Source organism: Citrus sinensis, chromosome 8 (assembly GCF_022201045.2).
Source record: "Citrus sinensis cultivar Valencia sweet orange chromosome 8, DVS_A1.0, whole genome shotgun sequence".
Lineage (NCBI taxonomy): Eukaryota > Viridiplantae > Streptophyta > Magnoliopsida > Sapindales > Rutaceae > Citrus > Citrus sinensis.
In genome coordinates, this window is record NC_068563.1 from 19645405 (window position 1) to 19788116 (window position 142712).

The 142712-nt window shown below is 36.5% G+C and overlaps 5 protein-coding genes and 2 long non-coding RNA genes across 12 annotated transcripts; 4 read left to right on the top strand and 3 right to left on the bottom strand.

The window, feature by feature from the left end:
• Positions 1–7953: 7953 nt before the first annotated feature.
• Positions 7954–101198, bottom strand: LOC127899155 (uncharacterized). The gene is made up of 3 exons (XR_008051087.1): positions 101075–101198; positions 72139–72270; positions 7954–7996 (listed from the first exon to the last, which is right to left on the bottom strand). It is a non-coding gene; the product is annotated as an uncharacterized LOC127899155 (long non-coding RNA).
• On the bottom strand, positions 51416–53850 carry LOC127899154 (uncharacterized). Of its 5 annotated transcripts, none has more exons than XR_008051086.1 (5): positions 53685–53850; positions 53023–53073; positions 52879–52945; positions 52673–52749; positions 51416–52110 (listed from the first exon to the last, which is right to left on the bottom strand). It is a non-coding gene; the product is annotated as an uncharacterized LOC127899154 (long non-coding RNA). The 5 variants fall into 5 exon arrangements; XR_008051084.1 differs by having other exon boundaries at positions 52589–52749; XR_008051083.1 differs by having other exon boundaries at positions 52570–52749.
• LOC102607027 (uncharacterized) lies at positions 63045–77383 on the top strand. 2 transcript variants are annotated; one of them, XM_052432245.1, is made up of 15 exons: positions 63045–63214; positions 63443–63582; positions 64451–64993; positions 65180–66397; positions 66532–66853; positions 67369–67624; positions 67729–67945; positions 68031–68359; positions 68518–69060; positions 69949–71137; positions 72036–72389; positions 72900–73137; positions 73391–76473; positions 76585–76730; positions 76912–77383. In XM_052432245.1, the coding sequence occupies exons 2-15, from the start codon at positions 63454–63456 to the stop codon at positions 77171–77173; spliced, it is 8829 nt and encodes a 2942-aa protein (XP_052288205.1). In that variant the 5' UTR covers positions 63045–63214; positions 63443–63453; the 3' UTR covers positions 77174–77383. The 2 variants fall into 2 exon arrangements, with proteins under 2 accessions (XP_052288205.1, XP_052288206.1); XM_052432246.1 differs by having other exon boundaries at positions 63191–63319.
• Positions 87135–106765, top strand: LOC102616950 (uncharacterized). Its single transcript, XM_052432248.1, has 15 exons — positions 87135–87275; positions 87476–87615; positions 88568–89110; positions 89345–90562; positions 90692–91013; positions 91598–91853; positions 91942–92158; positions 92245–92606; positions 92759–93295; positions 98897–100094; positions 100840–101193; positions 101865–102102; positions 103059–105727; positions 105837–105994; positions 106194–106765. The coding sequence occupies exons 2-15, from the start codon at positions 87487–87489 to the stop codon at positions 106537–106539; spliced, it is 8547 nt and encodes a 2848-aa protein (XP_052288208.1). The 5' UTR covers positions 87135–87275; positions 87476–87486; the 3' UTR covers positions 106540–106765.
• Positions 106766–109727: 2962 nt separating this feature from the next.
• Positions 109728–111461, top strand: LOC107174483 (uncharacterized). The gene is made up of 2 exons (XM_052432744.1): positions 109728–110307; positions 110662–111461. The coding sequence occupies exons 1-2, from the start codon at positions 109728–109730 to the stop codon at positions 111459–111461; spliced, it is 1380 nt and encodes a 459-aa protein (XP_052288704.1).
• Positions 111462–130204: 18743 nt separating this feature from the next.
• Positions 130205–131326, top strand: LOC127899382 (uncharacterized). The gene has a single exon (XM_052432745.1). The coding sequence runs from the start codon at positions 130205–130207 to the stop codon at positions 131324–131326; it is 1122 nt and encodes a 373-aa protein (XP_052288705.1).
• Positions 131327–133940: 2614 nt separating this feature from the next.
• On the bottom strand, positions 133941–134963 carry LOC107177718 (kinesin heavy chain-like). Its single transcript, XM_052432746.1, has one exon. It carries the CDS (start codon positions 134961–134963, stop codon positions 133941–133943), a length of 1023 nt encoding a protein of 340 aa, XP_052288706.1.
• Between the last annotated feature and the right edge of the window lie 7749 nt (positions 134964–142712).

Below are 142712 nucleotides of genomic sequence, written 5' to 3' on the forward strand. Positions count from 1 at the left end.
AAATTACTATTCAAAAGCATCTAAGAATGGAACTTATAGCTGGTAATGTGTTTGTGAATGTTTAACATCAAGTTTTTTGGGCTTAGCTATTTCAGTTTTCAGTTACCTTCAGTGATTGTGGCACGAAGATTATAGATTGCTTAGGCAAAGTTCTATGAGTCTCCTAAGTGACTATTGCTCTACACGAACATTTACATTACCAGTCCTCTTATATGCACGACTGTAAACATCCATGTGTGTTTTCTGCTTCTGCTTGTGCTGTTCTCCCCATTATAGATATTTCTGCCAGCTAAGTATGTCTTATTATTCAATTGTACGCTAAGTGCTACTTCATTCCTTTCAGGTGAAACAAATTCCATTCTCGTTTCGGTCTGTCGGTCAGTATTTTGAGTCATTTGTCTTCCCCTTGTTGGAAGAAACACGAGCAAACCTGATGTCAGGCATGGAAAACATTTCAAATGCACCTTTCGCTAAAGTGGTTGCTTTTGAGGATTCCCAGCCCCATGGATCAACGTTGTATGATGTTAAGGTTGATCGCTGGAAAAAAAGATTCAGTAATCTTGGTAAAGAGCCTTACAAAACACTGCCAGGGGATATTTTGGTTCTTGCAGATGCTAAGCCTGAAACTGCTTCTGATCTGCAGAGAGTGGGAAGGATGTGGACTTTTGTATCAGTCGCAAATGTAACAGAGGACGAGAATGAAATTGATACTAGTTCCACTTATTTTAAAGTCAATGCCACTAAAGAAATCCAAATTGATGTTTCACAGAAATCTCTTTTTGTGATTTTCTTGACAAATAGAACTTCCAACAGAAGAATATGGAACTCCTTACATATGAAGGGAAATTTGAAGATTATCAAGGAACTTCTGTGTACTGATTCTGGGGTAAGTTTTTTGGAGATGATCTTTTAGACTATGATCTTTCTTGATGACATGTAATTAGATTACTTTCACTAGTTTGGAATATTCTTTTATAAGGGGGACTGCAAGATGAATTGAATATATTGTAGCATGAAAGTAGGATAGATAACTTGAATGACATTTAGGGTCATTGAATATACTTCTGCCTTCTGACATTAGTTGTTGATTGATTATTAAGCTTTTATCTCTGAGTGTCAGGTTGACGAAACTTGTGAACTCTGTCCTATGCAAAGTGAGGGCGTCTGGAATGAGACATTTGGTCATAGTTTATCTTCTACCCTGGATGATTCACAGGTACAGGCTGTCTTATCTTGTCTTCGTCAAATGCATTGTGACCACAAGGCCACAGTCCAACTTATATGGGGCCCACCGGGGACGGGAAAAACTAAAACTGTTAGTATGCTGCTCGTTATCCTCTTACAAATGAAATTCAGAACCCTTGTTTGCACCCCAACAAATGTTGCAATTAAGGAACTTGCCTCTCGTGTCGTGAAACTGGTGAAAGAATCAGTTGAAAGAGATTGTAGAGATGCTTTGTTTTTCCCACTGGGAGATATTCTGTTATTGGGAAACAATGAGCGTCTAAAAGTTGATTCTGGAGTTGAGGAAATATATTTGGACTATCGTGTTAAGAGGCTTGCAGATTGCTTTGCGCCGCTCACTGGTTGGAGCCATTGCTTTGCTTCCATGGTAGATTTCCTTGACAATTGTGTTTCTCTGTATCATACTTCTATAAAAAATGAATCGATGAAGCAGAGTGAAGATATCAATGGAGACATAATCAAAGAGAAAGAATGTGGGAAGGAAGCTGATGTGAGCGACGTGGAGATTAAACCATTTCTTGAGTTTGTCAGAGACAGATTTAAATGTATTGCAGCTCCACTTAGGAGTTGCATTTTTAACTTTTGTACTCATATACCCAAATGTTACATCGGGGAAGATAATTTTCATGTCATGGCAACCCTTATAAGTTTACTTGACTCTTTTGAAACCTTACTGTTTGAAAACAACTTGGTTTCTGAAGAGCTTGAGGAACTTCTTTCACATTCAGTAGATGAAGGTTTATCTAAGTCAATTGTGGGTATAAAGTACTTGTTACACGAGAGGAGAAGTGAATGTCATTTTGTTTTAAGAAAACTTCAGAGTTCTTTTAATGAACTTAACCTTCCAAGTGCTGTGGAAAAAGATTTACTTGAAGATTTACTTAAGCGTTTCTGTTTAAAAAGGGCTTCTTTGTTTCTTAGTACTGCTTCATGTTCATATATGCTGCAGTCAGTGGCAATGGAACCGCTGAACTTTCTAGTTATTGATGAAGCGGCACAGTTAAAAGAAAGTGAATCAACCATACCTCTACAGCTCTCGGGTATAAAGCATGCAGTTCTTTTTGGCGATGAGTGTCAGTTACCAGCAATGGTTGAAAGCAAGGTATGTTATTGTCATTTGGACTATTTCTCCTTTGCATTTTACCCTTTGGTTAATTGAACTTGAGTTGAACTGGAGTATGTAGCTTTCAATAGATTTGATGCTTGAATCTTCAATTTTTTCTTTTTTCTTTTTCCTCTTTTTACCTTTCTTTCAGGTTTCCGCTGAAGCTTGTTTTGGTAGAAGTTTATTTGAGAGGTTAAGCTATTTGGGATACTCAAAACACCTGCTCAGTATACAGTACCGAATGCATCCATCCATTAGCTGCTTCCCAAATTCATATTTCTATGAAAACAAGATTCTTGATTCCTCTACTGTTAGGAAAAGAAGCTATGAAAAACGATTTTTGCATGGGCCAATGTATGGTCCATATTCCTTCATCAATGTATTTGGTGGAAGAGAAGAGTTCATTGAGCACAGCTGTAGAAACATGGTTGAGGTATCTGTAGTGATGAAAATTCTGCTGAACTTGTACAAAGGTATGTCTCAGTGGAGCCTCGTTTTTGCACACATCTAAATGTTTTAGCCTCACTGTAGAGCTTGTGTTTATTCGACTTTTGATATTTCACTTTGACAAAGAAGATATACTTCCATCTTATCAACATTTTCTGCTTCTATGATCATACATGTTTGTCAATCACTCTTACACTATTTTCCTTGTAAAGGCTGCAATACCATACGAATTCATTTTATTTCCTTTTAAACGTAATTGAAGTAAAAGAGGAGAGTAATCAGATGCAATGGTGCAATTAAAAGATTGAATTATGCGATGGTGATGTAGATTAAATAGTGCGAGCATTATGACTGCATTACTGGGAAGAGATATCCCCGTCTTGTCGACAAAATATATATCTTTTAGCTTTCCTTACTCCATAATGTATTGAAAAAGCCTTTCAGTGTGAAATATTTCTTTCTGTTCAATAACACATCAATTTTTTGATATCCTTGTAATCTTTAACATGAAGCTTGGATTGACTCAAAAGAGAAGCTCAGTATTGGTATAGTGTCGCCTTACAGTGCACAAGTTGTTGCAATTCAAGAAAAACTTGGAAGTAAATATGTGAACAGTGCAGGCTTTGCTGTGAAAGTGATGTCCATTGATGGTTTCCAGGGAGGAGAAGAGGACTTAATTATAATTTCAACTGTAAGGTCCAACAATGGTGGATCAATTGGTTTCCTATCCAATTCTAAGAGAGTTAATGTTGCTCTTACAAGGGCTAGGTAAGATGCAATATCTTAGAATATTACTCCTCACTAGGAAATTATTTTGAACTTCTATGGTGAATATCTGTCCATTTAAATCCTTATAGGCACTGTCTTTGGATTTTGGGGAATGCAAGAACTTTAACTCGTAAGAAATCTGTTTGGGAAGCCTTAGTCCATGATGCTAATGCTCGTCAGTGCTTCTTTAATGCTGATGATGATAAGGATTTGGGCAAAGCAATATTAGCGGTGAAGAAAGAGCTTGATGAATTAGATGAACTACTCAATCCGGAAAGTAGACTTTTCAGAAGTCAAAGGTGGAAGGTACTTAATTTTAGCCTGCGTTACTTTCTTACCCAATAAGCGTTTCTGTTGTGTTTTGTTACTAATTATTTTCTCCTTTCCTTAGGTTAATTTTAGTGAAAACTTTTTAAAATCATTTCGAAAGCTGACTTCAGACCCAACCAAAAAGTCAGTTATACACCTTCTACTAAAACTTTCTAATGGCTGGCGACCTAAGAAGAGGAATGTGGACTCAGTCTGCGGAAGCTCTTTACACATCATTAAACAATTCAAGGTTGAAGGATTCTATATTATTTGCACAATTGACATTGTCAAGGAATCACAGTACTTCCAAGTTTTGAAAGTCTGGGATATATTGCCTTTGGAGGATGTCCCGAAAGTGGTGGCACGTCTGGATAATATATATGTAAAGTACACTGCTGAATTTATTAATCACTGCAAAGAGAAATCTATTGAGGGGTATGTCTATTCTTTTTAGTTTTGTGGGATATGAGGCAATGTTGTAATCTCTATATGTTAGCTGCATTGCTTGGACTGAAAGGAATAGGATTGTTTATTCGTGTTTGGTTAAAAATTTGTTTAATTTATTTTGGCTTGTTTCTTTGCATCCAGGAATTTGGAGGTTCCAAAGACTTGGACAGCCACTTCAAATGTTGTCCGGTTCAAGAATCTTGCTGACAATGACAATAATAGTGGGAGTGACTTAAGTGGTGCTGCATTTGATAGTAGAAATTATGCTGAGAATTCAAATGTGAGTGAAAGTCTGTCGTTGATGAAGTTCTACCGCTTATCATCAGTTGTAGTGAGCCACCTGCTGTCTGATCGTGTTGGCAGAGAATTGGATCTTCCATTTGAAGTGACAGATGAACAATTGGAGATGATTCTTTCTCCTAGAAGCACCTTTATACTTGGTCGGTCGGGTACTGGAAAAACTACTGTTCTGACAAGGAAGTTATTTCAGAAAGAAGAACTTCACCGTATGGCAATGGAAGAATTCTATGGAGTAAACAATAGTGTAACTCTGCATTGTAGCCAGGAATCTGAGGCTGAGGAGGGTCTTGGGGAGACTGAAAGGCCCATCTTGCGCCAACTTTTTGTGACAGTTAGTCCTAAATTATGTTTTGCTATAAAGCAGCATATATCTCAAATGAAAAGGTGCGTGGGTTTGTTTAATGAAATTTCGTTTATTTTTTTTTATTTTTTATTTTTAAAAAATCTCTCTTCACCTTAAATCTAGAAATATTGAATTTGCTTGAGTAGAATAAGTTAAGTTCTATATGATTATTCTTCATCGCTACATTTCTGTCCTGGAAAGTAGAAAATTAAAAACCAAATAATATTCTTCTAGTGCACCTATAAATATCAAATGGTCGAATGCATATATATGTGGCCAAGTTTAATTTAAAATTTTATTGTCAAACATTTTATTTTAAGTAAAAAATTTTATTGATTCCATAACAGCTCTTTAGTGCTCCCTGTTTTGGGAAAATTTGTAGGTGCATTTTCTCTTTTAAATTACCATGAACAGAAATGATAGATGGGGGTTAGATAAAAGAATTCAATTCCCATCCTATTTTGTTAGGGTTTAAATAAAAATTGAATAAAAACGAAAATGTTAACAGGTATACAAAGTTTTAGGTTTCTTAGCTCGTTACATATTTCAATGCATCATCGTGTTAGAATTGCTTTTTGTCCCAGTGAGCATGGAAATGGAGTTTTACTTTAAAATATTGATGATTCTTTAAAATTCTGATCTGAACTGTAGTTTTTGGTTTCAAATTCTTGTTTAAGCGTATCTCAACATTTTATTCACAACAAGCCCTGCTTTTTGTTATTTAAAGACATTTTTACTCGTTAATTTTGATTTATGCATCTGCAAAATCTTATTACAAGTGTGATATACAATAGAATCATGTTGAAGCAGCCTACTTTTAGTTTGTTGCTTCTTTCGTATTGTCTGAACAACATTTTATGTTACCAGTTGTATCCACTAAATTGCTTTACAATTTTAATGTTTTACTTGACATTTAAAGCATGCAAGATGTTTCATTTCTAATGATTGGCCTTGTTCATTCTGCAGCTCTGCCTTTGGAGGGAAGTTTGTTGCAGAAAGCAGTTTAATTGATATTGATGACGAAGCAGAATTCAAAGATATCCCAAATTCTTTTGCAGATATACCAGCTGAGTCTTACCCACTTGTCATAACATTTCACAAGTTCTTGATGATGTTGGATGGAACTTTGGGTAGTTCATACTTTGACAGATTCCATGACATAAGGAAACACTATGGTCAAGTTCGAAATTCAAGCTTACTTTTCTTACAGACCTTTATTAGGACGAAGGAAGTTAATTTTGAAAGGTTTTGTTCATCATACTGGCCTCGTTTTAATACACAACTAACAAAGAAGCTTGATCCTTCTAGAGTTTTCACTGAGATTATATCTCATATAAGAGGTGGCCTCCAATCCATTGACGTTGCTGATGGTAAACTCTGTCGAGAGGAGTATATTAGATTATCAGAGACCAGGGTTTCCACTCTCCTCAGGTCGGAGAGAGAGAAAATTTATGAAATTTATGAAAACTATGAACAAATGAAGATGAGAAATGGTGAATTTGATTTGGCTGATCTTGTTAATGATCTTCATCGTCGATTTAAAGAGGAAAGGTATAAGGGTGATGAATTTCATTTCGTTTACATTGATGAAGTTCAAGATCTTACCATGAGTCAAATTGCTCTATTCAAGTACGTCTGCAGGAACATTGAAGAGGGTTTTGTTTTCTCTGGGGATACGGCACAAACAATTGCTAGGGGAATTGACTTCAGGTTTCAAGACATACGATCTCTCTTCTACAAGAAGTTTGTTCTGGAATCAAGAAATACTAGAAATGTTGGAAGACAAGAAAAAGGACAACTTTCCAACATTTTTAATCTGAGTCAGAACTTCCGCACACATGCAGGTGTTCTCAACTTAGCTCAAAGCGTCATTGAACTTCTTTACCGGTTCTTCCCGCACTCTGTTGATATCTTAAAACCAGAGACTAGTCTTATATATGGGGAGCCACCTGTTTTGCTTGAATCTAGGGATGATGAAAATGCTGTCATAAAAATATTTGGAAACAGTGGAGATGCTGGTGGGAATATGGTCGGTTTTGGAGCAGAGCAAGTTATATTGGTCCGTGATGACTGTGTTCGAAAGGAAATTTCCAATTATGTCGGGAAGCAAGCTCTTGTTTTGACAATATTAGAGAGCAAGGGCCTTGAATTTCAGGTGATACATTGCATAAAAGTTTCATATCATTAGTGGTTTAGTAGATTATAATCATGCTATCTTCTTTTGAGTGCTCTTAATCCATGCTGATCGTTAACAGTTTTGAAAATGCACTATTTCCTTTCTGTTTCCTGTTACCTGATGTCAGATTCTTCTCTATGAACCATGTAGGATAAGCATATCCAGCAACCAAAAAATTGTAACTTCTGGTGACTATTTCGGAACTGTGTTGTCAGTGTTCAGTTTCTCCTTATGCCCAAGCTCATAATATGCTTAGATAACACGTTTGAAGGGGGGAAAGGGGGGGAAAAAGCATGTTTGAAATAATAACATACTGCAAAGCAATTGCAATCAAGTTTATATTTTCCTCTTTGAAATGATTTATGTTCCTAAGTTTTATCCTTTTAGTGAAACCCAAATACTTTTGCTCTACTTTTTTTTTTTTAATTTATTTAAGTATTGCATTAATGGAATGGAAACGAAACCCCATCCTCGCCCACACTATTAATTTGAAACAAGTACATAATTATAGAAATAAAACCATAAAGAGAACCAATTCTAAGAGAGTAAAATACAACACTAGGAGTTATTTTACTGTCCAATATGCTAATACGAGAAACTGATAGAGTACACCAACTAAAGTTGCAACAGGATGGTTTTACCTTTTACTTATTTTTATTGTCAAAAATATTTCAATTCATACAGCCAAGTTCCCATGTGTTTTCTTAAGTAGTTATTATGAAACCTAAATTTTTCCATGATCTCTTTCTATAGGATGTGCTATTGTATGACTTTTTTGGCTCTTCACCTATTAAAAATCAATGGAGGGTGGTCTATGAATATATGAAGGAACAAGCTTTGTTTGACTCCACATTACCTGGGTCCTTCCCAAGCTTCAATGAAGCTAAACACAACCTCTTGTGCTCTGAACTGAAGCAACTATATGTAGCCATCACACGTACAAGGCAAAGGTTGTGGATATGGGAAAATATGGAGGAGTTCTCCAAACCTATGTTTGACTATTGGAAGAAAAGGTTGCTTGTTCAAGTAAGGCAATTGGATGATTCACTTGCACAGGAAATGCAAGTAGCAAGCAGCCTGGAGGAGTGGAAGTTGCGGGGCATTAAGGTTTGTGTAATCTTGAAAACTTTTATCATTTTTGTGTGCATGTGTGTATGTGAAGACATTTCTTGGTCAAACTTTAAATATATTCTGCTCTTGCACACCACAGATATTAATTTTGTTGTTATTGTCATCTCCCTATTTCTGGCACCCTAAGGTGAGTTGGCATTCATATTCACACTGCATGCATCCATCGCATAGAGCAAAATATGGTGATTGATTACCATCACCATTACTTTATAACTACTACTATTTATTATCATTTTCTATGTAGTGCCTCTCTCATTGTCGCTCCCCTTCCTCGAGCAGATGCTTTTGGTGAATCTTTTACTGGAAAACTGCATGATTTTTGCTGCATATATCAAAATATGGTCATGAACAATTAGGTCCATGTGTTTTTGTTTGTGATTTATGCTACAGCTATTGGTTCTAAGTAATCTGCGCTAAAAGTTAGGATGACATTTGACATTGCTAATAGTGCTGCTGTTTCCGTTACCTTCTATTTATTGCAGCTAAATGGATGTTGATGTTAACATCCATTTCAATTAGGTCCCTGCATTTTCTACTAGGAGTGAAATGGATGTTTGTTCGTTGTCAAATCAAATATTGTTTCTCCCTGCTGCTGATTTTGTGCTGTTTTCAGCTGTTTTATGAGCAAAATTATGAAATGGCAACAATATGCTTCGAAAAAGCTAAAGACACTTACTGGGAAGGAAGGTCTAAAGCAAGCGGCCTCAAGGCAGCGGCTGATCGTATTAGCAGTTCAAATCTTCTAGAGGCTAATGTTTTTCTTAGGGAAGCTGCTAAAATTTTTGAAGCCATAGGCAAGGCTGATTCTGCTGCCAAATGCTTTTGTGATTTGGGAGAGTATGAGAGAGCAGGTGTGAATCTGATCTCTAGTTGAAGGAACATAATGCTGCGTTATGGCTTAAGTTTTATTCTTGTTATCTTCTCTCCGAAACTTAAAAATTAGATCATCATTTTCACTGTCTGATGGTTGAATTTGATATTTAGTTGAACGAATATAATTCTACCATCCTATGATGTTCGGAATATGGTACTTTCAGGATAGTTGTAAATTATGCATAATGTTTGCATTTCTTTGGAATACTTCTCACTTAGAAATAACTTAAAAGGTGCGGTTAATTGCACTTTCCAGAACTACAGGTAATATGTGTATAAGGTGATAATGGCTTACAATGATGTAATTGTTAATATTCATAGTAGTCAAATATTCCAGAACTGCAGAATACTATACTTTATCACGAAGTGTTGATAGGATTTGTTGTTGGTGGGTTTGAGGATAAATTTTTCTTTTCTCATTGTCAACAAGAACTTTTCTGTGTAATGTGTATAGCTTATTTTGTAGTTAGCATCTCCCTCCTTTCTTCTCTGTTTGATATGCCTGTAGAAGTGATTAAAGTTGTTTGCATAATGTCAGCATGCAACGTGCTTAAGACGGCTTCAATCTTACAGAATTTTCAGCATTAAATGAGCTAAACTGGGTTTAGTTTGGTTTATGATGACACGCAAAAATGAAACTTGACATCTACTTTTGAATTTACCTCGGTGTGTTTGTTTGCATTAGTCTTTTTTCTGTGGTTTTCCCTAGAAATTCTTGCCTTAGTTTATAGTAGTTGAGAAAAAAGAGGAAAAAAATCCTTGCTTATAATTTTGTAGGAGTTTTCGGGCAATAAATTTGATAATCAGATTAACTTCTTATTCCTGTAGGTACGATTTATTTAGAAAGATGTGAAGAACCTGAGCTGGAAAAAGCAGGGGAATGTTTTTTTCTGGCAGGATGCTATAAGCTTGCAGCAGATGTATATGCGAGGGGCAGTTTTCTTGCAGAATGTTTGGATGCTTGCTCCAAAGGAAAACTTTTTGACATTGGTTTACAATACATCAGCTACTGGAAACAGCACGCTGATGCAGATGTTGGCCGAGTTAAAAGCAGCAAAAGAATAAAAAAAATCGAACAAGACTTTCTACAGAGTTGTGCTCTTCATTTTCATAAGCTCAATGATAACAAATCCATGATGAAATTTGTCAGAGCTTTTCATTCCATGGATTTGATACGCAACTTTTTGAACTCTAATGGTTGCTTTGATGAGCTTCTAATGTTGGAAGAAGAATTCGGAAACTTTATGGATGCTGCAAATATTGCAAGACTGAGAGGAGATATTCTTCGTACAGCGGATTTGTTACAGAAGGCGGGAAATCATAAGGAAGCATGTTATCTTACTCTCAACTATGTACTTTCCAACTCTCTTTGGTCAGCTGGGAGCAAAGGCTGGCCCTTAAAGCAGTTTACACAGAAGAAAGAGCTTCTTGAAAAAGCCAAGTTACTGGCTAAAAGTGAGTCGAACAAATTCTATAAATTTGTTTGTACCGAGGCATACATTTTGTCAAATGATCAGAGTGACTTATTGATCATGAATCAACAGTTAAATGCTTCTAAGAGACATCAGAGTGTTAATGGTGAAACCTTATCTGCTAGAAAGATACTGGATTTCCATCTTCATACAAATTCCTCTGAATATGTGTGGGAAGATGAATTGGTGTTAGATGAGACAAATTGTAATAAAAGGGTTTCTGTTCAGACTCTCATCTACTTTTGGAACTGCTGGAAGGATAAGATCGTGAATGTGCTCAAATATCTTGAATGTCTCAAAAGCCAGGACTTTAATGACTATAGAAGTTATGGAGATTTCTGCTTGAATTACCTTGGTGTGTGGAGGCAATACAATAATGGGAATATCATCTATCTTTTGTTGAACAGTGATGCTGAGTGGGTGAGGGATTTGGACAATAGACATGCTCTAAGAAGTGGGAAGTTGGCCTCTATCAATGTCCATCAACTTGTCTCTGCCGGAAGGAATTATTGGAGTTCTGAGTTGCTTTCTATTGGTATGAAGGTCTTGGACAATCTTGAGGCCCTGCACAAGCAATCATCCAAGAATTCACCATCTGTGTGGTGCCATGTACTATGTCCTGCTTACATGTATGAAGTTGCAAAATTTCTTTTGAGTTCCAATTATCCGAGCCTTCAGTACCATGCGAAGGTACTACAGAAATTTGTTGACCAATCAATGGAGCATTTCGTCGACTCTATTTTTCCTCTAGAGTGGCAAGAATCTCTGAATAAGAATATGATTTCTCTGAAAGGAACTGAGTTGTATAGGAATATCATCAGAGAAGTTGTTTATAAGCACATTGGTTTGAAAGGTAATCTATCATATGGGCAAATCGGAAATGCAGTGGTAATGATTCTTAGGAATGGTAAGCTAGGCAATGATGTATACGGGAGAGTTGCAAAACGGTTTGATGGAAATACACCATGGAAGGAATTTGTCGAGAGTCTCTCTTTTGATATGGGATTAGAATCTTGTCGGGGATCTGCATTGCATAATCATGATGATATGAAAGAGGTGTCTCATGTTTGGAAATTCTATAGAGCTTTGTGTGATACTTATGAAGCCAACTGGAGGAGAGCTGACTATATAACACCAGATTGTTTCCTGTATCTTATTGAGCGCCTTTTGATTTTGTTGTCTAGCTTCAAGGGATGCATTTTCACTACAAAGTCATCTTTCGTTGATTGGCTTATCTACCAGGAATGGAGCACCAATCCAACTTGTAGCTTATTTACTGATCTTCATCAATTGTTTGGAGTTGTACATGAATTTATTTTCAACATCGTTCAGCAATTCCTATACAATGAGAAGGAAACGATGGAGTGGATTAAGAAATCTTGTACAGAAATCAAGGACTACCATTCATTGGTGGTTTTGAGATTGGTTATGATAGTATGTTTGCTTCATTTGAACTTTGGAAATTCTTTAAATTTACTTGTGGACTTGCTGGGTAGAAACAATATTTCTGTAAAGTTGCCATGGGAATTTTATGATGCCCTCCGCAGAAGACGAAAACGTGACATTCAGATTGTTATTGCTGAAGCATTTGAAAAGATAGGCAATCCTCTTGTGGTTGCGAATTTGGGGGAAATTTGTTCTGAAATTGCATGTCCAGATGCAATAGTGTTAGACATGAAGGTCACCAGGCGTAAAAAGGACATATTAGGAATATTGTTTCCGGCAATTGGATTCTCTCAAGATCATGCTGGAGCTTCTTAAATGGATGCCACTATTTACAAAGGGAAGTACTGCCTCCAGACTGTTGTGCACAAAGGAAGAGTTCAAATGGTTCAACTTCAAATTATGCTTCCCTGCAGTATCTTTAAATAAATACATTGAACGTAAAAGCGGATGATCTGGTGATGAACCTTGAACAATTCTGGAAAGTATCTGAAGCAATAGATTTTGGAGACTATGGAATAGGTCCAAATAGAATTTTGTTCGAATGTTCGACTATTAAGGTAATGCCAAATTGTTTTCACATTGTCAATTACTTCAGTCTGATGCAGGTGATAAACTGCTGCTTGATTTATTCTCTTGTGTATCTTTTAGGAGGATGTGGAGAAAAGTATTCAACCTTTTATCTGCTGCAATGAATGGATGCTTTCAGAAAAACTCTTTTCATGGTGAAGATCAAAGCCGATGGAATGAAGCAACAAGCATGCTTGAAGATCTGAAACAACTTGATGGAGCACTTAATGGTGTGATGAGGTCAGTTTAAAAAGGAAGCTGATTTGCACAGTTGACAATAGCATAACAAAATCAAACTTTTTTTTTTTTTCCTTCTTTCAAGATTGTCGGTGGCACCTTATATTAGTTCTTATTTTAGAAGGCAATTGGAATCTGCATTTGTTTAGTCATGGTTGATGTATTTAGTTCTTGTTATCACTTACTTTTGAACGTATAGTTTCTTCAGTGAGTTGAAACTCAAGCACCTGTCCATGCAGGGAAAATTCACAATAGCTTATTGCAGTCAAGCAGACCAAAACTGTAACGTTTCTCAAATCAGCTGCTGCAGCAATACTCAATTGGTAAAGGCAAGTCATCAGAGTCACAGACTGTCGTTGCATCAGCTAGAAAATTTGATGTGGAGACAGCAATGCTGATAAATATAACAGTTCAAATGAGGAAAAAATGATAGCTACATTAGCAACCTATGCTTCCGAAGCTCAAGGCAGCAGTCGGAAACCTGAGAACAAGAGGGCAGGAATGAGCAAGTCCAAGAAGAACAAGAATGGGAAAGGTGATGTAGAGACTTAACTTAAGCTTTACCATTATGTTATAACTATGCACTTGGATTGGCAATATGTCTATTAAATAGAACCATCTCGTATTACTTTCATTATTCTATGGTGGTATATACTAAAAGTGATAATTTGTATGTAGGACAGTGCTAACATGTCTCCTGCTCCTCAATATTTATATGAGACAAACAATGATTATAAGATATCATCTTATAAGTATTGCCTTTTAACTGCTACAATGGGTGGATGCTTTCAAAACAACTGTTCTGACGATGATGTAGATAAAAGCCAAATGGACAAAGTAGCCAAAATGCTAGAAGAATTCAAGCAACTTTATGCTGATTTGATGATGGTTGAATTGGGACACTTATGATGTTGGGAATTTGGTACATTCAGGATTGTTATAGATTATAAATAAACTCTTGATTTGATTTAAGCTTGACGATGGTGATTTAATGTTTGCATTCTTTAGAATACCTTTGATTTAGCAATAACTTGAAAAGGTGTGGTTAATTTGCACTTTCCAGAAGTGCAAATAAAATGTGAAAAGGTGATAATGGCTTACAATGCTTATAAGGTCATAAATAACGGCTTGAAATGAAGTTATTGTTAATATTTATCTTTGCTTTCTTTTTGGGCTATAAATTTAATGTTCATATTTGAAATACTAACTAGGCAATCCAAGAAGGGGGGTGAATTGAGATTTTAAAAATTATCCTAGGCAAACCACACAATAATTTAATCTAATGCCTTAATAAATTCGAAAACAATAAATTCAATAAAAGCACAATAATAAATGAGTAAGGGAAGAGAAAGCAAACTCAAGGATTTTTACGTGGTTCGGCAATCTTCGCCTACGTCCACGCCTCCAAGCACACTGGGCTTGAGGATTTCACTATCCAAGCCTTTCCAAAGCTTCAAACGTTTACAATTGACTTCAAGGTGTCAATGAACCTTTACAACAAGAGATTATATCTCTAATTTCTTCACCCCAAGTGTTTCTCACACTTCTATCCTCACAATTTGATGAGAAATAAAAAATACAATAATGAATCTCTCTTTAAGAGTGGATATACAAATTGAAGAACAAAGATGATTTAATGAATGATGATTCACGAAGTTGAAGCTCAATATATGTTGTCTGCACTTGTTCTTGCTTGGTTGGATCTCCAAAAAATGAATTGGTTTTGAGTTTATATAGTTTGAACTCAAAAACTAGTCATTACTCACATTCTGGGCATATCCGGTTTGCCGTTTATGGAATCCGGTAAGCCGGATTTATGTTACCGTTAAGGCAAAAATTTGAATTTTGCCTATCCGGCTTGCCGGTTACGAAATCCGATAAGCCGTTTGCGTTCTGGATACATTCTGCCCAATATCCGGTTTTTCAGTTTTTATATCCGGTAAGTCAGATGCTACAGTAACCTGCACAATGCACTATTTTTTAAAATTATAATTTGACCCCAAAACTTTACAAAACTGTATTAAAGCCCAAAACGTTATGAAACTTTGCAAATAGGTCCAATTTCAGAATTTCTAAGTAATGCTTTGTCAATCCCAAAACTTTTCTGAAATTATGATATAGCCAAAAATGCTATGACACTTTTCAAATAAGTCCTTTACCAAAATTTCAAGCAATACTTATTTATTTCAAAGTTTTCAAAATTCTTTCAAATAAACCATAAACTTTGAAAAACAACCAATTTCATAAAATCATTTTTCCATTAAATATGAAACATTTATAATGTGAAAATAATGATTTATTTAAAAAAATAAAAACAATCAATTTCATAAAATCATTTTTCCATTAAATATAAAACATTTATAATGTAAAAATAATGATTTATTTAAAAAGAATATTAAATAATTTGGGCTTAAAAGATTAATCATTCTTAATCTTGTTTGTTATCATCAAAATCAATATTATGGAAACATATATGCTAACAATCTCCCCCTTTTTGATGATGACAAACATTTCATGTATTTAAAGAATGATTCCACAAATTGCTCCCCCCTAAAAATAATCTTCTCTTACAATTTGCCAATTAGCTAAATTAACATATTTAAATACATGGATTTTCTCCCCCTCATCATCAAAAAGAAAAACTTAATTGGCAAAGAAATTTTTTTTTTTATAAATTTGAAGACATGTATTCTTCTCCCCATTCATCATAAAAAAGAAAACGTAAAGGAAAAGAATAAAAGTAGCAAATTTGTTACTCATGTTGTTTGAGTAGAAATTTTGAAAGAATCTCCCCCTAACAACAAGCATCATCTCAAATACAAATTTAATAATATTACTCACAAATTATCATCATCATATAATCAAATATCAATTATCAAAATAATTACTCAAAATGCATATTATTCTCCTTCTTTTGACCACATCGAAATGAGATATTAATTTATCTCCCCCTTTGGACAATAAAAAAAATTCAAAATGCATATTATCCAAAATCATATTACATGCTCCCCCTAAATATATGGCCAATTTAAAATTTTAAAAAATGATTTTATCTAAAAACATATCATATTTGTCTCCCCCTATCAATCATCAAAACCTCAAACCAAGCACATTAATTCAAAATTATCCAAAACATAAGTAAAGAACATAACATATAACTATATCAAATCCATATAATTCAAAATAGACATATAATCCAAAATCATAGCAAACATCCATATAATCCAAAAAAAAAATAGTAAATGTTGGTGTGTTCAAATACAAGCATAAAGGATTTGAAGTGAAAAAGGATGAGATTGATGGATTTTGGAATGAAATCAAGTGAGGAGTAATCAGCTTTTAGTGAGAGAGAGAGAATCGGAATGCTGAAAGAGAGGAAGAGGAAGAACAGTCATAAAACTCACAAATCCGGCTTGCCGGATTTCACTAACCGGCTAGCCGGTTATTTGGCAGAAACATGAAAAGCCGTAAACGGCTTGCCGGATGTGTTTAACCGAAAATCCGGTTATGTTCTTAGCAAAGTATTCATGCGAATTCGGCTTTCCGATTTTGCTAACCGGTAGACTGGTTATGAGGCAGAGAGGTGGCTTAGAAAATTCGGTTTTCCGGATTGAAAATCCGGTTATCCGAATGTTGTCCCGAGAGCAATCAAAGCTAATCCGGTTATCCAGAATTTGTCCCGAGAGAAATCAATAAGAAAAAATATTTTTCCGGATGAATGGAAAGGGAATATTTGCTGCCTCTTATACTTGTACTACACACACCATTTTATTTCCGGCCTTAAAAATTGATTAATTTTAAATCATTTTGAGATTTAAAACTTTTCAATAAGCCATTTAATGCATGAGACATAAATGCATACAAGACCAAACATATGAAATCGTATCAAACAATGATGTCAATTTTATAAGTGAATGATGATATAACACAATTAACGGCACAAGAATTCACACATATAATTCATTTATCATGTATATATTTTACACAATCATGAAACATATAAGCATTCAAAGATTAATAATTCAAGCATATCACTCATTTATCAAGCTTAGGCATTATATAATCATCAAAATCAAACAAAGCTATCATGATGAGTTGACAAGCTATCATCTTATATATATAACCATGCATCATGATAAAGCACTCAATGTTAAACACAATGATAATTCAATCATGTAAACATACAAGTATACTTTCACAAATTCAATCTATTATCCATTTATCATGATCCATTCAACAAAATTAATATGGCAAGAATTATTACCAAAACAATTAAATCATCTTGCCTCATCTTTTTCTCCTAGATCATGCTCAAATGATTATCCTTACAAGCTTCATCAAGGAACTCTCCACCATTCCTTGTTTGTGGTACCTACAAAAGAATATTCAAGTTGTGCCCTTTGGTACCCAAATGCTCTTAGGTCCTTGAGTGTTAGCAATGGTTCCTTTTCGAACCCAAACACATTTTACTCCATAATATACTTTTCTTTTAATAGGACAACCAAGGTTCATGTGACCGTTTTGATTACAATAATGACATACAACTTGATTGTTAATAGATGTACTCTTCACAAAGTAGTTCTTATAATACTTTTGTTTCAAATTTGGCTTATAACCAAGTCCTCCTTTATCAAACACACATTTTTGTGAATTAATCAAGTTATCCAACATCTTTTGCCCATTTGTAAATTTTAAGACAATCTAATTTAACTCATTGCTCTTCTTCTTAAGCATTTCATTTTCCTTTTTCAAGTCATCTATGTGATATTCTAGATGCTCGTGTGAAGTACTAGGTTTCTCATTTGATAATGCAACTCTATCATGCAATGTTTTATTCTCTAATTCTAGGCATGTAATCTTTGCACATAGAGATTCATTTTCATTTTTGAGCTCTACCATTTTCTTTTTAAGACATGCATTCTTTTTACCAATTTTTATCCAATTATCATGCAATTCTTTAAAAGCATCATATAATTCATCATAAGTAAAAAGATCATTTACCTCATCAAGTTCATCAACCGATTCATCTTCAATTGCCATGAGAGCTAGATTTGTCATTTTTTGATGCTCTTCATCATCACTTGTTTCCTTATCGCTATCATCCCATGTGGCTACCATTGCTTTCTTCTTGAGCTTGTTGAGAAGAGGACATTCCATTCTTATATGGCCAAGCTTCTTGCACTCATAACATTTGATTAATTCCTTCTTCTCCTTTCGGTTCTTGAGGTCTCTAAATTTTCTTCGCTCACCGGATTTCTTAAAAAGTTTTCTGAACCTCCTAGCCAGTATATCCATCTCCTCCTCATCCAGCTCGCTTTCCTCATCACTCACCTGTTTCGAGGCTTTGAGAGCAATGTTTTTCTTCTTCTCCTCATTGCCTCTTTCGGCTGCCAAGTCTTCCTCATAAGAAATAAGAGAACCAATTAAATCATCAATAGGTAAGATATTTAAATCCTTGTCTTCCTCAATGGCAGTCCTTTTTGGTCTCCATTCCTTAGGTAGCGACCTAATAATTTTCTTAACCTTCTCGCTATTTGAAAAAGTCTTTCCTAGGGCTCCTAGAGTGTTCACTATGTCTGTAAATCTAGTATACATAGAATACACACTCTCATTTTTTTTCATTTGGAACAATTCATATTGCCGAGTGTACCTACTAATTTTAGACTCTTTCACTTGATTTGTGCCTTCATAAACAACTTCAAGTTTGTGCCAAATTTCATTAGCACTCTCACAACTAGATACTCTATGAAATTCTTTCTTATCTAGTGCACAAAACAAGGCATTCATAGCTTTGGAATTTAGAGTAGCTTTTCTCTTTTTCAATTCATTCCATTTCCGTGAAGGTTTTGGAATATCTTCCCCGACTTCGTTTTTAGTCAAAGGCATAAATGGACCATCACAAACAATTTCCCAAATTTCATAATCTAAGGCTTGTAAATAAATTCTCATCCTAGTTTTCCAATATGGGTAGTCATTACCGTCAAAGAACGATGGTCTAATTGTGGATTGTCCTTCCCTAAAGATTGAGTCATTATGGGTTGTCATGGATCTTTAACTCTAGACGGTTAAGTCTACACTAGAGAACCTTGCTCTGATACCAAATGAAATACTAACTAGGCAATCCAAGAGGAGGGTGAATTGGGATTTTAAAAATTATCATAGGCAAACCACACAACAATTTAATCTAATGCCTTAATAAATTCGAAAACAATAAATTCAATAAAAGCACAATAATAAATGAGTAAGGGAAGAGAAAACAAACTCAAGGATTTTTACGTGGTTCGGCAATCCCCGCCTACGTCCACGCCTCCAAGCACACCGGGCTTGAGGATTTCACTATCCAAGCCTTTCCAAGGCTTCAAACGTTTACAATTGACTTCAAGATGTCAATGAACCTTTACAACAAGAGATTATATCTCCAATTTCTTCACCCCAAGTGTTTCTCACACTTGTACTCTCACAATTTGATGAGAAATAAAAAATACAACAATAAATCTCTCTTTAAGAGTGGATATACAAATTGAAGAACAAAGATGATTTAATGAATGATGATTCATGAAGTTAAAGCTCAATATATGTTGTGTGCACTTGTTCTTGCTTGGTTGGATCTCTAAAAAATGAATTGGTTTTGAGTTTATATAGTTTGAACTCAAAAACTAACCGTTACTCACATTCTGGGCGTATCCGGTTTACCGTTTATGGAATCTGGTAAGCCGGATTTATGTTACCGTTAAGGCAAAAATTTGAATTTTGCCTATCCGGCTTGCCGGTTACGAAATCCGATAAGTCGTTTGCGTTCTGGATACATTTTGCCCAATATCCGGTTTTTCAGTTTTTATATTCGGTAAGCCGGATGCTACAGTAACCTACACAGTGCACTATTTTTTAAAATTACAGTTTGACCCCAAAACTTACAAAACTGTATTAAGGCCCAAAACGTTATGAAACTTTGCAAATAGGTCCAATTTCAGAATTTCTAAGTAATGCTTTGTCAATCCCAAAACTTTCTGAAATTATGATATAGCCAAAAATGCTATGACACTTTTCAAATAAGTCATTTACCAAAATTTCAAGCAATACTTGTTTATTTCAAAATTTTCAAAATTCTTTCAAATAAACCATAAACTTTGAAAAACAACCAATTTCATAAAATCATTTTTCCATTAAATATGAAACATTTATAATGTGAAAATAATGATTTATTTAAAAAGAATAAAAACAATCAATTTCATAAAATCATTTTTCCATTAAATATAAAACCTTTATAATGTAAAAATAATGATTTATTTAAAAAGAATATTAAATAATTTGGGCTTAAAAGATTAATCATTCTTAATCTTGTTTGTTATCATCAAGATTAACAATCTTATTCTTGCAGGTAGGATTTCTTTAGAAAGATGTGAAGAGCCTGAGTTGGAAAAATCAGGGGTATGCTTTTTTCTGGCAGGACAGGATAAGTTATATGCCAGGGGCAATTTTTTATCAGAATGTTTGGATGTTCGCTCCAAAGGAAAACTTTTTGACATTGGTTTGAAATGCATTAACTAGTGGAAACAACATGTTGGTTTGCTTAGAAGCAGCAAAGAAATCGAAAAAAATGAACAAGACTGTCTATGGAATTGTGCTCTTCATTTTCATAAGCTCAATGATAACTGTGGGAAAACACCTAGCTCTGTTTTACTATAAATATCTGATGCCTTAGAATTAAATATACATAGATACAAACATATCTATGCATATATAGAAAAAAAAAAAAACACATATATATATATATATATATATATATATATATATATATATATATATATGTATGGGAAAGTGATCACGGGTGCACGATTAAGATGTGGGAAAGGGAGCTGGGCTGTGGGGCTCACAACTCCCTAGTTTGGATCGTGCATGACAGGATGCACCTGATAGCTATTATGTATATAGCTAGTCGTTAAAGTATGCAAAATTATTAGAAATGTGAATTATTATTGTTTCTTTGAACTCTAAAATCAGAAGGAATAATGACACCAATTAGCAAACCCAACAACGATGAATAATAGCTAGAGTTTAGCATCCTTGTTAATTAATCCAGAGTTGAACCCACTAACTTGAAAAATCAGCCGTTATTTTACAACCATAAACCAGAAAGTTGCATATCACAACCCTAAAGTTGTTACCCAGTTAGCGAACATAAATTTGCATAGAAAGTACTGTCCTTAAAACTAAATTTCGCATTTCAAATGAAGGTTTTTTTTTGTGTAAAAGAGACAAATACAGTCGTTTGATCTTCATGGCACAATGACACTATGACGAGATTGCACTCCCAACCACAACAACTTAGAACTACACCAAAAAAAAAAAAAAAATTGAAGACGAAATATGAGATAGAAGTATAAGGCAATAATTAGAACATTTGGATTGTTGTTGTTGATGTTGAAATCTGGTCACCCTCGGCCTGGCCAGATTGTATCACCAACAGTTATGCTGACAATGACGAAGAGGCTGCACTCCACTAACCTTAGCAATTGCCCGAGCTTTTAGGGCTCAAATTACTCTTCCTTTTCTTTCCAAACCTGCGTTCACAGAAACCAATCAGAGACGCCGATGGTTTTTCCGACGTAAACCCTCCAATGCTTAAGTCAGTATATGGAGTTTACGAGAAAACTATATAATTTATGGTTGCGCACACTCACTGCGAAGTTCTTAAAGTAAAATCTATTTAAGGTTGTTATGTAGTAATGCATGGTATCAATTCGGCAGAGTTTTCCCCTTCTCTTTTTTTTGTGTGTCCCTTTCTATCTCTTTTTTCTCAGCTTTTATATATAGTTTTTCCATGTTTCTAGACCCTTCCCATGTCCGTTAGACGTGGGTGATCAGGGGCCTCAAGGAGCCTTCAACCACCGAATGTGGATAAACGTGGGTAATCGTGTCCTCTCCAGCGGTTTATGGCATGGAGAAACTGTCGCGTGGGTGTGAGAACATACCTTTCTTCTGAGTGACAAGAACTAGGTCAGTATGAACTTTCTGGTCAGTATGAACTTCTGGTTAGTGTTCGTTTTTTATCGGTACGTGCTCCGTAATGGAATGCTACCAGGAATCTATTCATAACATTCAGCCGATGAGATTTTCCCCCAGGTGGGAAATGGGGAGATGCTTGACTGGTACTTTTTATTACTTAATACCAGTCCCCCAATTTCTGGTATTACGAGTGAAACGAGTTAAGACCAGAAATTAAGAGTTGAACCTGGTCGCCTCTGGGTTGCGTCTTCCCAGTTCTTGTTTTATTGTGATGAATCTGAGACAGTGTTTTATGCTTGGGGGATTTCTGGTCAAGGTATAGATATACACAAGTGCTTCCTCATTCCCTGCCAAGCTGATGACCTATCACATCATCTTAAATGCCGATGACGTGGCCCTTTTCACCCTCTGCATTTGAAATTTGAAACGACGGCTTATCTGTCCTCGATATACGGCGATTGAAACGACACATGCGTTACTCAAACGCTTCTACTCTCTCTCCTATGTTAAATCCCTAATCCAAAAGTTTTGTTGCGTTTTGTTTTCCGTCACTTTGCCGTAAACCAACTCTCTTTCTGGAATTAAACGTATTTTCTACGCCGAAGATTTTCTTTTGCTTGGCTCTCTCACCTTCACAACAACGCCACTAGTGCCGATCTATCTCAGGTATCGCCCTTAACCCTATCTCTGGTTGTTATTGCTTGGGTTTTGTATTGTTCTTTTGTACCAATACATTTAGATTTGTTGTATTTTTTCTTTTAAGACTTCACTATGTCAAGATGAAAAGGAAAAATAATTGCAGTTGAAAGTGATGAAGAGATAGATTCTTACCCTAATTTGTTAAGACCCACTGATCCCCAAAATCCTTCTAGCAACGTAGGCCCTTCTTCTAATATGGTTACCCTTAAGTACCCTCGACCAGAAGCTGTTCTGCCTCCTTCTGACTGTGAACCTAGTGGGAATCGCGGTGGCCAAGCATCGGGTTCCGGTGAGAATCATGGTTCTGAGGGGGCTAAGATCCCTGAAGAAAAAGATGGTGACAAGGAGAGTAGTTCTGAGCCGAGCCGACCTCAGGTGTGCCACTAGTCATACTGACCTACTCAAACTGAGAAGCTTGTATAATATTCCTGAGGATGTCCTCCTAACAATCTCTGGAAAATGTGATATTCCTAGTCGGCCTCCTAAGGGCTATGTAACTTTGCATATGGAGAACTTCAAACTAGGTGCTAGGTTGCCCCTTCAGCCCTACTTTGCCAGGATATTAGGTGGCATGCATCTGGCTCCTGGTCAGTTACACCCAAACAGGTGGAGGGTACTCTCGGCCCTTTTTGTATTATGGGAACGATGTCAGCTCGGGGAGCCTTTCCTTGTGGAGATAAAGAACTTGTACCAACTGAGGAGCAGTCCAAAGGAAGCAGGTTAGTACTACTTTATGTTAAGCTATGCGAAGAGGAAACTTATCATCAGTTTTCCCTCATCGTGTAAAAACTAGAAGAACAAATTCTTCTTTACCAGGGGAAACTGGTGCCCAGCGATTCATTCGCATGGTGGTGATATTCACTTTCCCACGCGTTTTGTCAACCCAGGTCATTTATTTTTCTTTACGCTTCACGTCTTTAGTCATCACTTATTTGTTTCTTTAACCTTGTCTATGCTTTCAGACTCGTGGGGCCTGATCAGCAAACTTGACGACGATCTGCTACTCAAGGTTGAAACCACTCTGGTGAACGCCTCCAACTGCCAGGATCTCTTATCCCCGACAAATCTTCTCGAACTGGTCTGTAGACGTTGTTGTCGAGATGGATAACAAGATCCTCAGTGCCATGTCAAGGAAGCGTGCTCGGGTGTTGGGCGAATCCAGCAATGCCCTCTCTCCTCAGAAGAAAAACCATATCGGTCCTTCCAAAACCCTAGCTCCTGCTCTGCCCCCTTCTCCGCCTCCAAAGAACGGTGGAGATAAGCTTCGTGACAAGAGTCCCGAGGTCAATATTCAATCCGGAGATCGGACCTCGCTGACTCTGCTTCGAGACCAGGGTGACCATTTGACCTTGTACCTGAAGGATTACGTCAGATCAGTGGGGCCTAAAATGGTCAAAGACATTGAGAACATGAGTCTTGGCGAGCTGGGAGGCTCTATCTAGAGGGTCGCTTTTAAGCTTGCCACTCTAGTTTCCTACTATAAGGGTCACGAGAGGAAGCAACACGCGGAGATTCAAGACCTGAAGAAAAAGGTTGAATCTGCTGATTGCTCTAAAGAGAAGATGCTCGATCTGCACAGGCATGTTATAGACCTGGAGGAGAAAATGGCTATTGCTGAGTCCAAGTCTTCTAAGCTTGAAAGTGAGTTGGCTGATTTGAAGTCTAATTTCGAGGCTGCCCAAAGCGAGCAGGACACTTAGAAGACGGCCTACAAGGAGCAAATCAAGTCCTTGGACAAGTAGATAGTTGAGATTATGGGTAAACCTGCTGACGTGGATGACCGACTGGATGCGGAGTATGATTTTGGGCTCGCCTTTTGCTATAAATGCATCATGTTCGTGCTCAAGAAAGAATATCTGGAGCTGAACATGGGTAAGCTGGAGGCAGGCGTGCAAGGAGTATATGGCTGAGCAGGGCCAATGGGATAAGGGTCAGGGGGACCAAGATCAGGATGCTGCTCCTTCAAGTGGGGAGTAGGAAAAAGAAACAGAGGATCAAGCTTTGGGAGTGGGTCAGGAGTCAGTACCTGCTCCTTCAGAAGTCGCCGGTCCCTCTCGGTCTGAGGTTGCGGATCCCCCTTCCTTTGAAGCTGCTGAGCCTCATAATCCATGAATTTTGTTCTCTATGTAAATCATAAACTTTCTGCTTGTTCACAACCGTCAGAACTTTTATAGACTCGTAGTGCTTTTCTAATCGTTTCCTTGTTAAATTTATCTTTATCCATTGCCTTGGAAAGCAATTTTGGAATTGTGCCTGCTTGTCCTTAGGCTATTCTATGCCTTAACAAACTTGGTAGATTCCCTAGGCGACGGAGCAGGAATAGGCAATTCTTTTGCCTTAACAAAAATTTGTTTAATTTGTCTGCTCGTCCTTAAGCGACTGACCAGGAATAAGCACATATCTGCCTTAATATAATTTGTTTAATTTGCATGCTCGTCCTTAAGCGACTGAGTAGGAATAGGCAACTCTTTTGCCTGAGTGAATCTTGTAGAATTTGCCTACTAGTCCTTTAGGCGACCGAGCAGGAATAGGCAACTCTTCTGCCTGAGTGAATCTTATAGAATTTGCTTGCTGGTCCTTTAGGCGACCGAGCAGGAATAGGCAACTCTCTTGCCTTAGCGAATTTTGTAGAATTTGCCTGCTGGTTCTTTAGGCGACCGAGTAGGAATAGACAACTCTTTTCCTTAGTAAAATTTATTAAATTTGCCTGCTCGTCCTTGGGTGACTGAGCAGGAATAGGCAACTCTTTTGCCTTAGTAGAATTTGTTCTATCAAGATGGCTATGAACTAAATTCATCTCTATTAAATTTCTTGCGGGTTACAACAGGTAGAGCACACGCACATGCTACAGCTTATTAATACATCTAATGGAAATAACTTAATGAGAAGAAATTTCATAAAGTACTTTGCTTACTAGAAATATTTCTTTAAGTGCTCGGCGTTCCATGATCTTTTCACCTCTTGTCCATTTGGGTAGGCCAGCTTATAGGCTCCTGGGCCAGTTGTTCGCACCACCCTGTACAGGCCTTCCCAGTTTGGGCCAAGAACGCCCTGGTTAGGATCTTTTGTGTTCTGGTTCACCTTTCTGAGTACCCAATCCCCAGCTCGAAATTGCCTTATGCGTACATTCTAGTTGTAGTAGCACATGATCCTCTGCTGGCACTGAACTAACTTCCGCGAGGCTTTTTCCCTTTTTTCCGACAGCATATCTAGGTTCATACATATTTGCTTGTCATTCTGCTCCTCATTGAAGTATTCTGTCTGGTGCGTTCCTACTCCAATTTTTTATGGGACCATAGCCTCGTGACCGAAGGCTAAAGCAAATGGGGTTTCTCCAGTTGCGATTTTGTGTGTTGTCCGGTAGGCTCATAACACTCCTGGTAGTTCATCAACCCAAGCTAGCTTCTTCTCTCCCAGCCTGGTTTTCAGGAACTTCTTTATGACCTTGTTAGCTGCTTCTACCTGCCCATTTTCTTGGGGATGTGCCGGAGAACAAAACTTTAACTTTATGTCCAAGTTTTGGCAAAACTCTCTGAAGTTATAGTTGTCAAATTATCTCTCATTGTCCATTATGATTGCATAGCGGATTCCGTATCTGCAAATGATGTTCTTTCAGATAAAACCGATTGTTTTCTTCTATGTGATTTGGCTAAGGGCTTCCACTTCCACCCATTTTGTGAAGTAGACTATAACAACGATTGCATGTGTTGTGGCTCCTCGGCCTTTGGGTAATGGATCAATCTGGTCAATCCCCCATTAGGCAAAAGGCCAAGGGGATGACATAGCGGTTAGTTTTTCTGGGGGCTGAGCAAGGATATCTGAGAAACTTTGGCAGGCTTTGTAACTTCTAGTCATTTCCTTCGCATCCTAATGCATAGTCGGCCAAAAATATCCCTATCGTAGCGTTTTGAACGCTAAAGTCCTTGCTCCTGAATGATTGTCACATATTCCTTCATGTATTTCCCTTAGCACATAATTTGCTTCCTCGTCATCTAAGCATCTTAGGAGGGGTAAGGTGAACCCTCGGCAGTAAAGTACTCCATCAAGTAATGTATACCTTGCTGCTCGACATTTCAACCTCTTTGCTTGCTTTTTATCCGCTGGTAAGACGCCATCAGGGATATATGAGAGAATTGGGTCCATCTAAGATCTTTCGGCGTCCACTCCCATTACTTATATTTCTTCTCCAATGCTTGACAAAGTTCTCACTTTTAATGGGACTGACTTGGGCAATTTAGGGTCTGAAGTCGCAGCTATTTTGGCCAGCATATGGGTTCGGTAGTTCTCTGTCCTTGCTATATGCTTTATTTCAACCCCTCGGAAAAGCCCAATCATCTGCTTTGCCTTCTTTAAATACAACTCCATCTTTTCTCATTTTGCCTGAAAATGCTCATTGAACTGATTACAGACCAGTTGGGAATTTGCTCGGATCTCTACCATTTCTGCTCGTAATGCATGTGCCAGCCTAAGCCTAGTAATGAAGGCTTCGTACTCTGCATGGTTATTCGTGAGCTGAAACTCAAACTTTACTACATAAAAAACCTCGACCCCCTCTGGGCTCCGTATCACCACCTCTGCTCCGAATCCTTGTTCACTGTGTGATCCATCAACCATTATCAATCACACCCCCTCTGGCCTTTCTTGTTTAGCCGACTGCTCCTCGTGAACCCCTTCATTTGGTTCTGTACAGTTCACTACAAAATCGCCCAAGGCTTGTGCTTTGACAGCTCCTCGGGGTCGGTAAGTTATGTAAAATTCACTCAGCTCCACAGACCATTTCACTAAGCAACCAGAGGCGTCTGGTTTCAGGAGCATTTGCCAAAGAGGTTGATCAGTTGTTACCACTATCGGGTGCACTTGGAAGTATGGTCTGAGTTTCCATGCTGCTGTTATCAAGGCCAGTGCCCATTTTTCCATCGCGGGGTACCTAGTTTCCGCGTCCACCAAGGCCTTGCTGGTGTAGTACACTGGATGTTGCTTTCCTTCATCTTCTCTAACCAACATCGAACTGGTAGCCCACTTGGAGACAGCCAAATATAAGTACAACGCGTCACCCTCTCTGGGAGCTGATAGTAGTGGGGCACGGGCGAGATATTTTTTTAGCTGCCCAAATGCCTCCTCGCATTCTGCCGTCCACTCTATTTTTCTCCCTTTCTTTATGATTTAGAAGAAAGTGTGGCATTTATCTGTGGCCCTTGAAATAAATCGGTTTAGTGCTGCCAGCTTCCCTGTGAGGCTCTGCAGCTCCTTGACTGTTCGAGGAGACTTCATTTCAACCACGGCCCGTATTTTTTCTGGGTAGGCCTCTATTCTTCGATAGCTCACCTGGAATCCCAAGAACTTACCTGAACTAACTCAAAATGCACATTTCTCAGGATTTAACTTCATTCGATATTTCCTCAACTGGTCGAAGGTTTCTTCCAAATGCCGTACATAATCTACTGAGTTTTTAGACTTTGTAATCATGTCATCTATGTACACCTCCATGGTCTGTCCGATCAATGGCTTGAAGATCATATTCACTTACCTCTGATGGGTTACCCCTGCATTTTTCAAGTCAAATGGCATTACCCTATAGCAAAACAGACCCATGTTAGTTATAAACCTGGTGCTCTCCTCATCTTGTTTGTCCATGGGTATCTGGTTATATCCAGAAAAGGCATCTATAAAACTGAGCAGGCAATGACCCGTCGTTGAGTCAACCAATTGATCTATTTTAGGCAAGGGGAAACCGTCCTTTGGGCATGCTTTGTTGAGGTTTGTGAAATCCACAAACATTCTCCACTTTCCGTTTGCTTTCTTTACCAACACCACGTTGGAAATCCATTCTGGATATCTGGCTTCCCTTATGAATCCTGCTCGTAACAATTTTTCTACCTCTGCATTTATGGCCTCGTACCTTTCCTGATTAGAAGCAGGAAAGAAATTGAAAAAAATGAACAGTACTTTCTATGGAATTGTGCTCTTCATTTTCATAAGCGCAATGATAACTGTAGGAAACACCTAGCTCTATTTTACTATAAATATCTGATGCCTTAGAATTAAATATACATAGATACAAACATATCTATGCATATATAGAATAAAGCAAAATGCCATATATATATGTATGGGAAAGTGATCACGGGTGCACGATTAATATGTGGGAGAGGGAGCTGGGTTGTGGGGCTCACAACTCCCTAGTTTGGATCGTGCATGACAGGATGCACCTGATAGCTCCTATGTATATAGCTAGTCTTTAAAGTATGCAAAATTATTAGAAATGTGAATTACTATTGTTTTTTTTAACTCTAAAATCAGCATGAATAATGATACCAATTAGCAAACCCAACAACGATGACTAATAACTTGAGTTTAGCATCCTTGTTAATTAATCCAGAGTTGAACCCACTAACTTGTAAAATCAGCCGTTATTTTACAACCATAAACCAGAAAGTTGCATATCACAACTTTAAAGTTGTTACCCAGTTAGCGAACATAAATTTGCATAGAAAGTACTGTCCTTAAAACTAAATTTCGCATTTCAAATGAAAGTTTTTTTGTGTAAAAGAGACAAATACAGTCGTTTGATCTTCATGGCACAATGACACTATGATGAGATTGCACTCCCAAGCACAACAACTTAGAACTACACCAAAAAAAAAAAAAAATTGAAGACGAAATATGAGATAGAAGTATAAGGCAATAATTAGAACATTTGGATTGTTCTTATTGATGCTGAAATCTGGTCACCCTCGGCCCGACTAGATTGTATCACCACCAATTATGCTAACAATGAAGAAGAGGCTGCACTCCACTAACCTTAGCAATTGCCCGAGCTCCTGGGGCTCAAATTACTCTTCCTCTTCTTTCCAAACCTGCGTTCACAGAAACCAATCAGAGACGCCGGTGGTTTTTCTGGCATAAACCCTCCGATGCTTAAGTCAGTAGATGGAGTTTATGGAAAAACTATATAATTTATGGCTGTGCACACTCACTACGAAGTTCTTAAAGTAAAATCTATTTAAGGTTGTTATGTAGTAATGTCTAGTATCAATTCGGCAGAGTTTTCCCCCTCTCTTTTTTTGTGTCCCCTTTTATCTCTTTTATCTCAGCTTTTATAGATAGTTGTTCTATGTTTCTAGGCCCTTCCCATGTCCATTAGACGTGGGTGATCAGGGGCCTCAAGGAGCCTTCAACCGCCGAACGTGGATAAACGTGGGTAATTGTGTCCTCTCCAACAGTTTGGGGTATGGCGAAACTATCACGTGGGTGTGAGATCGTACCTTCCTTTTGAGTGACAAGAACCATGTCGGCATGAACTTTGGGTCGGTATGAACTTCTGGTCGGCGTTCGTTTCTTGTCGGTACGTGCTCCGTAATGGAATGCTACTAGGAATCTGTTTATAACATTCAGCTGAGGAGATTTGCCCCCGGGTGGGAAATGGGGAGATGCTTGACTGATACTTTTTATTAATCAACAATTCTCTTCTCTTTTTGTTATTGCAGTAGGCATCAATAAAGATTTTGTATGTCTCTCTTCTGTCTATAGACCTTTTCCTAATTCAATTGAATTAGTCACTCACTTTCCTTATTTAATTTGAATTAGTCATCCTTAAATCTCATAATTTAATTCAACTTGAATAGTGTAAATCATATGTAAATTTGACTTATTTAACTGTAATTTGTAGTTAAATCAAACACATGACTGATTTCAAATCGAACAGAAAAATAACTATGTGCTCTCACTTCTCTCCAATGTAGGATAATAGTATTTTGAAATATCTATATAATTCCAATAAAAATTTCATTATATAAGTATTTGTCAGCTTTTCTTTATTCCTTTAGTTTACTTGAGAATTAAGGACCACTCAAATGAAAGGGTTAGATTAAGGAGGAATTATAGAGTATCTAAAAGGTATTAGATCATTTAATGCATGCATGACATGTAAAATTGAATTTTATATAAATACCACTTACATATTAAATTTTCAAAATAAATACACATATATTATAATATTATTTATGTATTGTATGGCTAACATGATATTGCAAAGAATTAGGTTGAGAATAGAATAATTTGATGGTAGTTTTCATATTTGGCGTTAGTATTTTATTCTTGCATATAACATGTAATTGTGTGACATGTTTTTACTCTTGATCCAATTAATTGAGTGCATGGTAATGTGTTTACCGCACAATCCCACTAAACACTCCCATCATCATCATTATTATTTTTATTATATTGATTTAAAGAGTAGTACTGGGAAATGCGTTGGAAAGCATTTAACGAACTTTTCTGCCATTCAGTACAGTCCAGATATGCCTAATTAACACTCTCACTCAAATGGGAGGATTTGAGATCATCGAACGGTAGAATTGCAAGGAATTTTTCTTTTTAATATCTTTGTAAGGAGATTGTGTGCCTGCCCCACAAAACTGAAGCAGCTTCTCTTTGTAAGAAAATTGTTAATTTGCTTGCGTCCACAAAATTATTAAAGAACTTGAAAGAACATAACAGTGAAATGTATGCATGCTTCTTACAATATGACATTTTGCCCAAAAGGAGACACGCCGTTTTGGAAGTTGTTATACAATTTTTTTTTTCTGTGCCTCTGGAAATTAATGAGTAGAGAAAGAGATGAAGGCGGCAGCACTACGAAGGTCAAGAAAAACGACATTATTAATGGGTCATTTCTTTCTATTTTCATGGATGTAGATCGTGTGGGCGTGGCTATGTTTCTAATGGTTTTGTGTTTCATTGGAGCCATGGGTGATGTGTTCTTAACACCTTTAATGACATTTCTGACAGCTAGATTGATGATAACTGTTGGGAATGCATCAAGTCTCACTTTAGATAGTTCACTCGTAAACTACTATTTACTTCTCTCATCTTTCTTTCTTGATGCACACGTTTTATTCATTAGAATAAACTTAATTATTGTATATATATTAAGAAAAATGATATTTCACCACCAACAAATACTATCATGATAGAAACAACTGCACTGTAATATAAAGAGTGTTTTGTTTTTGTATGCTACTATGATAATGCAGCATGAACAATTTTTCATTTCTATCTTGATGATATTCAAATATCAGACTCATATATTAAAAGGTATAAATTAATTAATTTCTCTGCACAATAGAATGCATTGATAGTTTTCTACACTGCTTGTCTGGAATGGATTGCTGCTTTCCTATGATGGTTTTATAATTTATTGATCTGAATTAAATTTGTTCAAGATTTATAAAATAATAAATAATCTTAGGTATTATTCTTTTAATTGTTTTTAGAGGGATATTTTTGGACGAGAACAGGTGAAAGACAAACAACAAATTTAAATGTGACAAGATGTGACAAATTTAAAGACAAGCAACAAGGATGAGAGCTATCTATTTGAAAGCAATCTCAAGGCAAGATATTGGACACTTTGATTTAAACGTGACAAGCACTGCATTGTTGAGATTCTCAAGTATTTCTAAATGATACCCTTGTGATTCAAAATGTCATCAACAAAAAGGTCTAATAGTAACTAATTTAATATCATTTGATTAACTTTAATTTTACAACAAAATAAAGTGGTTAATTGTTGTATAAATTTTATTGTACTCGCAAACATAAGAATCTATTATATTATAGATTTATGGTGATAAGTGTTGATTCCACGAAGAGATAGAATTAATCATGTGTAAGATTAATTTTCCAAGTTCGTTTGTGAATTGTTTGGATGTAATTTTTGAGTAGTATTAAAAAAAGGATGAGAATAAATTAAAGATGAAATAATGTAAATGGAGCATTTGAGTCTTTGAATTCACACACAACGCTTCACCATGAGCTTAATTTTCCTTTTTAGTTCTAATTAATTTATGAGGGAGGTACTTCCACTCCTCATAGTCCTCATTCTAGTAAATGTAGTATCAAGCACTCATTGTACCAAGGCAAAATAATCTTCAGCTAATTGTGGTGTCAAGTACATGTTATGCCAAAGTGATAATAATCCTACTGTCGACAATGTGATAAGACCGTCTACTAAATAATTTAGATGTATTCTCTGTCAATGAGTCAACATAAACCTCTAATATTAGAAGGGAGTTTTTGGCTAATAAATATAGTGTAAAGTGTTCATCATACTAAACAGTAATGATCTTACACTAAGGAGTCAGTATACCGTGTGTAAAATCTATACAAGATTATTATTGTCTATCAATTATGAGTCAAAACAATCCACATATATTAGAGAGAGAGAGAGAGAGAGAGAGAGAGAGAGTTAATAAACTTATCAAACTAAGCCCGTGGATCATGTTGAGGCTTCATTTTCAGCTCAAGCCTGAAACTAAATTAGCCACTTATATTGAACTATGAGTAAAATTATGGACAAATAATTACATGAGATGGAGTTAAAATTTAGATTCAGAACGGTCTAATTAGGGGACAACGAGTAAATCATGTCTATTGGATGAAAACAACTTAGATACTTAGAATTACACCAAGTGACAAGTTCTGATTGGATGGACCATGTCACTAAGCTATGATTCGGTTACTTGCATGTAAAATACGAAAGAATTTTCAGACTCCAATGCTCAGAATCAAGGATCTTAACTTAATTTTCCATTATTCACTAATGTAATGCTCCCAAGCTACTCACAGTAGGTGCAATTGCTATTCAAGGCCAGAATTGCTATTTGCCAAACCAGCTATAATTAATGCTTCAACATGAGTTTATATGGGTTAGATCAATGCCTAGATAATCTTATGCTATTTGCCAAATCCTTCTCAATTGAAAGAATTTTCTCTAGTCAATCCTAGAGAGACATATGGATGGATCCAAGTCCTTCGAAAATAATTGTCAACTATTTTACGTTTGAATGGGAAAAATAGAAATTTTTAACTTTTGCATGAATGAAATAGATTTGAAAAAAAAAATAAGAATATATCTTAAAATTTCCCTATTGCATATACTTAATTATTATAATTATATATAGTCATAACATCTTTGTATTTTTTTATTTAATTGTAATTTCTATTTTTTTAACATTAAAAGAAGTTTTTTAAATATTTTTTAGTTATTATTTTAGATTATGTTTGGCCTGTGTTAGAGTGCAATTTATGCACTAGTTTTGCATTGTTTACTTCCTTTAATATCGATGTTTTGCACTTAATAACAGTGATTTACTTGTGTTTTATTTTTGTAGATGCAATTCTATTGATTGATGCTAAAATTGAGCTACAAGATGATGCTTGAGGATAATTGTTTTCTTGGAGAAATTATGAGCTTCAGAAGAACTTTGTTGATAAAGCGTGGGCGCGTGTTGTCAACTAAGGACCTGCAGTTTTTATTTTAACGTGTTTTATCTTTTTGGTTATTTTTGTAAATTTGAATTTAATATTTAAATAATGTTTTAGATATTAGTATTTTATTTTTGGAAAAACTCTATAGGAGAAGAGGAAGGAGACGTGAAAAACAAAAGGGGAGAAAAGAAGAAACCCTAGATCTAATTTTTCTCTTCTCTCTATGAAGAACTAAACCTATTATTCTGATTAAAGGTTAATAAAGCTTTGATTCATCATTACTGTGAGATCTTTCTTCTGCTTTAATTATTTTATTGCTTTTTGGGTATTTGTTTATTCTCTAAATTATTGTCATGATTATGTTTGTTAATTAGATAATTGGCCACTATTTAATTATCAACTTAATTTATTGTCAATTAAAAGATTCATCGTATGAAGATTTTAATGTTTGTGACAAATAGCATAGCAGTGCGTTGTGTTATGAGAATAAACAATCTAATTTAAATGAACCATCGTATGCGTTTGTTGATTAGGATTTGGGTCTCTCTGGTTTTTCAGGCTGTCAATTGATTAAACCATATGATCGTATCTAGGGTTGTCTATTGATTAAGAAAATAACCAATGGTCGTACCTTGGTTATCGACTAGTTAAGGAGAGATTGGTTATTAGAGGGTCTCAGTAGCTATAACCGGTCTATTCATAAGTAGTAATGATTTATATTTGAATCAATGATCAGTAGTCGAATCAAGCTGAGTTAATTCCTTCAACCAAAGCTTTTCCCAATTTGAATTACAATTTGAATTTGCATTCTTGTTATTTTAATTTGATTTTTATTATTGTCAACAATCCCCCATTTTTTCATTTTACATTTTAAAAGGATTTAAATAATTATTGATCTCTATAGACACGACCCTGCTCAATCACTATACACAATTTATTTAGAGTATGTATTTATTTTTGTTGGCTTCGACAACCATCAGCCTGCCTACGGACATGTTTTTTAAGCACTTATGCTAAGCTCAAGTTTTAACTAAAAAGTCAGGCTTGGCTATAAGGGTTGGGAGATACTTAACAAATAAAAGAGAAATTTTTTTATTTCAACAATTTTTTTTTAATATTTATTTAATCAGTCCATATAATATATTGAAAGTTGTAAATCCTTTAAGCCCAATTTTTAAAACCTAATCTTATAAAAATAAAATTTTATGAACTATAAATTTATAAAACATAATAAAAAAATAAAAAATGTAAAACATAACATCTAGGCGCTTGGATGAATAAGCCAACTAGGTTTTGCCATCCCAAATTTAAAAATAATATTAATTAATTAATAAATCACTTTGTTATCTTTTAGGTTTAGATCACATGATTATTATTATTATTATTACTACTACTATTATTACTATTACTAAATTGATTGCAATAGGCATTACAATCACATATTTATTAGAAATGTAAAAATCTAGAAATCTACAAACTCGAACTCATGCCCTCAACCTTCAATTTATCTTATTACAAGCCCATATTTAATGTATGGGTTATGAGAATCCAGAATCAAAATCATTGATTTTGTGTACTTGCGAAAATAAAAAGAGGGATGAAAATGAAAATAGTGGGCCTGAAATTAAATTGAAAATATAGAACAATGAGAATCAATTTATCATTCCTTACAACTTACCATCTTACCCTAATGAAATTTCATACTTTCATTTTTGTCCTCAATTAAATTATTATCATCATCATCATCATTATTTTTATTGTTGCTCTTATGATTAGCATTATCATTATCATTGTTATTATTGATTTCAATATTATTTTTTTATTATTATTATTATAATCATCATCGTCATTACTTTTATTATTATTGTTGTTGTTGTTACAAGAATAATAGTTATTATTATTATTAATAGTAATTTTTAATAATAATAATCACAATTATTATAAAATATGATAGTAAAAATGACAATAATTAACTATGGATGTTTTAACAACTAAACACAATTCATTCCTATTCAAATATAAAGTAAACACATCAATAAGAATATAACTCATTCTGATTCTTAGAAGTAAACAACGTAATGTTGTATGTGTTTATAATGAATTAGAATTATTAATATTGATGTTGGGAATCAGATTATTGATATTATTTACTTATAAAATGAAAAAGGATAATGAGAATGAAAACTGTAGATCCCACATGTATTGACATAGTTTTATCAACAATTTTGATTGATGTAGGTTTATTTTATCATGTCAAAACCTAATGAAATGTTACCAAAATGGCTTGAAATTTTTATATCTAGTGCATTTACATGTCTATTAACATTTCAAAAAATTTCAATATCCTGATTGGTATTAAATTTTGAATAAATTCTGAAACTCAGAGTTTCTTATAAGAATTATAGTTTCTGTCATTTTGATTTAAGTCATAAAAATAATAGTCAAATTTATCATTGTAGTGTTTTTGAAATACAATTTGAATGTGCTGTAATAGTTAAAATATTCCTAATTCTCACATGCCCAATGGTTAGGTCGTGAGAATTATAACGTAAGTAAATTTCCTATTCTCTTGTCTTCTTTTAATTGTAAAATATTGCTTTGAGTACAAAATTGGATATAAGTTATGTTTTTTAATTTTTTTGGCTCCAGTTTTTTGTTGTGTAAATGGGAAAGGAAAACTTGTACTAAGTCAACTTTTAAGAGATTTAAAATTAAAGGGTCCTTACCCCATGCTACCATTAAAATAGTTTCCTTAGGGTTCGTTTAGTATGCTGGATTGGATTGGATTGGATCGGATCGAATTGGATAAGATAAGATTTGATTAGATAATATTGAATTACATATAGTACTATGTTGTGTTTGGTGTAATATTGGATTGTACTATAAATAATCGTGTCTTATATTATAATATTACAATTTACAAGTTGTTGTTGTTATTATAAACTAAAATTTTGTATTATTAATTATACAAATCAACCTTAATGATATTAATGAAATATAAATCAGAATTTAAATAATTTATGATATTTTTATTATTTTTATTCAATAATCTATTATTTTATAAAAAAAATAGATTTTTGAATATAAATTTAATAATTAATTTATAATGTAAATTTGAAATTATAAAAATATTTAATAATTAAATAAATTAAAATATAATTTTAATTTAATGTGAAATTAATAATGATTTTTAGTATAATTTATTATTTGCATTATTAAAATCAATATTTTTTATTACATTTATCACATATTACTATAATTTTAATATTTATAAATTATTATGTTTAATTGAGTTATCAATATAATCCAATACTAACTAATCCCATAGCGCCCCTGGGATAATTTCCTTTACAAAATTGAGATTAGCTTGTGGATCCAGGATAATTAAATCCTAATAGTGTGTTTGCTTGACAAAATATAATTTGGAAATGTGAATAAAATGTGTGGATCCCACATAATTTGAGAATAAGAAATGAGAATCTGATTCACATGGGGGGTTGGGATTGAGATTTCCATTCCCTGAACTGACTTTTGTATTCCTCTAATTTTTTCATATTTCTCGAATTATACTCGTTCAAATCACAATTAATTTTATTATTTTAAATGTCATTATTATTATTATTATTATTATTATTATTATTATTAAATTTTATTAACTTTATTATTATTATTATTATTAATTATTGTTATTATTATTTTTATTAATATTATCATTATTAACATTTATTATTATTAATTTTATTTTTAATTAGTATCATTTTTATTATAATATTTATACATGTATCTAGTTAATGAAAATTACATTATTTAATACTATGGGTATTTTGATAAATTAATTTTCATTTTCATTCCTCGTTCCCATTTATTTTGCCGAGTAAACACATCAATGACATTTCAACACATTCTCATTTTCATTTATTTTTGCCAAGTAAACATTGAAATCTCATTATTATTCCAGTTCATTCCTATTTCGAGCCGGTTCCCATTCTACCACATTCTCATTCCATGAAGTAAACGCACCATAATACTCTTGAAAGCTCAAAACATGAGACTAGGATAAATTTTAAAAAAAAGAGTCCAATTCCCACTTTTAATCCTCCAACCAAACACACCCTTTAGTGTTTTCGCTTGAGGCTTTAATGAAGAGTCGGCCTAACATTGCCGTTAAAAAATTTATATAACTAGCAGCATTTGGTGTTACCCAACCTGAATTGGATGCATGCGTATGTTTACATGTATTATTTGCTTCAAACAATATCCCCACTCTATTAACTAGTCTTTTATTGAAACAGAACCTCCTTCAAAACACATAGAAGAGCACCGGCTTGAATTTCTTCAATTTGCTTTAACTATATTTTAATACGCAAGGCATAATTTCAACTTGCATTTCCAGTGCACTCTGTTGTTGTAGTTTACTTCGATTTTGCATTTTTCTACTTCATGAATAATTTAAAATCGTGATTTAAACCACTCATCTCTTTGCATCAAGCTGTCTAAGTGTTTGGGTGCATTTACAGTTTGATTTTGTTTGGAAATGGAATAATGCATCTACACATGAAATGCCTATAATATATATTTTTTTCATGTGATTAGGTAGTAGTTACTTCAGCTCAATTATTTTCTTTTATTGAAATCTTCATTTTTTTTTATTGTGCTTAAAATTCTTATCTTTTTCGCTCCAGTGTTATACAGACAAGTGCAGTATGGAAGTTATTTGATTCCGGGACATTTTTGGATGCTTAAGGTTATATAAATGTTTAACATGTGAGCATTAATAGAAGATGTTAATGTCAATTCTTTTTACTTAAAATATTTTGCTCGTGGTAAGCTTCTTTGATAAAAAAAATAGTAAAATGCTTGTTAAACTTTTTTTTTTTAATTTTTCATGGTGCTATAATTCAGGTCTGCATATAAAGGATTTGCAGATGCAACGTTTAAGGGCATGGTGAACAAATGAAGAGGAAAGAATAAAAGAGTGGTGGTGATCGGAGGAGGGATTAATTGCTGGCCTCTCACTACTAAGACTCTACAAGTGATTTACTGCTAGAATTTTAGCGGACTTTGGTTTTTGGTACAAGAATTTTGCTGCCGGTGGTTACTTATATTAGGATATTTTGGAAAATATAGTGTTGAAACAGTTATGAATACTTTAATGATATAGTTTGGATCGTTAGATGAATATTGTAGTTTGAATACATATAAATTTCATTTTCTTATTTATTGGATTTTCTTTATTATATGTATTATATTTTATATTTGTTTTAGAACAACAAATTTTATTTATAAAATCAAATTTGAACAATTTGAGAATTTGTATCGTTATAAATATATTAATTCATAATAAATAAATATTAATAAAACAATAGTAATAATATTTTGAGATAAATTTTCATCGAAAAATATTAATTTTCGCATATGTGAAAATTTAAATAATACTGATTTCCTATTAAACAGTGTGAGTGTGACATATATATAACTATTAAAAACTATCATAAATTCATAACAAGAAAAATTTTATTATAAATGAGGGATATTGACATTAACGACAAATAGATTGTCTGTCATATACCCCTTTTATAACAATTATTTCTCATCATCTATTGTTTGTTTCATAATGGTGAAAAATGGAAATAAGAAATGAGAACTTGAATCTATTGGCAAGAGAATTGAAGTAGGGTGGGAATCATGTTCTTATTTCTTGAACTCAATATTTTATCCCTACCCAAATTTCATAATTCTAGTTTTATCTCCAATTAAAATTTTATTATTTTATTATTTTATTATCATCATTATTATCATTATTCTTGTTATCGTTGCTAATAATAATGATATTAAAAATAGTGAAAATAATAAGGATAATGAAAATACTACTAATAATAATAACAACAACTATAACTACGATGAGGAAGATGATGATGATGATGATATTATTATTATTATTATTATTATTATTATTATTATTATTATTATTACTAAACATAAAGTTTTGAATAATAATAATCATAATAATTATAACAAAATAATAATAAAAATGACATTGATTAACTGGGGATATTTAGTAACTTGAAATAATCTATTCTAATTATAAGACAAAGCGAACACGTTTATACAAATACATTCATTTCGATTTTGATTTTAGAATTCAAATAAATAGTTTATTGTGATCTCTGTTCCTCACTCACATTTCAATCCATCCTAATTTTTGCTTATTCTAATTACTCATTGGTAAACCCCGCCGTTAATACTCAATAGCATCGGGTCGATTACTTACTCATTTCTAATTTCGTGCCGAATTGCCTGGGGTAACGATCAAAACAGATGGCTGGATGGCACGTGTTAGCTAGCTGATTTTCGTGTTCACACATGATGGGAGCCTAAGGACTAAGCATTTAATGATGCTTAACAATGAAGTAACCATTAATTCGACTTCTATCCATTGAATACATTTTATGGATTTAGTTGAGCGAAGGTGAATATGTTCTGCATTTTATGTAGGGATGACAATGAGATAGATATGAGTTGGATCTATTATGTTTTAGATTTAAATTCATAATAAAAATTAAGATTCATATCTGATCTAGATCCATCATGAATTCATATTTTTCACTTCATATCCAGATCTAAAAAAGAAATAAATATATATATCTTATCTAAATCTGAAAAAAATTAAAATTTAAATCTGTTCTAGATCTGTCATGAATTCTAAAACTCAAAAATAAAAAAGTAATAATTTTTTAGAATGAAAATTGAAGGCTAAAATGTATTGATAATAAATAAATTATATAATTTTTCTCAAAAATATAATAAATATTGTAGCTTATACTTTTACACCAAAACAATAAATAAGAAAGATTATAAAATATAATTCAAAAGTAATTGTATGGGTAAGATCAATCTAATATTCTATTGTCTCCTTCATCATTTTAATATCCACGACACACCTACCCTCATTCCTACACTATTAGATAATGACATATAAATTAAATATTATTTATATTAAGTCCTTTATTATTTTTATTATGACCATATTTGACGATATAAATGAATAATTATATTTCTTAAAAATTATTTGGCCAATATAATAAAAAAAATTGTCAGGTTGTATTACTTGGCTTGCAATTTGAATATTGCATGTACATGTTTTGGGCCTGGCTGACCTTTAAATTTACAAAATTAACCTGTAAGTTTTGAGAGTTTAAATGCATGGTAAATACCACTAATATGCTATGAATAAAATTTATTATCATTATAATTCCACAATTGTTAAGAAACGTTTAAAATAAAATAAAATTAAAAGATGAGTAGATATAGATATGGATTTAGATATTAAGATAAATTCAGACTTGCTCCAGATCCATCTTAGATCCACACATCGATATCCAAATCCAATCCAAATTCATTTTAAACCGATCCAAATCTGATCCGATTGGATTTGGATCACGTGGATCTTAGGTCATATCCAATCCATTATCATCCCTAATTTTATGACTAGTCTAGTAAGAGATAGTAAAGTTGTGATTGAGATGAGTTTTCGATTTTTTTTTTAATTCTATCTACCAAAATAATCAATAAATAATGAAGAATTAAAAGATGATAAATAATTGTCATTGTTGACATATGCTGTATATTTTTAATTACAAAATATAATGCTATAGATATGTAATAAAAAATATATATATATTGAGACCAGCCGACATAATTTCACCGCCACCCAAACTGCTACTTCTACATTGAGAAGTAATTTTTTTTTTTTTTTTTTGTTTAGGGAGAAATCTGCTGCAACATAGGGAGAATAAAGTCCCTCATGCATGAGGGAGTTTGTGTTGTCATTATGCTACGTGGCCCGGTGATGATAATATGTTGTCCCGAAGCTAAGAATAGGTAGGATCTCAATTTGAATTCTAATTAGTGTGACATTCATTTATTAGACAATATAATACTAATTTTATTAGTAATAAAAATTACTATCCTATGGATGGGTAACACATATAGTTGGGATATAAATTAAAATCAAAATATTGGAATGTCTAACACTATTATAAAGATAATTAAAAAATTCAGCAATCATAAGTTAAGCAAACAGAAAGATAAAAGAAAAGTAAAATAAATAGGAGAGGCGTCGAGGTGGGAAAAAAGAAAAAGGGGCAAAATTTAAAATTTTAATTTATTATTTTGTTGATATAGTTATATTATAATAAAAAATTTATTAGGACTAATCTAAATTAATTCTGTTATAAAATAATCCAGATTTTTATTCTCGCATAAGAAAATATCTATTGATTAATATTCAGGTAGGGACTCGAATCTCTATCCTTAAAATTATGTTTAGGTGATAAGAATCATTTTATTTAAACCTGTAGTAAACTATGCTTTCTTCACTTACTCCCTAGCCATGCTTATGATATTATATTTTAAGACCAATTTTTAAAATTTTTAAACTGTTTTGTTTATTTTAAAGGGTGTTCAAATTAATTTTAAGCACAAAATAACACAACCAAAACTACAAGTATTGCAAAGGAAACAAGGATTTTTATACATGGTGGCTTAGCCGTTAATACCAAACCCTCTTTTTATATTTCCAAACTCCAAAGTCTCTTGACCTTGACATCTAGTGGAAATAATAGTCAAAAGTAAACTTGTATTATTTTTCAGAATAAAGGTAAAATATTTTTTTAAGGGAAATTTACACTAATAGCCATAAAAATTTTGGCTTTTTCCATCTTAACCCCCCGAAATAAGTTTCTATCAACATTAGCCATGAAAGAACCTTTGAGACCAAAATACCCCTCTCTCTCATTTCTCTCCCAACACTCTCTTTCACCCATCTCTCCCAACCGAAGAAACTCCCATCATCGGCGGCAACAACATCTCTCGTCGGCGGCGGCTCCATCTCTCATCGGTGTCCGATCTACCATCTACAACCTTCAACAAAACTTAGGTTAGCCATTTTACTCATTTTCATTAATTTAAAATGAAATTTTAGAATAATAATGATTGTAGTTTGAGAATAATGGTGGTGGTGTTTGTGGTGGTTGTTTTGGGAGTATGTTGATTTGGGGATTTGTTTTGGGTGTGAGGGCGCGCGCGCGCCGTGCTGTCGCACCAAATCGGTGCGACAGGCAGCTGGCGTACCAAATCGGTGGGATAGGCAGCTGTCGCACCAAATTACAGTATTTTTTTTTACTTTATTTTCAAGTGAATTTATTTATTTTTGTTGTAAATGCAATGTAACAATGTTATAAATATTATAGATACATGACGAAATCAGAATCGTCTGATATCGAAGTAGGCAGGATGTATTTTCGTTATGCCAATCACTTTCCGGGTTGAATTTTGAGCATGTGTAATTTATCTTCGGTCGTAAAAACCATCGACGAAAAATTAATAAAGCGGTAGTTGAATATGTTCAAGAATGATATATTTGGGCATTTCTTGGAGTGTCGAAGTTTTCCATTTGGTGGAGTAATTTTGCACAATTTTTTATTGAGGCAAGTGGCCCATGAAGAAGATAGCCGTGAGGATCAGTTATGGTTTCAAATTGGTGAGCATTTGATTCGCTTGTCAATTGTAGAATGGTGTCTGGTTACTGGACTTTCATATGGTGTTGATACCGAACCAAGAGATAACAAAACAGTGGATAGGCTACGAAAAACGTATTTTTGTGGTGTGCATCGTAAGATCAATGTTAAGGAATTCGATGCATTTTTTAAGGAATTGAAATTCGAGGAAATGGATGATATGGACGCATTAAAGATTGCGCTCTTTATTTTGCGGACAGAGTACTAAATGTAAGAAAAAATCACTGTCAAATCAATTTCGATTGGCTTAACAAAGTTGATGATATACAGTACTTCCGAAACCGTCCATGGGGTCTTGTGTCGTGGGAAATGGTATACGATAGTCTTGACAATGCACTGTTCGAGAAAGACGAGAAATTTAAGACGACTCGGTTGAAAAACCCAGATCACAACATTGAAAAGTACAATCTTTACGGCTTTACGTCCGGGGTTCAGGTGCGTTGTTTTTTTTGTTTATTAATAAGTTTTATAGTATTAAATATTTGATAGATGTTTTAATAGGTTTTTCACTTTGGTTGTTGCAGGCTTGGATTTACGAAGCGATCGGAGGTTTTCTGTCAACATGGGTTGTGAAAACAAAGAAGAAGATTTCCCACATCGTGCAATGGAAGCCCATGGCGTCTTCGAGAATCAACTTTGCTGAGGTTTATTCGTTTTTCAACGACAAATCTCGTCTTGTAAGTAATATGTATTAGTTATTTTTTAAACTTTACTAAATTTAAGTTATGTATACTTACTTAAAATTTTCAATTGAATTTATGGCAGGGAGACGTTTTACAATCCCTTGAGCCAAATTCAAAGGAGAGTAGCAGAAAATATTGGCTCACTGTGAAGGATTACATGCCAAGCATTCCAGACTCGGTTCATAATAGGGGTGGCAAATTTTTCCGGACCCGGCCCGGACCCGGACAAACCCGGATTATCCGGTATGGGTTCAACCCGCACCGGATGCATTAACAATGCGGATCCAGGTTGTAATTTTTTAAACCCGGATATATTCCGGGTCGGGTCCAGGTTTAGGTGAACCCAGATCTCCGGAACCCGGACCCGGACTACCATTTATTTATTTATTAATTTTTATTACTAACTAAAAAATATATAAGCATTAAACAATAAATTGGGCAAGAAAAAAAAAAGCAAACAAGACAAACCCGCAAAACCCTAAAGCAAAACAAAACAATTGCACCAGCCGCCACCTTGTTGAGGGGAGGGAGGAACATAAGCAAAACAAAACAATCCCTCAATCTTTATCAGTTCATCTCTCAATCTTCATCTCCATCTCTCAATCTTCATCTCCATCTTCATCTCACTCATTCCCAGCGACCACCTCAAACCTCATCTCCCTCATCCCTAGCTACTGCCACCTCAATCTTCGTCTTCTTCATCCCCAACGACCAAGTTCATCAATACATCATCAATTAAATCATCTCAATTCATCATCCATTATTATCAAAAACCCAGCTCCACCATCATCAAATTCGGTCTCATCTCTCTCCAAAGAGCAAGCTTTGCTGCTAGTTGCTAACCCCTTCTTGCCGGCAATCATATTTTTCACTGGCCCATCACCGCCTTAGCTGCGAACTGAAATTTTCTTTTGTTTCTCTGTATTTCTCTTTTAATTTTTTGCTTTTGCTTAATTTCGGTAATTATTAATTTTTTTTCTTGTTGTTAATAGCCAAACGCAGCATCTTAGCACATAATATCCATATAATTGTAAATTTTATTATTGAAGTAAGCAAATTTGGTTGTGATCCCATGAATTCCTCCTATTGTTTTTTGCTTCTGTAATTCCAAAGAACCAAAAAGTGGCAAGTATTAAATCTATCTTCATCCAACTACCGAGTTTAAAACCAGCAATCCGAAAATCTGGATTTTTTCGGGTTGAACCCGGACCGGACCCGGAGCGAAATAATCCGGGTTTATATCCGGATCCGGGAGCGTAAATTGTCATCCGGGTTCGGAACCGGAAACGTTAAACCCGGACCCGGACCCGGACCCAAATTTTGCCATCCCTAGTTCATAAGGTCGGTTATAAATCTAAGTACTATAAATTTTTAATCGAAATTTTTGACTTTTCATTAATTAATTTTAAATGATACTCTATACAGCACCAACCCTCAATCAACGAGATGCCGTCAGTTTCAAGGCAATCAGACGAGCATGATGACATACCAAACCCAACACCAGAGCAGCGTCATGACACTTCTGAGGATGAGGTGGCTGTTGATGACCACCAGGAGTAGACAGACAACTCTGATGACGCACATAATTCTGAGGTTATAAATAATATACGATATTCTTCTTTTATTAATCATTATTGTTTTACTGTTATTCTAAAGTTTTACTTATTTTCTTTTGTAATAGTCGAGGACGAAGCAGTCTAATGATTACGTGCGACAATGGCTGGATAAGATTGATCGTAACGTGTATGAATTGAAGCCGGATTTAAAAGATTTTAAAGAAACCGTGGTTGGCTTTATCGACACATTTTCTAAACGTCCAAATAAGGATTTTCCCACTGCACGCTTGTATGCGGTGTGCAAAATTAAATTTAATAATTATGTTCATTTAACTTTTAATTTAATAGTTGTTTAATATGTTTATCTTGACGAATGGACAGGCCCCGGATGACTATGGAGTGTATACTAACGTGGGCAATCAAAATCTTTCTACGCCCACGTCATTGTATAGTTTCTACGAGGATGTTAGTGGGGAGAGGGTGCAGGTGTTCACTGAGGTGCCTCTGCCGTTAGTAAGTTCGGCCGCGCGTACATACTGTCGTATGTTTATAACAGTCCTTACATGATTCCTCCACTCAGGCGAGGAAAGAATGCCCGACCTATACCTCGACCCCAAATCATGGAGCATGCGATTGACATGAATACGACTGTAGATATAAATCCACTGAGAGGATTGGGGGATTCTAGTCTGTTTGCTGAGTTTGATCGATGGTTTGCTGGTGATATGACAATGGTTCGGAGAGTCCAGTACCCGCAGTCATTCTTTCAAATACTTTTGGGTTTAGCTTCGATAGGATGGCTAGGCGAGGAGGTAATTATATTTTCGAAGTTCTCTGAGTGTTGTGGATTTGTGTATCAATCTTTTCTTTTAAATCGTAATTTTCTGTTCCTCTACAGCATATTCACGAGTATTTTCGCTTGATTAGCTAGAAATAACGGCAGTATCCGAATGTCTTAGTTCAACGTGTCACACATACTGACACATTTTTTTGGGTAACGTGCCGACAAAACTTATAAATACCATTTTTTTAATTATCGCCTTTAAGTTTTGTTAATTTATACATTTCTTGGTTATCTATGTATTATGTGTTGTTGAATCAGTTATGGAACAATGGGGATTGTGCGATCGATTCATTAGTATTCAACGACCGCTTGAATTACTATCTTTGTGGCCGACAATACATAATGTCCAAATCAATGACGGATGTCGATATGGTATGTATTTTATTGCATTTCATATACAAGTTGTTGCTTTTTCTTGGTTGTTTATCAATTTTATATATAACGAACATGTTTTTCAATTTTTATATACAGTTACTCATCCCTGTTAACTTGGACGGCTCACATTGGGTACTGGCACGAGTAGACTTTCGGAAAAACAAAGTCTGGATTTATGACTCATTACTCACATGTCGCGAGGACAAAAGATACAAGTTGAAATTCAAGCCACTTGAAGTTATCCTCCCTCGATGGTTGGAATATGTTGGGTTCTACAACATCCGACCTGAGTTGCGGAGTGCCGACCCCTGGAAAGTTATTGCAGTTAAGAGTGCGCTACAACAAGTGCCCGGAACTGACGATTGCGGAGTTTTGTATTGAAGGCTACGATGTATTTAATGTTCGGGCTTAAATTAGATTTTAACGCTAGTCATGTCGAGTACTTTAGAAAGAAGATTGCGGTTGACATATTTAATGATGATATTGTATTGTAAACCGCTTGTAGTAATTTGAATGTTGAAACTTGAATTTTTATTCTAATTTGCGCACTTAAGTTTATATAATTTCAATGCTCACATTTAAATATTTAAAATAAAATAAAATTTCATGACATATAAGTGTACAATACACAAAAACCAATAATAGTTTTAACCAATGAATCATTGAAACAATACAACTAACTTCGAGTCGACGCAATGGGATTCTTACATCGCTTACGATTATGGCCTAGCTCATGACACCGCTCGCATCTTACAGTCTGCCGGTTAACGCCCTCACCAGCCGAGGGTATTATGAGCTCCTTACAACTGCCAGGTGGTGGTGCCTCAACTAGTAGGTATACTTGCATCTCCTGAATTTCATCTGGAACTTCCCAATCAGCCACATCGCCAACTGACTCCACTGGTTGTGCATAAGCCATCGCCAACCATTCTGTAGTGTAAAAGTCCGAGCAAAGGTTAATAAAATCAACCTGGTGTGTTAGACACGCCGCAATTGCATGAGCACATACAAGCTGATCAAGCTTAAACACTCTGCAGGAGCAAGTTTTCTTTTGCAAGTCAACCAAACCTTCCTTAAGCCTACCACCTATAACTTGAAATCGATGCGGAGACATCGACCGAACTATCATTCTTTCAGCTATAGTTCTCCTCTCAGTGATTATTTCATCCGCCTATGTTGTTAGCCGAGTACTCATTGATTCAGCCACAATTTTTCTATTATAAAACCATTGCTGCAATGTTTTCCTAAAGTGATCAACAAGATGAGTAATAAGAAATTTTCGTGGTTCCCTCATGAAAGAATTAACACTCTCCGCGATATTTGTGGTAAGTATACTGTACCTCATACCTTCAAACTGAGACCTTGCCCAATTACACGTACCGACATTATTTTCTAGGTAATCAGCCGCACCCGAGTGGATCATCTACAACCCTTCAAGTTGTCTCTTAAACTCCTCGTGGCCATATGCTTTTGCTGCATTAATAAAGGCAGGCTCAAATTCATCCCAAAGAGCTTTGGACATTCTAAACTGTGACTTAATGTTACCTTTCAAGTAGTAAAAACAAACGCCATGAGTTGTATTGTGAAATACTTTAAGAACGACTCTCCTTATGGCAGTGCATCGATTAGAGATAATTACCAACTTAGATCTATCGCCAATCACTCCGTGTAACTTCATCATAAACCATTTCCAAGCATCATTATTTTCGGAATCCATAATCCCAATGGCTAACGGATACAATTGATTGTTTCTATCAAGACATGTTGCCACGAACATGCTTCCACGATATAACCCCTTGAGATGAGTACCATCTACAGTAATGACAGGCCGAATGTACTGCATAAAACCCTTGATGGAAGATCTGAGTGCTACAAAATAGTACAAGAAATTACCATCTCCATCCTGCTCGAGGTGAGTGACTGTACCCTCATTCGCTGTAGTTAGTACGTGAGAGTATTTAAGGAGCAAGTGGTATGACTCTGCAGGGTTGCCTCGAACTATTTCAAGATCAACTTCTCTTGCCCGATATGCCTGCTGGTATGTTAACTGAACACCGTATTCTTGTTGCATATATGCTTTTATATCATTCTGAGTATAAATTCTCTTGTCTTGAATATATTTTTCTGCGATAATATGACCGACAACCCGGCTTCTTACTTAATGACGTCCATCAACCAATACCTCATTATGACAAGTGTGTACATTATCAATTCTTCGCACCACCCAAGGAACATTTTGCTCGTTCGAACTTCTAGTTGCTCGAATACGTCATTTACATGATTCCGAATAACAGTGAGCCTCGAAACGTGTCGTTGTAGACCGTGCAATCTTGAAATCAAACTTATCCCTAAAGGCAACCTTGCGTAGTTGTAATATAAACTCATTCTTCTCAGAAAATAGCTTATCCACACTGATATCATCTGAGTCACAACTGCTAACAAAGCTTGGAGCAAGACTTGTGAGGGGGTCAATTCTCCTTCTCGATCGAACTATAGGAGGAATAAGTCAATTGCCTTTGTTATTCACATGAATATTGTCTTCACACTCATCCTCATGCTGAAACGACGGAATATTTGAAGGACCGGCTTCTCTATCATCACTATCATTATTGAAATGAGTGCCCCTCATACTATTAGAAGGTTCTGTACAAGCATTATCCCCCTCTGTCTCATCATGAAGATCATCATTGTCCCGAAAATTATTATTGTGATACGGAGAATACCGTTGGTCCAACGACGTTGTTATTGGAAATATCGTTGCTCCAACATCCTGTAACGTAATGCTGTTATCATCAATGTTGTCATAATTGTTGTGGATTGGAGAGCAATATTACTGCAGCGATATTGTCTTTGGCAACACCTCTTCTTCATTATCGAGGCCAGACATATTTGCTCTAAACGAAGTTTCTGTATCGACATGTGGCTCAATACCTTTCCTCGGAACTCGAGGTGATGTGGTCACGAATATAGGAATGTATCCAAAATTGACTACATTGGATGCCATATGCAACACAACCCTCACCATTTCATCATCAAATATATTCATGGGCAGTGCACATATACGATATAATGTGTTACTAGACCTCAAAGTTGTCTTCATTGTGATACTATATTCATTAGGGTTTATTTGTAACACCTCGTATACTCTTGTCAATAACTGATCAAACAGATAATTTTTTCCAACCAAAAAAGCTCGATTTTTACCATTCACATACTCCATACGGCCATCCTCTAATGTCTCCCACCAACCATCGTAACACAATTCAAGTACAACTGAATCCATTAAGCCTGAAATTATAAAAAAATAAATTATTTGAGCCCTATCAAATTAATATAGTTTTAATGAATCTGCCTCTCCGTGTGACAGGCTGCCTGCAGCACCAAGTTTTGGTGTGACAGGTTCCCTGTCGCGTGAAGCTTCGTGCGACAGGCAGCCTGTCGCCAGATTCACCCACGACTCGCAGTTCACTGAAACTCTCGAGCAATTTGAGAAAATAACTTATACCACTATGTGATGCCGATTAGTGTTGGATCTGGATAGATTATGATCGGATTTCACTTTTATCGTTATCTTTTGCCGTCGTCGTTGGTTGATGATTCAAGAGTGGAAAGCTGCCTTTGGTTTGACGAAAGGGGAGAAAGAAAATTCGCTTTTGGTTTGTAAAGAAAGGTAATTTGGGTAGAAAAGCGTGTGTTTGGCTAATGTTGATAGAAAAAAATTAAGAGGGTTAATTATGAAAATAGTAAAAGTTTTATGGTTATTTTCATAAATTTCCCATTTTTTAACCTAAAGGAATTAAATATAAAGAAATAAAATAGGAAGACCTCGGGTCAACTACATTTCCATCTATTACTCTTTTTTTTTTATTTCTTTAGGTAAACTTTTAGGGAACCGACTGCCTTCCAGTGGGGGGAAGATACCCCTTATTTTGTCGTCATTTGCAACAGCCGTATGATATCTGGGCACATGATCTAATGCCTCCAGTTTGATAGCTTTAATTATGTTTTAAATTGGCAACCGGTTAAGACGGGTTACGTGGTACTTTAGGGTTTTAACAAATGTTCGTGCAATTTGAGGCAGCAAAAAAACTGAAAATAACAGCAGAGTTGGCCATATTGGCTGTGAATTATCTACGTTGGTGAGTTGAATAACAGAACCTGTTAGAAATTTCCGATAATTTTGTATGTAATGATTAGGTTAATATTATGAATATAGAGAAGTGGCAAGATAATTGCACCTATAAGTATAGCAGTGGCAATTAGTTATTTGAAAATACAAAATCATCAAATTTGGAAATTGTTATTTGTAATGAATGCAATTCGTTTGCTTTGAGCTTAGACGAAGTAGAAAATCGAAAGTGATGTTCAAACCAAAAAGATAATGTGTAACTTTGTCCAAGAATGAAGGTAGGTCAAAGTGAAAAGCAGAAAGCATGCAATATAGAGATTACTAAGGAAACTGTAGTAGATACCAACGTTGCAGAAAGAAGTAGAAAAGAAAGGAACTTTGGATTCATCAGCTTTTTGTAACTTAAAGGTTGCTTATGTTACAAGAGGTCTCTCATATAAATTCCATGAGAACTCAATGACTTCCAACTTCTCAAGAACTTGAATCGATGTCAATCGCCGACTTACCCTTTACATAGAAACCAACAATGCATCCCAGTCAATCATTGTCTATCACTTGCCTATGCAAATTTCAAAGGCCAGGATACACGGGAGCCATAATAAATTTCAACAAAAAATCTCCCGTACCTGTACTTACTCATAATTAACTCCCTTCAAATTTTCACAAATCTTCACACTTATCCTTTGCAACATCATTATACACTGAAATGTTCATTACAAGCAAACCAGTTAAAATTTTACGAAGTAACACAAATGAATTACAATAGTAAAATGCTAATTTGCACAACTGTTTTCCTATTTCTTCCCCACATGACAGATTTTGATCAGCTTCTTATAAAAAATTCCCATGTGGGTTCGAACTTCATTCAACTGTCACGAAATGCCAGATAATTCCCTATACAACAGGACGCTATCAGCAGCATTATTCGTCAATTGGGGATGATTAAATTCATTATGAGGCATGACAATAACCTGGCTCATACTTTGATCTCCTTCAACAATGGAGCCCTAGTTGCTCTCCTGCTGTGCAAGGAATTTGTCTACAGATAGACCTTTTGCATTGACAGCTTATGAAAATCCACAGTTACAAATCTAAAACAATGCCTACCAACAAAAAGCAGTGTCATTTCACCATTCAGTTTTATTTTATAGTGATACAGATTAACAAAGATCTCAATGGACAAGGTAAAGCGGTTAAACAGATTAAGTATGACAATGCAACCCATTATAAAGGCATTTTCTATATTCTTTCCATAAAACACATTGTCCTACATATAACATAATGCATACCTTAGCAACCAAACTCCTTCAAATCTTTTTGCTCTTCCAATTAAAATAATGAAATGCAAATGACTAAATAGCTTTCTCAAAAACTATATTTTAATTATCTTTTGACTAATAACATATGCACTCGCGACTCAAGAAATAGATAACCAAAAAACATGATAGACTAAGATAAAAAGCAACAGTATTCATTAAGGCATTAAGAAAGCAACCATAAGTATAACGAAAGTGAAAGGTCGTATCATGCATTACAATATTGCTGCAATGCAATCTACGTACACAAAGATGACATTTGTACCCAAGCATGCAGCAAATACGCTTGCAGGTCAGATCTCTCCAGTGGATCACCAACCTATGCACTACTTTTTCCGTAGAGACATACCTCTTCAACCAAAATAAAGACATTGCCTTCTAATAATGACCAAGCCACGACATAAACTGACATAAGAAAACTTCAATCTGCAAATGCACAATCAAAACTTCCTTTGTAATGACATATTTTAGTACGTACAGACTAAACAGAAGTCCAATGATGGGAATAATAATAGAACAACGCAATGAATCATCTAATTACAAATCCATTATCACCTTTTGCGACTCCAACTATATTGCAATGTTTAGTTGCTTCATCCTAGAAATGGCGGAACCTTCCTGTCTGCAAATGCAAATATTGGTATAAAGTCGTGACATTTTATGCATGTCTATCAACATACTTATAGGATAAATGCATACCTTTAACTATGGAGAGAAGACAATCAGTGTCTTCAACTACTTCTCCATTTCCTGATAACAGAAATTAATAGGTTATAGTATAAGTAACCAGCAGAATAAGCCAAATAGCACAAGAGCAACAGAGAGAAAAGCATTTCTGCCACCCACCAGCTGATAGACTGAATAAGGACACGTCATAATTATTACAATGTCTAACCATTCAGTCAGCTAAAATAATTTATTGAACGTTGTATCCCACTCTATGCTTAAATGAATAGAAAAATATATGTAAGTATTCACCATACAAATGCATCATGGTAGGAACATTAGTCCAAAGGGAACAACTACAGGGAAGTGACCTCAAGTGATGATAAATCAATCATACTTAAATGAGGATGTGTTAATGCATAAGCAATTGCCAAACAATATGTCTTTATGGCAACGAGATTTCATAAATTCAATTTCCAACAGAATAAACAACAAAAACTCGTTTGTCAAATTTCCTACGCAACAACCTTCTCTATCTTAAAGGAAACAGACAAAGAATCAATAGAAACATACTAAACCTAAGCAGAATGAAGCTTACGATTAAACTCTTCATACAGTCTATAACATGCAAAACCATTTACAACATCACCCAGAAGAACCATAATCGGCGCCCAACATAAATCCCAAATATTTACCTTTTAGTTCATGTAATCGGCGTCCAAACGCGGCCGATCGATCACCGAATTTGGGTTGTTGGCATGGATATGGCACTGTTTTTACCACAATGCCACAGTCACAGCCGACGCAGTGCTTCCAATTGATGCGCACACTTTTCGAATTAACATTATTTTTTTTTCTTATTTGGTTAGTCACACTGTTTTTACCGGCCACACCATTTATATTATTTTATTACCTGTCCATTTTTCAGTCATTGGATTTCACTACTCTTCAATCCGATGGCCAGAGCAAAAGACGACAAAATAATAGGTACTTTCCAACCGGTGGAAGGTAGTTTTGGCCAACTTTAAGTTACTCTTTTGCTAATTGACCGCTTGTTATCTTTAAAATTCTCAAAATATTTCTATTTCTGTTCAAAAGATAAAAAATAAAATAAAGGTAGGCTAATGATTTTTTTTCTTTTATTTTTTTGTCTTCTTAAAAAAAATAGAGAATAAATTAATATTTTTAAAAGTAACATAGTGATTTAAAAATGGTCAATTTATAAGGGGTAACACGAAGTCAATCAATTTTCTTTTAATGGTCAAATTATTTACACGCCATGAGACACTTTAGCCTCAAATATAATAGAGAAAATGTAGAAGAGCTTAAGACTCAACGCTTAGTTAGGACAACGCCTAATGATATAAAAAATAATATAAAAACTGAATTTCTTACAACTAAAATGAAAAATAACTATATACACTAAGATCTAGTAAGATGTTAAAGAAAATTACATGTTTATAATTTATACAGAGTACTCTATTAGCCATTGGGTTTCACAAATAAATGTGACTACTGGCTTTCTCATTTTGTAATAGCTTGTGATAATGAAGCGACATTGGATTTTCACTTGCCAAAAGTACTGTGATCATAATCTTCCTTAACACCACGAAGTTACATTTACACACTCATTATTTTCAAGTTGAACAATGGAAACCACTCAATTAACTAATTGTGTAACCAAAATTGGTTTGTGTGAGTAGTTCGACACTCTCACTCCTTAAGAGAGGCTAGGGGTTTAAGCCCCGCTCTCGTATGGAGTCATCATTTTGACCAGTACTTTACCCTTTACGCGCCGACCCGGTGCGAGCGGGAATTAATATGAGTTGTGGTACAAGCTTAAAGGTGCCTCCCACAGTTGGGGCTCACTCAAAACTACCCGGTGGTTTAGACCAAAAAAAAAAAATTATAAGTTGATTAGATCCATATTTCTTCCTTAAGTCATGAAGACTTGTATCCGTACGAGTGTAGCTTTCTTCCATTGGAAAAAGTGTTAGTCTTGCATCACGGGCGAATTCAAAAGACCATTATTTTTCTTTTAAATGCACTCCAAGTCCTTTTGAAAGAGTTAAATAAAACAACATCGATATTCACAAAAAGCTTTGCACAAAACGATCCATTTTGTGCCAAGTATAAAACCCAATTGTACGTGCAAGCAACAACACCACACACACACGCAATAGCAACAAATTTCCGCTCTTTTCTCCATCGCATGAATTTAAATTGCCCTGAGATTCATTTTATCCGTCACAAGTGGAAACACATGTTTCCAAGGCTCGTTCCAGTGCTTAACAACTGAATTCACTACCACCAAAGTTGGAAGCACATATCCAAAAAAATTGTGTGATGATTTAAGCACTAGAACGAACCTTGGAAACATGTGTTTCCACTTGTGACGGATAAAATGAAGGGCAGTGCAGGTTATGTTAAAATTGAAGGATTATAATGGGGTACATATAGATGCGAAGGCTATTGAGGATTATAAGTTAGTTTTTGAATTCCTCACATGTGTTGAGGCAGGTGGAGTCTGCTGATTTGCAGAGATCTTACTTTGGGAACTAGCTTGAGAATGCTATAAAAGATGCTACCAATGTGAAATTTAGGATCCCAAACACTTGTCGATATTGAATCATTTGAGGTTTTATTTGTCTGAGATGATCCAAAATTGCATAGGATTGTGTTCTTGGATGATGATATTGTGGTACAAAGGACCCAACATGGTTGTAAAAAACTGACATGGATGGGAAAGTGAATGGGACAGTGGAGACTTGTATTGTTTTTGGATCTTTATTTATTTAATATAGTTTTCTACAGTGACTTAAAACAACCTGCTACTTTAATTAACCATTGACTCATCTCAACCATTCGCTAAATTCAGTTTACATCCGACGGCAGTGCTAAATGAAGATAAAAAGTGTGGTATATTACAATTGTTGCAACATAGGCGAGTCCTTATATTTAATAAGCACCAATGACATCTTTTTAAAAAGCGGGCAAAGTGGAAAGCTCAATTTGGAACTTTTTTTTCTTTATTCTTTTCTCATCTGATTCCTTTTAAGGATTCCTCGCAAGAGTCTGCCTTTTTCTTTTGTACGGACACTTTCTTGCTTGTGAAGTAACTTCATTTTGTTTTAACACGTAGGGGTATTAAAAAAAATTGTTTTCCATTTAAAAAAATAATAATAATAAGTTGTTTTGAGGATGGATTTCTAAAGGTGACCTTGAAGCGGGTTCCTGACATTGTGGTGGTTATTTTGGTTATAAAGAGAGAGAAGAAATGATGATGGACGGTGAAGCTAGTAATAGTGGCAGCAAGAGAATAAAATCTATCAGGCACATACGATTTTTTTAAATAAATTTTATTTAAAATATATATTTGGATTATATATGTATGTTTATATTGTTTAAATAAATTTTATTCAATATTATGTTTATTTTAATCATTCATATTTTCACACTAGTTTAACAATATAATCTACTAAGTTAATATAATTGTTTTTAAAACTCAAATTATTTTTAAAAATAAATTTTAACAGGTTTTTAATTAATTCTCTTTACAATTAATTATTTCTATAACACAACTAACAAAAATTATTTTATAAACTACATAAATTGACCCGAAGTCATAGAAACTCAAGCTTCACTCTTCTCTTTCAAAATTATGAAATTAATAGTAATAAATTATTTATTTTAAATAATGGGCTCATTGTGTGGGGTTATTGACAACATATTTAGTTTTTGCATTCACAACAAATATTAAAATAATAGAATATCTTAAGAAAAAACACAAATTTTGCGACTGGGATTTGTTCTTTGGTCTCGAAAGCCCTAACAGTAATTCTTACCACTGCAACACTTTGTTTGTTTTAAACGTAGCCAAAGTTTTATTTGTTTCTCTCATGAGGGGCTTAGGCTATCTTTAAAAGGAAAATTAATGAACTAGAATGGTGGCATTCGATTATGATTCAATAAAATATAAATCTGAGGAGGTTGAAACATAAAATTTACTTAAATAAACGGTAAATTTCATTGACAAATCCTTATGTTTCAATTCGAGCCATAACATATAGAGATGGCAGAATTTGTCACAACACAGATAAGACATGATTTTTTTGGGTTTGCATTGACATAAATTTGCACAACATGACATGAGTAATAATCATGTTGTATTTATTTATTTATGAAACATATATCAATAATTATATGGTAATATTATTGAAAAAACAACTATATATATATATATATATAAGTTTTCCAATTAAGGATCCCTAACTTTAATAAAATCAAGGATTAGTTAAAAGACAAAAAAAATTAGATTTTAATACATTACATGATAAAATACAGTGCATTCACTACTACAAAAATGACCTTCATTGACACTTAGTTATTGACACTTTACAAAAAGTGTCAGTAATTATGTACATATGCACCATTTTCCGCTTTTGACAAATAGGTATTAAAGGTTATTGATACTAGTGTGTCAGTAAATTAAACATCAAAGATTATTGATACTAAAGTATCAGAGATAAAAAAAAAATCATTAAAACTTGTTTTAGTTCCGATTCGAACCTAAGACCTCTAAGGTTTAAAACTTTAACATTTAGAGCACAAACCATCGAACCCTGTTGAATCAAGCCCAAAACAACATTTGATAATATTTACAAACAAAAATTGTAAATAGCTACAGCACAAAACCTATACTTAAGATTTTTCCCCATCTAGCTATCGTTCCTAAACTCCATCGCTATCTTGCCTTTATCTTCCTCTTTCTCTTTCGTTTTCTTCTTGATCTCTTCTGTTTTCTGTTGTCTATTGGCAAATTAAGTTCAATTAATCCAAATAGATAATGAAAAATTAAAACTTTGTTTCCTTTTTTCCATTTTTCCAAATTGAAAAACGAACCAAAACCCTAATTGCTTGTTATAGAAGGGGCTTTTTCTCCAACTAAACATCTAGTGCCTCTACTGGGCAAGCAAGTAAAAACCACCAACAAGGGATGAAGTGGCTACCATAAGTTGCATATTCAAGTAATCTAGCTCGTTCTCCCTCACAAGCTAAGTTTGGAGAAAGAACTAAGGGGGTTGTCAGTTGGTAATGACTTAATATTTTATTTTTTTTCAATTTAATTGATGGATTTGTTTTAATTTAGCTTATGATTAATTTTTTTTATTTAATTTTTTGGGTTGTTTCAGATGTTGCGAAATTCTACCAATAGTGTGATGCTAATGGGTTTTGTCTTCCATATCTTTTTTCTTTTATTTAATTGTAATTTGAATTTATTTTTTTCTTATTTTTCCATATTTTCATTTACCGGTAGTCCAAAGTACAAGCATTTCTCTCTCTCTCTCTCTCTCTCTCTCTCTCTTTCTCTGTGACAGACCTAGCTCATTGGAGCTGGCTCGCCGTTGAGTCGCAGTCGTCTCTCTTTACTGCACTGGAGTTGAAGTCAGTACTAAATCGAAACTTCTGCTTACCTGTCAACACAATCCAAACCGTAGCTGCTGAAAATATCCAAAACCCACCCACAAATCGAGACCCAAATCTTCACTCACTCACCGCCGACACTCTTTACCACCAACAAACCCTTTATAACCCAAGAAACCCAAACCCTTGTCATGAGATAATACCCAAACCCTAGCTGCTTAAAATTAAGACATCCACTCTAACTTATTGTCGTGCCAAACAAACCCTAGCCACGCTATAATTCGCCATTTCACACACTAAAGAAAACACTTGCTATTGTTCAAAGATCACAGTTGATGAAACCAGGTGTGTCACTATTTTGTGCGACAATATATTTAGGATTAGATTTCATGGGCAATGATTCTGCCAAGAGAGGCAGTTCATCTATTATATATGGTGCTTGAATCGCACTTGATTCGCCGTAAGAAGTTGATGTGGTGAGACACTTGTTACTTCTGGATTTTGCTGGATTCCTATAATGAGGAAAAAAATAAAGAGAATTTGATTACAGTTTTTCAAGTTATGTAGTTTTCAATGCCAGAAAATTTGAGTTGTATATATAGTGAAATTGTCATTGAAATTTAGTTCTTAATTTGAATCACGGGCTTAAACATAAGCATTATATGTTTAAAAAAATACATCTTTTGTAAAGATTATCCCCAAGTCCTTGCTAATAGGAACCCTTATGCCTATATAACTCTCTTATGCTTTTCATGTTTTTTTTAATGACTCTAACATCTTTAATTTCTCTAATTCCAAGTTTATGATGCTTACAAAATAAAGCCAAATTTGTTATTGTTGCTCTCATAAGTTCATTTCTTCATGACCCACCATGCCTTTTTACCCCTGTTTTTGATTGGAAGTATTGAATTAATATATATTTGAACTGATTTAGTAAAAATCTACTCTTAACCTTGTTACTAAATAAAGAACTGATTTGTCTTATTACCTTCAGTTAAGCAGTGAATTGTTCACAAGTTAAAAGCAAGCCGCAAATGATTTTCTTGTCCATTCATTATTCATTTATAAGATATGCTTGCTGCTGGTGAAGGAAGGCCACATGCTAGTTGCTGCAAAATGGAGTTTGTAGGTGAATGTTTATGGACTAAAATATATAAGTGCTTAACAGTGTTTTGATTTTCAAATTTTATAGGTACATGAATTGAATTGCTATTTTGATTTGTGTAATGCAAAATCTGTTATCTTTTTTCCTCTACATGTTAAGAGTAGGTAGATTGGTAGTTGTTTCATGCATGGGTTATTTAAGTCTCTTGAAGATGTTCTGTGTAATGTGAAGCAAATGAGTACTTGGTTATGTTCATATGTTAGACACCAATAGTATGACTTACAAATGAGTGACAATTCGTAACTGACTTAGCAGTGAGGTGACTTGTAATGTGTACATGTTATATAGAACATGAGTGATAATTAGACCAATCTTCTATCTTTATCTTTATTCCTCTTCTTTTTGTTTTGTTCTTGAATGTAGGTAATCACATGCCTATTGCCATATTGTTCACTGTCTTCGAATTTTTTATGCCCTCCAATTGTTTGATAAAAAGCCTGAATGAATCTTGGCACTTCATTTCTGGCAGCCCATTTCTACATATGAGGAGCTAAGGAATATGGAGTTAAAGAGCTTGAGGAAAGGCTTATGGTTTCTACTTGAATCTATATCTATATTGTTTTATATGAATTTGGCTTATTGAAATTACATTCCAGTAGAATAATAAATGAATAATGAAATTTACTTTTGTGATTTTCAAAATGGATGGAGTAAAATAATGAATAGCTATCCTTTCCGTAAATAATTTTAATTTACAAAGGCAATACTAATTTATATATATATATTTCATACGAGGAGTTGTATAGTAGGCATAGGGATTGAGGCTTTGTATCTACATCAATATTTGCATTAAAGTGGTTAGTGTTGGTGTTCACAAGTTGTTTCGGCTTCAAAGATTATTATATAAGTTGAGTAAACAATAGTAATTCATATAATAATGTAGATCAACACTCGTTGAAATATCTTTTTTTTTAATTAGCATGATCTTCAAGATATTCAGTGTCTTCCTATATAATTTTGGATAAAAGAGTAATATTGTTGGAGCTCATTTAAAGCGCATAAAGTGTTTTGAATTGTTATCACATGGATATATGAAATGAATGATAATTAAGTAGTTTACAATTTAATTTTTGGTAAATAACTTGTTGTTTTAAAATTAAAGTTCAAGGGAATTGATGAATACGCCATGAAAGAGGTCTCACGACTTCGTGATCAATGGGCTACGTATGTTGTCAAGTTAATTACAACTTGTAATCATGAGGTAATGTATGACTAATTTATGATTATTTTTGCTTTTAAATTTCAAGACTTATTTTTTTGTGGTGTACTATTTGATTTAATGTACTTGTAGGTGGGAAAAAAATGAAGCCACGTACGGATATTCAATGACATTATTGAGCATATTCTTGTTGGTTAATGTTTTTGAAACTTGATTTTGTACTTTGTTATTTAAAACATGTCCAAAACTTAATATGGTACTTATTTTTTTTCTTTACCAAACAGTGGTGTAGTTGAATTATGTTAATTTAAGTGATGTATTTGCGATGTTTATTATGTGAATTGTGTTGCAAGATTTAGTATATTTAATATATTTCTAGTTTTTTTAATTGTAAAACAAAGAGGAAAAATATAATTAAAATAAAAATATATTATTAACCAAATGCAGCATAACATCACTAAATACTAATACATAAATCACTAACATGTAAATAATATTATTAAATATTAAAATCATTGTGTTATTTTTTTAATGATACTATAGTTATACAAATTACTGACATATAAATAGTATTATTAAATATTAACACCATGGTGTCATTATTTTGGTGATACTATAATGACAGGAATTACTGACACAAAAATCACTGACACTAAAAATTAGTATCAGTGTGTTCTGACTTGAGCATTACTGACACAATTAACAAGTGTCAGCAAAAGTCATTACTGACACTAAATTGGTGTCAGTAAAACTCATTTTTTTAGTAGTGATTGGAGTCTGTGTTTATTTTATCTTTTAGCTAATTCCTGACTTTATTAAAGTCAGGGATCCCTGATTGAAAAACTATTATATATATATATACTTAACACAAAATTAATTAATTATTCGTATCATAAATCATAATCTTATTCTATCGTAAACTTATATTCATGTGATGCTAAACTATTTATGACGTCCATAAGAATAATATTGACATATATTAGCTATTTTTAAATTTTTTTTTATAAAATATGTTAAAAAGGTCATAAATGTGTTATATTTTAATTATCGTAAACTATTTATGTCTAAAAAGGTCGCATCATATTTGCTTAAATTTGACACAATAAGAAGAAGACATGATACAAATATGATATGATAATAACACAAATACAAAGCCTGAACTCTGGGCAACGTGAAGGAGTTGAGGAGGAATAGTGGGAAAAACTATATTACCATGAAAATTTTATATTTTTAGACACTTTTTGGACGATGTCCAGAAAACTTCGCAAGGGAAAAAGGCAACTTAAATCCCCAAGATTTGGGAAAATAGTCATATAAACCTTAAGTTTTTAATAAGGGTTTTTGATCATAATATCATTTATAGATAGATAGTAGCTAACAAATATCATAGTATCATTTATAGATAGTAGCTAAAAAATTGACTTTAAATTTAGTTTAATATAATACAAGATTTTAAATCATTTAGAATATTTTTTAAATATTGAAATTATTTTAAAATGTATCTATTGGACATTTATTTTAATATTATGTTTTTATTTATTATAAAACATTAGAGTCATTTTTTTTTTTGAGTTAATAGAGGCACATGATATTATAGTTAAAAAAATGTTTTGGTGTCCCTCGTTGAAAACTTGGATTTTACATGACTATTTTTCCAATCTAGGTGTAGATGCACTTTTCCCTTTGGTAAATAACATTGTAAAAACTGAAAATAATACCGCCAAAACTAAAATATTGCAGCAAAAATTAGGACCTTTTTTATTTTTTATTTTTGATATTTAACATACTTTTATGGTAGCTTAGCCCTTGATGCCAAACCCTGTAAAGTTTCCAAAAGTCTCTTGGCCTTGACGTCTAATGGAAATAATAATCAAAGAAACTAAGTACTTTAAAAAAAAATAAAAATAAAGTAATTAAATATAAAAAAATAAGAAGACCCGGAGTCAACCAAATTTTCCATTTGTTCAATAATTTTCTTTGGACCTTGTTGGGTTAATGTATCTTACGTAACTATATAGCTCAACAACCATCATTTTCTTTAGTTACAGAATCTGAAAACAACTTTCTTTGTCAACTTTTCTTTAATAACATCTTTACAGAAAGCATTTATTAACCATTGTGTTCCACAAATAAATGTGACTATTGCCTTTCTCAATTTGTGACAGTATTTGTAAAATGAAGCGACATTGTTGAATTTAGACTTACGAAAAATGCTTGATTATAATCTTTCTTATCATCATCGTCATATGAACTTTCATCCTTTATTAAATAAAAATTAAATGCTACGATTATTTTTCATTCTTTCCTATGTGAACATTCATCCTTTCCTATGTGAACATTCATCCTTTAGTGGAGAAATGAAAAACGAATTAATGGGATTTCCAAAGCAAGTACAAATAATTGATATATGTTTAAAAAAAAATGAAAATGAAAAGATTGAATGAATGAAGACCCTTTAGTTCACTCGGCTACAGTGTGTAAGCCTTTTCTTTTCTGTTTCCTTTTATTAAGGTTTCTTCTGTTTGTTAAACGATTTTCAAGAGCCTTTTACTTTTGTAGTATGCCACTTGCTTTCTTGTGAGGTAACTTCATTTTGTTCTAGCACGTAGGGTACTTTTTTTCTTTTTAAAAAAGTTATTTTGAGGATTTAATGGGGCGATTTTGAAGTGGATTTTTAACATTGTGATGTTATTTTGATTGAACAGAGAGAAAAGAAATGATGGAAGGTGACGCTAGTAGTAGCAGCAAGATGAAGAAAGCAGTTCCCAATGACTATGGTTTCATTGATACTATATTTTCTTGGTCTCTTGAGGACATTTTTGATCAAAATCTTTTTAAGGACAAGGTTTGTTTTCTTCTTCATTTTCACCCTCATCTCTCAGCCTTCTGAATAATTTTTTATATAGATTCTTGATGATATTAAAGGTTTGCCTATGTTATTGTACATTTATACAATGTTTCTATTTTGGAGTTGAGACTTGATTCTTTGTCATTTTGACCATTTATAGTATGTAACTACATAATAAAAATTAGAACCTCATGCTGATGATACATGTATTGTAAAATCCTTCAAAGTTTGGAGCTAATCAGTTAGTTTACCGTTTATCTTCCCCCCCCCCCCCCCCCCCCCCCCCCCATTTTAAACTTAGCGAAGGTTGGACAAAGCTAAATCGTTTTTTAACTTTCTATCTTTCCCTGGATTTGAAATTAGGTGGCTTACCTTGAAAGCCACTCGGCGAGACACTGGGGTTGTTTATGTTTAGTTACTAGTTTGTTTGCTATCTTAATTAGGTATGCTTTGGCCGTGATTGGACCACAATAGTTTCTCCTGTATTTAAATTATGTGGAACTAATTTTGAGATTAAAAGAAGGCGGGAGAATATAAGCTGTTATCAAAATCATATTGCTTATTAAATGTTTGTGAATGCTTTTGGATCAAGTTTCTTGGGCTTAGCGTTTAACTATTTCCTATTGACAAAGTTATCTTCAGTGATTGTAGCACGAAGACAATAGATTGCTTATGCAAACTTCTGTGATTCTCCATTGTGGCTGTTGCTGTACATGCTCTAACATCCACTTGTGTTTTCTGGCTCTGACGTTGTGCTATATTTTAAACCTGAGATTCTTTGAGCTGTTCTCTTCATTTTAAGTCTCTGCTAGCTAAGTTTGTCTTATATCCAATTATACACTAACTGCTGTTTCATTTCTTCTAGGTGGAACAAATTCCACTATCGTTTCAGTCTGTCAATCAGTATTTTGAGTCATTTGTTTTCCCCTTGTTGGAAGAAACACGAGCCCAGCTGTCCTCAAGCATGGAAAAAATTTCAGAAGCTCCTTTCGCTCAAGTGGTTGATCTTGAGGATTCCAAGCCATATGGAGCGATGTTGTCTGATGTTAAGGTTGATTACTGGAGGAACAGATTCAGTAATTATAGCAAAGAGTCTTACAAAGTACTGCCAGGGGATATTTTAGTTCTAGCCGATGCTAAGCCTGAAACTGCTTCTGATTTGCGGAGGGTGGGAAGGATGTGGACTTTTGTATCAGTCACAAAAGTAACAGAGGACAAGAATGAAAGTGATACTACTTCCACTTCGTTCAAAGTAAAGGCCTCAAAAGAAAACCAAATTGATGGTGCCAATAAATCACTGTTTGCAATTTTCTTGACAAATGTTTCTTCTAACACAAGAATATGGAACTCCTTACATATGTCTGGAAATTTAAAGATTATCAAGGAACTCTTATGCACTGATTCAGTGGTAAGTGTTTCAGATTGCATCCACTGGTATGAAACATCCTACTTTTATATGAGGGAATGTGTGATGAATTGAATGTAATGTAGTTTCAAATTAGGATAACATGAATGACTTTTAGGGTCGTTCAATGTAATTATGCCTTCTGACATTTACTGTTGATTGATTGCTAAACTTCAATCTTGCTGTCAGGTTAAAGAAGATTGTGAACTCTGTCCTGTGCAAAGTGATGGCATCTGGAATGATATATTTGGTCCTAGTTTATCTTCTACCCTGAATGATTCACAAGCACAGGCTGTTTTATCTTGTCTTCGTCGTACACATTGCGACCACAAGGCCACTGTTGAACTTATATGGGGCCCACCAGGGACGGGGAAAACTAAAACTGTGAGCATGCTGCTTGTTTCCCTCTTACAAATGAAATGTGGAACCCTTGTTTGCACCCCAACAAATGTTGCAATTATGGAAGTTGCCTCGCGTGTTGTGAAACTGGTGAAAGAATCAGTAGAAGGAGATCCTGGAAGAGACATTCTGTTTTTCCCACTGGGAGAGATTCTCTTATTTGGAAATAATGAGCGTTTAAAAGTTGATTCTGGAGTTGAGGAGATATATTTGGACTATCGTGTTAAGAGGCTTGCTGATTGCTTTGCACCTCTTACTGGTTGGAGACATTGCTTTGCTTCCATGATAGATTTTCTTGACGATTGTGTTCCTCAGTATCATATTTATATGGAAAATGAATCGATGAAGCAGAGTGAAGATATTAATGGAAACGAAATCAAAGAGAAAGAATGCAGGAAGGATGCTGAAGTGAGCAAGGTAGAGATCAAAACATTTCTTGAGTTTGTGAGAGAAAGATTTAAGTGTACTGCAGCTCCACTTAGGAGTTGCATTTTTAACTTAGGTACTCATTTACCCAAATCTTACATTGGGGAAGATAATTTTCAAGTCCTGGGAACTGTTATAAGTTTACTTGATTCTTTTGAAACCTTGTTGTTTGAAGACAATATGGGTTCTGAAGACCTTGAGGAACTTTTTTCACATTCAGTAGATGAAGATTTCTCAGAGTCAATTGTGGATATAAAATACATGTTGCACGAGAGAAGAAGCAAATGTCATTCTGTTTTAAGAAAACTCTGGAATTCTTTTAGCAGACTCAACCTTCCAAGTGCTATGAACATAGGATTACTTAAGGATTTCTGTTTTACAAAGGCTTCCTTAATTTTTTGCACTGCATCTAGTTCATATAAGCTGCATCGAGTGGCAATGGAACAGCTGAAGTTTCTGGTCATTGATGAAGCTGCACAGTTGAAGGAGGTTGAGTCTGCCATACCTCTAAAGCTCCCGGGTATACAGCATGCTATCCTCATTGGTGATGAGTGCCAATTGCCAGCGATGGTTGAAAGCAGTGTATGTTATTGTTATTTGGACATCTTATATGTCTTTTCCTTTGTCTTCTTTGCATTTCACCCTTTGGTTAATTGATTTATATATATTTGATTTTCACTTCTTCAAATTTCTCGCTTTTTTACCTTTCTTTTCAGGTTTCTGGTGAAGCTTGTTTGGGTAGAAGTTTATTTGAGAGGTTAAGCAATTTGGGACAAGCAAAACACCTACTCAGTATACAGTACAGAATGCATCCATCCATTAGCTCCTTCCCAAACTCATATTTCTACGATAACAAGATTTTTGATTCCCCTAATGTTAAAGAAAAAAACTATGAAAAACGATTTTTGCCTGGGCGAATGTATGGTCCATATTCTTTCATTAATGTACTTGATGGAAGAGAAGAGTCCATTGCCCACAGCTATAGAAATATGGTCGAGGTATTTGTAGTGATGAAAATTCTCCTGAACTTGTACAAAGGTACGTCTTGGTGGAGCCTCATTTTTGCAACCATCTGAATATTTCAGCACCACTATATAGCTTGTGTTTATTTGACCTTTGATATTGTCCTTAGATAAAAAAGACATGCCATCCATCTTTTCGACATTTTCTGCTAGTACATGACTGTGTTTGTTCAACCACTCTTACACTCCCATTTGAGACTACATTACTACATGAATTCATTTTATCTCCTGTTAAACATATTGAAGAAAAAGAGGAGAGTAATTAGATGCAATGGTAATTAAGAGATTGAGCGATGCAATGATTATATAAATGAAAAAGTTTGAGCATTCTGACTGCATTATTGGTAATGAGATATCCAGTCATCTTGACAGAATATGCATCTTTTAGCTTTCCTTAGTGCATAATGTAAGTAATTTATGCTCTAGTCTAATGAAAAAGTGTATCAATGTGAAATATTTCTTTCTGTCAATGTACTTCGAATACTAATAACACATCAATTTTTTGATATCCTTGCAATATTTAACATGAAGCTTGGATTGAGTCAAAAGAGAAGCTCAGTATTGGTATAGTGTCACCTTACAGTGCACAAGTTGTTGCAATTCAAGAAAAACTTGGAAGTAAGTTTGCGAACAGTGCAGGCTTCGCTGTGAAAGTGATGTCCATTGATGGTTTCCAGGGAGGAGAAGAGGACATAATTATAATTTCAACCGTAAGATCCAACAATGGAGGATCAATTGGTTTCCTATCCAATCCTAAGAGAGTTAATGTTGCTCTTACAAGGGCTAGGTAACATGCAATATCTTAGAATATTACTCCTTATATTACTCCTTATTTGGAAATTATATTTAACTTCTATGGTGAATAACTTTTGTCCATTTGAATCCTTATAGGCACTGTCTTTGGATTTTGGGGAATGCAAGAACTTTAACCCGTAAGAAATCTGTTTGGGAAGCCTTAGTACATGATGCTAATGCTCGTCAGTGTTTCTTTAATGCCGAAGATGAAGAGGATTTGGGCAAAGCAATATTGGGGGTGAAGAAAGAGCTTGATGAATTTGATGATCTCCTTAATCCAGGAAGTATACTTTTCAGAAGTCAAAGGTGGAAGGTACATAATTTTAGCCCACATTACTTTCTTACCCAATCAGTGTTTCCGTTGTGTTTTGTTACTAATTATTTTCTCCTTTCCTTAGGTTAATTTTAGTGAAAACTTTTTAAAATCATTTCGAAAGCTGACTTCAGACCAGACCAAAAAGTGGGTTACACACCTTCTGGTGAAACTTTCTAGTGGCTGGCGACCTAAGAAGAGGAATGTTGAAATCATTAAGCAATTCAAGGTTGAAAGATTCTACATTATTTGCACCATTGACATTGTCAAGGAATCACAGTACTTCCAAGTTTTGAAAGTCTGGGATATATTGCCTCTGGAGGATGTCCCGAAATTGGTGGCACGTCTGGATAATATACTTGCAAAGTACACTGATGAGTTTATTAATCACTGCAAAGAGAAATGCATTGAGGGGTATGTCTATTCTTTTTAATTTTTTTGGGATATGAATCAATGTTGAAATTTCTAAATGTTAGCTGCATTAATTGCTTGGACTGAAAGGAATAAGATTGTTTATTCATCTTTGGTTGAAAATTTGTTTTAATTATTTTGGCTTGTTTCTTTGCACCCAGGAATTTGGAAGTTCCAAAGACTTGGGCAGCCACTTCAAAAGTTGTCCGGTTCAAGAATCTTGCTGACATTGACAGTGATAGTGGGAGTGACCTGGGTGGAGCTGCTTCTGATAGTACAAGTTACGTTGAGAATTCAAATGTGAGTGATAGTCTGCTGCTGATGAAGTTCTACTCCTTATCATCAGGTGCAGTGAGCCACCTGCTGTCTGACCGTGACGGCAGAGAATTGGATCTTCCATTTGAAGTGACAGACGAGCAATTGGAGATGATCCTTTTTCCTAAAAGCTCCTTTATACTTGGTCGGTCGGGTACTGGGAAAACTACTATTCTGACAATGAAGTTATTTCAAAAAGAAAAACTTCACCATATGGCAATGGACGGATTCTATGGAGTAAACAATAGTGTAACTCTGCATAGTAGCTGGGAAAGTGGGGCTGAGGAGGATCTTGGGGAGACTGAAAGGCCCATCTTGCGCCAACTTTTTGTGACAGTTAGTCCTAAATTATGTTTTGCTGTAAAGCAACATATATCTCAAATGATAAGGTGCGTGGATTTGTTTTAATGAAATGTCTGTTATTTTTTTTTTTTAATTTGAAAAAAAAAGTTCCCTCTTCACCTAAAATCTAGAAACTTTGAATTTGCTTGAGTAGAAGAATAAGTCAAGTTCTAGATGATTGGTTTTCATTACTACTTTTAGTGTGCCTACAAATATCAAATGGTAGAAGGCATGTAAATGTGGCCAAGTTTAATTTAAAATTTTATTATCAAACATTTTTAGTCTTGAATGAAAGTAAAAACTTCTAATGATTCCAAAACAGCTTTTTAGTTCTCCCTGTTTTGTGGGAAAATTTGTAGGTGCACTTTCTGTCTTAAATTACCATGAATTGAAATGATAGTTGGGGGTTAGATAAAAGAATTCAATTTTTCCTTCCTGTTTTGTTAGGGTCTGAAAAAAAATTGAAAATCTTAATGGGAATACAAAGTTTTAGGCTTCTTAGTTCAAAACATAGTTCAATGGATCATTTTGTTGGTATTGCTTTTTGTCCCAATGAGCATGGAAATGGAGTTTTACTTTTAAATATCGATGAATCTTTAAAATTCTGAATCTCAACTTTTGGTTTCAAATTATTGTTTAAACGTATCTCATCGTTTTATCCGCATCGAGCCTTGCTTTTTGGTATTCAAAGACGTTTTTTACTTGTTAATTTGGATTTATGCATCTACAAAATCACATTACAAGTTTGATATGCAATAGAATGGTGTTGAAGCAGCCTACTTTGAGTTTGTTGTTGCTTTCGCATTGTCTGAACAGTGTTTAGCATTTTTACTTTATCAGCTGTATTAAATTGCTTTACAATTTTAATGTTTTACTTGACATTTAAAGCATAGAAGATGTCTCATTTCTAATGATTGGCCTCGTTAAATCTGCAGCTCTGCCTTTGGTGGGAAGTTTGTTGCAGAAAGCAGGTTAATTGATATTGATGATGCAGCAGAATTCAAAGATATCCCAAATTCTTTTGCAGATATTCCAGCTGAGTCTCACCCACTTGTCATAACATTTCACAAGTTCTTGATGATGTTGGATGGAACTCTGGGTAGTTCATACTTTGAGAGATTCCATGACATAAGGAAACACCATGGTCAAGTTCGAAATTCAAGCTTACTTTTCTTACAGACCTTTATTAGGACGAAGGAAGTTAATTTTGAAAGGTTTTGTTCATCATACTGGCCTCGTTTTAATACACAACTAACAAAGAAGCTTGATCCTTCTAGAGTTTTCACTGAGATTATATCTCATATAAGAGGTGGCCTCCAATCCATTGACGTTGCTGATGGTAAATTCTGTCGAGAGGATTATATTAGATTATCAGAGACCAGGGTTTCCACTCTCCTCAGGTCGGAGAGAGAGAAAATTTATGAAATTTATGAAAACTATGAACAAATGAAGGTGAGAAATGGTGAATTTGATTTGGCTGATCTTGTTAATGATCTTCATCGTCGATTTAAAGAGGAAAGGTATAAGGGTGATGAATTTCATTTCGTTTACATTGATGAAGTTCAAGATCTTACCATGAGTCAAATTGCACTATTCAAGTACGTCTGCAGGAACATTGAAGAGGGTTTTGTTTTTTCTGGGGATACAGCACAAACAATTGCTAGGGGAATTGACTTTAGGTTTCAAGACATACGATCTCTCTTCTACAAGAAGTTTGTTCTGGAATCAAGAAATACTAGAAATGTTGAAAGACAAGAAAAAGGACAGCTTTCAGACATTTTCAATCTGAGTCAGAACTTCCGTACACATGTAGGTGTTCTGAACTTAGCTCAAAGCGTCATTGAACTTCTTTACCGGTTCTTCCCGCACTCTGTTGATATTTTAAAGCCAGAGACTAGTCTCATATATGGGGAGCCACCTGTTTTGCTTGAATCTGGGAATGATGAAAATGCAATCATAAAAATATTTGGAAACAGTGGAGATGCTGGTGGGAATATGGTCGGTTTTGGAGCAGAGCAGGTTATATTGGTCCGTGATGACTGTGTTCGGAAGGAAATTTCCAATTATGTTGGGAAGCAAGCTCTTGTTTTGACAATAGTAGAGAGCAAGGGCCTTGAATTTCAGGTGATACGTTACTTAAAAAAGTTTTTTATTATTAGTGGTTAAGTAGATTCATGCTATCTTCTTTTGAGTGCTCCTAATCTATGGTGATCATTAACAATTTTGAAAAGGCACTATTTCCTTTCTGTTACCTGTTATCTGATGTCAGATTCTTCACCATGAACAATGTTGGATAAGCATATGCACAACCAAAAAATTGTAACTCCTGTTGACTATTTCGGAGCTGGGTTGTCAGTATTCAGTTTCCTTATTGTTGAGAATGAATACATAGGAAAGCCAAGCTTACAATATGCTTGGATGACACGTTTTGTTGGAGGCGGGAGGGAGCACGTTTGAAATAATAACGTACTGCAAAGTAATTGCAATTCAAGTGTATATTTTCCTCTTTAAAATTATTTATGTTCCTAGGCTTTATCCTTTTAATAAAACCCAAGTACTTTTTCTCTTCTTTTTATTTATTTAAGTATTGAATTATTGGAAACGAAACCCCCTCCTCACCCACTCTATTGATTCGAAACAAGGACATACCTATAGAAATAAAAGCATGAAGAGAACCGATTCTAAGAGAGTAAAGTACGACACTAGGAGTTATTTTACTGTCCAGTATGATAATATGAGAAACTGATAGACTACACCAGCTAATGTTGCAACAGCCCTTTCAAGCATGGTTTTTACCTTTTTAGGAGATTTTACTGTGCATTATGATAATATGATAAAGTCATACTGTACACTGACTAAAGTTGCAACAGCCCTTCAAGCATGGTTTTTACCTTCAACGTTTTCACCTTTAACTCATTTTTATTGTCTAAAATGTTTGAATTCATACAGCCAAATTTATCATGTCTTGTCTTCATAGGTATTTATTATGAATCCTGAGCTTTTCCATGATCTCCTTCTATAGGATGTGCTGTTGTACGACTTTTTTGGCTCTTCACCTCTTAAAAATCAATGGAGGGTGGTATATGAATACATGAAGGAACAAGCTTTGTTTGATTCCACATCACCTGGGTCCTTCCCAAGCTTCAATGAAGCTAAACACAACGTCTTGTGCTCCGAACTGAAGCAACTATATGTAGCCATCACTCGTACAAGGCAAAGGTTGTGGATATGGGAAAATATGGAGGAGTTCTCCAAACCTATGTTTGACTATTGGAAGAAAAAGTCGCTTGTTCAAGTCAGGCAGTTGGATGATTCACTTGCACAGGCAATGCAAGTAGCAAGCAGCCCAGAGGAGTGGAAGTCGCGGGGCATTAAGGTTTGCATAATTTTGAAACTTCTTATATTTTTTGTGCATGTGTGAATCTGTGAAGACCTCTGTTGTTGACATTTTGAATGTATTATGCTCCTGCACTAACACTGACATCAATTTTGTTGTTACTGTCATGTGTCTATTCCTGCGCACTATTGACATTCATATTTAGGCTGCGTGCATAAATTACATTTAAAAAAAAAAACATGGTGATCATGATTACCATCACCATTACTTGTATAACCACTATTTTATCATTGTCAAAACATGGTCAGGGTTAATATGGCTATGTACTTTTGTTTAGGATTTAGAATACTGCTATTGGTGCTTAAGTAATCTGCACTAAATGATAGAATGACAATGACATTGCTGGTAGTGATGCTGTTTTTGTTACCTTCTAGTTATGCCAGCTAAATATATGCTGATGTTGATGTTGATGTTGACGTTGATGGGCGTTTGTTTCTTGTGAAAATTAGATACTGATTTTACTTTCTACTGATTATTTATTGTTTTCAGCTGTTTCATGAGCATAACTATGATATGGCAACTATATGCTTCGAAAAAGCGAAGGATTCCTATTGGGAAGGAAGGTCTAAAGCAACCGGCCTCAAGGCAACAGCTGATCGTTGTCGCAGTTCAAATCCTAAACAGGCTAATGTTAATCTTAGGGAAGCTGCTAAAATTTTTGAAGCCATAGGCAAGGCTGATTATGCTGCCAAGTGTTTTTATGATTTGGGGGAGTATGAAAGAGCAGGTATTAATATTTAGTGTTGACCGAATATAATGCTTTGCTATTGCTGAAGTTATGATCTTATTGCCTTACCTCTTAAACTTAAAAATTATGTCATCATTTTCCATCTGTCTGATGGTTGAATTCTAACACTTCTGATATTCGTAACTTGGTACTTTCAGGATTGTTATAGATCATAGATAGAACTTTATGATATTTTTGTTTGACTTTTTGAGGCATAAATTTGACAATCAGATTGACTTACTTATTCATGCAGGTAGGATTTATTTGGAGAGACGTGAGGAACCTGAGCTGGAAAAGGCTGGGGAATGTTTTTTCCTGGCAGGATGCTATAAGCTTGCAGCAGATGTGTATGCCAAGGGCAAGTTTTTCTCTGAATGTTTAGCTGTTTGCTCCAAAGGAAAACTTTTTGAGATTGGTTTGCAGTACATGAACCACTGGAAACAGCACGCCGATACAGATGTTGGTCATGCTAGAAGAAGCAAAGAAATTTACAAAACTGAACAAAACTTTCTACAGAGTTGTGCTCGTCATTATCATGGGCTCAAAGACTATAAGCTTGCAGCAGATGCGTATGCTAGGGGCAATTTTTTTTCAGAATGTTTAGCTGTCTGCTCCGAAGGAAAACTTTTTGACATTGGTTTGCAATACATTAACTACTGGAAACAGCATGCTGAAACAGATGTTGGTCTAGATGAAAGAAGCAAAGAAATGAACAAAATTGAAAAAGACTTTCTATGGATTTGTGCTCTTCATTATCATGGACTCAAAGACTGTAAGCTTGCAGCAGATATGTATGCCAGGGGCAAGTTTTTCTCAGAATGTTTGGCTGTTTGCTTCGAAGGAAAAATTATTGACATTGGTTTGCAATACATCAATGACTGGAAAGAGCATGCCGGTACAGATGTTGGTCTTCTTGTAAGAAGCATGGAAATTAACAAAATTGAACAAGAGTTTCTAGAGAAATGTGCTATTCATTATTATGGGCTCCAAGATAAAAAATCCATGATGAAATTCGTAAAATCTTTTCGTTCCGTGGATTTGATGCGCAAATTTTTGAAGTCTTTAAGTTGCTTTGATGAGCTTCTGGTGTTAGAAGAAGAATCAGGGAACTTCATGGATGCTGCAAATATTGCAAGACTGAGAGGAGATATTTTTCTTGCTGTGGATTTGTTACAGAAGGCTGGATGTTTCAAGGAAGCATGTAATGTTACTCTCAACCATGTTATTTCCAACTCTCTCTGGTCACCTGGGAGCAAAGGCTGGCCCTTGAAGCAGTTTACTAAGAAGAAGGAGCTTCTTGAAAAAGCCAAGTCACTGGCTAAGAATGAGTCGAACCAATTCTATGAATTTGTTTGTACTGAAGCCGACATTTTGTCAAATGATCAGAGCGATTTATCGATCATCAATCAACAGTTAAATGCTTCTACGAGGCATCAGAGTATCAGCGGTGAAACATTATCTGTCAGAAAGATTCTGGATTTTCATCTGAAAACAGATTCCTCTAAATATGTGTGGGGGGATGAATTGGTTTTAGATCTAACATATTCAGAGGAGATAATTTGTAAAAACAGGGTTTCTGTTCAGAGTCTGGTCTATTTTTGGGACTGCTGGAAGGATAAGATCGTGAATGTGATTGAATATCTTGGATGTCTCAAAAGCCAGGACTTTAGTGACCATGGAAGTTACGGGGATTTCTGCTTGCATTACCTTGGTGTGTGGAAGCAACACAGTAATCTGGATACCGTCTATCTTTTGTTGAACTCTGATGCTGATTGGGTGCGAGGATTGGGCAATAGATATGCTTCATGGAGTTGGAAGTTGCCCTCTATCGATGTCCATCAGCTTGTCTCTGCTGGTAAGAATTATTGGAGTTCTGAGCTGCTTTCTGTTGGTATGAAGGTCTTGTACTATCTTGAAGCCCTTAATAAGCAGTCATCCACAAATTCCCCATCCGTGTTTTCCCAAGTACTGTGTCTTAATTGTATCAATGAGGTTGCAAAATTTCTTTTGAGTTCCAAACATCTGAACCTCAGCCACCATGATGCTGAGATACTACAGAAATTTGTTGACCGATCAACTGAGCATTTCTTTGACTCTATATTTCCTCTAGACTGGCGAGAATCACTGAAAATGAATATGATTACTTTGAAAGGAACTGAGTTTTATAGGAACATCATCAAAGAAGTTATTTTTAAGCATTTGAAGGACTCTCCATCTTATGGGCGAATTGGAAGCGTGTTGGTAATGATTCTTGGGTCTGGCAAACTGGGCAATGATGTATATGAGAGGGTTGCGAAATGGTTTGACGGAAATTCACTGGGGAAGGAACTTTTCGAGAGTCTCTCTTGGAATATGGGATCAGAATCTTGTCAGGGATCTGCATCATGCCATAACTTTGATGAATTGAAAGAATCTCATATTCAGAAATTCTATAAAGCTCTGGTAGATATTTATGGAGCCAACTGGAGGAAAGTGCACTATATAACACCCGCTAGTTTCTTGTATCTCATAGAGCGTCTTTTGATTTTGTTGTCCAGATTGAATGGCTATATTTTTACTACGAAGTCATCTTTTGTTGATTGGTTTATCTACCAGGAAGGGAGTACCAATCCAACTTGCAGCTCATCAACTGATGTTAAACAATCCTTTGGAGGTGTACTTGAATTTATTGGCACCGTTGTAAGGCAGTTCCTATACAATGGCAAGGAAGTGATGGAGTGGATTGGAAAATCTCATACAAATATCACGCACTACCACTCATTGGTGGTTTTGAGATTGGTTGTCATAATCTGTTTGCTTCATTTGAACTTCGGTGGGGATTCTCTAAATTTGCTTCTTGACCTTCTGGGTAGGAGCTACATCTGCAATAAGTTGCCACGGGAATTTTATGATGCCCTTCGCAGAAGACGAAACCGTAGCCTTCTGGATGTTATTGCTGAAGCATTTATAAAGATTGGCAATCCTCTTGTGCTTGCAAGTTTGGGAGATAATTGTCCGAAATTTGCCGGTCGAGATACAATTTTTGTAGACATGGTGACCAAAAGCAAGGAGGACATATTAGCAATCTTGTTTCCGGTAATTGAAGCCTCTGAAGGTCATGCTGGGGCTGCAAAAATGAAAGCTACAGATTTACAAAGGGAAGTACTGTCTCCAGACTGTCAAGAACAAGGGAAGAGTTCAAATGTTTCATCTTCTAATTCTGTTTCTGTGCAAGATCAGGAAATAAGTACATTGAAGGTAAAAGCGGGTGACCTGCCGGTGAATCTCGAACAATTCTGGAAAATATTTGAAGCATTAGAGTTTGAAGACCATGTGTTCAAATCCTCAACTATTAAGGTAAATGCCAAACTGTTTTCACACTGTCAGCTGTCTTCATTTTAATGTTCTGCACACATTTCCGCCAATGCCATTTTTGTTTGTTGATTTATTCTTTTGCGTATTTTTCAGGAGGATGTGAAGAAAAGTATTCAACTTTTATCTGCTGCAATGGATGGATGCTTTCAGAAAAACTCTTTTCATGGTGAAGATAAAAGCCGATGGGATGAAGCAGCAAGCATGCTTGATGATCTGAAACAACTTGATGGTGTGATCAGGTCAGTTGAAAAATGGAAGCTGATTTGCACAGTTCATGAATATATATTTTCAGAGTTATTGGTGGCAACTTATATTAGTTCTTGTTTTAGAAGGCAATCCCAATCTGCATTTGCTTACATTTTGTTGATGTATTATATTAGTGCTCACTATCACTCACTTTTCTACATATAATTTCTTCAGCGAGTGGAAACACGAGCACCTTTCCACGCTGGGAGAAATTTACAAGAGATTACAGTCAAGCAGACCAAAACTGGAACCTTTCTTGAATCAGCTATTTCAGCAATACACAATTGGTAAAGGCAACTCACTAGAGGCTGGAGTTGCATCAGCTGGAAAATTTGATGTGGGAAACACTGATGGCAATGCTGATGAGGAAAAGATGATACCTACGTCATCAACCAGTGCTTCTGAAGCCCAAGGCAGCAAGCAGTCAAAAACCTGAAGACAAGAGGGCCGGAACCAGCAAGTCCAAGAATAACAAAGAGAAGAAAGGTGGCAAGAAACACAAGTAGCCCTGTTTGGAGTATTGCTCTTTGCTGTATAGTTAATTAACTTGTGTCCTTTACTTAATATCGTGCAATTGAATTGGTATCTGTACTATCGTATGCACATTGATCATGGGCAATAAAGTGTCTCGTGTCTTTTAGGTTAAGCGAGCATAATTGATGAATTATATTGGTGCAGCAAGTAAAACTCTCACTTTCTTCAGTTCTCGACGTGCCTTGCCCTGAACTTTCTTGCTCTGAACTTTGTGATTTTGTGTTGCAAAAAAAAATTATACGTGACCTTACCTACAATTAAAAATCCAACATAGGAAATAAGGTCCCAGTCACTAGGGAGATTCAAACCCTCTAAACTCCACTATAAAGATAACATGATGAGGTGCCAACCAATCCGACTAACTATAATTAGCTCAACGCGTCTTATTCTGACTTTTGTGACTTCATGTTACCAAAAAATTATATTGGCCTCCAATTAAAATTCAACACAAAAAATAAGTTTTCACAGTCACTAAGCAGATTCAAACCCTCTTAACTCTACTGCAAAGATAAGATGATGAGGCGTAGGCCAACCCGAGTAATTATAATTAAAAAATAGAAAATTAGAAATTATTTATTTGTTTTTATTTTGGATAAATATAGTACTCCAGGCCTTGGTACCAAAGCCTCTTGGATTTCCCAAACCTCCCAACCTTGACGGTTGAAATATAATGGAAAAAATAATCTTTTTAGAATAAAAGTGGAATATTTAAAATATAAAGAAATGAAATAAGAAGACCTTGGGTCAAAGATATTTTTCATTTTATAAATTTTTTTAGTACAATATCTAAACAACTTTCTGTGTCAAACTTTTCTTTAATTATTATTTTTTTTTTGAAAGACTAATTACTTCTTTATGGAAAGTATTATTAGCCATTGAGTTTCACAAATAAATGTGAATATTGCCTCTCTCATTTTGTAACAGTTGTAGGAAAATGCTGCCACGTTGTTTGAATTGACACTTGCCAAAGTACTTGATCATAATCGTCCTCAACATCAACAAGCCACACATGATCTTAAAAACAATAATAATAATAAAATAAAATAAAAGTCACATTCATTTTCAATCCTTCCAAGGTAAACGTTCAGCCTTCTGTGTGGAGAAATGAAAGCAAATTAATGGGATTTCAAAAGCAAGCAGAAATAATGTAAACAAACGAACATATTTGTTTACATTCATCCGTCTGTATTTTAATGAGCCCTTTTTCTTTTGTACTATGCCACTTGCTTTAACTTCATTTTGTGTTGAACACGTAAGGTACTTTTTTTTTTTTTTGAAATTATCTACCGTTCACTTTTTTTTTTAATTTTTTAAAAATATATAATTCTTTTTTTTTTTTAGTTATAATCCACCTAAAGTTACATTTCTTTTCACATTTTCAATTCCATTTGGAGACCGTTAAGAAAACTAATGGAATATTATGTAAATAACTTTTTTACCCTCAAATATAAAAGATAAATTATCCTCCAACCACTTTTTTCTCGTATTTTTTCAAAAATACACAATACTTAATATTTTTTTTACTGAACTTCACTTGAAATTATATTATTTTGCACCTTTTCACCACTGTGTCATTGTAAAATGGTAATTTTACCCTTATGATGTCAGCAAAGTTCTAACAGTGTTATAACGAAAGTGAACCTATGAAAAAAATGTCAACTTCAGGTGGAGCGCTGCAAAAAAAAAAATATTTATGTATTTTAGAAAAATGATAAAAAAAAGAGTGGACGGTGGATAAAAAAAGGGTGGACGGTGGATAATTTTTTTTTTTTTCTTTTCAAAAAGTTATTTTAAGGATTGAAAGGGTGATTTGGAAGTGGGTTTTTAGCAATGTGATTTTTATTTTTTATTATATAGATAGAGAAGAAATGATGGAAAGTGGAGCTAGTGGAGCTACTTCTCAATGATTATGATTTCACTTAGGAGAGTTTAATGGTCTAAATTTATTGGATTTTGTCAAATTTAAGTTCAATCTATTATATATTAGATTTTATATTTTGGATTTAATCCAACCCATTCATTGATTGAAATCTAATATATTCCAAACTAACAAAAAGTCAAATCCAATTTAATCCGATACGATCAATCCAATTAAAAGAAAAATTTACAAATAAAAATCACCGATTGCTCTTGAGAGTGTTAATTAACAAAAATTAAAAAAAATAAATAAATCAACTCCTTTAATATTTTACGATTCATTATTATATGGCTTTAAAAAAAAGACAATTAAAATTTAAATATTGAAAGCAAACATTAGCTGCGGCTTGCAGTTTGTCCTCTACATTATTATTGTATATTTATTGTAACACCTTAAATTCACTCAAGAATCTCAAGAGGAATTTGGAAGGAAACCTTTTAACATTAGATCTTTATTATTATTCCCAAAAGAAAATCAATAATGTCCATATTCGAACATAGTCTCTAAAACAATAAATATAACAATAATCCTCCAATTATAAATTCAACTCTAAAATGATAACCAAAGTAGTAATAATTTTTCATCACAAAAACACCCAAAGTTTTCAACTAACAATTCATCTTCTCTAAACCGAAAAGCCCATATCTCTAAAATCAATCTGTAAAATGTTGGAGACAAGGGGTGAGCCGTTAAATCGGTAGTCAAACTCATGCATAAGGTTACTAATAACAATAAAGCACATAATAATCATTATGAAGTGACCTCTCATATAATTTTTCTGAATTATGGATTTTCACTCTTTGCCGCCTTAATTTTGTCAACCAAGGTAGGTTGAACTCTTAAATGAGATAAGACCTCAATTATATGGAGAAAGGGATATTATCAATTTACTACCAAAGTTTTACTGACATATCATGTCAGTACCAAGGTTTGCCGAAAAGTGCATTTTACTACCAAAGTTTTTCGCGGTTATCATTTTACTACCAATCCGTTAACAAAACGTTAGTGCTCAACGGAAATTATGTTAAAAGACGATTCTGCCCCCGGGAACGTAAAAGACAATTTTACCCATTGAAAAGAAAGAAAACTACAGAAGCAAAAATTACAAGAAATGCCCAAGAAAATAGCCGTTAGAACCAAAAACGGCTATTTTCTTGGCTTATAAAAGCTAGAATTTACAGGCTTACAAACATATTAGCAAACTATTTCATCAACACCAGTAGCCTCACAGTCATAATCAACACAGTAGCCTTATAAACACACTAGCAAACCCATTTGAAACACCCCAGCAACCTCACTTGAATACTAACAACCTCATCTCAGCAGCAACAATCTTATTTCAAACACACTAGCAACCTCACTTAATCACTAACAACCCTATTTCAAACACACCAGTGGCCGCATTTCAACCCTAACAACCCTATATCAACAGCAGCCTGATACTAAACACCAGCAACCCCATAGTAAACACCTGCAACCTCACACCAAAAGTACTGAAATTTAAACACTTTTGTCATACAAAAACAACAAGAATAAGGCAAAACAAATACTTGAATTCATTGAAAACACAATATCCACCTCTTTCTTATCTTCAGTCAAAACCAAATAATTTTTCACCCTTCACACATATAAATTCAAACAGAAAAATGGCCTCCAGCAGCCACACAAGCATTAGTCCTAGGGCTCGAGCTAAGAAACCTACAGAAGTAACCTGCAATCCTAAATATTGCAACTGTGGAGTACATGCATGTGCTTTGGTGTCTACTACGTCAGAAAATCCTAACAAATTATTTTGGATATGCAGGTATAAAAAGTGTAATTTTTGGCAATGGGCAGCAAAAGAAGATTTAGAAATGCATAACAGCACATCTAGTTATGGCTTGAACCTAAATGAAGATGTACTGAAGATGAATGAAAGACTACGATGCATTGAAGCGAAGCTAAAATTGGTCATAGTTTTTATTTGTGGCCTCTTGATAGGCTTATTTATGAGAAAGTAATGTAATAGAAGTAATTTAATATGTAAGCAAAGTCAAAATTAATCTAAAGTACTTCCATTATCAATGGTGAAAAATAAGAGTTTGTGCCTGAAATGCGTATTCGCAGAACTGTCAGTTTGTGAATTCAAAAAACACCACAGCAGCCTAATGCACTAATAATAGTTTGTGCATTTAAAACACCACAGCAGCCTAATGCACTAATAATAATTTGTGCATTTAAAAAAACCACCACAGTAGCCTAATGCACTAGTGACAGTTTGTGCATTTCAGATACATAATATCCTAACAATAACACTCTGCTAACCATCCATGAGCTGTGAAGCTTGTGAGCCTTGAGTTGGATTTGGAGAAAGATTGTCAGCTTCATATCGGCCTGCACAAATATATATATAACTTCAGTATCTATGAAGTATTCACAAAATTATAACAATATCAAAAAACACCACAGTACCTCTTCTTGCTCTGCTACCTCGACCTCTACCTCTAGATGCCATTCTTCTTCCTCAGTCACCTCCTCTTACTCTGCTACCTTGACCCCTGTTACCTCCTCTTCCCCTACTATGCGTAAACCTCTCGTTTGGACTACTTACAGCCTATTTAAATTGAAATATATAAATATAAAAAAATTATGCAAAACTACAACAAACTAAAAATTATTCCATATTCAAACCAACATTTACCATTCTTTTTCTTCTCTTCGAAGTATTTTCTGCATTAGAACTTTCTCCCGACCCACTGAGACCCTATTTAAAATTACATATTCAACAAAAATTAATAAAGAATTAAGCTCAGTATACACAAAAATAATTTTTGAAGTAATACATTGATACCTGATTCTGAGCTCTTATTTGTCTTGCTACTGATGGCCTCAATGTGCACTTTCGGACATTGTGGTTCATCCCACCGCAAAAAGAGTAGCAAACATAGAATGATCTATTTTTTTTCACTGGCTCAGTGGCTGCCCTCTTCCTTGACTTCTTCGGCCTTTCAATCTTCTTAGTAATCTCAGGTAGAGAAAGTTTTGGTCTATCACACGGGTCCCAAGTAACCTTATCAGGAATTGGCTTAAACATCACAGAATAAGTGTTCAAATATGCTTGTTTCGTGAAGTATTTTGGCAAGTACTCTTCTGTTGTGTGTCTTGCATGACTAATTGCAGCCATAGCATGAGCACAAGGGAGTCCAGATAGTTCCCAATGACCACAGTCACAGGACCTGCTCACCAGATCAATGATGAACCTCCTCGTTGGATAATAACTCTTGTCTTTAACCTGAGAGCAATAGCACAATAATTAAAAGCATATAGGGAAAAATAATGTCACGTAGCAGGGATTGTATCACCCTACCAAGTTCTAAACCAGGACGTAGGGTTGGCAACACACTGACTTTAAATACTGGCACTTGTAATGAGTCATGTGCCGTGAACATAATCCGCAACATTGCATCAGTATCTACAATAACTTCCACATTATTCCTTGGGCTGGTGACAAGTAATTACACACTTTTAGGAGTGGTTAACCCGTCTTCACTTGTAATCTTCACCACCTCATTCTTCAGCTGCAGCAGACTGCATTCATCTAGTTCAATCAACCTTTTACAATGGTTCTTGCCTTTGTAGATTATATGTAGTTGTATTGGTAACATGATCTGCAAAAAGCAACCAGTGAACAAAAATTGGTAATGTTAATTCTAGTAATATGAACATAACACAATTCACAACTTAATTATAAAAAGCAAACAATAACAGAAATTCGTATACTGGTAACAAGATCCACAAAAAATAAGGAAAAATTCTCAAAGCTAGATCTCCAACAATAACAGAATTAACAAAAAATAAACAAAATTAACAAAATTCTAATGTCAGTACCATGGACAACGATAAAGAACACATTAACAAAAAATTATGCTAGAAAATTAATATTATAATCTATGAAATTCAAGTAATATTCACAACAAAAAACAATAACAATTTAATTAACGAAAAAATTAATGAACAATAAGTGAATAAAAGGCAAAGTCAGCAACTCACAGTTGAGAGCGCAAACGCTAGTGGAGTCGGCCGTCACTCAGCTGCGAGGGAGACAAATCGGAGACGGAGGTTTCACAGTGGAGTCGACCGTCACTCAGCAACGATGAAGAGAGATCGGAGACGGAGGTTTCATAATGAGAGAGGGGGCCGGTCGATTTTGTTCTTAAATATTCTGTCAAAACGCTGCGTTTTGCTTTAACTCAAAATGTCTTTAATGCCCTTATATCCGAAAATGTCTTTTATGCCCTTATTACATCAGCAACACATCATCAATTTTTTAACGTTGTTAACGGATTGGTAGTAAAATGATAACCGCGAAAAACTTTGGTAGTAAAATGCACTTTTCGGCAAACCTTGGTACTGACATGATATGTCAGTAAAACTTTGGTAGTAAATTGATAATATCCCTATGGAGAAATGAAAACAAATTAATGGGATTTCAAAAGCAAGTAGAAATAATGTAAATAAGAGAACATTCATCCTTCTATATTTTAAAGAGCCTTTTTTCTTTTGTACTACACTACTTGCTTTAACTTCATTTTGTGCTAACCACTGGCCCCCTGTACTCACAATTGTGAGGGCAACGGTTCGAGCCCCCGCGATGCATTTAGGGGCTTATTTCATTCCTTAATTATGGTATAAAATTAAGTGAATGCAGTCTTCTCCCTTTTGAAATGTGAGTGGAGTAGACATCCCTCGAATATTTGAGAGGGTAAAATCTGGGCTGTGCTATATAAGAATTAATGTCAACTAATCCCGGTAATTGTCTGATTGTAAATATCAATTGTAAATCTCATATAATATGAGTTATAACCTAAGCATTAGTCTCATGTAATTCCAAAAAAAAAAAAAACTTCATTTTGTGCTTAACAGTTAAGGTACTTTTTTTTTTTTCTTTTCAAAAAGTTTTTTAAGGATTTAAAGGGTGATTTTGAAGTGGGTTTTTAGCAATGTGATTGTTATTTTTTATTATACAGATAGAGAAGAAATGATGGAAGGTGAAGCTAGTAGAGGTACTTCTCAATGATTATGATTTCATTTAGGAGCGTTTAATGGTTCAAATTTATTGGATTTTGTCAAATTTAAGTTAAATCTATTATATATTAGATTTTATATTTTGGAGTTAGTCCAACCCATTCAATGATTGAGATCTAATATGTTCCAAACTAATAAAAAGTCAAATCCAATTTAATCTTATCTAATCAATCTAATTAAAGAAAAATTACAAATAAAAATCATCAATTTCTCTCGAGAGTTTTAATTAACAAAAATTAAAAAAAATAAAATAAGATATCAACTCCTTTAATATTTCACAATTCATGTATTTTATTATTACATGGCTCAAAAAAAGAAAAGAAAAGAAAACAATTAAAATTTGAATATTGAAAGCAAACATTGGTTGTGGCTTGCAGTTTATCCTCTGCATTATTATTGTATATTTGTAGCCATACAAAATTAGTTGTTATTTTTTTTAGGAAAATTAGTTTTTATTTTTTTACCAAGTTAAATATAAAAGTGACATGTAACTTTTGTAAAAGTTAAAGGTAAATGCTCATTCAGCCTTATTTTGAGTTAAGTGTCCGTTTAAGTCCCTAAATTTTAGAAATACTTTAAAACACTCTTGTTGTTAAATATATTACCGTTCTACCCATTTTTTTTCTTTTTTTTTACAATAATGCGCTTCAACAATATTCCAGCCTTCTTTGACAGTATTCATGAAAAAAAAATGGTAATTCATTAAATTAGCTTAAAAGTAACATAAAAATTTCTACAGGTTTTTACATTATTAATATTAATAACATAAATATTAATAACATAAAACACTCTATAAAATTCATAATACTTATGAATAAATTGTAAATAATAAAGAGTGGTCTAATTGAATATATAATGATTTACAAATTTATAGTGCGTTCACTAAACATGAATCAAAATTAGTTGGAAACATAATGAGTAATAATTAAAATAGATAGAATCGAAATGAGGAATTGGAATCATAATAATTTATTTACTTGAACTGCAAGAATCGTAATTATAATGAGCTGTATTACCATTTATGTGTTTACTTTATCTTAAAATTAAAATAAGAATGAGTTAAGTTGTAACAAATTACTATAAAATCCTTAATTAATTTTTATCCAATGATTATTTTATATTTTAATTATTATTATTATTATTCAAAATTAATTAATAATAATAATTATTATTATTCTTTAATTATTATTATTAACAATTTAACGAAAAATATTATTAATTATTGTTAATAGATTAATTAATTATAATAATTTTTATTCTTGTTAATAATAATAATAATCTATTTAAAAATTATAATTATAATTCATTTAATAATTATTATATTTTTTAATTAAATGGAGGGTATTTTGGGAATTTCAAATTATAGGGGCGAATTGATACTCTATGTATTTCAATGAAATAAATCAGAGTGTAAGGGGGCTTAACGAAATTTTACAATACAAAAAGTTTTATAATACTTATAAATATATTGTAAATAACATAAAGTATAGATGGTTAAATGAAATTTTACAAGGTAGCTGTAAGTTAGGCGGACCCTTAATTTTGATTGGATTATGTTGGATCTTGGACAATGCTAATTCCACTGATATTGTATTTTCTTGGTCTGTTGAGGACAATACATAATTAATAAATGAATTGACACAATACGATATGAGTAATAATCTTGTCATAGTATCCCTGTTAGACTACTTCAACACATTTACTGTTTATGAAATGAATATTAATTAATATATGATAATATTATTGAAAAAAACAACTTATATGTATACTTAACAAATATAAATTATTCGTGTCGTAATCGTATTGCGTTGTAAATTTATATTCATGTGATGATAACCCATTTATGATCTACATAAGAATAATATTGGTATATCACTCATATTTTAAATTAATTATCATTATGTTTTTATGAAATGTGTTAAACGTGTAAACATGATTAATAAGCAAGTTATATCCATGTTATAATATAATTAATAAATGAATCATATTCGTGTTAGATTAAATTTGACACAACACAAATAAAAAAGGGACAAAAACACAACATGATAATATGAATCAATACCCTTAATAACATGCATCACCCCTAATCGTGGTAACATGAGAAGTTGTTGAGGAGGAGAGTGGGAAACTAGGCTACCATGAAAAAATTGTGTTTTTTTTTCTTTTTTTTTGACACTTTTTCGACAAAATTTTCTTTTATACATTAATTTTTATTACATTTCAAGCAAGGGCAATAACATTTCGCAAAAAGCATTATGCAAATAATAATACTGTCCAAACTTAAAACATTGCAACGGAAACTAGGATTTTTTTTTTCAAAAAAATATTTATTTAACATACCTAAATGGTAGCTTAGCCATTGATACAAAACCCTGTAAAGTTTCCAAAAGTCTCTTGACTTGACATCTAGGGGAAATAATATTCAAAAAGTAAAGTATTCTTCCTTTTGAGAATAAAGTAATTAAACATAAATGAAATCAAATGAGAAGACCATGAGTCAACTGTATTTCCATTTTTTTTTAAATTTTCTTTTAGTACAATGTACAGAATCTGAAAACAACTTTCTTTGTCAAAGATTTCTTTAATTGCTTCTTTATATGAAGCATTATTAAGCATTGGGTTTCCCAAAAAAATGTGTCTACTGCCTTTACCTCTCTCATTTGGTAACAGTCTTTGTAAAACGAAGCAGCATTGTTGAATTTACACTTGCCAAAAATACTTGATCATAATATTCCTCGTCATCAACTAAGCTATATTATCTTTGAAAATTGAAGAAAAAATGAGAGCTGCATTTATTTTCATTCTTTCCAAGGTGAAATTTCATCCTTTAATGGAGAAGTGACGAATTAATTTGACTTTCAAAGCAAGTAGAAATAATTGACAAATAAGTTTGAAAAAAAAAAGGCAAGAAAATGAAAAGACTGAAAGAGTAGAGGCCCTTTTCCAGTCCATTTTGCTACAGTGTTCTAAGCAAGCAACTTCACTCTGAAAGCTTTTTTCTTTTGTTTTTCCTTTTATTAAGGTTTCTTCTGTTTGTTATATTATGATTTTCAAGAGCCTGTTTTCTTTTGTACTATCTCACTTGCTTTCTTGTGACGTTACTTCATTTTGTTTTAACACGTAGGGTATTTTTTTTTTTCATTTTAAGAAAGTTATTTTGAGGATATAAGGGTGATTTTGAAGTGGGTTTTTAACATTGTCATTGTTATTTTGATTACACAGAGAGAGAGGAAATGATGGAAGGTGAAGCTAGCAGCAGCAGGAGGAAGAAGACAGCAGTTCCCAATGATTATGGCTTCATTGATACTGTATTTTCTTGGTCTCTTGAGGACATTTTAAATGAAAATCTTTACAAGGAAAAGGTTTGTTTTCTTCTCCATTTTCATCCTCATTTAACAGTCTTCTGAAAATTTTTTCATATGGATTCTTGATGTTATTGAAGGTTTGCCCATGCTACTGTAGTCTGTACATTTGTACAAAATTGCTCTTTGGGAATTGGGACTTGGATTCTTTCTCAATTTGACCATTTACTTATGTGACTACATGACAAAAATTGAATAAATCTTGACCTCTTGCTGTAATAATGATACAGGTGTTTTAACATCCTTTAAAGTTTAGAGCATTTTGAAAGAAATCTATTTTTTTTTTTTAAAAAAAAAGAAATGGATTGAGGAAGGGGTAAAACTCCAATCAATTTTTTAACTCGCTGCTTCTCCCAGAATTTGAATTTGGGTGGCGAGTTAAATAAAGTTGTTTTAAGATGTGGTCATGCTTCTTGAGTTAGTAGTTTGTTTGATATTTGTTAGTATGTCTTAACATTTCCCTTTCAATAATATTGTTCTGTATGCTTTTATGGTGATGGGACAAAAATATTTCGCCTATATTAAGGATGTAGAACTAATTTTGAGTGTAGAGGAAGGCAGGAGGATATAACCTTTTATCAGAATTACTATCAGAACATCTAAGAATGAAGTTGATTGCTTATTAAGTTTTTTGGATGCTTTTGCATCAAGTTTCTTGAGGTTAGTTATTTCCTATTGACAAAGTTACCTTCAGTGATTGTGGCATGAAGACTATAGATTACTTATGCAAATTTCTGTGATTCTTCCATGTGGCTGTTGCAGTACATGCACATTTACATCTCTAGTCCTTTTATCTGCACGACTATAAACATCCACTTACATTTTCTGTCTCTGATTTTCGGTACATTTTAAACCTAAGATCCTTTGTGCTGTTCTCTTCATTTTATGTTTCTGTTAGTTGGTTTTGTCTTATTATTCAATTGTACACTAACTGTTACTTCGTTCCTTTTAGGTGAAACAAATTCCATTATCGTTTCAGTCTGTCAGTCAGTATTTTGAATCATTTGTTTTCCCCTTGCTGGAAGAAACACGAGCACAACTATTCTCAACCATGGAAAAAGTTTCAAAAGCACCTTTCGCTGAAGTGGTTGCTCTTGAGGATTCCAAGCCATATGGAGCAATGTTGTATGATGTTAAGGTTGATTGCTGGAGGAACAGATTCAGTAATCCTGGCAAAGAGCCTTACAAAACACTGCCAGGGGATATTTTAGTTCTAGCTGATGCTAAGCCTGAAACTGCTTCTGATTTGCAGAGGGTGGGGAGGATGTGGACTTTTGTATCAGTCACTAAAATAACAGAGGATGAGAATGAAATTGATACTGGTTCCACTTATTTTAAAGTCAAAACCTCAAAAGAAATCCAAATTGATCGTGCAAAAAAATCACTATTTGTGATTTTCTTGACAAATATAACTTCAAACAGAAGAATATGGAAGACCTTACATAGGAATCGAAATTTGAAGATTATCAAGGAAATTTTACGCACTGATTCTGGGGTAAGTGTTTTGGAGATGATCTTTTTTATTATGATTTTTCTTTATGTCATGTTGTTAGATTACATCCATTAGTATGGATTGTCCTATATTTGTATGAAGGAATGCACAATGAAAATTGAATTTAATGTAGTATCAAAGTAGAATTCCAGCACACTGACTTTTAGGATCATTGAATATACTAATGCTTCTGACGTAACTGTTGGCTGATTGTTAAACTTTCATCTTGAGTGTCAGGTTGACGAAAATTGTGAACTCTGTTCCATGCAAAGTGAGGACATCTGGAATGAGATATTTGGTCCTAGATTATCTTCTACCCTGAATGATTCACAAGAAGAGGCTGTCTTATCTTGTCTTCGTCATATGCATTGTGACCACAAGACCACTGTTGAACTCATATGGGGCCCACCAGGGACAGGGAAAACTAAAACTGTCAGTGTGCTGCTCATTGCCCTCTTAAAAATGAATTGCAGAACCCTTATTTGCAGCCCAACAAATGTTGCCATTGTGGAAGTTGCCTCTCGTGTTGTCAAGCTGGTGAAAGAATCAGTAGAAGGAGATCCTGGAAGAGACATTCTGTTTTTCCCACTGGGAGAGATTCTCTTATTTGGAAATAATGAGCGTTTAAAAGTTGATTCTGGAGTTGAGGAGATATATTTGGACTATCGTGTTAAGAGGCTTGCTGATTGCTTTGCACCTCTTACTGGTTGGAGACATTGCTTTGCTTCCATGATAGATTTTCTTGACGATTGTGTTCCTCAATATCATATTTATATGGAAAATGAATCGATGAAGCAGAGTGAAGATATTAATGGAAACGAAATCAAAGAGAAAGAATGCAGGAAGGATGCTGAAGTGAGCAAGGTAGAGATCAAAACATTTCTTGAGTTTGTGAGAGAAAGATTTAAGTGTACTGCAGCTCCACTTAGGAGTTGCATTTTTAACTTAGGTACTCATTTACCCAAATCTTACATTGGGGAAGATAATTTTCAAGTCCTGGGAACTGTTATAAGTTTTCTTGATTCTTTTGAAACCTTGTTGTTTCAAGACAATATGGGTTCTGAAGATCTTGAGGAACTTTTTTCACATTCAGTAGATGAAGATTTCTCTCAGTCAATTGTGGATATAAAATACACGTTGCACGAGAGTAGAAGCAAATGTCATTCAGTTTTAAGAGAACTCTGGAATTCTTTTAAAGAACTTAACCTTCCAAGTGCTATGAACATGGGATTACTTAAGGATTTCTGTTTTACAAAGGCTTCCTTAATTTTTTGCACTGCATCTAGTTCATATAAGCTGCATTCAGTGGCAATGGAACAGCTGAAGTTTCTGGTCATTGATGAAGCTGCACAGTTGAAGGAGAGTGAGTCTGCCATACCTTTACAACTCCCATGTATACAGCATGCTATTCTTGTTGGTGATGAGTGCCAATTACCAGCGATGGTCGAAAGCAGTGTAAGTTATTGTTATTTGGACATCTTAATTGAAGTTGAGCTGGAGTATGTAAATTTCTATACATATGATGTTCACTTCTTTATTTATTTATTTGTTTCTTTTTATTTTAATTTTTACCTTTCTTTTCAGGTTTCTGGTGAAGCTTATTTTGGTAGAAGTTTATTTGAGAGGTTAAGCTATTTGGGTCACTCAAAACACCTGCTAAGTATGCAGTACAGAATGCATCCATCAATTAGCTTCTTCCCAAACTCATATTTCTATGAAAACAAGATTCTTGATGCCCCTACTGTTAGGAAAAGAAGCTATGAAAAACAATTTTTGCCTGGGCCAATGTATGGTCCATATGCTTTCATCAATGTATTTGGCGGAAGAGAAGAGTTCATTGAGCACAGCTGTAGAAATATGGTTGAGGTATCTGTAGTGATGAAAATTCTGCTGAACTTGTACAAAGGTATGTCTCGTTGGAGACTCATTTTTGTATCCATCTAAATATTTCAGTATCCCTGTAGAGCTTGTGCTTATTTAACCTTTGATGCTGCCCTTTGAAAAACAAGATCTAATATCCATCTTATTAACACATTCTACTACTATGATTGTTTATTCCATCCTCTTACACTATTTTCCATTTAGGACGGTATTAGGTGTACGCTGAATTCATATTATTTCTGTTAAACATGATTGAAGAAAAAGAGGAGGGTAATTAGATGCAGTGGTGCAATTAAGAGGTTGGACATTGTAATGATGATACAATTGAAAAAGTGTGTGTTCTGACTATACTACTGGGAAGAGATATCCTGTCATCCCAACAAAATATGCGTCTTTTAGCTTTCCTTAGGCGTAATAATATAAGTAATTTGTGCTCTGATCGATTAAAAAATGCCTAACAATGAACCATGAACCAGAAGAGAAGAGCTTGCCCCATCCAGAGTAAATATTTCATAGTAGCCTGTAATCCTTTTTTTCTTTTGATAACAATGAACTGTTGATACTAATAACTCTTTTTTTTTTTATATCCTTTTAATCCTTAACTGGCAGCTTGGGTTGAGTCAAAAGAGAAACTCAGCATTGGAATAGTGTCTCCCTACAGTGCACAAGTAATTGCAATTCAAGAAAAACTTGGAAGTAAATATGAGAAAAGTGCTGGCTTTGCTGTGAAAGTGACGTCGATTGATGGTTTCCAAGGAGGAGAAGAGGACATTATAATAATTTCAACTGTAAGATCTAACAATGCTGGATCAATTGGTTTCACGTCCAGTCCTCAGCGAATTAACGTTGCTCTTACAAGGGCTAGGTAATATGCAATATCTTTAGAATACTCCATATTTGGTTTATTTTTATCTACTATGGAGAAATACTTCTGTCCATTTGACTCTTGTTAGGCACTGTCTTTGGATTTTGGGGAGAGAAAGGACTTTAACTCGTAGTGAATCTGTTTGGAAAACCTTACTTGATGATGCTAAGGCTCGTCAATGTTTCTTTAATGTTGATGAGGATAAGGATTTGGCCAAAGCAATATTAGAAGTGAAGAAAGAGCTTGATGAATTAGATGAACTGCTTAATCCGGGAAGTATACTTTTCAGAAGTGAAAGGTGGAAGGTATTTAATTTTAGTCTGCATAATTTTTTTACTAAAATCAGTGTTTCTGTTCTAGCTTGTTACTAATTCTCTTCTCCTTTCCTCAGGTTAATTTTAGTGATAACTTTTTGAAATCTTTTAAAAAGCTGACTTCAGACCAGACCAAAAAGTCGGTTATCAACCTTCTACTGAAACTTTCTGGCGGCTGGCGACCTAAGAGGAGGAATGTGGACTCAGTCTGTGCAAGTTCTTCACACATCATTAAGCAATTCAAGGTTGAAGGATTCTACATTATTAGCACAATTGACATTGCCAAGGATGTCAAGGAATCTCAATACATCCAAGTTTTGAAAGTTTGGGATATATTGCCTTTGGAGGATGTCCAAAAATTGGTGACACGTCTGGATAATATATTTGTCAAGTACACTGATGAATTTATTAATCTATGTAAAGAGAAATGTTTTGACGGGTATGTCTATCTTGTAAACTCTGTCAGATATGAATCAATTTTATAATGCCTAAACTCCAGCTGCATTGATTGGACTGGAAGAAGTGTGATTGCTTATTCATGTTTCGTTGAAAATTCGTTTTGATTATTTTGGATTGTTTCTTTATACCCAGGAATTTGGAGGTTCCAAAGACTTGGGCAGTCACTTCAAATATTGTCCGGTTCAAGAATCTTGCTGACAATGAAAGTGGGAGTGACTTGAGTGGAGCTGCGTTTGATTGTAGAAGTTATGTTGAGAATTCGAATGTGACTGATAGTCTGTTGTTGATGAAGTTCTACCCCTTATCATCAGGTATAGTGAGCCACCTCCTATCCGACCGAGATGGTAGAGAATTGGATCTTCCATTTGAAGTGACGGATGAACAATTGGAGATGATCCTTTTTCCTAGAAGCACCTTTATACTTGGTCGGTCAGGTACAGGGAAAACTACTATTCTGACAATGAAATTGTTTCAAAATGAAAAACATCACCATATGGCAAAGGAACAATTCTATGGAGTAAATAATGGTTTAACTCTGCATACTAGCCGGGAAGTTGAGGCTGTAGAGGGTCTTGGGGGAACTGAAAGGTACATCTTGCACCAACTTTTTGTGACCGTCAGTCCTAAACTATGTTTTGCTGTAAAGCAACATATATCTCACATGAAAAGGTGCGTGTTTTAATGAAATTGTTGTTAAGCTTTTCTTTAATTTGTTTTTTTAAAAAAAAAAACTTTTCACCTTAAATCTTGAAATGATGAATTTGCTTGGTTTGAATAAGTTAGGTTCTACATGAATGACTCTTCCTCTCTTCTTCTCTGTTGTGGAAATTAGAAATTTAAAACTTCTTAAAGTCAAATACATTCTTTAATTCTAAAATTTTATCGTCAAACATTTTCTGTAGTAATAACTTCTAATGATTCCATAACAGCCTTTAAGTCCTCCCTCTTTTTCTGTGTGAAAATTGCTGGTTGCATTTTCTCTTTCAGAGTACAATGAATGACTGATGGGATTAACTCATTAGCTTAAGCTTTAATGGATTTCATGCATCTTCTCCTTTTTATTTATCATGTTCAAATTAGAAAAGAATTCAAATTGTCCGTGCTTTTTTGTTAGTGCCTAACTAAAACATTGAATTAATAAAACTGAACTATTACTGAGTATTCAAAGCTTTAGGCTTCTTAGTTCATAGCATATTTCAATGCATCATTTTGTTGGAATAGCTTTTTGTCCCAATGAGCATGGAAATGGAGTTTTACTTTTGAATATTGATGATCCATTCCACTTCTGAATCTGAACTGCAGTTTTTGGTCTCAAATCCTTGTTTAAGAGTATCTTAACATTCTATTGGCAATGGGCCTTGCTTTCTGGAGTTTGATTTTGATTGATATGATAAACTCAGAGAATTTTGAGCAAAAGTTGTTTTTCTCTTGGAGGAGAATTCCCATTATATACTATGAATACAAGCTTATGTTTAGCCCTAAACATAGCTAAACTACCATATACAGAACTATCTAAATTAGCCTACAGCTAGTATATCCTAAATAAGGAAAACATAAAAGATTTACAATCATAAAGATAATTGTTACAGCTGTACAGGCCTAGAATCTGCCATAGAATCTGCTAATTCCTTTGACATCCCCCCTCAAATTGATGCTGGTAAATCTACAAGCATCAATTTGCTAACAAGAAAGTTATGTCGCTGACGTGTCATGGATTTGGTGAAGATATCCGCAATCTGTAGAGTAGTGGAGATATGCGGGAGGGTGATAACTTGGCGGTCATAGGCCTCTCGAATAGAGTGGCAGTCAACCTCTATGTGTTTCGTGCGCTCGTGGTAGACAGGGTTGGCTGCAATTTGGATGGCACTAGTGTTGTCAGCATGTAGGGGAGTAGGTTGATGTTGTGAGAAACCAAGCTCTGTTAAGAGACCACGCAACCAAATGATCTCGGAGCAGGCTGCAGACATGGAGCGATATTCTGCCTCAGTGGATGATTTGGAGACTGAGTCTTGCTTTTTGCATTTCCAAGAGATAAGGGCATCACCAAGAAACATGCACCATCCCATAGTAGATTTTCTCGTGTCCGGGCAGCCAGCCCAATCTGCGTCACTGTAGGCTTGTAGTTGGGGTGAAGAACCAGTAGGGAAGAATAAACCGCGGCTAGGAGTGCCAAGAATATATCTAATGATGCGGCGGACTGCGGATAGGTGGAGATGTCGAGGGGCTTGCATGAACTTGCTGACAGTGTGGACAGCATAAGAGATATCTGGGCGGGTGATAGTTAGATAGATAAGACTACCAACCAGCTTTCGATATAAAGTAGGATCTTGAAGTAGTTCCCCTTCGTCTCGTCGATATTTCACATTAAGTTCCATTGGGGTGTCAACAGAATTTGTGTCCATAAGTCCAGCTAATTGAATTAAATCCTGAATATACTTGTGCTGATGCAAGAAGATACCTTGAGTCCGATGATGCACCTCTAACCCCAAAAAATAGGTGAGTTGACCGAGGTCTTTCATGCGAAAAGTGGAGTGCAACAAATTCTGAAGTTTAGAAATTGCCTCCATATCAGAACCAGTGATAACGATGTCGTCCACATAAACAAGGAGAACAACGATGCCCTTAGATGTCTGTTGAAAAAAAAGGGAGGAGTCATACTGACTTTGAGTGAATGAAAAACCGAAAAGAGTTGATCGAAACTTCTCAAACCATACTCGCGGTGCCTGCTTCAACCCATACAAAGAACGTTTTAGTTTGCAAACATCATTAGGTGAGGAAGTAGTCATACCGTAGGGAAGTTTCATGTAAATTTCCTCCTTGAGATCACCATGTAGGAAAGCGTTCTTTACATCCATTTGATGTAAAGACCATGATTGTGATGCAGCATGAGCTAATATTGTTCGAACAATGGTCATTTTGGCTACCGGTGCGAAGGTCTCATCGTAGTCTAGGCCATATTCTTGCTTGTTGCCAAGAGCCACCAACCGAGCCTTGTAACGATCTATGGATCCATTAGAACGCAGCTTGATAGAAAACACTAATTTACTACTAAGGGGTTTCACAGATGGAGGACATGAAACAATATCCCAAGTCTGGTTTTCCTCAAGTGCAAGAAGTTCTGATTCAACAGCTTTTCGCCAACATTCATGCTCCATTGCCTGTTTATATGATGAAGGAATAGGAATAGAAGACAAAGTGGCTGTCAAAGATAATGGATAGGTGAAACCATACCTATCTGGTGGTCTATGAACCCGAGTACTGTGTCTGAGAGGTTCAGGTGCAGTTGCTGGAACTGGATCAGCAGTTAAGGAAGTTGCTGGAGGGGGCCTGAGAGGTACTGAATTCTTGCGTCGCTGATAGACTATGAGAGGTTTAGAAGGTACAGAATCTGCAGAAGGGTTAGTAAACTTTGGCAAAACAGAAAATGAAGGGGAAAAATCGTCCTGGTGTGCGGAAAAGAAATACTGATTTTCAAAAAAAATCACATTTCGAGAAATCCTTATATGACGCAAATTTGGATCATAGCAAAGAAAACCTTTTTGGTGCATAGAATATCCTAGAAAAGCACATTTCACAGCTTGGGCTGTGAGTTTTGTGCGTTCATGTGGAGGAAGATGAACATAGCACACACAACCGAAGGTACGGAGATGGGAGTAATTTGGTGTATAGCCAAATAACCGAAAGAAAGGGGAGACATGGTTCAAGGAAGGAGAGGGCAATCTGTTGATGAGATAGACAGCAGTGGAGAGAGCTTCACACCAAAAACGAGAGGGTACAAATGACTCTAATAGAAGAGTGCGGACAACATCGAGAAGGTGACGGTTCTTTCTTTCAGCCACCCCATTTTGTTGGGGGGTTGAAGGACAAGATCTTTGAGAAATTATACCATTGGTGTGCAAAAATTCTTGAAATAAATGAGACATATACTCACCCCCATTATCAGAGCGAAGAATTTTGATTTTAGTTGAAAATTGGGTCTGAATATGTGCATGAAAAAGCTTGAAAATAGAGAACACTTCATCTTTAGAATGTAGAAAATAAATCCATGTGAAGCGACTATAGTCATCAATAAAAGTGACAAAGTACTTGTAATTAGCATGAGATGTAACGGGCGCCATACCCCACACATCACTATGTATCAAATCAAAAGGCTGGAAAACATTTGGTGTGTGAGTGGGAAATGACAGAATTTTACTTTTTCCAAGCTTACAAGAATTGCAATCAAATTGAACAACACTAAGAGATGGTGATCTTTTATTCCTAAGTAAACCAGAATTTAGCAAAGCATGAAGTACATTAGAGTTTGGGTGTCCTAGACGCTTATGCCATGCTCGATAATTAACATTAGTAAAATTACAAGTGATGACAGGCAAAGAGAAACATGGAGACTCAGCAAATTGGAGAGGGAAAAGACGTCCTATTTTAGGCCCCCTGGCAATCATCTTCCCTGACTGCTGATCCTGCACAACACAACCAGATTTAGAGAATTCTACTTTACAATTATTGTCAACTAACTGACCGACTGAAACAAGATTAGTGGTAAGACCAAGAGAGACAAAGACATTGGTTATAGAAGAAGAAACATCACCAATGGCTGTGATAGGTAAAGAGTTGCCATCAGCTGTATGAATTTTTAGATTTCCAGGGTATTTACTTACATTGGTGAGGAATTTAGCATTGTTTGTCATGTGATGGGAAGCCCCAGAATCGAAGTACCAAGGAGATTTAGTTGGTGATTTACCTGAGAGTCCTAATGAGGAGAATGCAGTAATGATCATTTGTTGAATCATTTCTGCGGTCACAGACTGAACAGGAGCGGGAGCACTTTGTGTCAAATGTGCTGTATCGACAGAACTACCAGCACTAGAAGAACCAACTGAGGTAGCATATGCTGTTTCAGATTTCTTGGGGGGTCGAGTAGGGCATTCCTTGATGATGTGGCCATCCTTTTTGTAGTAGTTGCAGAATTTCTTTGAACAATTTGAAGCGTAATGTCCAAATCCTTTGCAACAAAAACATTGAACTGTACTTATGTCCCTACCTTTTGGCTTGCCTTGAGCTGCATAAGCCATAGGAACAGAAGTGGATTTTTGTTGTTCCATGGTGTTTTGAGTAAGAAGTCGTTGCTCCTCACGAAATAAGTCATTGAGGCATGTATCCAAGGATGGGACAGATTCTCGGTTCATAAGATTAGACCTAGTGCTTTCAAATTCAGATCTCAATTTCATCAGAAACTGATACCTCTTAGTAGTTTCATGTACAGATTGAACAGAACTAAGACCTTTGGGAGGTAAGGTAGCATAGATTATATCAGTATATTCAGCCCAAAGATTCATGAAGCTAGAATAAAAATCAGAAATAGAGAGACTGCCCTGTTGGAGATTGGCTAGCTCATGTTCAAGCTGAAATCGACGAGCAGTGTTGGTTTGATTATAGAGTTTCTTCAGATGATTCCACATTCCTGCTGCGGTCTTGAAGGGTCGAAGATTCAAGATGAAGTTGGATTCCACAGATCCTAGAATCCATGCCATGATTTGAGCATCCTTGACTTCCCACTTGGCGTGCCCATCCTGGTCTATGTCTTTGTCAAGGGCAGGTTTCCTGCCATCAACATGTCCCCATAGATCTTTGCCTTTGACAAATATCTTGAAATGAAATGCCCAGGCTGAGTAGTTTGTGCCATTAAAACGGATCAAAAAGGCATCATACTTGTCTGAAGACATGAGGCTGAGATAACTTGATAAAAAATAACTAAGAACAAGAGAATGAACTAGGAAGAAGAGAATTCAGAACTGAGGCTTTGATACCATGATAAACTCAGAGAATTTTGAGCAAAAGTTGTTTTTCTCTTGGAGGAGAATTCCCATTATATACTATGAATACAAGCTTATGTTTAGCCCTAAACATAGCTAAACTACCATATACAGAACTATCTAAATTAGCCTACAGCTAGTATATCCTAAATAAGGAAAACATAAAAGATTTACAATCATAAAGATAATTGTTACAGCTGTACAGGCATAGAATCTGCCATAGAATCTGCTAATTCCTTTGACATGATATATTTGCAAATCATCTTACGAGTGCTATATGCAGTAGAATTGTATTGAAGCAGCCTAATTTTATTCGTTGCTGCTTTCCTGCTGTTCGAACATTTGTTTAGTGTTTTTAGGCTCTAAGCCGTATCCACTAAATTGCTTAACAATTTTAATATTTTGCTTGAATATGGAAGATATTTCATGCCTAATGGTTTTCCTTCTAAATCTGCAGCGCTGCCTTTGGTGAAAAGTTAGCTGGAGAAGGCGATTTAATTGACATCGATGATATTGATGATGCTGCACAATTCAAAGATATCCCAAATTCTTTTGTTGATATTCCAGCTAAGTCTTACCCTCTTGTCATAACATTTCACAAGTTCTTGATAATGTTGGATGGGACTTTGGGTAATTCATACTTTGAGAGATTCCATGATATAAGGAAACACTATGGTCAGGTTCAAAATTCAAGATCACTTTTCATACAGAACTTTATCAGGACCAAAGAAGTTGGTTATGAAAGGTTCAGTTCGTCTTACTGGCCTCATTTTAATGCACAACTAACAAAAAAGCTTGATCCTTCTAGAGTCTTTATTGAGATTATATCTCATATAAAAGGTGGCGTCCAGTCCATTGATGTTGTTGATGGTAAACTCAGTCGAGAAGATTATGTTAAATTATCAGACACCAGGGTTTCCACTCTCAACAAACCAAAGAGAGAGAGAATTTATGAAATTTTTGAAAGCTATGAACAAATGAAGATGAGAAATGGTGAATTTGATTTGGCTGATCTGGTCAATGATCTTCATCATCGACTTAAAGAAGAAAGTTATAAGGGTGATGAATTTCATTTTGTTTATATTGATGAAGTTCAAGACCTAACAATGAGTCAAATTGCTTTATTCAAATATATCTGCAGAAACATTGAGAAGGGTTTTGTTTTTTCGGGAGATACGGCACAAACAATTGCTAGGGGAATTGACTTTAGGTTTCAAGACATACGATCTCTCTTCTACAAGAAGTTTGTTCTGGAATCAAGAAATACTAGAAATGTTGAAAGACAAGAAAAAGGACAGCTTTCAGACATTTTCAATCTGAGTCAGAACTTCCGTACACATGTAGGTGTTCTGAACTTAGCTCAAAGCGTCATTGAACTTCTTTACCGGTTCTTCCCGCACTCTGTTGATATTTTAAAGCCAGAGACTAGTCTCATATATGGGGAGCCACCTGTTTTGCTTGAATCTGGGAATGATGAAAATGCAATCATAAAAATATTTGGAAACAGTGGAGATGCTGGTGGGAATATGGTCGGTTTTGGAGCAGAGCAGGTTATATTGGTCCGTGATGACTGTGTTCGGAAGGAAATTTCCAATTATGTTGGGAAGCAAGCTCTTGTTTTGACAATAGTGGAGAGCAAGGGCCTTGAATTTCAGGTGATACATTACTTAAAAGTTCTTTATTATTAATGGTTTAGTAGATTATGATCATGCTATGTTCTTTTTGAGTCCTCGCAACCCATGGTGATCATTAACAGTTTTGAAAATGCACTATTTCCTTTCTGTTACCTGTTACCTGATGTCAGATTCTTCACTATGAATGATGTTGGATAAGCATATCCAGCAATCAAAAAATTGTAACTTCTGGTGACTATTTTGTAGCTTTGCTGTCGGTATTCAGTCTCTCCTTATTGGTTAGAATGAATACATAGAAAGCCCAAGCTCACAATATGCTTAGATAACATGTTTGAAGAGAAAAGGGGGAAAAAAAAGTATGTTTGATATAATAACATACTGCTAAGTAATTGCAATTCAAGTTTGTATTTTCCTCTTTAAAATTATTTACGTTCATAAATTTTATACTTTTAATGAAACCCAAATGCTTTCGCTCTTCTTTTTTATTTATATAACTATTGCATTAATGGAAATAAAATCCCCTGCTCACCCACACTATTTATTTGAAACAAGTACATAATTATATAAATAAAACCATGAAGAGAACCAATTCTAAGGGAGTAAGATACAACGCTAGGAGTTATTTTACTGTCCAATATGATAATATGATAAACTGATGTAGTACATGAACTAAAGTTGCAACAGCCCTTTCAAGCATTGTTCTCATGTCTTGTCTTCATAGGTATTTATTATGAATCCTGAACTTTTCCATGATCTTCTTCTATAGGATGTACTGTTGTACGACTTTTTTGGCTCTTCACCTCTTAAAAATCAATGGAGGGTGGTATATGAATACATGAAGGAACAAGCTTTGCTTGACTCCACATTACCTGCGTCCTTCCCAAGCTTCAATGAAGCTAAACACAACGTTTTGTGCCCTGAACTGAAGCAACTATATGTAGCCATCACTCGTACAAGGCAAAGGTTGTGGATATGGGAAAATATGGAAGAGTTCTCCAAACCTATGTTTGACTATTGGAAGAAAAGGTTGCTTGTTCAAGTCAGGCAGTTGGATGATTCACTTGCACAGGCAATGCAAGTAGCAAGCAGCCCAGAGGAGTGGAAGTCGCGGGGCATTAAGGTTTGCGTAATTTTGAAACTTTTTATCATTTTTGTGCATGTGTCGCGGGGCATTAAGGTTTGCATAATTTTGAAACCTTTTATCATTTTTGTGCACGTGTCTGTGACTACCGTTCTTGGTGACATTTCAAATGTATTATGCTCCTGCACTACCACTGCTATCAGTTTTGTTTCCGCCTCTATTTCTTGTACCATAGAGATGTCTGACATTCATTTTTGGACTACGTGCATAACTCGCATACATGACGATCGTAAATATCATAACCTTCACTTTTATAACTACTATTTTTATCATTGTCAGTGTAGTGCCTCCAATGGTGACATTCCTTTAGTGACACTCTGATTGTTTCATCCATTTATGGAGAAGATACCTTTTGGTCAAGTTTACTGGAAAAACTGCTTGATTATTGCTGCATTTATCGTTAATGATTATCATGCATTTTTGTTTGTGATTTAGTATACTGTTATTGATGCTTAATCTGCACTTAATGATAGCATGTTATTCACGTTGCTAACAGTGCTGCTGTTATTGTTTGCCTTCTATTTATGCCTTCTAAATGGAATTTGATGTTGATACCCTGCATTCTATTTCTAGTAAGAGTGAGATGGATGTTTGAACCTTGTCAAATCGTATATTATTTTTCCTTTCCACTAATCATTTGCTGTGTTCAGCTGTTTTATGAGAATAACTATGAAATGGCAACTATATGCTTCGAAAAAGCTAAGGATACCTATTGGGAAGGAAGGTCTAAAGCAACAGGCCTCAAGGCCGCATCTGATCATATTAGAAGTTCAAACCCTCTGGAGGCTAATGTTATTCTTAGGGAAGCTGCTAATATTTTTGAAGCCATAGGCAAGGCTGATTCTGCTGCCAAGTGTTTTTATGACTTGGGGGAGTATGAAAGAGCAGGTATGAATTTAAAATTTAGTGTTGATGGAATATAATGCCATGTTACGGCTGAAATTTTTTTCTTGCTATCTTCTCTCTGTAACTTAAAAGTTACCTCATCATATCCAATCTGTCTGATGGTGAATTCTGATACTTTGTGGATTATAGATCAACTCCTGATTTGTTTTAAGCTTGTGGATGGTTATTTTGTGTTTCCTGTTCTGTTGAATGCTTCGATTCAGAAATAACTTTAAAAAGTTTAGTTAATTGCATTTTTCCAGAATCTGCAGACAAAAGGTGTACAACGTGATAATAACTTACAATAAAGTAATTGTCAATATTCCCAATTATTGAATATTTTGATCGGAATGAGATATCAAAATATTCACTCGCAGTCTAAGATACTGTGTCATGAAATGGCCTGTAATCTCAGTTGTTCATTCTACTTGATACTATTTGTTGGTGGACGGTTTGAGTATAAAATTTGTTTTCATTGTGAACAAGGACTTTCCATTTTATTTCTTGTTATGCTCTGTACTGCATACAGCTTATCTTGTAGTAGCGCCCACCCTCTTCCTTTTCTGTTGGATATGCCGGTTGAAGTGATAAAAGTTATTTGCACAATGTCTGTATCCAATCTGCTTGAGACGGCTGCAATCTTTCAGAAAGTTTGATATTAAATGAGCTATTATGAGTTTTGAATTTTCGTTTATGGATGGTTCAATATCTGGATCATGATGAACTGTAAAAAATGGAACTTGACTTCTATTTTAAATTTAGATACTGAGTTATTTGCTTAGTTTGTTTGTTTGCATTTATTTTTTTTTTCTGCTTTTGCCTAACTTTTCCCCTAGAAACTCTTGCCTTAATTATAGTAATTAATGTGGAAAAGTAACAAAAATCACTTGACGATGTTTTTTTGTACTACTTCTGAGGCTGTAAATTTGTCAGTTAGATTAATTTTCATATTCCTGCAGGTAAGATTTATGAGGAAAGATGTGGGAAACCAGAGCTGGAAAAAGCTGGGGAGTGTTTTTTTCTGGCAGGACAATATAAGCATGCAGCTGAAGTTTATGCCAGGGGAAATTTTTTCTCAGAATGTTTGGCTGTTTGCTCCAGAGGAGAACTTTTTGAAATTGGTTTGCAATACATCAACTACTGGAAACAGCATGCTGATACAGACGTTGGTCTAGTTAGAAGAAGCAAGGAAATAAACAAAGTTGAACAAGACTTTCTACAGAGTTGTGCTCTTCATTACTATCAACTCAATGATAAAAAATCCATGATGAAATTTGTCAAAGCTTTTCATTCCATGGATTTGATGCGCAACTTTTTGAAGTCTAAAAGTTGCTTTGATGAGCTTCTGGTGTTGGAAGAAGAAGCAGGAAACTTCATGGATGCTGCAAATATTGCACGACTGACTGGGGATATTCTTCTTACAGCGGATTTGTTACAGAAGGCTGGAAATTTCAAGGAAGCATGTAATCTCACTCTCAACTATGTGCTTTCCAACTCCCTTTGGTCTCCTGGGAGCAAAGGCTGGCCCCTGAAGCAATTTACAGAGAAGAAGGAGCTTTTTGAAAAAGCAAAGTCACTGGCAAAGAGTAACTCAAACCAATTCTATGAATTTGTTTGTACTGAGGCCAGTATTTTGTCAAATGATGAGAGTGACCTATTTATCATGAATCAACAGTTGAATGCTTCTAAGAGACATCAGAGTATTTGCGGTGAAACTTTATCAGCTAGAAAGATTCTTGATTGTCATCTGAAAACAAATTCCTGTAAATATGGGTGGGAAGATGAATTTGTTTTAGATCTCAAAGCATATTCAGAGGAGACAATTTGTAGAAACTGGGTTACTGTTCAGACTTTGGTCTACTTTTGGGACTACTGGAAGGGTATGATCGTGAATGTATTTGAGTATCTGGGATGTCTCAAAAGTCAGGATGCTAATGACTATAGAAGTTATGGAGATTTTTGCTTGAATTATCTTGGTGTGTGGAAGCAGTACGATAATCTGAATACCATATATCTTTTGTTGAACAGTGATGCTGAGTGGGTGAGCACTTTGGACAATAGACATGCTCCAAGAAGAGGGAAGTTGGCCGCTATCAATGTCCATCAGCTTGTCTCAGCTGGAAGGAGTTATTGGAGTTCTGAGTTGCTTTCTGTTGGTATGAAGGTCTTGGGCAATCTTGAAGCCCTTCATAAGCAGTTATCCAAGAATTCACCAACTGTGTTTTCCCAAGTACTGCATCTTACTTGTATCTACGAGGTTGCAAAATTTCTTTTGAGTTCCGAATATCTGAACCGCCGGTACTATGATGAAAAAATACTGCAGAAATTTGTTGAACTATCAACTGAGCATTTCTTTGACTTCATATTTCCTGTGGACTGGCGAGAATCACTGAAAATGAATATGATTACTCTGAGAGGAACTGAGTCTTATAAGAATATCATCAAAGAAGTTATTTTTAAAAACATTGGTTTGAAAGGTATTCCATCTTATGGGCAAATTGGAACCACAGTTGTAACGATTCTTGGGTCTGGTAAGCTGGGTAATGCTGTATATGAGAGAGTTGCAAAACGGTTTGATGAAAATTCACCATGGAAGGAATTTTTCGAGAGTCTCTCTTGGAATATGGGATTAGAATCTTGTCAGGAATCTGCTTCGTATAATAACTCTGATGAATTGAAAGGGGTGTCTCATATTTCGAAATTCTATCGAGCTCTGGTAGATACTTATAGTGCCAACTGGAGGGGAGAGGACTATATAACACCTGCTAATTTCTTGTATCTCATTGAGCGTTTTCTGATTTTATTGTCTAGCTTGAAAGGCTATATTTTTACTACGAAGTCATCTTTTGTTGATTGGCTTATCTACCAGGAAGGGAACACCATTTCAACATGCAGCTCATTGACTGAAGTTCAACAGTTCTTTGGAGTTGTACTTGATTTTGTTGTCACTGTTGTACAGAACTTCATATACAAGGAGAGGGAAATGATTGAGTGGATTCAAAAATCTCATACAAAAAATAAACAGTACCACTCATTGGTGGTTTTGAGATTGGTTGTCATAATCTCTTTGCTTCATTTGAACTTTGGTGGGCATTCTCTAAATTTGCTTATTGACCTGCTGGGTATGAGCTACATCCGCAATAAATTACCATGGGAATTTTATGATGCCCTCCGCAGAAGACGAAAACGTAACCTTCTGAATGTTATTGCTGAAGCATTTAAAAAGATTGGCAATCCCCTTGTCCTTGTGAGTTTGGGAGATAATTGTCCGAAATTTGCATGTCCAGATGCAATTTTTGTAGACATGGTCACCAAAAGGAAGGAAGACATATTAGAGATCTTGTTTCCAGTAATTGAAGCATCTCGAGGTCATGCTGGAGCTGCTAAAATGAAAGCCACAAACTTACAGAGCAATGTACTGTACCCAGACTGTTATGAACAAGGGAAGAGTTCAAGTATTTCTTCTAGTTCTGCTCCTGTGCAAGATCTGGAAATAACTACATTGGAGGTAAAAGCGGGTGACCTGCCGGTTAAACTCAAACAATTCTGGAATATTTTTGAAGCACTGGAGTTTGAAGACAATGGAATAGACACAAAGACCATCGTGTTCAAATCCTCAACCATTAAGGTGATGCCAAACTGTTTTCACACTTCAGTTGTCTTCATTTTAATGTTCTGAGCACATTTCTGTGAATGCCATTTTTGTTTGTTGATTTATTCGTAAGTGTATCTTTCAGGAGGATGTGAAGAAAAGTATTCAACTTTTATCTGCTGCATTGGATGGATGCTTTCAGAAAAACTCTTTTCATGGTGAAGATAAAAGCCGATGGGATGAAGCAGCACGCATGCTTGAAGATTTGAAAAAACTTGATGCAGCACTTGATGGTGTGATGAGGTCAGTTGAAAAATGGAAGCTGATTTGCACAGTTCACGAACCAAACACCTGTTTTTTATATATATTTCCAGAATTATTGGTGGCAAGTTATATTAGTTCTTATTTTAGAAGGCAACTTGAATCTGCATTTGTTTAGTCATTGCTGATGTATTATTTTAGTTCTCATTATCACTCACTTTTGAATGTATAATTTCTTCAGTGACTGGAAACACGAGCACCTTTCCACACTGGTAGAAATTTACGAGAGATTGCAGTCAAGCAGACCGAAACTGGAACCTCTCTTGAATCTGCTATTTCAGCAATACATAAATTGTAAAGGCAAGTCACTAGAGACTGGCGTTGCATCAGCTGGCAATGTTAATGTCGAAAACACTGATAGCAATGCTGATGAATGTAGCGGTTCGCATGAGGGAAAGATTATACCTACATCAGCAACCAGTGCTTCTGAAGCCCAAGGCAGCAGTCAGAAACCCGTAAGTAATAGGGCGGGAACGAGCAAGTCCAAGAAAAACAAGAAGAAGAAAGGTGGCAAGAAACAAAAATAGCCCTGTTGCAAATTAAGTTGTGAAGGGAACATACAATTCCGCGTATAACTCTTTGCTCTATAGACAGTTAACTTCTATACTTCAGCTTTAATATCGTGCAATTGAATTGGCAAATTGTGTATTGTATGCATATGAATTATGATAACAGGATAACAGCTTAGCGTCTCGTGACTTTCAGGTTATGCACATACGCTAGGCTTAATAATCGATGCATAATATTGGTACAGCGGTATATCTTTCACTTTCCTCTTCAGTCCGCAACGTGCTTTATCTTATTTCATTTCATTCCTTTTATTTCATCTTATTTCCAATGGCTTTATAATCACTACGATACTTCTTAGGTGGATCTATAACACGTTATCAGTACGATACTTCTTAAGTAGATTTAAAAGAGATTGTTATGATGCAAGAAGTATTTTACCCCTTTATTATTTTATGTTATTTATTTATTTAATACAACTATCTTTATAAGTTTGCTCTACGATTGTCATTAATTTGGACCTTTCACATAAGAAATTAAGGGCTAATTTTTGTTTTTTTTTTCTACTGATGTTCGACCTATTAATGACAATTATTGATCATCTTTTAATTTTTCATTATTTATTGATTAGTTTGGTTGACAAAATAAAAAACAAAAAAGTAATAAAAACTCATCCGAATCACAACTTTACTATCTTCACTATACCAGTCATTAAATGCGGAACATATTCACGTTCACTCAACTATATTCAATGGATAGAACTCAATGCGAACAAGTTGTCTTCAAACAGTAAGGTTTCAAAAGAATCAAGTAAACTTATAGAGTTTGCCATGACATGAAAATTATCTTCCCCAATGTAAGTCATGTAACATTTGGGTATACGAGTACAAAAGTTAACAATGCAACTCTTAAGTGGAGCTGCAATACATTTAAATCTATCTCTGACAAACTTAAGAAATGGTTTAATCTCCACATTGCTCGCATCAGCTTCCTTCCCGTATTCTCTCTCTTTGATTATGTTTCCACTGATATCTTCATTTACTTCATCAATTCATTTTCCAAAAAGATACGATAATCAGAAACACAATCTTCAAGGAAGTCTATCATGGAAGCAAAGCAATACCTCCAACCAGTGAGTGGTGCAAAGCACTCTGCGAGCCTCTCAATACGATAAGATAAGACATGTCGATGACCCTGAAAGTCATATAAGTTGGGCTGTGGCCTTGTGGTTGCAATGCACTTGATGAAGACAGTAAAAACACAGCCTCTACTTGTGAATCATTGAGGGTACAAGGTAAACTAGGAACAAATATCTCATTCCAGATGCCCCCACTTTGCATAGAACAGAGTTCGCAAGTTTCATCAACCTGACACTCGCGATGAAAGTTTAATAATCAATCAGCAGCTAATGTCGGAAGGCAGAAGCATATTCAATGACCCTAAAAGACAATCATGTTATCCTACTTTGAAGGTATAATACATTCAATTCATCTTGCATCCCCTCATATAAAAGGACCTTCCAAACTGGTGAAGGTAATCTAGTTATATGTTATCAAGAAAGATCATAATCTAAAAGATCAACTCCAAAACACTTACCCCAGAACCAGTGCACAGAAGTTCCTTGATAATCTTCAAATTTCCCTCCATATGTGAGGAGTTCCATATTCTTCTGTTAGAGGTTCTATTTGTCAAGAAAATCACAAAAAATGATTTCTTTGCTCCTTCAATTTGGATTTCTTCGGTTGCATTGCCTTTAAAATACGTGGAACTAGTATCAACCTCATTCTCATCCTCTGTTACAATTGTGACTGATACAGAAGTCCACATCCTTCCCACCCTCTGCAAATCAGAAGCAGTTTCAGGCCTAGCATTTGCAAGAACCAAAATATGCCCTGGCAGTTTTTCGTAAGGCTCTTTGCCAAGATTACTGAATCTATTTCTCTAGTAATTACTATTCAAAAGCATCTATATTAATGATGTACTACATTGATCCACATGGCTTGGAATCCCATAAAGCAACCACTTGGGCGAAAGCTGCTTTTGAAATTTTTTCTGTTGATGCGAGATTCTGGTTGCCTTCTCTACCAAGACCAGGACCTCTGCTCGATCAACTCTACCACGACCAGGATCTCTCCTCGTAAGGCTTCTTCTCCGAAAGTTCCTGCGTACACAGAAGCAGGTCAGAGTACGCCGGTTGTTTCCCCGGCGTAAACCCTCCAACGCTCAAGTCAGATACGAAGGTTTTTTTGTGCTCTTGGGAACACTAGCCACTAATCTTATGGCTTTTCTCTAGTACCCGTTCTTTAGAGCTTTCTTTTCTTAGTTATAATATCAAAAATTCTAAACCTTTTTACCTTCGTTGGCTGCCTTTTTATAGGCTTCTCATGAGTTCAGATCTTCCCTCCCCATTCACGCCCATTACCTTCCCACCTCTCGAAAATGGATGCTCCGTTTCCGCAATCTTGGGTGGTTGCATGGCCTTCGTGCCTTGATTCTCGGATTGGAGAGGACGTCTCGCCAACTGTCGTTGACCGGGTCTCCTCGCCTCGACCCTTAGCAGGAATGACTTTATGCCTCTAACAGGAGTCCGGCCTCGTGGATGGCATATTCGTGGACGAGCAGAATATTCCTGCTCCTGTTCTCCTGCTACCAGACTCTTACAAGATACACATGTTCGCAGAACTCTGCCACCAGATATCTGCTCATCACGTCTGGTCTCGTCGAAGTACTCCCCCCAAACACCGGTCCCCTAGTTTCTGGTATTGGGTAATGTAGTGGACCAGCAGTAGAAACTCATCAGTTCTGATTTGCGCGGGATAGGAAGAAGTCTTGAGGAGTCGTGTCGCATTAAATTGCGGGTGAGGTGATGTGGCAGAGATCTGTCCCTCCATTTGAATTTCAAACCGCTGGCTATGTGACCCTTGGAACTCGTGCCCTTAAATGCTGACAGCCCGTGGGTTTATTTCTCATTAAGGAACCTAAAAATCCCAAAGACGAAATTCATCTTTCAGCCTTCTTTTACTTCTCCGGTGACTGAATAACCTTTTTCCCTCGACGTAGAAGCTATTGTCCCTGCCTCTACTCCGCCGGGCCTCAACTGCAGATATTACCTCTATTTTCTCGTTCCTAGATTGCTATAGAAAATTTCCTTTCTCTTTGTTTTGTTTGGGTAGTGTTTGGTGATATTGCTCTGGTCGTAGTTTAGGAGATGTCGAAAGGTAAAAAGAAAGTCATTGAGGTTGATGACGACGAGTTAGATTTCCTGCCTAGTCTGCTCACTGATCCTGCCTTTGATCCCGGGATCCCCTTAGAACCCATTAGACCTAGTGTTGGGACTAGCGCTAGGAGGATGTACCCCCAAACAACCTCCTCGAGCGGAAACAGCGGTGATGAGGGGTCTTCTGGCTCGAAAAACACCCTGAGTGAGGATCGAGGAGGTGATTGTGGTGAGGTGTCCCCATCAGGAACATCGCGACCAGAAGGGCGGAGTACAGTAGGAGGTAGAGTCCTATCACGGGATTACGCCATTGATTACATGACGTGCACGACCACGTTTGACGAGCTCACTGACCTCCGGCTTAGGTATAGTATTCCTGGTGAAATACCTCTTAAGATCCCAGGAAAGAAGGATACCCCTAGCCGGCCTCCTAGGGGATACGTTACCTTATTTTTGGAGAGTTTTAAGTATGGGCTGAGGTGTCCCTTGCAACCCTACTTTGCCCGGATTCTTAATGGGCTAAATCTAGCTCCTGGTCAGCTGAACCCCAACAGGTGGAGAGTACTCTCTGGTCTGTTCATATTGTGGGACAGATGTTGCCAAAGCGAGCCCACAGTTGATGAGGTGAAGCACCTGTACCAGCTGAAAAGCAGCCCCAAAGATGCTGGCTGGTATTACTTCCAATCAAGTACTAAGACCAGGAAACCCATAACCGACCTCCCTACTGGTGGTGGTGGGAATTGGAAGAGAAAGTTCTTTTTTGCTGGGGGTCCCTGGGGTCAAGTTGCACAGATTGACGGGAAGGATTATCGCGTCCCACCCCGTTTCGTGGTCCTAGGTTGCCTGCTCGCTTTAGATGTCTCGTATCCATAATTGTTCTCGCTTTACTGGTTTGTCTCTAACCAAGTGTCTGTTTGTATTGCAGGTTCTTGGGGTGTTCACTTCCCACTCCAACCTGATCAGCTCAAACGGGTCGAGGTTGTACTGGCCAATTCCTGCTCGAGCCGAGAGCTGATAACTACTTATAACCTACTCGAGTCTTGTTTGGTGCCCCCCGGCCATAAGATGGAGGATGCTGTGATTGGGGCTCTGACTCGGAAACGTCATCGACCTCAAACTGCGAAGAGGGACCAGAGCAAGGACGCTCCTACTGCGAAGCGGGTGAACATTGTGCAGCAGGTTCCTCCCTTGAAGACTCTACCTCCTCCTCCTGCCAAAGTCGGAGAAACTAGTGGAGCAACCACTGATCCTACTTCCTTTTCTCCTCCGGTCGGGCCTAGATCTCGTTCATCTGACAACCGAGTAGAGCATTTGGTCCCTTATCTCAACGAGCTATCTAAACTCGTGAGCAAGAAGGACCTGGAGGACTTTGATGGCTGCAGCCTGAGTGAGCTGGTGGGGGCCATGCAGTATAGCGCCTTCCATCTCAGTTGTATGGCCACTTACTATAAGGCCAAGGTTGGCCGTTACGACCGGAAGATGAAGGAGGACATTCAATCGGCGACGACCAGAGCTGACGTTGCCGAGAAGAAAGCAGGAGACTTGAACCTTGAGAATCTGAAGTTGATTGAGCGAGAATCTCTTGCCCAAGCAAAGGCCATTACCCTCGAGGAAGAGCTGGCTAAGGTCAAGGAGGATCTGCAAAGGCAGAAGGCTATGTATGAAGCTCAGCTTGAATCTCTTCGTGATTTCCACCGGGTTCAGGTCGAGAACTTGGAAAAGTAAATTGACAACCAGTACGACCAGGGACTTCGGCATTCCTATCGTTGCATCATGGCTGTCATCGGGAAGCAGCATCCTGATCTGAAGATGGATGACCTTGCAGCTGGTGTTGCTCAACATATGGATGAGGAGGCCGCAAAAGAAGATGCCGAAGAGGTGGTGCCAATTGTGGTTGAGGAGGAAAACTCTCCTCTTCATGCAATCCCTGCTGATGTTGGTGAGGCGAGTACTCCCCCAGACGCAACTGGTGATACCCCCCTGCACCTGAGGTGGTCCAGCCAACTGATGCTGCTCGGCTTACTGACCCGCCGTCTTCTTGAACATGTTTCTTGTGTTGTAATGAAAAATGTGTGTGAAGATTATCAGCTTTGTTAGTTATTGACAAATTAATAAAAATGTTTTTGATTACTTCCTTGTGTTGTATTTACGAGTTATTTTTCCGTTTGAGAGTCTGCTCATCTTCGTTTGGTCGAGCAGGCTCTGGCTTGGCATATGGTCTTGCCACATGATTGGCTTTCAGACTTAGTTTTTTGCATGTCTTGGGATTCTGCTCGCCTTCGCGTGGTTGAGCAAATCCTGGCACGCTTGACTTCTGGTCTCGCCATAGACAGACTTTGAGACTTGGTGAGCCTTTGCATGCCTTAGAAAATATTTCGATGCTTGGGGATTCTGCTCGCCTTCACGTGGTCGAGCAGATCCTGGCACGCTTGGCTTCTGGTCTTGCCATAAATAGGCTTTGAGACTTTGTGAGCCTTTGCATGCCTTAGAAACTTTTTCAACAGTACATTTGACTGAAATTCCTCATTGATTCATTTGTTGCTGAATTCGGCTTACATGAGATTACTTTGACATAAAAATAAAAGACAACGAGCACGAACAGAAATAACTTTAAAACATGAACAAGTCTTACTGGAAATATTTTCTGAGGTGTGCTGCGTTCCATGGGCGTTTCACCTTATGGCCGTTCGTGCGAACCAACTTGTAGGCTCCGGGTCCTACTATCTGCTTGACTCTATATGGCCCCTCCCAATTTAGTCCAAGCACTCCTTGGGTCGGGTCCTTGGTGTTCTGATTCACTCTCCTCAGCACCCAATCTCCAACCCTGAACTGCCGTACATTCACCTTCTGGTTGTAATACCGAGCTACCCTCTGCTGGTAAATGGCTGATCGCTTCGATGCTTGGTCCCTCTTCTCTGGTTGCAAATCCAAATTCAGGCACATCTGCTCGTTGTTCTCCTGCTCATCGAAATGATCTGTCCGGTGCGTGGTTGTTCCTATCTCGGCTGGTACGACCGCTTCATGTCCGAAGGCCAAGGCGAATAGTGTTTCTCCAGTTGCTGTTTTGTGGGTTGTCCTGTATGCCCATAAAACACCTAATAGCTCTTCAACCCATGCGCCCTTTTTTGCTCCAAGCCTGGTTTTCAAAAGCCTTTTGATCATCTTGTTGGCTGCTTCTACTTGTCCATTTGATTGAGGGTGAGCAGGCGAGCAATACTTCAACTCTATCCCGAGGTTCTGGCAGAAATTCCTGAAGCTGTGATTATCGAACTGCCTGCCATTATCCGTTACCAAGGCATAGGGGATCCCGTACCGACAGACTAGGTTTCTCCACACGAAGTCTGTTGTCTTCTTCTCTGTGATCCTGCTGAGGGCTTCTACCTCTATCCATTTCGTGAAGTAGTCTATCGCAACTATTGCATGTGTTGCTGCTCCTCGTCCCTTTGGCAACGGGCCAATCAGATCGATTCCCCATTCTGCTGTCTGTAGCAATATCCAGTTGGTCAAAACATATTTCAGGCTCTGTGAATTCTGCTACGAAATCGGCCATTGCCCGAGCCTTTATCGCTGCTCAGGGTTTGTAGTCTATGTCAAACTCGCTCAACTCTATAACCCACTTGACGAGCCGACCAGAAGCATCTGGCTTATGCAGAGTTTGACGCAATGGCTGGTTTGTTATTACCGAGACTGGGAATGCTTGAAAGCATGGCCTCAGCTTCCGAGCAACAACCACAAGGGCAAGTGCCCATTTCTCCAACGGTGGGTATCTGGTCTCAGCATCGAGTAGGGTCTTGTTGGTGTAGTATATCGGATACTGAACCCCTTCTTCCTCTCTCACCAGAACAGAACTTGTGGCCCGATCTGATACCGCCAAATACAAAAATAACTTGTCCCCATCCCTCGGTGTGGACAGCAGAGGTGCTTGCTGCAAGTACTGCTTCAAGTTCTGGAAGGCTTCTTCGCATTCTGGGGTCCATTCTGTTTTCTTTCCCCTCTTTATCACTTGAAATAATGGCTGACACTTATCTGTAGCCTTGGATATGAATCGACTCAATGCCGCCAACCTCCCCGTGAAGCTCTGCATCTCCTTCAGGTTACGAGGAGACCTCATCTGTACGATCGCCCGGATCTTCTCGGGATTTAATTCGATCCCCCTATGACTCACCATGAATCCAAGGAATTTCCCTGACTCGACCCCAAAAACACACTTTTCATGGTTGAGCTTCATCTTATACTTCCTCAAAAGCCCGAATGTCTCCTCGAGGTGTCCGACATGTTCCTTCGGGATTTTCGACTTGGTTATCATGTCGTCCACGTACACCTCTATGGTTCTCCCCATCAATGGCTTAAAGACTTTATTCACCAGCTTCTGGTATGTGGCCCCAGCATTTTTAAGACCAAATGACATTACCCTGTAACAGAACAAACCCTGGTTAGTAATAAAAGCCGTGCTCTCCTCATCCTGCTCGTACATAGGGATTTGGTTGTATCCCGAAAACGCGTCCATGAAGCTAAACAGGCCATGTCCAGCTGTTGAATCTACTAGCTGGTCGATCTTTGATAAAGGAAAGCTGTATTTCGGGCACGCCTTATTGAGATTTATGAAATCTACACACATCCTCCACTTGCCATTTGCCTTCTTTACCAACACCACATTCGATATCCACTCAAGATAATTGACTTCCCGAATGAACCCTGCTCTCAAGAGTTTCTCCACCTCGTCATTTATAGCCTCATACCTCTCCTGGTTGAAGCACCTCCTTTTCTGCCTTACTGCCCCAGCACCTTTCTTTATTGCCAGCTTATGACACGCTACCTCAGGATCAATCCCTGGCATGTCTTCATGTGTCCAAGCAAACACATCTGCATGAGCCTGTAAGCATTGCACCAACTCCTGCTTTTGCTCTTCCTTAAGTCTCGACCCGATTCTGATCGTTTTTCCCGGATTCTCTGGTCCCAGGCTTACTGTATCCAGCTCCTCTACAGGTTCTTGTCTGCCATTCTTGTTTTCCACTCGGGTATCAAGGGATGTTATCTGCATTGCTTCTCTTGCTGCCGAGGAGTAACAGCTTCGTGCGATTCTCTGGTCTCCTCGTACCACTCCAACTACCTCATTCACCTGGTACTTGAGAGCTAGATAATGGTTGGACAGTACCGCTTTGCTCATCCGCAGAAATGGCCGACCTAGGATCATCTGGTAAGGATCTTCTTCATCCACCACCACAAAGTCCAGTATCATAGTCCTTTCTGTCGGGGAGCTCCCAATCGTGATAGGCAGCTCGACCACACCTAGAGGGACCAGCTTTCCTCCTCCAAACCCCTTCAAGGAAGTATTGGTGTACTCCAACTTCCGGTCTACTATTCCCATCTCCTCCAGAGTTGACTTAAATAACACATCAACTGAGCTCCCTGTATCAACCAGTATCTGGTCAAACTTCTTGCTAGCAACAGTGGCCTTGATGACTAAAGCATCCTCGTGGGGGTATAGAATCCCTTCTTCATCCTCATCCGTCCACATGATTGACACTTGTCTGATTCTTGCTCGCTTGGCTGCTGGGGTGTTGAAGAATACCTCTTTACTAGTCATGGCATATCTAGCATAATTCTTCCTCGATTTGTTGGAATCTCCGGCCAATGTTGGACCCCCAGCTATCACCCTTACTGCAGGCTGCTCGCGCCTCAAGTTTCTGTCATTCTGCTCCGCTTCACATGTTGAGGCCACCATCGGGAAAGTCCCATCTATAAACTCGTCCAGGTACCGATTTCTCACCAAATCTTCAACATGGGTCTTGAGATCTCTGCATTCTGCAGTGGTATGGCCATGAGTGCCATGGAACTTACAATAGCGTTCCATATCTCTCATGCTGGGTAGCTTTGTTATTGGGGCAGGGAGGTACAGTAATCCCCGGTCCTTTATGACCTCGTACATCTCGTCCAGAAACATCTTCAAAGAATTATACCGCCCATAGTCCTGGTTCTGGTCGATCATGTGCACTGCCCTTTCTCTATTTGGGCCGTTCTAAGTTGGAGGTGGTGGCAGCGCTTCTGGTCTGCTCCCTCTACTACCGTGGGAGTGTGGATGAAGACCACCATATGCCGAGTCATGCCTTCTCCAAGGCTCCCTAGCTGGTGAGCGAGGAGGTTGCGCCCTGCTGCACTGATACTGTGGATGCCTCTGATGAGGCTGATAAGTGGTTACCCGACCTCCTGCACCACTACCTAAGGTCTGGTGGTCCCTCCTCCTGATCGGCCCATTCCCTGGTAATGCTCTCTTCTCTTTCTTTCCCAAGCCTTCTAGCTGGTCTGTCTTAATCCGTGCTGCCTTTTCTTCCTCAATCTCTATGTCTCTCTTAGCCTGCTCGTATGCGACTACATACGTCTGAATAATCGGGCTTCTCAAGTTGTACCACAGCCTTCCTATCTTCACCCTTTCTTTCAATCCCCTTAATGCCTGAGGGTGGTTGAAGGCTCCCAAGTCGAGGACAGCACGATGAAACCTCTTGATGAATTCCCGAAGGGTTTCTTGCTCCCCCTGCTTCATGCTTTTCAACTCCTTCATGTCATCTTCTGGTGCCATTGCCCCGCAAAACTGCTCTGTAAATTCCTGGCACATCTGCTCGAAGGTTTTAATGCTCCTCCGAGGAAGTTTCCTGTACCACTCGCGTGCACGTCCTTCTAGGGATAATGGAAACACCCTGTACCTTTGGGATTGAGATAATCCTTGCACCCCGGTTATGTCGTTGAAGTGCTCTATGTGCACCAACGGATCAGTTCGTCCTGAATATCTAAGATCTGGGAGGCAAAAATCTCTTGGAATGACTGCCCTCATGATCTCTGCTGCGAGCGGTAATACTCCGTCCAACATTATCCTCCAACCAGGAGCTCTGCTCCTTCCTTGCATGTCATCAATTACCTGCGCTAGTCTGTGCACTTCCTTCTCCAGCTGCACTGCACGACCAGGGTCACGTGCTGCAACTTGATCCCGCTCTTGCCCTACATCATGTAAGTGTTGCCTGAGCTCTGTTTCCTCTGCATTCGCCACCCCGTCGTCTTCATCAAAAATCTGTCTTGCTGGGGGTTGCTCTTCCTCTCTATGAATTTCTCCCCGCAGAGATAGGTTACCTCTCTCATCACCGAATCTCCTGGTGGTTTGGCTTCTCCTCATACTATCGTGACCTGGTGCCACTTCACCACCTCTCACCCTTTCCTCTTGGGTTCCCCTTCGTTCACTCCGTAGCTCATGTAGGATGGTTGTCAGGGTCTCCATCTGCTTTTCTATCCGTTCCATCCGGTCTAACATGGCTTTTTCCTGTGCTTCACTGGCTATCTCCCTCAGCGTCACGGAATCGTTAAGCCTCATATCACCCCCTTGTGCACTACTTCCTCCTGCCTCCATCATTTTTCCGCTTGCTTTACTCCTCTTCTTGCTGTCAACAGAAGCTTTTTTATCAGCTCCCCACAGACGGCGCCAAAATGTTGATGCGAGATTCTGGTTGCCTTCTCTACCAAGACCAGGACCTCTGCTCGATCAACTCTACCACGACCAGGATCTCTCCTCGTAAGGCTTCTTCTCCGAAAGTTCCTGCGTACATAGAAGTAGGTCAGAGTACGCTGGTTGTTTCCCCGGCGTAAACCCTCCGACGCTCAAGTCAGATATAAAGATTTTTTTGCACTCTTGGGAACACTAGCCACTAATCTTATGGCTTTTCTCTAGTACCCGTTCTTTAGAGCTTTCTTTTCTTAGTTATAATATCAAAAATTCTAAACCTTTTTACCTTCGTTGACTGCCTTTTTATAGGCTTCTCCTGAGTTCAGATCTTCCCCCCCATTCACGCCCGTTACCTTCCCACCTCTCGAAAATGGATGCTCCATTTCCGCAATCGTGGGTGGTTGCATGGCCTTCGTGCCTTGATTCTCGGATTGGAGAGGACGTCTCGCCAATTGTCGTTGACCGGGTCTCCTCGCCTCGACCCTTAGCAGGAATGGCTTTATGCCTCTAACATGAGTCCGGCCTCATGGATGGCATATTCGTGGACGAGCAGAATATTCCTGCTCCTGTTCCCCTACTACCAGACTCTTACAAGATACGCTTGTTCGCAGAACTTTGCCACCAGATATCTGCTCATCACGTCTGGTCTCGTCAAAGTACTCCCCCCAAACATTTTCCATGTTTGTCATCAGGTTTGCTCGTATTTCTTCCAGCAAGGGGAAAACAAATGACTCAAAATACTGGCTGGCAGACTGAAACAGTAATGGAATTTGTTTCCCCTAAAAGGAATGAAGTAGCAACTAGTGTACAATTGAATAATAAGACTAACTTGGGTAGCAAAAATACATAATGGGGAGAACATCACAAACAGAAGCAGAAAACACACTTGGGTGTTTACAGTCGTGCATATAAAGACTGGTAATGTAAATGTTCATGTTGATGCCGAAATCTGGATGAGTTGGTCAAATCTCAGATCCCTGCATCAGCATTAAATTTGTTTGGTGGGAAGCCACTGATGAGTTGGCACCATGAGCAGATTTTCTATGAGCAGATGTTCTGTGAGCAGACAACCCATGAGCAGACAATCTATGAGCAGACAACCCATGAGCAGACAACCCATGAGCAGACGATCCATGAGCAGATAACCTGTGAGCCTGTGAGCACAACCAACAGTCAGGAGGCGCCGGAAGTTTTTCCAGCGAGAACCCTCCGACGCTCAAGTCAGCGATTTGAGTCTTACTTGGAAAAACCAATACCATAATTCATGTGGCTTAATTATGATTGCTTTAAAAAGCTTTTAAGTAAATAATTGAAAATAATTAATCTCAAAGAAATTATAAGCGAAAAAGAAATTTCCCAGTGGTTGAGAGAGAGAAAGGTCCAATGGGTTCAGTCACCCAGAGAGAGAGAGAGAGAAAAGAATAGCCCCCATTTCCTTCCTCTTCCCCGGGTTTTTATAGGAAATTATAGCGGTTTTTATCCTCTCCCCTAGAATTCTCAAGAAAACTACTAATTTTCAGCCCACTAAGAATATGGTCCCTAATATTTCGGAGAAAATATTTTGACTGAGTCGTGCTTCCTGGTAACCTCCTGGTCGAAGTGATGTGCTTGAGGTCACCACATATTATTCTGGTCGAGGTGACCAATAATATCCTGGTCGATATGACTTGCTCGAGGTGACCAATAACATCTTGGTTGAGGTGATGTGCTCGAGGTCACCAAACAACATCCTGGTCGAGGTGATCTGCTCAACCATTTGCTCACTTTTACTTTGAGGAGAGCACGATAATGTATGAGTAAACATCTTTATCTTGATCACCCTATTTCATTCCCTAAACAGTTCATGTCCAGCAATAGTCACACAGGAGACTCAGAACTTTGCCTAAGCAATCTACAATCTTCGTGCCACAATCATTGAACGTAAATGAAATCTGAAATAGCTAAGCCCAAGAAACTTGCTGTTCAACGTTCACAAACACTTCAAAAGCTATAAGTTCCATTCTTCGATGCTTTTTAATAGTAATTTTGATAGTAGGTAATATCCTACCTTCTTTTAAAACCAAAATTAAATGTACATCATTAATATAGGTAAACTTCAATATATATAATTGAAAGAGAGATGCTAGACATACTAATTAAAATATCAAACAAGCTTCCAACACAAAAAGGGAATTGCTGGAAACTAACCAATTAGAAAATAATTCTTGGGAATTGCTCTAAACTTTGAGGGATTTTTACAACACACGTGTCATTATCTGTTACAACATGCGTCAACATTTATTTTATTTTTATTGCGTAGTCTCATAAAATAAATGGTGAAATTGAGAAAGAATCCAAGTCCCAATTCCAAAATAGCACTTTTTTTATAAATGTAAGTTAGCATGGCCAAACCTTTGTATCCGAGAGAAATATATATTTAAATGTTGTAAACTAGTAGTGAACTTTCACCATTTACAAAATGCAAAGTATCCCACAATGGAAAATTAATAACCCATATCTCTTTACAATACCGCCTATATTGTCATTATCTTATTAATATGTTATTATTCTATTAATGTAGATTGTTTAGTTATTTATGTATATGGTTGCTATAATCTCCAATCATGTTATTTTAGTTTCAATGAATTAAGATTTATTCTTACATATATTTGTCTTTGACTATTGTTGTTGTAGCCTGAAGTTTACAACATAAATGAGGTGGTAAGAACTTGAAGTTCTAACCTCATTAAAATTGGAACCTAAAGTTCTAAATTATGATTTTAAAAGTTAGAACTTGAAGTTCTAAATACATGGATGAAGTTTCTATATATTTATAACTTTTATTTTTTTGTTTATATTTGCATATTTATATTTATAGTGTGATACTTATTTTATTTTAGGAAAATTATCTATCGTCCACCTGTTTGTTTTGCCTTTTTAAAAAATACACAAATATTTTTTTCTTTTTTAGTGCGCCACTTGAAGTTAGCCTTTTATTGCACTCATCCACTTATGTCTAAATGTTGTTAGAACGTTGTTGATGTCATAGGGGTAAAATGGGCATTTCATTCGAATACCTAAAATTATGTTGTATTATGCTTTTTTTTTAAAAAAAAAAGAGAAACACAATGTCTTTTAACGCGATTTGAAAATTAAAAAAAAAAAGAAAACTGACATCGTTTAACTCAACTGAAAGAGAAAAAATAAATACAAATTTTCTAAGTCTAGCAAGCAACAAACACTACTTTCTTCCAATTTCTAGCATCCACCTTTGCGTTTAACTCTATTGCTTGAAAAAATTTAAATCCAACCAATTTATCCCCATTTTCCATTTATTTTGGGTTAAATGGAATTGTAATTTTTCTTTGAGGGGCAAAAAAGGTCATTTCATTAATATTCTGTTAAATCCATTAATAGAGATCAAACGGAAGTGGACAAGTGCAATAGAAGGTTAACTTCAAGTGGCACCCTGAAAAAGAAAAAAAATTGTTTGTGTATTTTTGAAAAATGTAAAGCAAATAGGTGGACGGTGGATAATTTCCCTTTATTTTATTATTATTATTATTAACAAGTTTTTTTTTAAAAAAAGGGCAAATCTTTTGAATTTACAAATGCTAACTCTTGAAGTTTCTGGAAGAAACTACCTTTTTTGAGTGCCAGTGCAAAAATGCACCTGTAAGATATGGGCCTAGATGGCATAATCACAGAAGAAAATGAAGCACCCTTGTAGGAAAAATCAAAGGCTATAATTTTCCTCCACAATCATTTACATGAGAGCCTGAAAACTCAATATCTGATAGTAGGGTATCCATTAACTTTGTAGAATAACCTCAAGGATAGATTTGACCATTGACCATTGACCACTGACCACTAGAGGGATATTTTCCTTCCAAATGCCGAACACGAGTGGTTAAACCTAAGCTTAGAAGACTATGTAAGGGTACAACTCTGCTTTGTTCCACATCACCTTGGAACTAAAATTGTGTGATGAAGAAATTACTTATAGAGATGCACTTGAACAGACGCTACTTTTCATGCGTCAAATATTGCCTGCGATAGAAGTATTGGAAGCATCGATACAGCAAATACTCTGAGTTAATAACATCTCTTTTAATTACTTAACAAAAAAATGAGCTTGTGATGAAAAATCATGAATTACATCTAACTAGCTCTCAAGCATTCTCAGAAAGCGAATGCAAAACTAATATTGGATGTAATTGGAGAGGCAAAAGGGGTCGTGGTTACTGCAATCATGGTGGTCACAGGCATTTAGGACAACGTAATAACGGAGATGGATGCCACCAGAAGTGGAATGTCTTTGAGAAACATAGCAAAGAAAATGGTGCAGAAAGAAAAAAAGAAATGTTAGATATGATAACTAAGAAATTTGTTCCCAATGTGGAAGAAAAGGTCATTGATCATACTCCTGCAGTTCAAACAAACATTTGGTAGACCTTTACCGTGCATTTAAAAAGAGGAAAAGAAAGATTGAGACTAATTTAATCGATAACTCAAATCTTGCTAATCTTACTCACCTTGATATCACTGATTTCTTTGAGGACATAGAGGGAAAAAGTGATCACTTAATTAGTGATGGAAATGGCCACATTAATTAAGCTCTTATTATAATGGCATTATTATTATGTTATTCATATGTTAACTTTTGTATTTTTTTTGTAGTTCCATCAAATTTACTTAATATTTTTTAATCTAATCCTCATATCTAACGTGAACTTTTACTTAATATAAGGTTATGGATTTTAAAAACAAATTACCTATTTTGGAAATGAAAGGTAGGAATGTATGCTTGGCTGACAATGCAACCACACACACTATTCATCAAGATAAAAAGTATTTCTTATAAATAAAATTTCTGAAAGAAAAGTAAATACTATCTCTAGTCCTGTAGACCTAATAGAAGACTTTGAAAGAGCTGTATTCTTGTTGGCAAACAAAACAAATTAATAATCCAAAATAATTCGGTAAGATCTAAAATGAGTAACTAAGCTTTAAAGATATCCGCTGAAATGGATATCATATTGAAACTTTAAATGAAAATAATTCGAAATATCTTTGTATTACTAAAAATGTCTAAGAAAAGAAATACATATTAGAAAAGCTCAAAGTATTCTCATCAGGATTATATTATACAATAATAAACGTGATTGAAAACTACATAGTGATGAACCAGAAGTTCACAGGTCCAAAAATATCTATGTTGTGGTATGATTGCCTTGAACATCCTGGATCTACAATGATGCGTACAGTTATTGAAAATTGTCATGAACATCCATTAAAGAACTAAAAGATTCTATTGTCCAATGAGATTGTTTGTACTGCTTACTCATAAGAAAAATTTATGGTTAGACTACCTCTTTCTAGGATTGATCATGAATCTCCATTTTTTCTGTAAAGAGTTCAAGCAATATATGTGGACCGATCTATCCACCTAGTAGACTATTTCGTTACTTTATGGTTTTAATTGATTCATCTGCACGGTGGTCACATGTTTGTTTATTATCCACCCATAAAATTGCATTTGTAAGATTGTTTGCCCAAATTATAAGATTAAGGGCATAATTTCCAAATTATTCAATCAAAACCAGACGTCTGAATAATGTATGTAAGTTTATATCTAAGATATTTGATAACTACTATACATCAATAAGTGTCGATATTGTAGCATTCGTTTCCATATGTACATACACAAATTAGATCAATAGAATCATTAATTAAATTGTTACAATTAATTGCAAGTATTTTACTTGTGCGTACAAAATTACTAACATTTGCTTGGGGTCATCCTATTTTTCATGCCGCGATATTAGTTCGTCTTAGACCCATTGCTTATCATCAATATTCTCCATAATAGCTTGTATTTGGTTAAGAACACAACATCTCCTCTCTACATACTTTTAGTTGTGCTATGCATGTTCTAATATCACCACCTTAGTGCACAAAGATAAGACCTCAACATCGTTTGGGGATTTATGTTAGTTTTAACTCACTTTTAATTATTAGATATCTTAAGCCCCTAATTGGTGATATTTTCACCACATATTTTGCGGATTGTCATTTTGATGAGATTTTTTTTCCATAATTAAAAAATGAAAAGCCTTCTAAAGTAAAGTATGAATCTTCTTCGAAAGTTTTAACTCTATTTCATTTGCATCCTCGTACCAGTCAATATAAAGATAAAATATAAAGGATAGTATGCTTGTAGCAAATTACAAATTAATTACTAGATGCATTTATATATATAGCAAAAGTAACCAAGTCACATATTCTAGCAGATAATACACCAGCCTGAATGTTAATTCCTACTGAACAATCAAGTGTAAAAATAGCTAATGGGATATTTGTTAGGCTTTAGAAACATGGTAGATGTCGCCGGGCTTTTTCAAACTAGGTGTGACAACCCGCATGATGGCGCTAAGAACTCCACTTAGCCAGCCAACCCAAACTCAACAGAAGTGATTTAGTTGGAAGCACGTCAGCACTCGCAAAAGAGGTTATGCAAGAGTGAATTTTCTCGCCAACAAAAGGAACTACACGCACACAAACCACAAGAACACAACTATTTGTCTTTGTACGGAGGCACCAACCCTCAACTTTTCTATTTCGGCAATAAGAAAAGATTTACAAATAGTTCAAGTTTTGTATGCTCAAGGACACAATGCTCAACTCAAAACTTGCGCCCCAACATACAACCCCATCACTATTTATATACATGGTTTGCAAATGACACCTCCACTCGCTAAGGTTAGGTGGCGTACTGCCCTCACACCACCTCAAATCCCTCCCCAAGTTTTTAGGCACCCACTAAGCATGATCCTAGGAGCACATCTCCACTCCCCCTTGATTTGAGCAAATGTTGTTGACCATGCCTATTAGCAAGGAATGATGGATTGTAACCGCCACATCCACTACCTTTACCCTTCATTTTTAGGCACATGATCAAGGCCATGTTCTCTAACTTTAGTTACACCCTCAAGTGCCACTCATGCTTGATTTTAGGCCCACTTCTTGGAGAGTTGCAGTCAACCATGCTCTACGTCCAGCAGCCACTATCCACCCACAGTCCGCGCAGGAATGTCTTTCATTCGCATAATTTAGCCCCCACATGCATGCCTCATGTCGTTGCACATTCGCGCGCACTCTGGCATGCAACTATGCCACAATCTCGCAACTAGGGTTGGCAAAAGTCTGGGTCGGGTCCGGGTTTGGGGCTGCCGGGAACTGGCCCGCATGATTCACATAATTGTTTGGACCCGAACCGTGCCCGGATTTTTCATATGCGGGTCAGGCTTAGCCCGGCACTATCCGGGCACGGGTTTTTTTATTCGGGTTTCCTCTGCCCGCATAAATTGAATTAAAAGGGGAAGTAATAAATTGTTACAACATCTTAATTATTTCAACATACTTTATAAGTTTTAAGTAATTAAAATTCATTCATTTCATTCAATCTCTTCCTAAATTCATTCATTTCATTCTCCATCAAAAACTTAAATTAAGTAGCATAATAATTACAGTTAACAAATAAAATACCAATTATCAATATAATATATGAAAATTTCAAAATATCAAATAACTAAGAACAAATTGACAAGACGATTGCTGCACAAACATTGTTGTGATGTGGAGGTGTTGTGCACGGAGGGTCACATGCCAGATCTAAGAAGTGGGAAAAGAGAGAGAAAAAAAGGAAGAATAAGAATAAGAAAATATTTCCATTAATTTATTCTTGGATTGAGATTTAAGGTTTCTTTGTGCGTTTAAAGAGGAGGGGTGAGGATTTTTGCTGCTGGGCGTGAGGGTTGTTGCTGCTGGGCATTGGCTACTTGGCTTGGAGAGTTGAAGATGAGCGAGTTGACTTGGAGTGTTGAAGGTGAGGGAGCGGCGGCTTTGTGAGTGCAAGTTTATGAGAGCTTTAGGGTTTGTAAATGTAATGTCATATATATATATATATATATATATTTTTTTTTTTTAATTTTTTAAAATTAAAAAATTTTAACCGGGCACTGATCCGGGTTCTGGGTTTTTAGGGTTATGCCCGGATCCATGCCCATAATTATCCAAGTATTGATTTTCAAAACCCGGGACTGGTTTCTTTATTAATACGGGCCGGGTAAAACCCGGACCGTATGAGCCGAGTCCGGTCCGGATGCGGATAGGGCGGGTTCTTTTTCCACCTCTACTCGCAACTACCCATGCAATCCAGCAGCCGACTTGCGCGCTGTTCAGGCTCACGCGCCCTATGCCACACTCGCTCGCGCGTTGTTGTGCCGCGTGCTCGCACATCTTAGTACCTTGTTCTCGCGCGCCCATCATGCCTCGCACTCGCGTGCCCATTGCACCACACGCTCGAGCGCCCATTGCACCACACTCCCTTGCACGCGCTGTCCTGCATTGCTTGCGCCTATGCCACAGCATGCGCCTTGTTGCCACACCTCAGCCAACGCGTCAGCCTTGCCTTGTTTCTGCGCTCAGCACATGGACGCCCATTTGCTGCCAAAACTCAGTAGAAGGCCCCAAGCCAAGCCACGACAGTTGGCCCTTATGACTCCCAGTGGTGACAAACCTCCTCCATCTAAAAAGCGTGACATTCTCTTCGGCAAGGTAACCACGTCTGCCATAACCTCCTCCACGTAGAGCCATATCAAAGCCATCGCTTCCTTCTCCTTGACACACACCCACGTGCCAATGTTGGGCTCACCACGCATTCGTTGCACCATCCCTTGGTCCTTCGGATGTTTTGCCCATGTAGAATCATCCTCTACCCATGCAATGACTCCGTGCCAGTGACATTCCCACTGGCCATTCTCCTCGAAAATATCTTTTTCGCTATCGGTCGTTCCCTTTTGACTTCCCACAAATCGTTGTGTCTACCCAAGCCCTTGTTTGTTCATCCTGCAGACGCCGCAACAAAGCCCTATCCCTGCTGCTTTGTGGCCGAAGAAGACTGAAGTTTCCATGGATTTGGCAGCCACACATGCCTCTCTCCACTCAACCTGTTGCATCGCATTTCATCACCCAACACCTGATGCTCATGCCTCACACAAGCACACTAATAAATAGGGAACAGTGCTGTTATCTCCAACAGCACCAACCAAGCAGCCCACTGTGAAGCGATTACCTTCTTGCTGGTTTAAGATGCTTAAAGCCCCGCGCTTCCTTACCAATGCACCCGCATTTCACTTCGCTTAGCAAGAACTCACCACAGTCGGTACCATCTTTAATGTTTTCTACATTCTGCGTTGTTCAGCAACTGTAACAGATTCATACGCACTGTTGTTGCTTTGGCCTCTGAAGGTTTTGAAGAACCCTCTTCAGTCTCCTTCACCAAAGCGTTCAGCTTCTCACGCTTCGGATACTCCTTAGCCCGATGTAGTTCGTCACAAATGAAGCACCCTGAACTCTTCTTCCCTTACGAATTCCTTTGCTTGGCTTTTTTACCCTTATTCTTCTTCCCACCATCACGCGAACATTGGCCTTTCTTGCCCTTCTTAAACTTCTTAGATTGAGAAGGAGAAGCATTTCGTGAATCTAAAGTCAACCAAGTCGTCGACAGCTGCTATTGCTACTGGTAGATCCCTCATAGCTTGCCTCCGCAACTCCATTTGCGCCCACAGCTGTAAACTTGAAATAAAGTTAAAGAGTATGTCTCCATTCGACATGTTCTTGATGTCCAGTAACAACGAACTGAATTTTTTGACATAATATCTCATTGAACCAATATGCTTAAGCTTCTTCAAGCTCTCCCTCATGAGCCATCTAGCATTCCTTTGCAAGAACTGACCCTTTAACTCTCGTTTGAGATGTCCTAAGTCTTCATTGTTGGTCACTACGCTTTAGCATCCTCTTGAAGCCTGCTTCGCCACTACAACTTCACATCACCTTCAAGATGCATGTTGGTAATAGTGACCCGCTCCACTTTGGGCACATGAGCAGCTCGAAAATACTACTCTATATCTTATAAAATATTTTCCAACTCCTTGGTGTTTCGAGTTCTGTTGTAAGCCTTCGGTTTAGGCACCTTTACTTTTAAAGGTCCATCCTCCACTCTTGGAGTGTTCCCTACTACCCGTTTCAGTAAACCCACCTCCTTTTCAAGATCCCCGATGCTACCTTTCAGCACCTCCACGAGTGCAGCAACATCCTCCATAACCTTATTCAGCTTGTCCGAAAACTTGATCACAAACTCTGCACAAGTCTGCTTCACACCCACCATCTCAATAGAGTTAATTTCCATGTTCTTAGCCAAACTCTCTAGTTCAGGCTGTTGAGTGTCCACAATAGTCTCCAATCACACCAATCTGTCTTTTGTTGACTCCCCCATCATGTTGGTTTCTGCCATTGTGACTTCCTCCAAAACTGCACAACTGCACAACTACACTCTTGTAAAATAGTTTCTCCCCAAAACTACACAATCAGCTATCCATAAACATATTTTTCGAGCCTTGTGCTGACTCCAAGCTTCCACAAAAAATAGCTAATCGTGCTCTGATACCAAATTTCATCGGGCTTTTTCAAATTAGGTGTCTCAACTCGTGTAATGGTGCTAAGAACTCCACTTAACTGGCCAACCCAAACGCAATAGAAGCGATTTAGTTGGAAGCATGTCAGCACCCGTAGTGGAGGTTATGCAATAGTGAATTTTCTCGCCAACACTGTAATATCCCAAATCTCCTAAGGGTATTTAAGCCTTTTTAATTTTTAGTGATCCTTTTTACCCTAGTATAAATAAAACAAGATGTCTTTTTCATTATAAGAGAGAGAGAAAAAGAGAGATCGGTTGAAAAAAAAAGACAGAAAGAGAGAGAGAAAGATGGATAGAAAAGAGAGAAAAGAAAAGAAAGTCTTTTTCTTCTTCTTAGTTCTGCCATAGGCAACACACGGGATCAAGTTGTTATTGTTGGGAGAAGTTTTGGAGATAAGTTTTAATTCTTGATTTTTATTAAATTGTTGTGGAAAAGCATGATTGCAATAGAAGTAGAAACCTAAGATTTTGCATAAATATGCTAACAATGAATTATTTCAAAAATCATAGTAATTTGTAAAAATTGATTTTGATTCTGATTTTTGGGTATGTTAAACTAGACATCGTCTAGAATGTTTTGAAACTTGTTTAAAGTTAATCGGATAAGATTTCAATTAATTATGATTTTTCAAATTCATGTCTCAAAACCTGGAAATTTATGATTTCAGTGAATAACGTAAATTACGAAATTATTTTTACCATAGCTAGACTTCTTCCACAATTACGAAATTTGGACCAATGATTTTTATATATGTCTAGTATGATTCTGTAAATTTTCATGATTTTATGATAAAGCAATAAATTTTTTTGTATTTTTAAAGCAAGTGTGTTAAAAACAGAAAACTGTTTGACAGTATTGATGATGTCTGAAACGTCAATTATTTTCAATAGTTTTTTAAGGAACTATGTTATGAAATTTTTATCAATGAACTTTCAATGTGTCAGTATATGGTCTGTAAAAGTTGAGAGTTTTCCAATGAGGGAATAATTTATTAAAAATCGGAGAATTTGGACTGTTCTGTTTTGAGGGCCGATTATTGAGAACATTGAGGTTGAGCTTAGGAGATGTTTAAATTGAGATATTTGAGGACATTAGAGTTTATGATTGAGACTCGATTATATCTTATGAGAAATTTATTGATGATTTTAGGTTGATGATATCAGTACGCATTTGTTACATGAGGATGCCAAGAGGTAAGTGTTAAGCAAATAAAAGCACCAGGTTGCCCATGCTACTATTTCCACCCCAGCATGAATCACCTCAGCCAAATGGTACAAGCAGAACAGGGGTAACATGAGCTGATCAGAGACGAATACCGACCAGAGTTAAATACCGAGCCGGTACCCGTCCCCCGAAAAGCGGAAACACGATCCCACAGAATCGCGGTAGTTGCGCTTTTCCCAGAACCGTTGAAGGACACGCAAGATCCACATTTGCCCACAATGTAACAGTTAGAGTCCCATGAAGGGCTGCCACTACCCGAAAAAGGTGGGATGAATGGCAAACAGAAACGTGGGGACAGCGGCTATAAAAGAAGAAGAAAGAGATAGAAAATCTGAGAGAGGGAAAACGCTGCCAAATCGAAACCAGGCAATTTTATTACAAACTTCGAGCAAATTAGAACCACTCTTGAATCAAAATTTAACTGTTTTCCCTTAAACACCTTGTGCTAACTTAGGCATCGGAGGGTTTACGCCGGCAAAACCACCGGCGTCTCTGATCTATTTTTGGTGAACGCAGGTCTAGTAAGGAAGAGGAGAGTGATTCCAACCACAGTGGTTCGAGCAACAGTCGATAATATAAACGTTGGTGACAGAATCTGGTCGGTCCAAGGGCGAGCATATTTCAGCATCAACATTTTGGCGCCGTCTGTGGGGAGCTGGATAAAAAGCTACCACCGAATTAGTAGTTACCGGAGAAACATCGAACGATTAGACATGGATTTGTCAAGGAAGGACGCTTTGAGGGAGGATAACGAATCGGGAGAGACAGTCACCCTTCGGGAAATTGCAAATGAAGCCCGAGAGAGGGTAATGCAAGATCGATTGGAGCGGATGGAGAAACAAATGGAGACTCTCACAGCCATATTGCTTGAGCTGAGGGACGAGCGGAGAAGGGATTGTGAAACCCCCGTGGGAAGAGACGAAGTTGGAGCAGAACCCAGCATCCGGGGACATAGAGTTGAGGAAATCCCTCCGCCCCCAGATCAACCTAATGGGGTGCATCCCCATAGAAGTACTGGTCGGGTCCCAGGGGAACACGTGGATAAAGGGAGAGACCAACCTCGCCCCAGACGGATACTGGGAATTAATGGCCGAGGAGCCAGTGTTGATGAAGGAGAGCTCAGACAGCGGTTGCAGAACGTCGAGTAGGAGCGAGACCAGATAGCTGCACGTGATCCTGATCGTGCTATAGAATTGAAGGGGGAGGTGCGCAGATTGGCGCAGGTGATAGAGGAGATGCAGGGCAAGAGAAAGCCCCCGAGCTGGAGGATAATGCTAGATGAAGAATCTCCGTTATCAACTGAGATCATGAGTACCATAATCCCAAGAGATTTCCGCTTCCCCGACCTCAAATACTCCGGGCGAAGTGACCCGTTGGTGCACATTGAGCGTTTCAACGACATGACGGGTGTGCAGGGGCTGACACCAGCTCAGAGGTGTAGGATGTTCCCGTTGACACTAGAGGGACGAGCCCGAGAATGGTACCGCAAGCTGCCCCGAGGAAGTATAAAGGGGTATGAGCAAATGTGCCAGGAGTTGGCAGAGCAGTTCCGAGGGGCAGTGGCCCCAGAGGACGACATGATAGAATTGATGGGCATGAAGCAGGAGGAGCATGAATCCCTTCGGGATTTTGTAAAACGATACCACCGAGCCGTGCTGGATTTGGGAGCTTTTAATCACCCGCAGGCGTTGAGGGGATTAAAAGAAGGTGTAAGAATCGGCCGACTGTGGTATAACTTAAGAAGCCCCCTCGTACAGAATTACTCGTCGGGATATGAGCAGGCGAGACGAGATATAGAAATCGAAGAGGAGAAATCAACAAGAATTAAAAGTGAACAGCTGGAAGAGCTGAGGCGAAAGGAGCGGAGAGCCCCGACAGGGAGCGGGTCGGGAAAACGAGCTGGAGAATCTTCAGTGATGGGCGGAATATCGGCTCGGTCCCGTCCTTACCCCATAGCTCCGAGATCACCGCAGTTCCAGCACAACCGGGCTCAACCTCCGCGTCCCCCATTTCCGGATCGACAACGAGAATTCCGGCAGATGGCCGCCCACCCCTATCACAACACTCCCAGAGCATCACATGCAACCAATTCCAGGGCTAGTCGACCAGATCAGTTAGCGACTGTGCCAGCCCGAGGTGACATTCATGATAACCGAGCAGTTCAGCTGATAGACCAGAGCTTGGCGTATAGACAGTACACTCCGTTAAAGATCTCCATGGAGGAATTGTATGAGAGGATCGAGGGACAAGGCTTGCTGTACCCTCCAGCCCCAATAACAAAACCGACTCACCGACGGGATAAGAGCAAATTCTGCAAGTTCCACGATACTCACGGTCACACTATCAGCCAATGTTAGGACCTGAAGATTCAGATGGAGGATTTGGTGAGGAACCGATACTTGGACGAGTATGTAGATGGAGTGTCCCCTGTCATGGAATCACAATATACACGGGATGAAGGGGTTGAGAGGGATTTGGAACGTGAACAGCCGACCATCCATGTAATAGCAGGAGGGCCAACATTGGCCGGGGATTCGAACAGGGCACGGAAGAACTATGGGAGATATGCCCTGACTAGCAAAGAAGTGCTTTTCAATTTGCCGACAACCAAGAAGGCAAAAATACGGCAAGTTCCCATTATGTGGACAGATGACGATGAAGAGGGTATCTTATATCCGTATGAGGATGCATTGGTGATCAAGGCAATGGTGGCCGGTACAGAATTGCGACGAATACTAGTAGACACAAGCAGCTCGGTTGACATCCTGTTTAAGTCGGCTCTAGATGATATGGGGATCGCAGACTTGAAATTGGAGCGGACAAATACATCCTTAAAGGGATTTGGAGGGGGACGGTTAACTCCTATGGGGATCATCGAACTCCCAATTACTGTGGGGACAAAGCCATTTGAAAGAACAATGATGCTGGATTTTGTCGTGGTAGAGGAAAGAAGCCCTTACCAGATGATACTGGGGAGACCATTCATGAGGATAAGCCAATGCGTTGTATCCACGCATTACTTGGCACTGAAATACAGAGTAAATGGGGTGGTTGGCGTAGTAAAAAGCGACCAGAGGATGGCAAGGAGTTGTTATGCTACAGCGGCCAAGGAGACGCTGCAGGTTACCTCTCTAGATAATCGAGGAGACTCTAAAAAGGGCCGCCAAGAGCCTGTTGAGAAACTGGAGGAAGTTGCGGTAAGCAAAATACTCTACTAAATCTTTAATTTGATAAGTTATATTTGTCAAATGCATGGTGGCTTGGTGCACATGCATATATTTTGTATTTTTGTAACGCATTCAAATTTCAATAAAGATGAATTCAGTATGGAATCCCCCGGCTAATAAGCCCACAAAAATCTTACTAAGGCAAGTAAGTGCCTACTTCTGCTCGGTCAACGAAAGACCAGCAGCTAAATTTACAAAGATTCTACTAAGGCAAGTAAGTGCCTACTTCTGCTCGGTCAACGAAAGACCAGCAGCTAAATTTACGAAGATTCCACTAAGGCAAGTAAGTGCCTACTTCTGCTCGGTCAACGAAAGACCAGCAGCTAAATTTACGAAGATTCTACTAAGGCAAGTAAGTGCCTACTTCTGCTCGGTCAACGAAAGACCAGCAGCTAAATTTACCAAGATTCTACTAAGGCAAGTAAGTGCCTACTTCTGCTCGGTCAACGAAAGACCAGCAGCTAAATCTACGAAGATTCTACTAAGGCAAGTAAGTGCCTACTTCTGCTCGGTCAACGAAAGACCAGCAGCTAAATCTACGAAGATTCTAGTAAGGCAAGAAAGTGCTCGCTTCTGCTCGGTCAAATGAATGACCAGCAACTAATCTACTAAAGCGAGTAAGTGCCTACTTCTGCTCGGTCAACGAAAGACCAGCGGCTAAATTTACGAAGATTCTACTAAGGCAAGTAAGTGCCTACTTCTGCTCGGTCAACGAAAGACCAGCAGCTAAATTTACCAAGATTCTACTAAGGCAAGTAAGTGCCTACTTCTGCTCGGTCAACGAAAGACCAGCAGCTAAATCTATGAAGATTCTACTAAGGCAAGTAAGTGCCTACTTCTGCTCGGTCAACGAAAGACCAGCAGCTAAATCTACGAAGATTCTAGTAAGGCAAGAAAGTGCCCGCTTCTGCTCGGTCAAACCAATGACCAGCAGCTAATCTACTAAAGCGAGTAAGTGCCTACTTCTGCTCAGTCAACGAAAGACCAGCAGCTAAATCTACGAAGATTCTAGTAAGGCAAGAAAGTGCCCGCTTCTGCTCGGTCAAACCAATGACCAGCAGCTAATCTACTAAAGCGAGTAAGTGCCTACTTCTGCTCGGTCAACGAAAGACCAGCAGCTAAATCTATGAAGATTCTAGTAAGGCAAGAAAGTGCCCACTTCTGCTCGGTCAAACGAATGACCAGCAGCTAATCTACTAAAGCGAGTAAGTGCCTGCTTCTGCTCGGTCAAATGAAAGACCAGCAGCTAATCTACTAAGGCAAGAAAGTGCCTGCTTCTGCTCGCTCAAATGAAAGACCAGCACCTAATCTAGTAAGGCAAGAAAGTGCCTGCTTCTGCTCAGTCACCAAAAGATCAGCAGCTAATCTACGAAAATTCTACGAAGGCAAGAAAGTGTATGCTTCTGCTCGGTCAAACGAAAGACCAGCAGCTAATTTATGAAAATTTTACTAAGGCAAGAAAGTGCCTACTTCTGCTCGGACAACGAATGACCAGCAGCTAAATTTATGAGACTTTTACTAAGGCAAATATGTGTCTGCTCCTGCTCAGTCACCAAAGACCAGCAGGCGATTTTGCGAAAATTTTTACCAAGGCAAACGGATGCCTATTCCTGTTCGATGCACTAAAGAACCAACAGGCGAAACCAGATAAGAAAGCCAATAGAGAACATTTAAGAAATTTTTTATATAAACGTTCAAATGTTTACAGGGCAAATGAAAAACTACAGTCTTCACAAAAATAGACCTAAGGATTAGGAGGATCAACGGCCTCAGCAGGTGAAGGGTCAGCTACCTCGGGAGGTGGAAGATCAGCAACATCGGGAGGAGGAGGCATGGACCCCTGCCCCACTTCAAAAGCACGCTGCCCAGCTTCACCCTCCTGCTCCCCATTCAAAGGAACCTCCGCCTGCTCCTGCTCATCCTGCTCCTTATCTCCCTGGCCGGCCCCAGTCATATACCTCTCCACCCCAGATTCCAGCTTGCTCATGTCGAGCTCGGGGTATTCTTCCTTGAGTACAGACATGATGCACTTATAGCTGAAAGCAACCCCGGAGTTATACTCAGCATCCAACCGATCATCCACATCAGCGGATTTACCTTTCTCTTCAGCCAGCTGGTCACTCAGGGATTTGATCTCTCCCTCAAGGGCGGTCCTCAGAGTATCTCTTTCACTTTGAGTAGCCTGAAGATCGGATTTCAGATCACCCAGCTCACCCTCAAGCTTGGAGGAAGTAGACTCAGCAATCGCAACTTTCTCCTCAAGCTCCGTAAGCTGCTTGTTCAGCTCGGCCAGCTTCTCCTTGGACCGATCAGCAGATTCGGCTTTCTTTTTCAACTCCTGGTTATCAGCTTGAAGCTTCCTCTCATGACGCGCGGACCCGGTCTTGTAACACGAAACCATTGTGGCCAGTCTGAAGGAGACTCTTTGAACAGAAGCAGCTAACTCGGAGAGGTCCATGCTCTCGATGTCCTTCACCATCTTGGGCCCAACCGATCTTTTGTAATCTTTCTGATATGAGCTCAGGTAGTCACCTTGATCTCGAGATGGAAGAGGAGAAGATCGGTCCCCAGACTGCAAGCTGACCTCAGGACTCTTGTCGGAGGTTTTCTCCCCACCACTCTTACGGGGTGGGGGACGGGGCAGAGCAGGGACAGGAGCCTTGGAGGGACCGACGCTGCTTTTCTTTGGAGGAGGGGGAAGGTTGCTGGAGCTACTCGGAGCCCGACCATGCTTCCTGCTCACCGCGCTGAGGATCTTGTTATCCATTCCAGCGGCTATGTCTACTAGGCCCGAACCGACCAGGTTTGTTGGCGACAGGAGGTCTTGGCAGGTAGACGCGTTCAACAGAGCAATTTCCACCTAAAGCAAAGGTCGGTCTTCAAGCCCCTTTATCAAACCCCACGACTCTGAAAAAACAGACAAGGTTAAAGAACCCAATAAGTAACACGTCGAGAAAGAGTATAGGCAAAAAATGAACGACCTGGGGTGACAAAATGTGTTGGAAGGTAAATATCACCACCCAACGAATGAGCTGCTGGACACCAAGCTCCCCCAGCAAAGAAGAATTTGTTCTTCCAATTTTTTCACGAAGAGGGGAAACCGGTGATTGGTTTCCTCTTCGCAGAGCTCGACATGAAGTAATACCAGCCTGCTTCCTTCGGGCTACTCCTCAGCTGGTATAGATGCTTCACTTCAACGAGGGAGGGCTCCTCTGATCCACACCTCTTCCACAACACATACATAGCCGAGAGAACCCTCCACCCATTGGGGTGTAGCTGACCCGGGGCCAGGTGCATACCACCCAATATCTTGGCAAAATAACGTTGAAGGGGCAGCCGAGCTCCTAATTTGAAGCTCTCCAGGTGCATCGTCACATACCCCCGCGGAGGCCGACTAGGGACATCACCTTTTCCTGGAACTATCAGGAGAATGTCCGCAGGAATGTCGTAAAGGTTCCTCAGCTTGAACAGATCAGTTTGGTTGGTGGCACAAGCTGTGTAGTCAATAGGGTAAGAATCCGCCTCTACCCTATGACCAAGGTGCCTTCTCTGAGGAGGTCCGCTCGGTCCGGAGCTGCTCCCCTCACCATCACCAACTCCTTCAGGGATCCCAACCCCATCAAAGTTGTGGTTCTCACCAGAGCCCGACGCAGGTCCACCCCTATTCCCTACAAGCTCTAGTTCGGGGGAGGGAGAGACAACCAAAGGGCGTGGGTACTAAAGGGTATCCCTGCCATGGGAAGGACCTACACTACTGGAGGGACCTAAGAAATCGGTGGGTATTGGCACGTTGAGGCCCGAATCCCCTAATTCTTCCTCGCCCTCATCAACAATTAACTTCCTTTTCCGGTTTGACATATCGGAATCTCGAAAGAAGGCAAAGAACACGCGAATGTACGGATACAAAAGGAGGCAACACGGAACCCAATCAACAACAACCAGAGAAGAGATTAAAAGCAGTACCTGAGATTAACTGGCCCTGATAGCGCTGCCGTGACAGAGAAAAAGCCAGCAAGTAGAAACCCCGGACGCAGGAAGTGCGAGTAAAGTTTAGAGAAGGGGCTATTTAATGGTGGAGAAACGGATGAACAAAGCAACGAGGATTTCAACCTAGGGATTTGAAGTGGAAAGGGGAAAACTAGAAGCATTTAAGTGATCGAGACGCCAGCTCACTCACCGTACATCAAGGACAGATAGCCCGTCGTTTTAAATTTCAAATACGAAGAGTCGGGAGATGCCACGTCACCAATCGTTATAAGAGGCCAGGCTAGATGCAAGCCCAGATACGCAATGGACATACTCATTTAGGCCCATGCTCAGGTCAAAATCTCCCCTGAAGAAAAGTGATACCTCAGGTCCAACCCGGTAGACGGAAGACCAGAGGAGAAGCCCCCGGATTGGTAAGATTTGACTATCAGTTTCTACTCTTGACTCATTTCACTCACAAGACCAGAAACTGGGGGACTGGTGTTAAGCAAATAAAAGCACCAGGTCGGCCATGCTACTATTTCCACCCCAGTATGAATCACCTCAGCCAAATGGTACGAGCAAAATAGGGGTAACATGAGCTGATCAGAGACGAATACCGACCAGAGTCAAATACCGAGCCGGTACCCGTCCCCCGAAAAGCGGAAACACGATCCCACAGAATCGCGGTAGTTGCGCTTTTCCCAGAACCGTTGAAGGACACGCAAGATCCACATTTGCCCACAATGTAACAGTTAGAGTCCCATGAGGGGCTGCCACTACCCGAAAAAGGTGGGATGAATGGCAAACAGAAACGTGGGGACAGCGGCTATAAAAGAAGAAGAAATAGATGAAGAAAGAGATAGAAAATCTGAGAGAGGGAAAACGCTGCCAAATTGAAACCAGGCAATTTTATTACAAACTTCGAGCAAATTAGAACCACTCTTGAATCAAAATTTAACTGTTTTCCCGTAAACACCTTGTGCTAACTTAGGCATCGAAGGGTTTACGCCGGCAAAACCACCGGCATCTCTGATCTGTTTTTGGTGAACACAGGTCTAGTAAGGAAGAGGAGAGTGATTCCAACCACAGTGGTTCGAGCAACAGTCGATAATATAAACGTTGGTGACAGAATCTGGTCGGTCCAAGGACGAGCAGATTTCAGCATCAACAGTAAGTAAACTAGACATCAATAGAAAGAAATAATTCGTTGGATACAAATACGTATTTGTGAGCAAACGTAATGAGCATAATGAAATTACTAGATGCAAAGCACGACTAATTGCATAAGGTTTATCATAGAGTCCTGATATTGATTATGAGGGTATCTATTCTCTAGTGATGCATGCTGTAATGTTTCAGTTTTTAATCAACTCTTCATAGGTCACTTATGCTAATATTTACATGAAAATCCCTGAAGGATTCAAAATGTCTAAAGTATTTAAATCAAAGGATCGTAATTTATATTCAATCAATCTGTAATAGTCTTTATAGAGATTGAAACAATCTTGACGTATGTAGTGCATATCACTTTAGTGAATATTTAATTAAGGAAGGATACAAAAATTATCCTATTTGCCCATATTCATTAGAAAACTCGAATCTTGATTTGCAATTCTAGCAGTTTATGTTCATCATATGAACTTAATTAGATCTCCTGAAAAGCTTCCAAAAGCTGCTAAATATTTAGAGAGAGAATTTGAAATGAAAGATTTGATGAAAACAAAATATCGTCTCAGCCTGCAAATTAAGTATAAAACAAACGGAGTGCTTATTCATCAATCAACTTTTGTTGAAAAAGTCTTAAAGCATTTCAATATGGATAATGCTCATTGGCTAAGTACTGTTATGGTTATTCAATCGCTCAAACCTAGAAAGGATCCATTCCGGCCTAAAGAAGATGATGAAGTGATACTTAGTCTAGAAGTACCAATGCAATCAATGCCTTATTATATTTAGCTCAGTGCACCAGACCAGACATTGCATTCCCTGTGAATTTTTTGGCGAGATTTAGCTCAACACCAACACGATGATATTGGAATGGCATCAAACATACCTTCTAATATCTTCTTGGAACAACGGACTTGGGGTTATTTTATTCGAGTCAACTAACGGAGAATCCTATTTTTATTGGTCATGCAGATGCAAGTTACCTCTCTGAACCCCAAAAAACTCATTCACAAATAGGATATGTTTTCACTTATAAACACGACAATTTTATAGTGATCTACTATGCAGACTTTTGTTGCCACTTCCTCTAGTCATTCAAAGATCCTTAAATTATGTGAAGCAAACAAAGAGTGTATTTGGTTAAGGTCTACATTAGAGCATGTGCAATTTGACTTATGCAATAGATATTTCAACAATTATATATAAAGATAATGTTGCTTGTATTGCTCAAATTAGAAGAGTATACATTAAGAGAGATAGAACTAAGCAAAACTCACTAAAGTCTTTCTACACTCATGAGATACAATAGGATAAGAAAATTGATGTCAAGCAAATACACTCCACTAATAATTTTGTTGATCTTTTTACAAAGCTTTACCAACATTGATGTTTGAGAAGTTAATCTACGATATTGGCATGCGTTAACTCAACAAATTATCAAATTTGTACATGAAATTTGAGGAGACAATTCATTAAGGAGAGCATATTTTGAAGATAAGAGTTTCTCCAGATATATTTGACGGATATACACTGTACTTTTTTTTTTCTTTTGATGAGGTTTTCTCCCACTAGATTTTAATCACAAGGTTTTAACGAGACATAAGTACCTAAATGGTGAAATTCAAGGGGAGTGTTTTAAACTAGTGGTGAACTTTCACCATTTACAAACTGCAAAATATCCGACATTGAAAAATTGATAACCCCCCACCCCTTTGGTACCTTATAAATACAGGTAATGAGTTTGTAAATGTAATCAATTAACAATAAAGCTTATTAATAATAAGATAATTTAATAAAATTACTTCGTTTAGTTAAAATTTTTTATTATTTATTTATTTTATAACATTAAAAAAATTATTCAAAAGGCTGCAAAATGGAGAAGAAATGAAGAGAATACAGTATCAGTGAAACCATGGTAACTGATCTCTTCTTCTTGCTACTAATATTATTAGCTTCACCTCCCATCATCATTTCTTGCCTCTCTGTATAATCAAATCAACGGCCACAATGTTCAGAACCCACTTGAAAATCACCCTTGAAATCCTCAAAATAACTTTTTTTAAAAGGGAGAAAATAAATACCCCCACTTGTTAAAACAAAATAAATTTACTTCACAGGAAACCAAGTGTCCTCCGTACAAAAAGGAAAAGGCTAGCTTTCGCTAGGAATCCTTAAAAGGAACTAGATAAGAAAAGAAAAAGCATGTTGCATATTGAGCTTTCAGCTCTTTTCACCTTTTATAAAGTTGTCTTTAGTGGTTAATAGATGTAAATATATAAGAAATTAAATTTTAATTGTGTATTGTTATAATTTATAAATAAAAAAAATTATTAAAAAATGTTACTGAACCTAAATTCTTCAAAGTACTACGTATGTATGCTTAAGCCATGGCATCCCCAACGTTCCATCCAGCCTTGTGTCTTTGTTTGTCTTCAGAATGATGAAATATTTATTTTATGTTAGGTGGCGGATGCATGTTATAGCATTATTATTAATGCAGGACGTGACGCTTTTTTCCAATGGAGGAAATCTACAATCGTACGGATCCATTTTCCTGTGATTTAAGGAAGAAAGATGGATCTAGCCAACTTACACAATTGCTTAATTAAGTGAGTCGTTTCCATTGTTCACCTTGAAGATAATGTGTATATAAATAAGCTCCTTTGTGTTGAGAAAGATTATGACCCAAGTATTTAATTTGGCAAGTTAAAATTCAACAATGTAGCTTCATTTTCCCAAGCCTACTGCAAAATAAGAAAGGCAAGAGTCACATTTGTTTGTGAAACCCAATGACTAATAGAGTACTTTTTATAAATTATAAACATGTAATTTTCTTTAGTATCTTACTAGATCTTAGTGTATATAGTTGTTTTTTTTTAATTGCCAGAAATTCGGTTTTTACATTTTTTTTTATTATTAGGCGTTGTCCTAAATTATATTTTTTTATATTAAGACCTGAATCTTTATTATATTTGAAGCTAAATTGACTTATGATGTATAAAAAATTTGACCAATTAAAGGAAATAAGATTAATTTTGAATTGCCCCTCATGAATTGATTGTCTTCAAATCACTCTCTTATTTTTAAAAACATTAATTTAGCCTCCATTTTTATTAAGAAGATAAAAATTTTAAAAAAAAGGTCAACGTACCCTTATTTTTCCTTATCCTTTGAACAAAAATAGAGATAATTTGAGGGTTTTTTTTCATAAAAAAAAGGTGGTCAATGCACACAAGAATAATTTAAAGTTATTAATGATGCTTAATAACGTGAACTTTGCTTTATAAATTTATCCAAAGAAATTAAAGCTAGACTAATAGAATGGAAATATGGTTGTCGTTGACCTGAGGTCTTCTTAATTTATTTCTTTATATTTAATTACTTTAATTTTGGTTAAAAAAATTAGTTTACCTTTATTCTAAAAAATAATGCAGCTTTAGCTTTTGATTTTTAAAAATAATCTTTATTTTTTTGGGGTAATAAAAAATATACAACATATTATCAACACTGATGATTATTTAATTTATCATCTTTTAATTCGTCATTATTTAGTGATTATTTTGTAGAAAAAAATAAAAAATAAAAAACTCATTCGAATCACAACTTTACTACACCGGTCATTACATGCAGAAACATATTCATATTCACTCAACCAACTCCATGGAATTTATTGGATGGATAGAATTCAATTCGAACAAATATCTACTTTTATTATTAAGCATCATTAGATGCTTAAATTCGCATCACGTGCGAGCACGAAGAAACTAAAGCCCTTCAAATCAATCAAGTAGCTTGCTCGTGCCATCCGGCCATCCATTTTGACCATTACTTACAATAGGCAAATTGACATGAAATCAGTAATGAGTAATTAATCAGCTCTATTCCACTGAACTAATGCTACATTTATCAATTAGTAATTAAAATGTGTTGGAATGAGAAAGAGAAATCGGAATTAAAATAAGTTGTTTACTTAAATTGCAAAAATTAGAATCAAAATGAGTATATTTATATTGATATGCTTATTTTGCCTTAGAATCTGAATAGATTATTTCAAATTACTAAAATATCCTAAATTAACTATTGTCACTTTTATCATTATTTGTTATAATTGTAGTGATTATGAGTAGTCAAAAAAATTGTTATTAATAATAATAATAACAGCAACAACAATAATAAATAATAATAATAATATTAATAAAACCATCTTCGTCATCCTTAACGTTGTAGTTGTCGTTGTGGTTATTATTATTAATAATATCTTTATTATCACTATTATTTTCACTATTATTATCATTATTATTAACAACAACAATGACAAGAATAATAATAATGATGATGATGATATAATAATATTTTAATAGAAGATAAAAGTGGAATTATGAAATTTAGGTAGAGATAAAATGGTGAGTTCAAAGAATGAGAACTCGATTCCTAATCCACTCTCTTCTCCAATTGGAATCAAGTTCTCATTTGTTATTTTCAATTTCACACTACAAAAAAATAGGCAATTGAAAATAAAAATTAAACACATAATATTATTAAATAATTAGTGACATGTAACTATTTAAACTAGGTAAGATCCCAAAACTTAAAATATTGCAACGAAGCTATGATTTAGAATATATATATATATATATAGTAGTTTTCTAATCAGGAATCCCTGACTTTAATAAAGTCAGGGATTAGTTAAAAGACAAAAAAAATTAGATTTTACTACACTACATGATAAAATACAGTGCATTAGAGTATGTGTTTATTTTGTCTTTTAGCTAATCCCTGATTGAAAAACTACTATATATATATATATGTATGTATGTATGTATGTATGTATGTATGTATGTATGTTAGTTTTCCAACCAGAAATCCCTGACTTTAATAAAGTCAGGGATTAGCTAAAAGATAAAAATAAATAAATTTCAATATACTACAAGATAAAATACGATGCATTGGAGAATGTGTTTATTTTATTTTTTAACTTATCCTGATTAAAGTCTGAGATCCCTTATTAAAAAACTATATATATATATATATATATATATATATATATATAGGCACACACACTTTTATGGTTGCTTAGCCCTTGATGTAAGGTTTCCATTAAGTCTTTTGACCTTGACATCTGGCGGAAATAATAATTAAAAAGTCATTATTTTCTTTTTTAGAATAAAAGTAATGTAATTAAATTAAATACAAATGAAATGAAACGAAGACAGCGTGTCAACCTTATTTTCTGTAAATACAGATTCTAAAGACAACTTTCTTTGTCAAACTTTTCTTCAATTACTTCTTTATAGAAAGCATTATTAACCATTGGGTTCCAGCGCGACTATTGCCTTTCACATTTTAGATTTTGTAATACTTGATCATAATCTTCATCCTG

Bases quoted from the DNA above. Each gene is read 5' to 3' on its own strand.
- LOC102607027 (XM_052432245.1), top strand. From the start codon at position 63,454: ATGATGGAAGGTGACGCTAGTAGTAGCAGCAAGATGAAGAAAGCAGTT. The intron at 69,061-69,948 runs GTGCGTGGATTT...TTAAATCTGCAG, and splicing joins CATATATCTCAAATGATAAG to CTCTGCCTTTGGTGGGAAGT. The intron at 76,731-76,911 runs GTCAGTTGAAAA...TAATTTCTTCAG, and splicing joins CAACTTGATGGTGTGATCAG to CGAGTGGAAACACGAGCACC.
- LOC102616950 (XM_052432248.1), top strand. From the start codon at position 87,487: ATGATGGAAGGTGAAGCTAGCAGCAGCAGGAGGAAGAAGACAGCAGTT. The intron at 87,616-88,567 runs GTTTGTTTTCTT...CGTTCCTTTTAG, and splicing joins AAAATCTTTACAAGGAAAAG to GTGAAACAAATTCCATTATC. The intron at 92,607-92,758 runs GTATGTCTATCT...CTTTATACCCAG, and splicing joins AAAGAGAAATGTTTTGACGG to GAATTTGGAGGTTCCAAAGA.
- LOC107174483 (XM_052432744.1), top strand. From the start codon at position 109,728: ATGTCGAAAGGTAAAAAGAAAGTCATTGAGGTTGATGACGACGAGTTA. The intron at 110,308-110,661 runs GTCTGTTCATAT...TTTGTATTGCAG, and splicing joins CAGGTGGAGAGTACTCTCTG to GTTCTTGGGGTGTTCACTTC.
- LOC127899382 (XM_052432745.1), top strand. From the start codon at position 130,205: ATGCAGGGCAAGAGAAAGCCCCCGAGCTGGAGGATAATGCTAGATGAA.
- LOC107177718 (XM_052432746.1), bottom strand. From the start codon at position 134,963: ATGGATAACAAGATCCTCAGCGCGGTGAGCAGGAAGCATGGTCGGGCT.